The sequence below is a fragment of the Microtus oregoni genome, unplaced genomic scaffold (assembly GCF_018167655.1).
Source record: "Microtus oregoni isolate MIOR12 unplaced genomic scaffold, Mior012 000023F_ref0000262, whole genome shotgun sequence".
NCBI classification, from domain to species: domain Eukaryota; kingdom Metazoa; phylum Chordata; class Mammalia; order Rodentia; family Cricetidae; genus Microtus; species Microtus oregoni.
Genome location: NW_024543082.1, coordinates 8,414,335 through 8,558,513, shown reverse-complemented (window position 1 = coordinate 8,558,513; position 144,179 = coordinate 8,414,335). Strand labels below are relative to the sequence as shown.

The 144,179-nt window shown below is 42.8% G+C and overlaps 3 protein-coding genes across 10 annotated transcripts; all 3 read right to left on the bottom strand.

Moving 5' to 3' along the window:
• Nucleotides 1–23,486: 23,486 nt before the first annotated feature.
• On the bottom strand, nt 23,487–50,289 carry Nfkbiz (NFKB inhibitor zeta). 3 transcript variants are annotated; one of them, XM_041672850.1, is made up of 13 exons: nt 49,971–50,289; nt 48,111–48,185; nt 31,348–31,481; nt 30,800–30,830; nt 30,568–30,677; nt 29,606–30,399; nt 28,915–29,020; nt 28,399–28,545; nt 28,150–28,213; nt 27,707–27,876; nt 26,558–26,668; nt 26,268–26,435; nt 23,487–24,838 (listed from the first exon to the last, which is right to left on the bottom strand). In XM_041672850.1, the coding sequence occupies exons 3-13, from the start codon at nt 31,468–31,470 to the stop codon at nt 24,785–24,787; spliced, it is 1,878 nt and encodes a 625-aa protein (XP_041528784.1). In that variant the 5' UTR covers nt 31,471–31,481; nt 48,111–48,185; nt 49,971–50,289; the 3' UTR covers nt 23,487–24,784. The 3 variants fall into 3 exon arrangements, with proteins under 3 accessions (XP_041528784.1, XP_041528783.1, XP_041528782.1); XM_041672849.1 differs by lacking the exons at nt 48,111–48,185; nt 49,971–50,289 and adding exons at nt 33,584–33,903; nt 34,177–34,448; XM_041672848.1 differs by lacking the exons at nt 48,111–48,185; nt 49,971–50,289 and adding an exon at nt 33,584–33,993.
• A 4,199-nt stretch (nt 50,290–54,488) lies between these two features.
• On the bottom strand, nt 54,489–108,940 carry Nxpe3 (neurexophilin and PC-esterase domain family member 3). 6 transcript variants are annotated; one of them, XM_041672851.1, is made up of 7 exons: nt 108,813–108,940; nt 107,331–107,383; nt 102,380–102,621; nt 78,746–79,500; nt 70,590–70,663; nt 63,667–63,873; nt 54,489–59,437 (listed from the first exon to the last, which is right to left on the bottom strand). In XM_041672851.1, exons 3-7 carry the CDS (start codon nt 102,470–102,472, stop codon nt 58,887–58,889), a joined length of 1,680 nt encoding a protein of 559 aa, XP_041528785.1. In that variant the 5' UTR covers nt 102,473–102,621; nt 107,331–107,383; nt 108,813–108,940; the 3' UTR covers nt 54,489–58,886. The 6 variants fall into 6 exon arrangements, with proteins under 6 accessions (XP_041528785.1, XP_041528787.1, XP_041528788.1 ...); XM_041672853.1 differs by having other exon boundaries at nt 102,380–102,607; XM_041672854.1 differs by lacking the exon at nt 107,331–107,383 and having other exon boundaries at nt 102,380–102,607; nt 108,813–108,925.
• Nucleotides 108,941–119,639: 10,699 nt separating this feature from the next.
• Cep97 (centrosomal protein 97) lies at nt 119,640–143,356 on the bottom strand. The gene is made up of 11 exons (XM_041673186.1): nt 143,273–143,356; nt 139,702–139,844; nt 138,008–138,166; nt 136,618–136,719; nt 135,251–135,364; nt 133,898–134,064; nt 129,303–129,467; nt 128,458–128,582; nt 125,718–126,495; nt 123,267–123,342; nt 119,640–120,751 (listed from the first exon to the last, which is right to left on the bottom strand). The coding sequence occupies exons 1-11, from the start codon at nt 143,313–143,315 to the stop codon at nt 120,059–120,061; spliced, it is 2,565 nt and encodes an 854-aa protein (XP_041529120.1). The 5' UTR covers nt 143,316–143,356; the 3' UTR covers nt 119,640–120,058.
• Nucleotides 143,357–144,179: the final 823 nt, after the last annotated feature.

Here is a 144,179-nt window from a genome sequence, read left to right as displayed (position 1 = left end):
CCGTTCTTGCATCCCCCTCCTGCCCTCCCTAGTCTCTGTTGCTCCTGTGCTTTCTAAATTTCAACTCAAGCCTGTTCCTGGTATGATCCAATTACATGGGTGGTTCCCTTTACCAGTACACACAAGGTCCAAACTCCTCTACAGAATGCCCAGCACTCTCCAAAAGCTGCCCTTTGGCTGCCTTTAATCTTGTTCGTCACTCTCCAGATTTCAAGTTTGTATGGTTAGCTACATAATACATGCTTTCTTATGTGTGTATTTCTCTGTGTAGCTCCCCGGTTCCGAAACGCCTTGCTCATCGTTATCCCCTTGCTGGTGTCTACTCGCCTTTAGAGACACGGATCTGCTGTCTCCCATTCTGCGAACTCTTCCCCACTACCCGCAGGCAGATCTGCCTGCTCTCTGCCTCTCTCACAGCCCTGCACTTACTCATAAGGTAGTTATTGAACTGTTTTGCAATCCTAGTAAACCATGAAGACTCCGTGAAGAGAACTAATAGCGCATCTTTTACCTTCTAACTGCTTACACAGTTTGATACAGCTACTCTATAAATCATTGTTAAATAAGTGACAAACAAGCGAATGGGGAGAAAAGAAGGGCTAACATAGGGTTATTAATTCTAGTCAGACTTAAAGGGGAAATGAGCCAGATTCAGGGGAGCTAAGCCTTTGGCTCAGATTTACCTAGTACTAAGTTGCAGGAACAGACCTCAAACCAACGTATTCTCATGTTAGACCCAGAGGTCTCTTCCAGCTATCTTCTCCCAGCTGACTGCGCACAGTAACGTACACCTGAGATCAGCCTGAACTCTATAGTCTCATCTCTGAAGCAAAGATGATACCATGATAAGCACGATCTATAAATTGAAACTTTATGATCTGTCATTTATGTGCAAGACGGACTGCTTATTTATGACCATATTGCCCAAAATGAGCATCATAAGGGAAACATGATGTAATGGGCTCAAATGTGTGTAGTGTGAGCCTGTTTGGTAGAAACAGCCACCTCTGCTTCACGGTACATCAAGGCAACACGTCAGAAGATCTGCTTTCACGATGGCACATTCAGGGTTATAAAGGTCAACTGGGAATTTAGCCAGGACTGTGGATTAAGTGCCTTGACTGCTCTTCATGTGTTTCCTTCCAGAGTCAGCTGAGCTTCTGAACAGAAGCAGTAAATGTTCCCAGGCGTCTCAAGAAAACTGGGAAGGATCATCACACAGCGTCACTCCTCCATCCTGATTCCAAAGGAGGAGATAGAGATCCAACCTCCTGATAGATGGATTTCCAAAGATGTTGTGAGAAGGGCTAATGAACAAGCAATATGCCACTAGATGGTGTCTAAAAGTATGACACATTTTTAAATTTTATTTATTTTTATATGTATGGGTGTTTTGCCTACATGTATGTCTGTGTACCATGTATGTGTCTGGTGCCTGCAAATGCCAGAAGAGAATGTTCAAAGCCCTAAGACTAGAGTTATGTAAATTTGTAAAGCACCATGTTCTGGGAGTGGAACACAAGTACTCCAGAAGAACAGTCAGAGCTCTTAACCACTGAGCTAATTCTCCAGGACCCCTAAATTTCGTTAAAGAAAAAATGAATATATAATGCATATACCCAGTGAATACTCTCTTTGAAATATCTTGACAGCTTTTTCTGTATATGAAAATTATCTTTGTAAGTTCCTTTGAAATCATCTTCTTTGTCAACAAAACAATATTGAATATCATGTACAAGTCACTAACAGATGCTAGTTCTAGGAAATCAAACTCACTTAAACCAAAAACTTAGAATCCAGTGTCAATATAATAAACCAGATGGAATCACAGAATGCTATAGAGCTTAATAGCAATTCATTCACAATCAGGAAGATATGGAAGCTCTCATTGTGTGAATGCTTAAAGACTAGCAGGTATTCATCAGGAATGAATAAAACTCTTCTAGAACAAAAGAGGAATAATAAATACAAATCACTGAGAATATGGCAAACCTGTACCATAAATAATGGTACATAGTTGGTAGATATCGACAGTGAAGTTGTTTGGGACAGGTAACCAAAGATAATGACAGTGTCGCAGAGTCTGTGATGTGAGGTTGAGTTTTGCAGTGGCAGCAGTAGAATCAGAAAGTGTCTCAGACCCAGTTTTATAATGTCCACTCTGAAAGCTCCTTAAAAAAGAGATGAGAGCTACAAGAGCAGCATCTCCTGTCAGTATTGTGCATGCTTCGCCACAATTTGAGTTACTCAATGAATCGTCAGCTCATTGGCATTAGATGGTGTTCAGTCCAAAAGTCAAGTCCACTCAAAGAAACAAAAAAAAAAAATGTTCCCCAAAACTTAAATCCCAAAAGCTCCCAAATCAGAGTCTAGAAATACGGCATTTTGCAGGGCACAGGCTGTATTTGAAGATATGAAAGTTCAGATGTGTTTGTCAAAAGGAAAATCACATTACTGAAGGTTGACAGCAGGGGGTTTAAAATGCACGTGAAAGTATGTGAAAAGGCATACATGTCTAACACAGATAAAACATGGAATGCATTGAGTGCTAAGGATTTCATAGCCATCCGTTGGCTACTGTAGCTTCTCATATTTCAGATAAGAGTATATGCCACTCAAGGTTCCGAGCGGTGGGATTAGGACAACAATTCAGCCACAAAATCTCAACCTACAACCTTCCTGCCTGCAAGATGTGCTGGGGCAATAGAGGCACAGAATATGGTGAGTGGCCAACCAATGATTAGTCTAATTTGAGGTCCACATCATGAAGGGAGCCCATGTCGGACATTGCCTGAAGGACCAGGAACCAGAGCCTGGAAAAAAAAAAAAAGAAAAGGAAAGGAAAGGAAAGGAAAGGAAAGGAAAGGAAAGAAAGCTTTAAAAGAGGAATGTCTGCCATTAAGTCACCAACCAATACAAAGGCAAACTAGTCCTGAAGCACTTTTAGAGTTTGCCTTTTTCCCTCCCTACTACTTCAGATCAATTCAATTAATATAAAACATTAATTTTCTGGGATAGACAGCTCAGCGGCTCAGAATGTATACTGTCCAGTACCCAGGTTAAGCAGCTCAAAACATCTATAATTCTAACTCTGGGGGATCCAATGCCCTCTTCTGGCCACCGTGGGTCCCTGTACCCATGTGCACATACCTATACACAGACACACACAGACATGCATACATACATATAAATAAAAATAAAATGAAGTGGTTCTATTTTATCTATTTTTTTATTCTTTCGTACAATACATCCCAACCACAGCCTCCCCTCCCTCCCTGTCTCCTAATCCCCCCACCCTCCCTTCTTCTCCAGATCCACCATTCCTCCATTTCCCTTCTGAAAAGAGCAGGCCTCCCAATGATAGCAACCGAACTTGGCATAACAAGATGAATAAGACTAGGCATAGGTTTAAATTGTAAAAACCGCTGTGAAAGAGATGCAATTTTATAGAGTACAATTAAGATTATATATTTTTAGAGTACAATTAAGATTATAATACCTAGCCGGGCGGTGGTGGCGCACACCTTTAATCCCAGCACTCGGGAGGCAGAGGCAGGCGGATCTCTGTGAGTTTGAGACCAGCCTGGTCTACAAGAGCTAGTTCCAGGACAGGCTCCAAAACCACAGAAAAACCCTGTCTCGAAAAACCAAAAAAAAAAAAAAAAAAGATTATAATACCTTATTTATATCTTGGCTTCGATGACATGGAGAAAAACATTTACCAACTTCAAGGGGACATTGTAAAATTTAAGTAAACTCGAAGCTAAAGCTACAGCCCCATAGATGTGTCCTAAGGGCTCGTGTTCTCCCTTTAGAATTATGTCAGCTCTATAAAACTGCCCCCCTCGCACTTTAAATAGCACTTTCTTGCGTAAAATTCATCTCACAACCACAACAGGGAACTGGCAGAAGAGTCTGGGTTTTTTCCAGCCATTTTTATCCCTCTGGTTGCTGAGTAAGGTTCTAAAATAGCCTTCAGGAAATCTCTCAGTAGAAGAAGGCAAACACATGTAGGCTATAGCCTCACAGTTATTCAAATTTTGTTTTATGTTAATCACTCAAGTGTTCTCTCTTTTCATGTAAACCACGGGTTTCCTGATTCTTTTTATTATTATTATTTCAGGAATTGTCTTATCCTTGGTGTACTAGAGGATCGAATACACTCCAAAAGTTCATATCCTTTTTTATGTTTAACTTTTACTGATTCTTTGTGGATTTCACGTCATGTATTCCCATCCCACTCACCTCTCCATCCCTTGCAACTCCTCCCAAAAAACAAAACCAAATTTTAAAAATAAATAAACAAAAATAAAAAAAAAACAAGAAAGGAAGGAAGGAAGAAAGGGAGGGAGGGAGGACGGAAAGAAGGAGAATCTTGTGGGAGCTGTTGTGTGGCCCATTGAGTCACACAGTCCATTCATCCTTACTTGCCTCGAGTCATTGGTCTGGCTCAGGCCTCTGATTTCTGCTACACCACACCAGGGTTAATGGGCTCTCACTGGGGCTCCTCTGGGATATCCTGCTGCTATCCTGTGTCATAGAGATACTACTGTTTTGTACCTGGAGGTTCTTCACATGTTCCAACAGTTCATAGATGAGGTGGATGTTGGGATGAGCCAACTCAAAGCCCTGGTTCTGGGCCTGGGGGCAACGGAGTTGATGAGCTTGCCAGCTTTCCCTCATCATCATTACCCGGGCCAGCTATCCAGCACTGCCTTGGCTACCTTACCCAATGCAGCCTACAGCAAAGGGGCGGGGCCGGTTGTCCTGTTCTCAAGTCTTCAGATCCGGCTCACCCACACTCTCACAGCCAGGGTCAGTGCTGCTGTTTTGCCCAGGCGACAAGCAGAGCGCTCTTCAGATTGGGAAGTGAAGTCAGCTCTCCTGCTATCATTCCCTCAGAGCTGGCTCACCTGCATGCCTGACAAGTTCAGTGCTAGCGTGCACCCCAGGCAGGGTGCAGGGTCCACTCTCCTGTGTGCTGCTGCTGCTGCTGCAGGGTGGTGCTAGTTCTCTAACTCTTGAGACGCCAGGGCCAACTCTCTCACCTGCTGTAGGTCCTAATGGCTGGGGAGCGGGTTGGGGTGGGGAGAGCACAGCATCTTTTCCCTCACCCATACCTCCACAGGGCAGATGAAGATGGCAGGGTCAGCTCTGTTGCTCTCATACCCTCAGAGTCGGCTCACCTGCATCCCTGACCACATGGTCAGCTCTAGGGTTCTGCCTAGGTGAGGTGCACATCTGTGGTGAGGGGTGGGGGCATCTTTCATGCGTGGGAGAGGAGAGACACAAGCGATCTCCTCAGAGGGGCAGGGGCAGTTTTCTCAAGGCCAGTGAGGGCAGGGTTGGCTCAGAGCAGTGTGATTCCAATGACCCCCTGCACTAACACAGGCCACAGACATCATCACAGACCCAGCTGCAGCAGGTCCATGAACCCAGACGTGGCCCTTAGCAGCAACTTGAGCCCAGGCATCACCAAGGCCCCCGTGGCATCGCAGGCCACCCAGATCAGTATGGTCTAGCAGCAGCTTAGCTCTTGGGCATCAACATTGTCTCAGGGAACTGACCAAATCCGGAATATCTGCAGAGCCCTTGGCAGTAACAAGAGCCATGGAAATCACCCAAGACCCTGGTAGCTGCAGGGCCACAATCCCAGACATGGTCCGAAGCAGCAGCCTGGGCCCAGATGCCTTCATGGCACCAGCCACCCAGATCTTGCCCTTTTTTTTATTGTCAGCAGTTTAGCTACCATGACAACTTCCCTTTGACCCACCTAACATAGAAGTCCATAAATACAGGAATCTCCATAAAGTACACCCTAATAGACCATGCCAAGATTTACAGTGTTTTTGAATTAGGAATAGAGAAAGTACTAGCCATCACCGAATTCTTCTCACCAAAGGAGACAGTGTTGTGAAACAGATGAAGCATATGATTAATTAAATATAAGATGAGCTGTGCCATGATCTGGTATTATTTGCTGTGACACTTCTTTAAACAACGATTTCTCCACTCTTCAAAGTGAGATCAACTACGTCACAAGGCTGTTAGAAAGGAGGGAATTCTCCAAACTCAAAGTACAAAAGGGCTTTCCCAATGCTACTCTTTATATCACGGTGGCAAGTTGCCAACTTTGGATAGCTTACCCAAGAAAATGAGCAAAGGATGGGAGCCTAAAAGTGTGGGGAGTGGGGGAAGTCAGGGAAACAAGTAGTGAAAAAATGGGGGCAAGGGGAGCAGTCAAGGAAGGATAAAACCTGGGCTGGGCAAAGTGACAGAGGAGGCAATAAGACAGACCAACGCAAAATTGTGACGAAATGGAAGAAGTAAAATGTACTCATTAAAAATTTGTTTGCAAAAAACACAACCATCTTCAGTAGCACAGTTCAAAGGACTTTCCTTTTGAGACTGTTTGCCATAGGTGCAAAAGTTGTTGGAGCCTAGTCTTCTTAGGGCAACATCGAAGAAGATCTGTGTGCTTGTGTGCACTGTTGCCAGAGTGCAAACAGGATACACAGGCTGCTTATGTGAAAGAAAATCACCTCAGATTGTTGTCCTTCCCCAAGCCCCCCCTCCCCGTGTGTGTGCGTGTGTGTGCGCGCGCGCGTGTGTGTGTGTGTGTGTGTGTGTGTGTGTGTGTATACTTTCCTTCTTTAGGTCTCGTCTTGACGATCCCACTTTAGAAAAATGTAGTCATCAAGGAGAATAATTTTAAATTATCATAAAATGTTATTTGATCCAAGAAAGGGTGTATAATTTATGTGTCCATTTTATACCAAGCATTTTACAACACTTAAATTATTGTTCAGTCTATGTAAGTTATAGGGGGTAATATCATACAGATGGAAACACAGGGGCTTGACAGGTGGAATCCATGACAAAAGTCATACAAACATGCAAAGCTCACTCTGACTTTCTGGCCAAAGAAATTTGACAGCAAGAGAAATTGCATCAGGACTTTATGTTCCACCCAAATGATCCTTGTCCAAAAGTTTGAATTAAACTTTCTGGGTTCGGGAACAGCAGGTGCTGGAGCACTCCACCCCAGAGTGGCACAGGCAGCTCATTGGTCCTTGCCAACCCCTGTGAACGTCAATGACATCAAGGAAAAACAGTCTTGGCTAATATTGTTTTGTCATTAGGAAGCCAGACAACTGCCTGACTTATAGGGATAAAAGTAGTTTCAGGGAGTTGGCCCCAATGTGTCTAAGGTCCCTTCCCTCCTCTATTCCATATTCAGATTGCGAGCACCACTGTCTAGTTTTCTAACTCAGAAGGTTTGTCTAATTATCATAAAGGTGTTGGTCAGCCTTCCCTTGCTGTGACAAAGCAGTTGAGAAGATTAAACCGAAAGGAGATAGACACATCCGGGCTCACACTTGAGACCAAGTTCATTTGGTGTGTTTGACACTGGGTTCTTGGCAAGAGGGTCTTCTGTTTTGTTTTGATTTCATTGGTTAAATAAAGACACTGCCTTGGCTTTTTGATAGGGCAGAAAATTAGGTAGGCGGTGTAGACAGAACAGGATGCTGAGCAGAAGGCAGTGTGGCAGACGCCATGGCTCTCCTCTCCGAGACAGACACTGGTTAGACTCATCCCAGTAAGCCACAGTCAAGTGGCGATACAGATTATTAGAAATGGGTTGAATCAATATGTAAGAGCTAGCCAATAAAAGAATAGAACTAATGGGCCAGACAGTGTTTAAATGAATACAGTTTCTGTGTTGTTATTTCCGGGGCTAAGCTAGCCGTGAGGGAGTGGGGTGGGATGAAAGCAGGCCTGCTCACCTCATCACTACAATGAACATCAAAGCCAGAAGTTGCAGTAAAGCAAAGTTGCTCAACTCAATGATCAGAAGATGGGGTGGGAATAGACTAGGAAAGAAAGACCTCTTCATACACTCCTCAAGGACACATCACAGAAACCCACCTCCTCCAACTAGGTGCTACCTCCCAAAACTGTGGTTCTCAGCCTTCCTGTTGCTGCCAGGTTCTCATGCTATGGTGAGCAGAACCATAAAATAATTTTCACTGCTACTTCATAACTGTCATTTTGCTACTATTGTGAATTATAACATAAATATCTGATGTGCAGGATATCTGATATGTGATCCCTGTGAAACTGCTGTCCTAAAGGTTGAAGCACCTCCCCTAAAAGTCCACAATTCATTGACCAAGCCTTTTTCCAACACTTAAGCCTTCAGGAGACATTTAAGATCCAGATTCCAACAGTAAGAACGTACAACTTCCAATTCCCTCAGGCCTAGAACTATACTGTATAGACAGAAAATTGCTTGTTACAGTAGCTTTTCTTCAAGAAGACACCAAAAGAAAGAAAGGAAGATGCCTCTCCTTGGGTACACACAGCGTTTATATCACTGAGACATGTGGAAGTGTTGCTGGAGTCTGCTGTGATGTTTTGATGTGCCCTCTCACCTCAAATTCAAGATCAAAGCAACATTTGAGAAATGGTTGAGTTAAGGCTCTCTCTGAAAACATCTTGTGTCTCAGGAATTTACACAACTTGGAGTTCTATGAAACTCATGTAGAATTCCCTGCTGTCCCTCCACTAATCACCTCTAATCCCAGGGTCTAATAGCAGAAAAAAAGGCCACCAGTGAGATCAAGCCTATATTCTGGAAACCTGTACCAAACCTGGAGACCTGAGCCAGCTTTTTGAGTCACAACTGAAAGCAGGTTAAGAGCTAGTGCATCTCTTGCATCCTGCAGCAGCTGTGTGTTCTGCAACCTTCCTCCCCGTTCCTACTCTCCCTACCAGGTCAACTATTCCCAAATTCCAAGTTGACACTGTCCTCCTAACATCTATATGGCAGGAAGGTCTAGGAATGCAAATTCAGCTGATTCTGCAATGCTGTCAAAGAGAAACATCAGGAGTGAACTGGAAAAATCGACATTTAAGTGTACCACTGACCAATACTACAGCTCTTCACTTTCAGCTAGGTGTGGTGATCCGTGTCTGTCATCCCTCAGCTCCAGAAGTAGAAGTCAGAAGATGGCAAGTTCTAAGCTGGGCTATGTTTATAAAGTCAAAAAAAAAAACTCTTCACTTTGAATTTCTAGGTGTTTTCCACAAAAATCATTTTAAATTCCAGATACTGGAGGGAGATGGAGTTTGAAGAAGAAAGTCCCAGTTGTGTTTGGTTTGTTTTTGATTTGGTTTATTTGTTATAATGAAATGACATTACCTATGACACTGTGAATAAATTCAATGCTTTTGCTTTCATTAAAAAATAAAAGACTAAATCTTCACTTCCACAACAAATACATTAGTATGTTCAACCCAAACACCTCAGCACCAGGACCCCATGAGAGTCTCAGTGCGAATTCATAAAGTAAGCAGATCTCTGAGCACCACACTGAGATAAAAGCATGACCAGTTGTGTGAGTTAAGTTCGTTCAGGCCCAAGCACAAGTGGTAGTAGGTCTTACTCTGAGCTCCAGCTTAGAGGAAGTTCAAAGCCAGTTAGACACCAGCAGGAAATTCATGTTCACTTTCGACATCTCCTGCTTTTCCCTTTTTTATTTCCATGGTTGCAAACTGAGTTTCTATACGCAAGCAAACAGCTCTGGGTAATCCTGGTTGAAATAATGGCAAATGGCAAAGCCGCACATAGATGCATGCTGCCTGACAGAAGTCTAAAGAAAATGTCAAAGCAGGATGATCAGTGGCTGGAAAAACAGCTCAGTCCACTAACTTGGTATGCAAGCATGAGGATCTGAGTTCAAGCCTCCTGAACCCACATAAAAAGCCAGGAGTAGTGGACAAGTGTTTCTCGTCTTTGCTGGGGAAATGGAAGCATGAAGGTCACTGGAGCTTTGCTGGTCAATTCATGTAGCCAAATCAGCAAGATTCAGGATCAATGAGAGACCCTGTCTCAAAAACATTAATGGAGAGTGACTGAGGAAGACACCTGATGCCAAATTCTGGCCTCCACATATGTGAATTCACATCTGCATAGGCACACACACGCACATGCACACACAGACATATGCAGAAAGAAAATAGTTAGTATCTAAATAGGAATCTAATATATCAATAACTAGATATATTTTAAGCACACTATAAAATGTATTAAAGCACTCAATGAGCGGTACAGTAAAAACTTTATTCATTGGTACATTCATCAAATGTTTCCTGAGCACACAGCATGGCTGCCTAAACAAGACCTGAACAATTCTAATGCTAGTTGGACATCCCAACATAGATGGGAAAAACCCCACAGACTCCACCCCTAGATGAAGAACTACAAGAAATTAACAACTGCTGAGGAGGGAGAATTAATCTTCCCCAGCGATGAACCCCTGGATTGATTACCCAACACCAAATGGTCAGCTCTATGCATGCAGGCAGCATTGAATAGATTTGGCAGGTTGTATGTATGTGACTCTTCATTTACGTTTATACGTATATATAGCGACAATGGCTAAAGAATAGGAGATCGTGAGTTTTGGAAGGAGCTAGGAAATGGCAGACATACAAGGGAAAGGAGGGGGATGGAATGAGGAAATTATATATTAATCAGTTATAAGAATGGTTGTTGGGCACCTATACACGCGAGTGCTGTTCAAGACACTGGCATTCAAAGAAACAAGAGACAGACTTAGCTCAGAGAGAATTTCTACTGGGTGAAAGATAAGCATGTGAGCATAAGACGCTGTTAGACAGGTTTTATGACAGGTAGATAGAGATTTAACTGTGGGGACAAAAGGGAAAACAGTCATGTGCTGTTTAGAAAGCAAGCAAGAGGTAACATGAGTGTTGTCTTTAATAATAGATGCTCACTGGCAGATAAGTGAAGAAAAGCCTTCAGGACAGCTGAACAAACACAGAACACCTTTGGAAATGCCAACTAGTTTTGGAACACTAGAACATCATACAGTGTAGTAAACAGACTCTGTAAAGATGACTCAGAAGTGAACAAGGGTCTCGTGAAGAAGTATGAATGTTGTACTGGCACCATGACTCAGTAGTGTGCCCATGAGAGGGGCTTTGGAGGTCTTAAAGTCTTAGACGTTTCTCTAGAGGTGGAATGAGAGACTGCACAGGATGAAAATATCAGAAATGTGGACCCAATATGGAGGCCATTACAATGACATACACAAGACCCTGATGCTTGAGTTCAGGCAAAGAAAAGCAAAGAGGGCCATTCCGTTTAGAGCTCATAGAAGAGTAGAATAATATGCTGCTAACAAAACCCAGCCGATCTCACACTCCTTTTCTTCTTCTTCTTCTTCTTCTTCTTCTTCTTCTTCTTCTTCTTCTTCTTCTTCTTTTTCTTCTTCTTCTTCTTCTTTTTCTTCTTTTCCTTCTTCTGCTTAGTGGTCAAGTTATTGACTCAAATTGTTTCATGTGAGGCATAAATTGGTAATTAATTAATTGCTTTAAAGTTATAAATCATTTAACTATGGGAGTGTCACTGACCACTAAGACAGCTACAGTACAGAGAAACCAAAATGGAAAATGAGAAAAGATCTCAGGCTAATGTAAAGTGAACAGTTCTCAGTGGTTGCTATTGAGTAAAGGCTGGGTGTGTAGAGTTTAACCACAAACAGTTAACAAGAGGGAATTTTTGGTGGGAAGATTAAAACCTATTCTGTGTCGTGATTGTGGTAGTGGCTACATCGTTGAATAAATTTTACTATATGATTTTTAATAGGAGAAAAAGGAAACCATCAGTGATGCACTAAGTTTACAGAGGCTGGGAAGTGAGAACCCATTCACACTTGAGTATCTATCTGTCTATCCATTTAGCAAATACTTACTAAGTACACCATCCCAAAAACTGTACCTGCCTGCTGGGTCCAATAGAGCTTATGATCTACATAAACAGTCATCTAGTAGGTAAATATTTATATTAATTAGATTATAAGTATGATTAAAACTGAAGAGCAGCCTATTGAGAAAGTATGCAACAAGTTCCCCTGAAGCAGGTATTGAAGCAAAACTCTTGATGTATCTGTTAAATCCACTGAAGGTTAACTGACTATGACTAAAATAAAATAACATTTGAAAATACCCTGAGGTAGGAACTCCCTCATGCCCACAGACTCTCACATACCCACAGGCCCTCAAGGATCTACCAACCATCTGCACATTTCCACGTGTATTTTTTTTAAAAAAAAAACCTCTTAATCCTACATAACACTTTTAGAATGGACTCTGGCAAAGGCCTTCCACAGACTTCCTTATCTCCCCCCCCACCAGATGTGCCACCATAAGAAAATTATCCCATCTACTTGCACTTCAATTTCATAGGTAAATAGATTAATAACTACTAACAATTGTTTAGGTATTGACTAGTAGTTAATTAGTAATTAACTGGTAACAAACTAGATAATAGTATGAAGAATATATTACTACAGTTTAACACAACTAAAATTTAAAGACAGCACCTAAAACATTCAGTATTCTAACACAGCAAGTTATTCTTATGACTGCTATAATAGATCCTTTCTTTTAGCTTCTTAGAGAAGCCGGCTACACAGTTTAAAGTCTATTTTTAATGGCAACAAGGCTTGAACAGAGTTTTCATGAAAGAAGGCAGGTGAGAGGGTGAGAGAGATGGTTTATTTGGTAGATGCTTGCCTAGCATACATAAAGCCTTGGCTTCAAGCCCCATCACCACACAAACTAGGCATGGCCTATAATCCCAGTACTCAAGACATGAGGAATGATTAGAGGTTCAAGGTCATCCTTGGCTACATAATAAGCTTGAAGCCAGCCTGAGGCACATGAGACCCTGTCTTTTTTTAAGATATATTATTGATCAATAAACACAAATGATAATCAACTACCTTAGCCATTTGGGAGGAATAAAACAATACAGTGATACTGCAAATCCCATTAGATGGGCTAAGACTGAAAAGACTGGCAATGCTAACCTTTCAGGAGGATGAAGTAAGTCAGATGTTACTAGGAAAAGACAAGTGGTAAAGGGGGTTCATAAAACAGCTCAGCAGTTTCTGAAAGATTAAACATCCACAGATATAAACTCTACACCTGGGTAGTAGCAAAATGAAATGAAAACATGCACCCACACAAAGGCTGTCTGTAGTAGCAACTTTATTCATCAAAGCTAAAACTGAGAGGAAAAGAAACCCAAATGGCCACCAATAGATGACTAACAGAAAGATATTCATACACTAGTAAACAATAAAAATATACTACCAATAACTGTATCAATGCCAATGACTTTCCAGAATACCAAAGTGAGCGAGAGATGCTGAACAGAAAGGGTATATAAGCTGTGTGATGCCATTTCCATGAAGGACTAGGAGAGGCAAGGCCAACTTGTAGTGACAGATTAATAATCACCTTGAACAGTGTGTGGAGGGGCTGACTACAAAGAGGGGTGTGAGGTGACTTTCTGGGGAGATGGAAATGTTTCTATCTTGACTTGAGAAGTGATTATATGGGTCTACACATTACTCAGCTGTACACTTAAGATGCATCCATTCAAAACCCCACAAAGATGATTTTGCTTAATTTAAGGCTACTTTATGATAAAACATATATACACAAATATATATGCAAAACAACATATACACATATTCATTTCTGAATAATAATTGTAGATAACAAGGTCATAAATTTGAGAGCAGGGATATGGAAGGAGGTGGAGGATAGATCAAAGCATGAAATGATGTAACTATATCACTTATGTGCTTATTATGTATTGCATCATTAAGTATTTATTTTTTATTTTATTACTTTTTTAAAAATACCAATCCAAATTCCCACTCCCTCCCCTCCTCCCAGTCCCGTCCCATTCCCTGCACACACACCCTCCCACCTTACCCCCTCCAATCCTAAGAGAGGGCAATGCACCCCGCCCAGTGGAAAGTCCAAGGCCCTCCCTACTATATCTAGGTTGGGCAAGGTTTACATCCAAAGAGAATAAGATCCCAAGAAGCCAGTACATGCAGTAGAGATAAATCCCAGTGCCACTGTCAGTGGCCCCTCAGTCTGCCCCAACTGTCAACCACACATTCAGAGGGACTAGTTTGTTCCCATGCTTGTTCACTTCCAGTCCAGTTGAAATTGGTGAGCTACCATTAGCTCAGGCACACTGTCTCAGTGGATGAACCCCTCATGGTCTTGACTTCCTTGCTCATACTCTTACTCCTTCCACTCTTCAACTGGATCTTGGGAGCTCAGTCCAGTGCTCCAATGTGGGTCTCTGCCTCGGTTTCCATCTGTTGTTGGAGGAATGTTCTATGGTGATATTTAAGATAATCATCAGTCTGACTACAGGGCAAAGCCAGTTCAGACACCCTTTCCTCTATTGCTTAGGGTCTTAGCTGTGGTCATCTCGACATTTTTCAAGAACCAGGTTTCTTGCTAACCCCATAATGGCTCCCTCAATCAGGGTATCTCTTTCCTTGCTCTCATATCTGTCCTTCCTCCACATCTCGACTATCCCATTCCCTCAAGTTCTCCTCAACCTTCCCCTTCTCACCTTCCTTCTACCCCCTGCCCTCATGCTCCCAAATTTTGTCTGATTACCTTGTCTGTTTCCAATTTCCAGGTGGGTCTATACATGTTTTTCTTTGGGTTCACCTTATTACTTAGCTTCTCTAGGATCATGAACTATAGGCTCAATGTAGTTTGTTCATGGTTAGTATCCACTTATGAGTGAGTGCATACCATATTCATTTTGGGGAGGTCTGGGTTAACTCACTCAGGATAGTGTTTTCTAATTCTATTCATTTGCATGCAAAATTCAAGATGTCATTGCTTTTACAGCTGCGTAGTACTCTAATGTGTAGATGACCCACACTTTCTTTATCCATTCTTCAGTTGAGGAACACCTAGGTTGTTTCCAGATTCTGGCTATTACAAACATTGCTGCTATGAACATAGTTGAACAAATGCTTTTGTAGTACGATTGAGCATCTTTTAGGTATATTCCTAAGAGTGGTATTGCTGGATCCTGAGGAAGGCTGATTCCCAGTTTTATGAGAAACCACCACACTGATTTCCAAAATGGTTTCACGAATTTGCATTTCCACCAACAATGGATGAGTGTTCCCCTTACTCCACATCCTCTCCAGCATAAGCTATCATTAGTGTTTTTGATCTTAGCCATTCTGACAGCTATAAGATGGTATCTCAGAGTTGTTTTGATTTGCATTTCTCTGATAGCTTAGGAAGTTGAACTTGTCCTTAAGTATCTTTTGGGCATTTGAAATTCTTCTGTTTAGTTCAGTACCCCATTTTTTAATTGGGTTATTTAAAATTTTAATGTCTAATTTTTTGAGTTCTTGAGTTCTTTATATATTTTGGAGGTCAGTCCTTTGTTTGATGTGGGGTTGCAAAAGGTAGAGAGAGAACATCAAAAGCAACAAAATCAGAAATGAAAAGGGGGACATAACAGCGAACACTGAGGAAATTCAAAGAATCATTAGGTCTTACTACAAAAACCTGTACTCCACAAAATTAGAAAACATAAAAAGAAATGGACAATTTTTTAGATAGATATCATATACCAAAATTAAATTAAGACCAGGTGAACAATCTAAATAGACCTATAAGCTGCAAGGAGATAGAAGCTATCATCAAAAACCTCCCAAACAAGAAAATCCCAGGGCTGGATGGTTTTAGTACAGAATTCTACCAAAACTTTCAAGAAGAGCTAATACCTATACTCCTCAAAGTGTTCCACATTATAGAAACAGAAGGGTCATTGCCTCTTTACGAGACCACAGTTATCCTGATACCAAAACTGCACAAAGACTCAACCAAGAAAGAGAATTACAAGCCAATCTCATTCATGAACACGGATGCAAAAATTCTCATAAAATACGGGCAAACCAAATCCAAGAACACATCAAAAAAAAAAAATCATCCATCATGATCAAGTAGGTTTCATTCCAGAGATGCAGGGCTGTTCCAACATATGAAAATCTATCAATGTAATATATCATATAAATAAACTGAAAGAAAACACCATATGGTCACTTCATTAGATGCTGAAAAAGCATTTGACAAAATCATTTATATATGAAATTACAACCCAAATTTTTTTTAATTTTTTTTATTGAGAAAAGGGGGGAAAAAGTATCCGCCTCCTCCCAACCTCCCATTTCCCTCCCCCTCCCCCCAAACTCCTCTCCCCCTCCCTCTCCAGTCCAAAGAGCAGTCAGGGTTCCCTGCCTGTGAAAAGTCCTAGGTCCGCCCGGCTCTGTCCATGTCTAGGAAGGTGAACATCCAAACTGGCTAGGCTCCCACAAAGCCAGAACATGAAGTAGGATCAAAACCCGGTGCCATTGTCCTTGGCTTCTCATCAGTCCTCATTGTTCGCCATGTTCAGAGAGTCCGGTTTTATCCCATGCTTTTTCAGTCATAGTCCAGCTGGCCTTGGTGAGCTCCCAATAAGATCAGCCCCACTGTCTCAGTGGGTGGGTGCACCCCTCGTGGTCCTGACTTCCTTGCTCATCTTTTCCCTCCTTCCGCTCCTCATTGGGACCTTGGGAGCTCAGTCCAGTGCTCCAGTGTGGGTCTCTGTCTCTATCTCCATCCATCACCAGATGAAGGTTCTATGGTGATATGCAAGATATTCATCAGTATTGCTATAGGATAGGGTCTTTTCAGGTTCCCTATCCTCAGCTGCCCAAGGGACTATCTGGGGACATCACCCTGGGCTCCTGGGAGCCACTCTACGGTCAAGTCTCTTGCCAACCCTAAGGTGGATCCCTTAACTAAGAATTGTGTTTCCGTGCTCCCCTGTCCAACCTTCCTTTATCCCAATCCTCCTGTTTCCCCAAGTTCCCCCCTCCTTCCCTTCTCACTTTTCTCTCCCCATCTCCCCTTACCCTCATCCCACACCACCCCCAAGATCCCCCAAAATTTTTAAATTCAAAAAAGTTCATTTTTTAAGGATAGTACTCTCTTTAAATTGGGAAGTATTGTCTTCATCATTCAGAAAAAAAAATTTAAGAAATAAATTCTTTATGAATTACACCCAGGCAACCCTTGTAAATGTCTAGCCATTTGCATTATATATTCATAGCTGGAAAAGAGATGCCCACAGTTCCTGACTTAGGCTGCAGAAGGGCTAGAACCACAGTTCTCCCCTTACTGAGAACTCTAAGTCACTGTCTTTTGTTTGTTTGCTTGGTTGGTTGGATTTTGGGGTTTTTGGTTTTTCAAGGCAAGGTTTCTCTGTAAAAATCCCACACCAGTCACTTAATGAAAAAGGATATATCAACTGGAGTTTGAGCCAGGTAGAGTCAGTACCAACTGCCTAACTTTCACATTCAAACATTTGAAATTGCCACTGAGCACCCAATGTACTGCTATCTTTACAAAGTCAAGTCATCCTAGCAGAAAACTGGTGCTTAATTTATGATCATATTACTTCACCCATGGACAACTTTAGCTGCTCTGATCCAACATGAAAAATACCAGGTTTATTCATAAGTAACTAATAATAGTCAGATAAATTTATTTTTTTGTAGTGTTAAAAAGTAAATCTCTTTGAATCATTATAATCATTTACCTGGGAATACACACACACCCACACACACACACAAGATATGTTTTGAGAGCAATCTGCACCTAGAAATGCATCACTCATTGCAGACAGAGACTGCTTGTTTGTTTCCCGGCCACCCAGACCCACCTTAATATAATATAAAACATATTACAGGTACACCACAAATCCTACTGGTCAGACAGTTATAGAAAGATCAAAATGAACTATAAATGATTTGTCAAACAGAAAGGAATGGAAAATACCCCGAGAAATAGATTGCATAATGCTTCATTAACCTTGAATTTTTTAATGGTAATGAGAAAGAAACTACAGCAGCAGAAAGACATTGGATAATAGAAAAAAAATTAAATCAGTTGGTATATTTTACGGATTCTTTGACCTCATAATGGAAACCAGAAGATGTGCTATGTTGGGGAAAGGGTTTCTCTCTTGTTTCCACAGGAGAAGAAAAGCTATGAATACCATCAAAATCAAAATTAATAAAGATTCAGTTTGAAAAGGAGAAACCTCTTGAGAAAGAGAAATGACAGCTCATCCACACAGGTGATCATCATACAAATGGTAAGGAAACCTCATTAGGTTTGGGGCAGGATTCTATTCTTGTCTTTGTAGGAAATTACTCATCTTCAAAAAGTCAAGAGAACATCTAGATGCCTAAAGAAGAAAAAATAACTATCCAGAAAGGATCACCAAGCAAAGAGAAATCTGATTTATGAGGACAGGTCATCTACAGGGTAAAATTTAATTACCTGACTACATGTGTATATATCAGTATAATAATAGTCGTGAACTCACTTAAAAATCAAAGCTGACTTTGTAGTTGGACAATGACTATCCTCTAAATCCATGCATGTTGTTAAAAGAAAAATTCAGAGATTCTGTCGTATGTCAGAAACCATCTGGTATGGGACAGAAAGAAGAAAAAATTTTACTTCTCTCCATACCTATTTTTGTCTCTATCATACCTTTCATTGAGTATATATCTATATGAATAATTTTTAAGTTTTCCAGAATGAACAATGAATTTTCCTGCAGTAATCTTTGAAGTTTCCAGGAAAAAGATGGGGCCCCACAACAACGACTCTACCTGGTTGATATGATGTCATGATGTTGATAGCGCTACTTTAAGATCGGTTTGGGGTACCAGCTGCTCAAGATAGTTTCAACTTGATTAGCTGAAATGGTGCACCTTCTTGCAACATTCTGGCTAGAACTTCAAGTAAAAATTTAAAAAAAAAAAACCCATCGACTACTCAGAGACTATTTACAATAATACCAGACAGTAATCTTGAAACTTAACCATCATTTTGGTTTTACAGGATCCATAAAAAGAACACCGCCCCCATGACAGCTGAAAGTAATTGTAGAAGATATTCCCTCTCCCAACAAAATTTGTCCTCAGAGTTAGGGACATCATAGGGCTTGATTATAACTGGTATAGGGTTGGGGGTTGGGGTGGAAATTATGTAGGCTCAGGGATCTTTGGGGGGAAAATGAAAATTGGGTGGGATAATAGGTAGATTAGTGTGAGCTTATTCACACTAATAATAATAGTGAGTCATAGAGTGAATAGTTGTGAGCTATTATTTATAGACAATTTACATTGGTATAGATTCTTGTATATTGATACAAATTCAAATTTTGTTATATTGAATATGCTTTTATTTCTGTTTACAATATGTGTACACCCATTCAATGTTATTTTGTCATATTGTATACGTAATGCTTGACATTTTGTATATTGATACAATTTTAGGATATTTTTATCATGTTGTGTTGTCGGAAGCTGATTGTTTGTTCCCAGCTGCTCAGCCCTGAAATAACCACACAGAAACTGTATTAATTACAACACTGCTTGGCCTATTAGCTTGTGCATATTTCTAGCTCACTCTTATCTCTTAAATTAACCCATTTCTATTATTTTATATTTTACCACGAGGTTTGTGGCCTACGAGCAAGGTTTCATCTGGCAGCTTATGTCTTTCTCCTCTCGCAGCTTCATGGTATCTCCCTGACTCCATCTTTCTTCTCCCAGTATTCATCTTAGCTTTCCCCACCTAGCTCTCTTCTGCTCTGCTATAGGCTCAAAGCAGTTTCTTTATTCATTAACCAAAAAAAGAATCACATATACAGAAGGACTTCCCACACCAATATTGTGCTATACATTTCTACCTCTGATCAAGATACTTATACATTGTTTACATTTTGAGATCATTGCCCTCATTTGCTGCAGTCATTTAAAGATTGTTTAATATTCTAATATAAAGTCCTAGTCTTTAAGTTATACAGGTATTAAATATTATAGGTCAATAGTCATCTATGTTTGTCAGACTTATAGTTAGACTAATCAGGTTCTTTAGATACATAAAGATTGTATTCTGCATAGATAGGTAATCTTCAACCACTTCAAAGAACTGTAGAATATGGCATTTAAATAACTTAGGGTTTTGTTGACATAAGACATGATTGTTCCTGGTAGCAATGATCTATTCCTGAGAGAGAGCACCGAAGACACTCCACTTGAAGCTTGTTTTCTTCTTGGCAAAACTGGCCTTTGGGCAAAGAACTGCCCATGCCTCAACCACTGACAAAATGCATAGTGTCTGGACAGAACAAGTAGGATACAAGAAAAAAGACTGTCAAACCTTGCCAAGACAGGGTAAGATGGTTTTGAAAACTTTCCTGCCTCTGAAATGGACTGTCAGTTACTCTAGGCCTTAGCCAAAGTTGGTTGCCCCAACATTGCAAGAGACTTTGGATGATTGCCCAGGTAGCCAGTTATCTCTGCATTTATTGCATTTTGGAAGTTGCTTGATGGCACTTCCTATCTATTTCAATATTATCTCCCTTCTCAGGTCTTCAATAGGGTTGAAGACTAGATAGTCATAGTTACTTTCCTCTCGTGACTTAGTCAAGCCATTTCTAATACGACTTAGACTTCTTAGAATAGAATAATTATTAAAACATTTAGAATATGTTTCTTGCTTAATATTGTTTAAGCTGGTTGTAATTCTAATGTTATACTTGATATCTGTTCTTATTGTATATAGTTTTGTATTGGGTTTGGAACTCTCTTATTTAGATCAAAGGGGGAGGTGCTAGGGAAACTCCTTCAGCCAATGGCCTTTGAGATGCTGGACCAGGTTGGTGTGATCTTGGTTACCAAAAAGTATGCACACTTGCTCTCTCTTGGCTGCTGGATTCGGTTCCTGTTCCCTGCTCATGCAGAAGACTGTGATCTGTGAGTCCGCCCCCTAAATAAAGAGACCTTTATTATACTCAGTTCTGAGCTAGTGTGGGACTACTCTATTCGCGTTCACCTACAACCCAGGCAATGCTACAGACTCAGCAGTGTAATGTGAGCTCTAAGATGGACCATGAAAGTGGATTTGTGCATAGTGGATAAGGAGAAGCAGTTACAGATTAAAACATGAGCTCCATCTCAAAAATAAAATACACTTTGAATACAATGTGGCAGGGGGAAATGCACTGGAAAACCACAGGTTCAATTAAAAACCAATTGCTGAACATCTACTGTGTGGCTGATACTATGCAAGGCACAGGGCCTCTAGTGATAAGACAGACACTCCTTTCCTTCTCGATGTCTAAGCCAGGGCTCTACCATGAAAACCTAGACCCCAGCAGTACAATTCTAATGAAGCTCAAACCTTGTTCAGTGACTCAGAGCTTTGCCAGGGTCTGAAGTTGATGTCTCTCTGAGGATACTTTCAATCTAAAATAACTTATAATAATACTCTACTCAATAATAGAGTAATTGATGCTATTGGAAAAGGGAAACCATTGGTGTTATATTTAAGAAGCTGATATCTTCTAAAACTAAAGAATTTGAGAAAGTTCTCCACTTGCCATGCTAAATGCTACTGATCTATCTAACAACGAAGTTGTAAAAGTTGGTGTCTGACATGTGGGGATTCTATAGCCTAGCCAAACTAATGTTGTTTACAAAGAGGGTCATACTGATGCACACAATAATTTTTAAGAGTCCAACTAGGCCTCATCCTTAACCTATGATTGACACAAAATTACATAGCTAAAGACACTAAACATCGACTCATTAATGGTGAACCTTTGTTCACAGTACTACCCACTCTCCATAACCAGTGGTTCTAACCACCGCTGGCATGTACCAAACTACTCTGAAATCACCTCCTCTTCCCACAAAATACTGTGCCTGAGTTTTTGCAGTTTTCTATTTCTTCACTTTCCTCTTCCCTTTCTGCGCGACAGGATCAACTCTTTCATATCTAGCCCAAATATCCTACCTTGAATCCTCCAAAATGTAAAGTTCTCTTTGGAATCTCCCACAGTCATCCCTTTTCGTTTTGTTTTTAAGGGTGTTTCAACTAGTCTACCCTCAAACAAGTGCTCGCCATGCCTCCGTTTGTTTGTTTGTTTGTTTGTGTATTTGTTTGTTTGTTTCAAGACAGGCTTTCACTATATAGCCCTGGCTGTCCTGGAACTCATTCTATAGACCAGGCTGGCCTCAAACTACAGAGATCCAACTGCCTCTGCTTCCTGAGTGCTGGGTTTAAAGGCATGTACAACTATGGCCAGTTTCATATCACACCTCTTACATCCTTGCTTCACAGTATCCCCCAACATGTGCATATACATACATGTGTACAACACACACACACACACACACACACACACATATGCCCTTGCTAAACACTAAGTTGATTGTTGAAAGAATTGGAAGCTGAGAACACTTAGGCTCACTTAGAAACACTCACTGTGTAGGTATGTTCAGTAGGCTGTATTGTTTCTACTGCTCCGGTTATCTGTCCAGGTGCATTTGAAATCTATGCTAATGAATTTATCTAAAAGAAAACTGCAAAGGGAGAAAGACTTGGCCTGTGAAGAAAATTCTTCTGGGGCTCTGAAGCACCTAATACTGTATACATCCTGTCTTGAGAATTGCACTCTGGGAAGGGTCTAAGCAATGCCCATCTAAGCTTTCCCTGGGGAATCCAACAAGTTCATTGGAAATAACTTACAGAGTAAGGGGTTACTAACAAGAGCATTGGTGAACCCAAATTAGTCACACACACACACACACACACACACACACACACACACACACACAATAAATAAATAAATAAATAAAATATACCCCCAGAATGAACTGCCAATGATGCTGCACAGATGGGACCCCTTCTCCTAGTCTTCCCCAACCTAATACACTAGCCCCTTCCAAAGACCCCAGGCCACATACAATGGGGGCAGAAATACAACTGATTGGGAGAAATGATTGAATAGTCGTGTGAAGTCTCATTGACACTCCTACTACCCACTTCTGTGAGGGGAGGTCAAGTCAATAAGCTCAGCTGTGACCATCTTTTATGACAAACAGGCATAGCTGAATTCATGAAGATGGTCACAGTTGATCAGAGGGCAGTCCTGTGCAATACATGCTTCCATACATTTCCCAGGAAGAAAACTCATGACTTCCATCAGTACTGTCCTGAGACTGGCGTCCCTAGGATACACGTGCAGCAGCTGAAATGTTGGGGAGGGGAAGAACTCCCACCTGGTACTGTCCTAAGACTGACGTACTCTCAAGATGACCCTGGCAATGCCCACACTGTATCCTATGCTCACTCCTCTCTCAGCCTTTTTACTATATAAGCTCCTGAGTCGCCAACATCTATCATTAAATTTTGTATTTTCAGAACTTAAACTTTTACTCATGAACACAGCAAGCCATTTTGCTATGAAAAGGCATATAACTTCAGGAAGCATGCTCTCAAAATAAAGTAATTCAAAGATATGAAAGACAGGTAATGTGTGCCATTAATAGTACTTTTTCTAGGCTGGGAATATAGCTCAGTAGTTAAAGAGTTTGCCTAGCATGCACAAGGCCCTAGAGTCAATCTTTAACAGTGGAAAAAAATAGTAGTTTTCAACCAACACACACAAATAAGGCACCAAGAAAAGGAAATGCATATTATAAGACAACATGAGTTTATTAATGTTCATTTAAACCTATGCATGAGTTCTATCAGTGAGAGGCCTGAGTCATTCCACCTTACAGATGCCAAGTGACTGAATCAAACTTCTGTCCACAAGATATGCTGAATCAAACAATATGAACAATCCAATTCAAAAAATCTCTTTTTACAAAAAAGAACATGAATATTTAGCTACAAAGATAAGTTAGTCAATTAAAAGACATCATTTTAGTGGGTCATATTTATCACAAAGAATCAGTGTACAATCAAAGCTAAATTCTTTTAGGTATGTCAAACATAAGCAAAATAATGTTAAAAGAATTGACATTCCTAAAAGGTAAAACATTTTTATGAAGAGTATAATATACACCACAGCACATTTTTACTATTTGACAACAAAAAAAAACAAGAAGCTTTGCTTCGATGTTTAATTTCTATAATTTCTATTAAGGACAAACAAAAACTTCAACAACTTGTACAAATCACAAATTCTAAGAGGTGAATTATAAAAAGGGTCTCTCTAAGAACATGAGATGACATACAAACATGTCTCTTTCCAATGCACACCACAGCAACTTTGGGACCCACTCCCCAAGTGCTTTATCTGTGAAAACAACAGTTGGGTGATCACACAATAAAAATTGCTCTGAGTGTACAAAATTTTAAAGATGGTAACGATTCACTAGCTCTTATTTATTTTGACTTACACACTCAAATGTCCATGCTACCAATCAAATATGTACAGCATATTAAAGGTGAACATAACGATTATATACAGCTGCAAAGAGAACATCCCAACCACATAGGCCTCTCTCATCTAGTGCAAGGGTGAGCATATTAACCACCAGACCCCGCATCAGACCAAAGAAGCATCAATAGTACATCCAAATTTCTTGTCCCCTTTCAAACGCTTTCATTTTTCTTTTCACGTTTCCAGTCCACGAAATTGGCAATAGCCAGGCAGGCAATGCTTTATGCCACAAATCAAGTCTTTTCCCATGAGTCTTTTCCTACCCCAAATCTACTGTTTATTGAATGCAATTTTACCATTCAGATCAAATTCAGATGTATAGATCCCAGATACCTGGGTATGAAATATGCAAATCTGCCAAGAAAATTAAATATTTGTCTTCTTTTCTTTTAATGTAATCCACTATATAATAGTGAACTAAATGTGCTTGTTTCATAGAAACAACTTACATTTGCCAGTACAGGGCAAATGGTCTATGTACAGATACATCAGGACTGCCTAACTGACAGTGAGTGTTGCTGGCCAGGCTCCACGCCAAGGGAGCTAGTACGGTGGTGCTCGCTGCTGAATGGACTTCCCCTTCAGGATACGTCTGATCTGGAAGAGAGACGGAAGGTGGAGTTTATTTCTCACAATCAAAGTGTTACACTACTTCCTCCAGAGTTTCCACCCGCTACAGCGTCCCTAACTTGTAAGCATAGCTGAGTCAGCTCACCAGCCCCAAGGGTTTTAAAATGACAACTTCCACAACTTATTTCGAGTTTCTTGTAATGACTGTTGAGCGCAAGACAGTAGAGCATTTCCATTACAATTGAAAGTCAGCAACTGTATTCCTCTGCTAATCTCTGCCACTGGTGCCTGTGAGAAGATCTATCCACTACGTGGCAGGAACAGTGGCGAATTAGATAACCTCACTTATCATGAAGCCACCTCGCAGTAACAAGAACAGCAAAGTCCCCATTGCACACTCAAGGACACCTCAATGACTTCGGAGGTCAAGACAGTGGCCAGGATACCCAAGTGTTAAAGCAACTGTGTGTAACTCTATGGGTCTGAGGAAGATGCCAATACTCATCTAGAGGGGCTGACTTTGTATTTCAGCTGGGCAAACTGTGGTATCCACCTGTCAGCCCACAACAGATTAGAAGCAGTGACTTAGAAGAAAAGCTTGTGGTGGCTGCTTATAGGTGCTACAAAGAAGCCTGCCCAGTGACCACAGGCTAACGATGAAGGAGAGAAGCCCTCTCCATGACAGCACACACAATACTGAAGAAACAATGACGGCACTCCAAGAACAGTAAGTCAAGAGCCTCCAGCAATGACCCGGAATGTTGCTGTGTGAGAGTATGTCACAATAAGCAGCAAATACGGGGCTTGGGAGCTGCCATTAACCAACTAATCATGTCCTTTCCAAGCACTGATTTCTTTTTTCTGTTACGCCTTATCGAAAAGTTTTTGTATTTTTAAATGACATAATATACATGAGGACGTCTACAAACTACCAAGTGTCTATGCTCCAAAGAGCTCCACAGACAAGAGTTACTACAACATTTTGGTTCTGATGACAGCTAGGAATCAAAGAAAAGGCTAACCTGCATAAATTAATTTATAATTTATAATCTGCGCAATCACCTATCCACAGCTACCAATCGCCCTGATTCCCTCTGGGTGAAGAGATGATCATAAGAAATAATTTCTTAAATGATTAAGTTCTTATCAGAGGAAAGTTTACTCATGGGAAACTATTCAACCCTTAAGGATAAAATAAAGCCATGCTTAATAAGCACAGCATAATTTTAACACGTTCTAGGTTCAATTTCCTATGGAGGACCAGTTAATAGGCAGAATTATAAAAACTGATACACGCTAAGTATTTATTACATGAGCCTGAACTTCAAACACTCCATTTCAGAACAGCCTACTTGCAGGGCATCGGCTAGCTGGCCTTTGCCCTGCACAACCCCCTCCTCTTTATATTTCAGACCAAAGGGCCTAAAGGCATTTCCACGCCTACTATGGCCCTCACCTGTTCTCCCACAGGGCCATCAGGAACCAAATGCACAGGCTGCTCGTTCTCCAAGTTCCGAGTACTCGGGTCTGCTCCCTTCCGCATCAGCAGGCGGACCGCATCCAACTGTGTCACCCGATACTGCAGGCTGGCAGCCACATGGAGGGCGGTGTTTCCATTGTAAGCCTGAAAACAAAGAAGCAAAATGACACTCATCAGGAAGGGGAAACTCCGCAAAAGGAGCTGAGAACTTGAAGGTGGGAAGGTCATTCCAACGCCCGCCCAGAACTGAGGCTTTCTAAAATTACCTTCGCATTCACAAAAGACAGGCAACTGGGCAGCTCCAAAAAGAGGCGAATGAGCTCCAGATTTGCTTCTTCGGCTGCCAAATGCAGGGCTGTGCGGCCACTTTTACGATCCTTGTGAAGGCAAGAAAGGGAGAGTAAGAATCCAGACAGTCTCTGCTCTGTGTCCTCTCAAATGTCCGAAGAGGCTTTAAAGACTGCTTCAGATGCGTCCTTCTCCAGCCTCCCTGAAGCCCAAGTTTAATGGAATCGCCTATTCCTCTTGTATTCCCAATTAATTTATCTATCTGATGGTTATCACATTCTACTCACACACAGAGCAGTCATTAAAATGTAGAACTATAAAAGACTACTTTTTTATGTGCTATATCAAAGTCCACGTACTACATATTCCTGTGCTTCCACACTTGGGGGCCACCATGTAGAGCTATGGGAGGAATAGCAAGCTCCACAGGGACCCACGTGGGCATCTGTATCCCCGACATACTTAACACAGTGTTTTATGACACCGAAGATAATCAGGAAATAATCCCCAGACTTAAAAAGAATGTTTTCCAGTTTAACATGGGCCAGGGAAATGGGTCAGGGTGTATGGTGCCTGATGCCAATCCTAAGAGCTGAGCTGAGTCCCAGGGCTCACAGTGGAAGGAGAGAACAACTCCTGTGGACTGTCCTCTGACCTCCACGTGGACCCATGCACATGCGTCCACAAAAGAAAAATCTAAGAAAACTATTTTTTAAAAAAAAAAAAAAATCAAACTTTAAAAAGGCAAATTCCCCATTCCCCAAAGCACCATCTTTACGGTCAGCACATGAAAACAGAAGCCAAAGTAACATCAATCTCCAACTTCATTGAATTTTTAAACAAAGACTAATTCATTTCACAGCCCTAAATGACTTGTTTGTTTGTTTGTTTGTTTGGGTAACCCGCAGATTAAAAAGAAATAGAGAAAGAGGAATAAGGCATCTTTTCAAGGCTAAACTTCTTTATTCCATCAAGTTAAAAATGAGAGGGGGGTGAGGAAGTAGTTTCAAACTGCTTCCTTGCGCTTGTAAGCCAGGCCTGGGCCAGCCACACACAAACACACACACACACACACACACACACACACACACACGCCTCCCCCACCCTGCCCTCTACTGTGACGTTACCTTCGCCTCCACTGAAGCTCCCATCTGAATCAGACACTTAATGGTGTCAACCAGACTCTTATTCTTTAGTAAAAGATCCTGCACTTCTGGTGAATGAGGCTGTTGGTTCCTCTGTAGCTCATGCACCACAGCATTGTGAGCGACCACGGCACAATGGAGGGGAGTCAGGCCTGGGAGAAGGGCACACGAGAAGTCAAGCCCTCCATCTAGTTTCTTAGTCACTACAGTTACTCTAAAGATGGTGTTTCACTTCAAATGGTCTCTCTCCATCAAACCTAGTGAGGTAATCTGTACGTAAGCTAGGCAGTTTAAATGCCAATTTCGCCTATAAAGCATTTAGTTTTATTTACCTCCTCCTTTCTTAGTGTGATACTGAATATTCTCAGTACCCTGCACCCCAATTTCCATGTGGTCCTTTATCTGAAAAAGCATCTGGTGCTTACCATCATAGTTAGTTGCCTCAAGATCCACAAACTGATTGCTCCTCATTGCTCCCTTCTGGATTGCCTGCAAATTTGTAAGACACACGCCTGTTATCCAAGGGCAAGGCACGCAAATAGTCACCTACTAGCGTGCTAAGAGATAAATAAATTGACTCCAAACAGATTATTTTAACAAGCAGCCTACACGCAACTTCTTACAGCCAAGCCTTTGGTGATGCAAAGATGGAAGCCGGCTTTCTGGCCTCTTACCTGGAGCACCTGGGAGTGGCCCTTCTCTGCGCAGACGTGCAGAGGCGTTCTTCCCCAGCAGTCTGTGGTGTTCACCTGGGCACCAAGGTTCACCAGATCCTGCACAATGAGGTGCTGGTTGGCAGCTACGGCCACCTGAAAGGCACTCTGTGGACGTTTAAAGAAAGATGTTTTTGAAACCTATTAACACTATCATAACAAGGACTAGGAAACTGAACGATGGCTGAGGGGAATGTCCACACCAAGAAAACAAATCCTATTAATAAACAACCAAATGCAGCAAGATAAGGAAACTAAAATAAGCTTAGGGCGTGGCTTAATTACACGCAATCTTTGGCCAAACAACTACAAAGAGAACATTAATAACTTGTAGGCTGACGGTGGCAAGAGTCAATACCTCAAAGTTAATATTAACCGAAGTCTCTTGATTTGGGGCTCTTAAACAGTCTGCACCTGAGACTGCCTTTCCCCCACTTGGGCACAAGCACATCTTTGCCATGGCAACGCCCTCCTCACCTGCCCATTGTGCTCTTTCACGTCCAGCATGTGAAGCGCGTTCATCTTCCTTGCGAGAACATAGGAGAGCGCTCGCCTCCCTTGGGCAACAGCGATGTGGAGAAACCTGGAGCAGGGGCGAGGAAAAGAGAGGAATCGCTTGTGACTTCACTAAGTTGAGCTAAGAAGACAAAACCTTCCTTCACCCTATTTCTGATGTGTTGATACACTCAAATGAAATGTTACAGAGAAGAATCTGGCTTTTCTGACATGTCGGAAGTCCATCTGAACTGCAACACAGAGAAGATAAGAGGAGGCAAAGCTGAATGCCATGCTGAACATTTAAAATCTATTATTTTCTTAATACTCATGAGTACAAATACTCATATATAATTCTATGACAGTAACATTAGTATTTTATGTGTAAAGAAAATACAGGCATGGAGATTTTAAGTTACTTGACCAGAGTCATAAAGACATCAGAACAGAGTGGGATCCATCTACAGATGAACTTTTAATTGATGCCCAGTCATCATCTAACTGTTTCTGCTCTAAAGACAGAATCTACATTAGTCTTCAGAACAGGTTTTTAATAAAAAGAAAAAAGAAGAAAAGAAAGGTAAAAGGAACATCCTTTGTATGAATATGGACTATCATTGTGCCAACCATTAAGGTTCAACCGTGAAAAGACGTGAGATGAAAGGATACTCACGTGTCACCATCTGCATCCTTATAGAGAAACTGGTCTTGGGAAATATTTGCCAATTTGCTTTCTTCCTGCTCTACCTGCCACTGAAAAAATGACTTCCCTAGCTGTGTGGTGCTCATTGGGCTTCCCATGATGTTCTGGAGCGACAGGGAAGAGCCTAAGGAGGGCGAGCCAGCATCAGGCACCGCGACTGCCTCGCAGGCACTGTTTGGCATCAGGCTGAAGTTCTGCAGCGGAGTCTCGCTTTGTTGTGGGATGCTGGGGGGAGGCTGAATGGGAGCAGCGATAGTCTCAGATTCCCCGTGGCCACTCAGAAGAGAAACAAAACTCTGGCTCGTGCAGAACTGTGGCTCCTGATGATCAAAGAGGTTCGATTCATACTTGGGAGACTGGGATGTTCTGGAATAAGAACTGAACTGCAGAGCTGGGTTGTGTGGATAGTTCTGGTGCTGCTGTTGCTGTGGCGGCGGCTGCTGCATGTTCTGGGTTTGGGGCGAATACTGGTACATAGAAGCCTGGTCCATCATTTGTGGAGAACCACCAACTCGGAATGGTTGGTACTTCTGAGATGCAGAAAAGACGGACCCTCCATGGAAATCCTGGCACTGGTCTCTTGGAGAGTTCTGGGGCAGCACGGGGCTCATCCAGCTAACCTGGACAGTGTTTAGGGAAACTGGGCTGCACTCATTCTTGATGTTTATAATATTCTGAAGCAGGTCAGTGCTGCTTTCCAGCTTTGATTCACCTCGACGGACATCTTCCATGCTCTCTCCCGGTGCAGGCGTTTGAGGTGGTGTCTGGAAAGAACGAAAAGAGAACAAGTTTCACAACCGCTAGACGTAGACTCAGAGGTAGGGTACATGACTAGCTTCAATCACGAGCGCCGAAAATAGCTTTCTTAAACAGCAGCACCATCCCAGGAATGGTTCCACAGAGCGTTCGGAGGAAAACAGCGAGACACTTACCACAAACTGAGTGGCCAGCAGCGCCGGCCGCTTGCAAGCCGGTCCATCAGACAGGGTATCAGTCCCCTTCCTTTTCCCTGCAGCGGACACTGCGCTCTTCAGTTCTGTTCCTAGAGAGAAAGAGTATGCAGTCTGTCATCATTCTACTCTACAAATTCCACCTATATCCACACTGAGTCATTTTACTGTAAAAAACACCAATAAAATTAGGAAGAACCAGAGTAGCTCTTACCTGTGAGTTGCTCAATGTTCAAACTCCGTGTCTATAAGGGAAAAGATTCCAATTTAGTCCGTATAAAATGGTTTCTCACTTAGTAAAAGATTTCTCTCTACTACCCTCTACAACACACCATAATCTCTGAAAAAATAAATACTGACAGAACAGCTATCTCCAGGTTTGTCCCCCCCCCCCCCCCTCTTTCTCTCTCTCTCTCTCCTTCTCCATTTTCACTTCTAGCCTAGTCAATCCTGGCCAAGATGAAATTAATAAGACCATCTGATTCTTTCCTCTCTAATCAAAATGTTCTATTTTTACTGACGCCTATGAACTTCTTTGTCCCTAAACTGCTTTCACTTTGTCCGCTCATTAAATTTCTCTTACACCCTTTGCACTGAGCCAAGTGCAAGGACTACAGCAAATAATTAAACAGCTACATCCTGTCCTATGAACTCAGGTCATTTATGAAAAACTGCAAGTGACTCATGGGACCTAGGTTAGCAAACACCAGTAACCCTGGCAGACTAATCTCCCACTCGCTCAAAACCAAGAGCAGACGGCACCTTCAGCTCATCCGCAGACAGGCTGGAAGACTTCTGGCTTCGGATATGCAGCAGGAGCTCCTTCACCGAGTTCTTCACACGAACGCCTTGGAAAGGTCCTTTCTGCTGCCTGCCAACCCCCATATGGGGCTCGACTGTTCAAAAGAAAGGGGAACGTCTCAATTCCATCTCTTCAGTCAAGAATCACGACAGCACCCCCTCTCCCCCCCCCCAAAGACTGCTGGCTGACGGAGAAAGTCCTCCAACAGCAAACTCAAAGCCTTTCCAACATCTCAGTCAATGGATTCTCGGCAGCAGTATCCAGTACTGCTCAAGGAGTCGGTGTCATCTGGCAGATTTTTCCACCAGGCACCCTAAGGAAATTAAAGGACTATCAAATGTGGTCCAGGATTCTTGGAGCCAAAAGATAGATATACCCAAGAAAAGCCTCTCTGTCCCTGTGAGCTATTTACTCGTGAAATAGGATCAGAGGTTTTGCCAAGATTGTAGGCTTTTAATTATTCCTGACTTTGAGAAATCCTTGGAGGAGTAGGGTATAAATGAGGTATTTGTAGTTTCTAAAACAAAGTCTTTTATGTTTCTAAAGAAAGTATAAAGTACCTTCACTTCATTCACCTAAGAAGGAACAAAACTTCCTCTAAAGAGCTCAAGGTACCAAAGACTTCTTAGTATTTTCTTTAAGAAAGCTGCTTAAGTTCGCGGAGCCCATTTCCACATACACACACAGGATTTCCCCCTCACTTACTGCTCCTAGAATTACGTACATGGGCATTCTCAGTAAAAAGGAAACAGGCAATTCACTTTAAAACTTCAGAAGGCAGTTTAAAATTCACTGTGAGTATAGTATTCGCCTCCTGGCCGCAACTATGTAACAAGCTCTTGAATAGGAATTGAACACAATATTCCGAAACTCAGGAAAAGAATAGCTGGTCCATTACTCAGAACAGGAAAAATAAAATGGAGAACAACGCATAATTTGACCCTCTATATCACAAGAATATGAGACAAACATCTCAGTGATGGGCCAAATGAAATGATCGGATGGATGGTCTTTCTTTTTAAATTCAACAAACGTCCGAATAGTCAAAATCTAACAGCATTCCTCTGGAGTGACAGAGTTAAAAATTCCATGCCCACGTCACAGGGAGAAAAAAATGCAGTTTCAGGAATCCCCCGTGGCTTGTGTGGTACACCAAGAACTCGCAAAAAAACGGATCAGCCAATGTCACAAAGGGCCCAAGGAACCCAAAAAGGGCTGGAAATGCATGTGCACCAAACTTTTTATATACAGTATACGCGACACTGTGGCTTAAGGCATGCCATTCTAAATTAAAAGTAGTTTTTTAAAAAATAGAAGACAACCAAAGTTTGAGAGGACAGCAATAAGGAACAGCAAGGAGGCAGTCTTTAAAGTATTTTCGATTAGAGCCACAGATGAGAAAATCTAGGCGGTCTTTAAATCTACCCACAGCGGCATCCTGTTTTCCCCCAAATTATGCAACTCGGTTTATGAAGAAAGGAAACCATGCAACTCGCCGCCGCGAAAGAAAGGGCTTCAGTAGCTGTAACTTTTCCATTCTAAGGCACACGGAAAAACAAGACTGCAGAATTCTGAGCAGGCCTCTCAAATTCCAATTTCCTAAAGTAAGCGCACAACCTGAATCACTTTTGCGACCCCAGCGTTTCCCTTACATCTCGATAAGTGGTTTTTCTTTTATTTATTCCTATAAATATACTAGGAATAAGTCGTGGCTTTAAACCCAGTTCCCAAAGTTTTACCCTCCACCACTGCTTCTCGCTAACAGAGCTCCAGAGGAAAAACTATGTCTCCATCGGACCCAAATCTCAGTGTAACTCTTTCTCAATGGTTGTCGAGCTCGGGGGGGGGGGGGGGGGTGAGAAAAGTGAAACAATAATGGGTTATGATATGAGCGAAAAGGAGAATCCGAGACTCTCAAGTTATTTCCCCCAGATTCCAGGGCTCCAACCAGCGGGGTGGTCGGAGCTCGAGCCCCCCAAGTCGCCTGACTCCACAGACAGTCAAGGACATCGTGCCCGAATAATCAAGACAAGACATTTTAGCAGTCACTCAGGACTACTACTCCGTGTCTGTTCCGCTGCTAAGGCAGTCGCCGGAGCCGCTTGTCTAGGCGCCCCCTAGTCTGGAGAGCCATGCCCCGTTCTCCCAGGCGTGTGAGCCCCGAATAGAGGGGCACGGGGTTCCGCGGGTGAGTACCTTGTGGGCGCTCGGCGCGGGCGCCTCCTCTCGGACGGGACTCCACGGCCCCGCAGGAGGACACGGAGGAAGGGGAGGAGAAGTCGGAGGAGTCGGAGCCGGGCGAGCCGGGCGCCGAGGGCACGGTGGACAGGTAGCCCGCGTCGCCGGCACCGGGGGCGGAGGGCGGCGAGTTGCCGTAGAAGTAGGCCAGGTTGAGCGGGCTGGTCATGAGGCCGCAGTCGCCGGCCGCGTCCAGCAGCCCCTCTCCGCCGCGGCTGTCGTCCAGCAGCTTGTCCACGATCATGCTCCCAGGCTAGGCGCTCGGGGTCCCCAGACACCTGCGCCACCAACGGGCTGAGCGGCTGGCTGCTGCAGGGCGGCTCGTACGTGCGCGGCCCGAGACTGCCGGGCTATTTAACGAGCCGCGATCGCCGACACCCCCCACCCCTTTCCCCCCACCCTCCGTACCCCGCCCGGCCATTGGCGGCTCCTGGTCCGCCTCCCGCCCCGCCTCCGGATGCGTCTAGTTTCCAGTAAAATGCCCGGGATGAGGCAATGCGCCCTCCGCCCTCGCCCCGCCCTGCCCAACCGGTTGTTTTCCGGCGGCTCACCTGGAAACCCCGGGGAGCACTCGCACCCCGGACCCTTGCCCGTGCCAGCTCCAAGTCTCCCCGGCCGGCTAGCCGCACCCCCACAGACCGGAGCCCCTCAACAGTCCGCGTGTGCAAGGGCTGCGAACCCCGGATGCCTGCGGGGAGCCCCGGGCCGCTGCGGGAACGGGTCCGCCCGGTTCCGGGAGTAGGAAGACCGAGCCGTGCGTGCACGCAGCCCTCCGCCCTCGGAGTTCGGTCTCCTCCCGTGCCTCCTAGCACTTTACCCGCCTCCAAACCTGGAAGCTTTTGCCCGCGTTCTTTCGGGCCAGGTCTCCATTTCAGAGTGCTTGAAGTTTTTCCAACTTCATATGTGGGCCATAACTAATCATTATTTTTAGGTGCAGTATTGGAATAAAAAGCAATGTCCACCCTTTCGTCTCCCTCAATCCTATAATAAAGTCTTCCTTGTCAGGAATATGAATGATGAATACACATACACGCTTATATTTTTTATATTTGTGTGTGTGTGTGTGTGTGTGTAATGTTTTATTCTGCACAACTTTACCTTGTGTCTGATAAACACAAGAATTGATGTTTCTGTCTGGAATACCTTTTTCAATGTTTATATCACTATTGCTGCGAATCCAACTGGGAAAACAAGGGAAGTTTCGGAGGTGGGGAAGCGGGATGAATGATTAAGTCTATCCTTTAAAGTACATTCTTAACCCGGAGAATTAGGTAAGCAAACATGTTTAAAAAAAAAAACTGGCTGTGATAAGCATTATGAGCGATAACAAAGTTCAGTGCACAGTCTAAAGAGAGGATTTTCCCGTGGAGACGGGAGGTCAAGGGGAAAGTCTTCGCAAAGAATGAGGCTTTGAGATGGGCCCTGAAGGATGGGCCCTCAGGGGTTTGCAGGAAATTCATCAGCCAAGAATTGCGGCCAGGAGTCGGAAAAGAATTTACCTGCCTCTTAGGACTGCCAAGGGGAAGACAGCATTAAATGTAAAAGGTAACTTTAAGAGGAGCACCTTCAGGGGCTGGTGAAGGTGCTGGAACTTTAATGCTCACTGAAAAAACGCGGCGGGATCTTTAGGCAGGCGAAATGAATCTAGAAACGGTTTTAGAGGCTACTGAGGAAGTCCGTGGCCATTAAGAATTAATTGACGGGCTCCAAGAAGGATGACCCAAGCTAGAGGAAGAAACAGTGGCCAGAGGGAAGGTGAAAATAAACAGAGAAGCAAACAAACTACGAAGGCCGAATCCACACCCCTGGCACAGCCTAAATGCTGAGACCAGCCGGGGTCTATAAGGCAGAAGACCAGCCACAGCTCTATAAGGATTAAGTGGGGGGTGAGCATTGCTTAAGTTACTATCACTGAGTTCTGAGAGCTGACACTCCTGCTTGTTTTCTGGAAATAAAGATGGGGAAATGAGGGGATGTGATTCTCAGCTGTTAGGCCCCTGCTCTGTGCCCAGGCCGGAGAAAAGAACTGTCAAACCGCTCTAAACACGGCCCAGAGCTACGTGCCAGCTGGAGTCACCGGCTGCGAAAACACAGCTCTGGCTTGTAAAGGTGCAGGTCAGGTCCGTCTCAAACAGCTCGAAGCAGACTTTTCCTGGAACCACTTCCGCACGGGCTAGATTGAGGGCATGTCCCCTGGTGGTAGCCGACAAGAGGGACTGCTGTGACCGGTGCAGAAGGGACAACTCTGCGATTGGTGAAATTTCGCAGGAAGGCCGTAGGTGACCAGTACAAACACCCCTTTTCTAGCTTATAATATAAACAGACTGCCCAGCTCAATTTGAGGGGCCGCCAGCAGACACCCTTTGGTTCTTCCCATTGTTGTTACAACAGGCCCAACTAAAGGCTCTTAAATGGTGTTGCCTTTTTATGATGAATTCCTGAGTTAGCATACAAAAGCAATGGGTTTCATTGCTGCCATTTGATACATATCTGTTATGGTATTCTGTTCTAATCCCCCCACACTCACACTCAATCACTATGTTGCCACTGGCTAGACACCTTCCTCTAGGATGTACTCCCTTCTGAATCCATCACCCTCTCTACCTTTAAATCTCATGACCCCTTTTTCTAGCTCCACTATACACACACACACACACACACACACACACACACGTGCACACGCACGCGCGCACACACACACACACACACACACACACACAGTTATCGCAGTGATTAAAATCCCCACTTGTCTAACATGGCTCTGATGCTGTGTTATAAAGGGGAGATTAGAAGACCTGTCTCCTCAAGGCTTGGATGCCCTCTCTGCATCTTAAGGACGCTGGGAAAGGCAAAAATAACGTATCAGAGAGCTGTGTGACTTGTGGAAAGGAGAACTCCACTCCAAAGTGACCTGAGGAAATCCTTTCGCTTGACTTTATAGATGTTAATAATTTACTTTATGGTGCTTTATACAAGAGAACAGTTTGAACAGTTTTATGGTGCCAGTTATGTTGTAATACCATCATCAGACCAATAACTCAAGAGTTCTAAAAATGGAAACAGAATTTTAAAATGTAATGAATTTTCCTAATACCATAAATAATTCAGAACAGCATTTAATATCTGACACGGAAACGCCAGTGACCAAGAGGGTGGGAGATTGCACTATGCTGACTGAAGAAGTCACTAACGTCTGCTCCCTGATTTTGCTGAGTGCCATTCCTTCTCATCAAACACTGGTGAGCTGACCCATTGTTTGTCACAAAATACCAACTTCAAGTAAGTGACAAACTGGATATTCAGACTTTTAATTACCAAAGAAATCTGCTATATCAAAAGGAATAACTATCAGTATTTGTTGGCAATGAGAGAATTCAAGTTTTTTAAATTATTTATTTATTTATTATGTATACAATATTCTGTCTGTATGCCTGAAGGCCAGAAGAGGGCGCCAGACCTCTTTACAGACGGTTGTGAGCCACCATGTGGTTGCTGGGAATTGAACTCAGGACCTTTGGAAGAGCAGGCAATGCTCTTAACCACTGAGCCATCTCTCCAGCCCCGAGAATTCAAGTTTTTAATGAAGACTCAGAATTTGAGGCACCCTCTGTCAGACCTCTTGAGTTGGACAGCCTCCCAATAGTTAAAGACTTGTGATCAGGACAGTAGTGATGTTATCAATAGATTTTTAATAATGAAACACACACACACACACACACACACACACATATATATATATATATATATCATTATAAAAATGATAAAGCATTAGAAAATCTGCCTCACTCAACAAACTGATGAACAATGCAAGATATTACAAAAATCACCTATAGGTAAAAGAGCCGTTGGAGTGCAAGACAGACAGTGGATTTAACGGAGCAGACATAAAAGTTAGCTGGGGTCTAGTACAACTCAGCGGTAAAGCACTTGCCTAGCATGAGAAAGGCCTTGGGTTCAGTCCCCAGAAACACACACACACATGAATTTCTGAGAACATGGTGCTGCATATCTGCAGTTCCAGTGCCGAGAAGGCAAAGGCAGGAAGATGTGGAATTCAAGATCAGCCTGACTACATGGTGAGATCTTAGCTAGCCTCAGCTGCGTAATAATATCTCAGAAACAAAAATGTTGCTTTATCAATTGGTATTTTTCAAAACTTTCCCATTTGAGGACTGAAAATAAGACGCATGGATTAAAAATACCTGCTGCTCTTGCAGAGAACCCAGATTCAGTTCCCAGAACCCACATGCCAGCTTACGACCACCTGGAACGCCAATTCCAAGGGATCTGACACACTCTTCTGGGCTCCAAGGGCACCAGGCACACATGTGGTGCACATACATACATAAATACATACAAGCAAAATACTCATACACATAAAATAAAAAAAATAAGTCTCACAAAACAATTTCACACTCGCTGTCTCCTTTTGTGGAGTGGAGGTGGTGCACATGTCTCGCCCTGTAGCCGAGGCTGCCCTCGAACTCACCATGTAGACGGAGATAAATTCAAACTTGCACCGTCCTAGTGTCCCTGCCTCTCTAGTGCTGGGTTTAGAGGCATGCACCATCTTTTTTTAAAAAAAAAAAATATTTTATATGTTTGTGGAGTAGCATGCTCCTTCCACATCAAAGGTGTGTAGAACGGAGAGCACCTTAAAGTGATAAGGCCTCTCTTTTCATTATAGGGGACTGGGGGATAGAACCCAAGTCACCAGGCTTGGCAACAAGCACCTTTTCCAGCTCAGGCACTTTGCCTGCCCTGGCATGTGCCACCTTTAACCCCACTTCCTTTTAGATACAGATAAAGCACAGCTGTCACTCACTGAGTATACAAAGACATGAATGCCTTATACGACAGAATTTTAATCCACAATGTTTTCTAAGGATACTCTTCATTGTACAGCCCCTAATTCAGAATCTAAAACTTGACGTTTTTGGTTAGGGAGAGGGATTTGTTGTAGTCGTTGGTTTTTATAGAGACTTCCTCTGAATTTCTACAAGTAAGGTAGTAAGTAGTGTACGCTAGATAAAAACACCAATTCTAGAACTGGTTTAGAGCTGAAGAAGAAACCAGCCTAGGTCATGTACAAAACAGACATCATCAATGAAATAACTAAAATCATTAAAAATGAGAGCCACGGGATACAATCTATACTTTGGCACCCTGATAATGTCAATGCTAGCAGCTACCGAAAGTCCACCGTACACTAATTGCTGTGTTGGGTTATTGACATTATCTCTAGTGTAAGTGCTGACCGAGGAATGGTCAAAGACTGGAGCGGAATCAATAGAGTCAATGGTCAGAAACTGAGGCAGCAGTTCATGCGATCTGGCCAAGCTCAGCGCATGTGAGCAGATAAAAATACAAGCATGCGTAGCTACGGCTGGGAAGACTGCAACCCTGATATCGACCATAAAGTCTGAACTTTCTGTTACCAAGAGATAGGTGGATTTAATAGTTAATCACAATCACCTGAACAACCCCCTCCCCTCCCCTACAAACTGCTTACACTTTCAGTGTATTTTAAGTTAGAAACTGGGGACCACAGGCTCTAAGTTAGACAACCCTTTGTGTAAATTGCTACCTAAGAATGGCTTTTACACTTTTTAATCATTCATTTTAAGTGCCTATTTAAGTACCTACGTAATATCCATCTTCCCTTGTGGCCCTCAAAACCTCAAATATTTCTACTTAGTTCACAAAGGTAAAAAAAAAAATTCTACTCTCTGGTTCAAGCAAAGGTATTTAGATGACCGTAAAGCCTGCAAACCCAGTTTTAGCAATTTCCAGCTGTGTGACCTTGGGCGACTTCCTTAATCTCTGAGTATCAGTTTATGCCCCTAAAAATTGAGAAAAACTATTTAAATCAGACTGCCGTGTCACATGAGATAATGTGGAATGCATTCAATGTACTGAACACAGCCTAGACACTGAGCGAATATTGGTTCCCTCTCCACCCCTCTACATTATCATGAGCTGTGAGTAAACTCTCTACTTCTGTATCTCAAGCTGCAGCGGGCGAAACAGATGACAGGCAGGACACAAAGGACCTGTTGTTAGTCATACCTGTGTCTGCGCCTGCAGAGCACACACACCAACACCCCCGCCCCCAAGCCCTTTCATGTTTGTGCCACTAAACTGGTCAGGAAGAAGCTGGATGTCATTTAACATACTGTGCCTGATGATGGACAAATCCAGGGGTGTCAGCAAATCGGCTCTCCTCTCCGCATCCTTCCACCTTTCCTGTTTCTGGCCGTCATGTCAAATTCCCGCTCCTAAATCTCATTCTAAATTTTACAGGCTTGCCCTGTTACCTACAAGATAAAATCTTCGTCAGCCTGCATCATCCTTTACAGTGTGGCGTTCCAGAAAAGCCCAAAGGGGTCGGGGCAGGGTGGACAAAAAAGGCTCTGTAAAGGAGCAAAGGACACAAACGAGGTGTTTTGGGAGTTTTTGTTTTGGTTTGGTTTTATATGTCCAAAGTTTCAGAATCCTTGATCGTGACTCTTGGTCATTTTTCTCCAGGTTCCCGGATGGGTGTGACTTAATCAAATGGAGCCCTGTGCCTAGTATGATCTTCACAGTGGTCTGTGGTTCCTGAAACATTTCCCTGGGGATCGTAATGGTTCCTAAAACCAGAAGTTCCCCATCTGTTGGAGCACCCTCATTTAAATTCCTTTATCCGGTAAGTTTAGCCCCACTATACCACTCAGTGTGCTGATATGTATGTTATGAGAAGAGAACTGAAAGCAAGCTTAAACGTACCTTGGATGCTTCCTTGACAGAGCTGATGCAAAGGCCGAGCCAGCCTAAGGCTGTATCACGGCAACCCTATGGCACCATTGCACAGCAGCAGCATTACAGAAGAAACATGTGGACAAGGGTGGCAGACATACTTGTTATATGTGAATGGGGTGTTGGCAACCACACAGCTACAACAAGCTAGGAGTCTAAGTACAAATATAGCAAGTAAAGGGGAAAGAGATCCAGCAGCAACAACAACAAAAAAAAATCCTCAACAAATAACAACAAAACGTAGACGAAAACAGATAATCTCAGAGTAACCAGATTGCAGAAATAGCTGAATTTCTTAGCCAGAATCACACCTAGTTTCCTACAAGGAAATGCAGTAGCAGCGGGGGATCCAAGGTGATCTTTGCCAGGGGAAGGCACAAGCAAAAACAAAACTAACTTCTCAGGTTGCGTCTTTTGGGTTGTCCTGTTGTTCACTTATCAAATAGCATTTGTTAAAGAAAAAGACTTCAACAGAAAATAAAAGGCAATATCTGGAATATAGCCAACTTAAACCAATCTGAAGTCTATGAGTCACAAATCTCACCAGTCATAGGTTCGCTCAGTAAATACTTGAGGAGCAGCCACAGTGCTCTCAACACTCTCCCGGATGGTCTACTGGACAGCACTGAGCAGAAGAGCCGTCTGTGCCCTCGTGGAGCTCACATTCACAGCAGAGACGGACAGCAACTGAACTGCTGTGTAACGGGGGGCAAGCGGTGTGATGTGCCAGGAATCGAGGTGAAGGAAGCAAGAAACGCATTCCAGACAGACTGGAAAGCCTTCCTACTGCCCTTCCACTCCTGAATGACCACAGGCCCTTTAACACTTAAGATTTTTATTTTGTTTAGTTTAGTTTTTTGTTGTTGTTGTTTGTTTTATCTGAAGTAGAGTCTCACTGTGTAGCCTTGGCTGTCCTGGAACTCACTGTGTAGACTAGGCTGGACTCTGACCCACAGAGAGTCGCCTGCTTCTGCCTTCAGAGTGCTGTGATTAAAGGTGTGGGTCAGACCTGAGACTTTTTATCTCATTCTTTCTGAACTTAATAAAGAACATCGCCCAGTCCCACAAGCTCAGCTCTGACCTGAGTAAGGTCTCCAGGTTGCGGTGTCGGCCTCACCTCTAAATTCTACTCCCTGTTGCCACAAGCATGACTGGTAGTTCAAAAACAAAACCTATGGGAGACAACTCAGCCAGTAAAGACATGAAGACCTGAATTCAGTTCTTAGAACATGTGTAATGAAACGCTAAGTGCAGTAGCACACACATGTGAACACACATGCATGCATGTGCACACCACACACACACACACACACACACACACACACACACAAAGGTGAATAGCACCTGAGACAGGCTACCCAAGGCTATCCTCAAGTTTCCACATGCACACACACGCACACCTCACACATATATGCATGCAGGAAGGAAGGAAGGAAGAAAATCAAACTTATTTTCCCTCTTTGCACCAATATACACATCAAACGACTCTCTTTGCGACCTTCAGAGATTGCCTGGTTTGCTGAGAACACTTGTGCAGTACAAAGACCTGGGTCCAAATCCACAGTGCTCATATAAAAAGTCAGGTCCAGCTGCATGTACCTGCAGCCCTGGCATTAGGAGGTAAAGGGAGGGACATCCTGAGAGCATGCTGGCTAGCCAGCCTAGCAGAAATGACCAGTTCTGATTCACTGAGAAACCCTGACAGAAGGCATTTTGGCCGACATCGAAAGGAAGACACCTAAAGTCATACTCTGGCCTCTGGGTGTGCACATCCAAATGCATTCATCACATGCACACACCAGGTTTCCAGAAATTTCTAAACAACTTAATTCTTTGGTGCTTCTGCTCCTTCACTTCAGCATAGTAAAGCTCTAATAGTTCTTTTCTCCGAAGTGGTCCCTACCCACGCCCTGTGCGCTCATTCTCCCTATCATCTTATTTAAAAAGGGCTCCAGGACTCAGGGAATGACTCGGAGTGAAAAGGCACCTGCTGTCCTCGAGGACATGATTCGATCCCAGGACCCACATGTTCCGGGGAAGAACAGACTCTCAAAAGTTGTCTCCTGACCTTTATGCGCACACCATGACACACACATGTTCACACTCTCACACACACATGCACACACAATAAAAAATGTAATTTTAAATACTAATAACAGCAACTAGAGAGGGTTCCATCAGTGGGTAGAGTACTTCCTATTAAAGCATAAGGTGCTGAGTTCAGATCCCCAGCAGTCATGTAAAAGATAGGTACACAGCATACATGTATATGCATATTATATGTATGTATGTATATTATACCCCCAGCAAAGGAGGCAAAGACAGGCCAATCCTGGACCTCTCGGCTAGCCAGTCTAGTAGAAATGGTGTATTCCGGGTCAAGTGAGTGACCCCCTACTGAGCCCTCAACACAGAGACATGACTGAGGAAGCACCCCTACACACAAATAAATGATTCAACAAACAAAAATAGCAGGAAGATTTGGAAGACATTTCTCCTGTTCAGTTGCTGAACCCAATGACAGAGTCGAGGTCAAACCAATTACCTGAGCCTGTAACCCTATCAAACCTACCAGTCCAGCCGTTCATATGCCCCCACCGCCAGAGAATGCGGATGCCCTAAACACTGGGACTTCAAAACAAGACTACATTTGGAGGTAGGCCTTGCAAGAGAGGAGCTAAAGCGAGGTCAGAAGGAGCCCTGCTGCAGTTCATTGAACTGGTTTCCTAACTGGTACACGCGATATGCAAGGAGCAATGGCCCTGTGTGTACACATCCAGAAGGGTCCATGTACAAGTTCAGGAAAGAAGCCACGGGAGAAGTCAAACTGGTTGGGCCTGTATATGTGTGTGTGTGTGTACATATGTATGAATGCACCTATGAATACAGATATGAGTAGAGGCCAGAGGCTATGTGTGTGTGTGTGTGTGTGTACATATGTATGAATGCACCTATGAATACAGATATGAGTAGAGGCCAGAGGCTGTGTGTGTGTGTGTGTGTGTGTGTGTACACATATATGAATTCACCTATGAATATACAGATATACAGAATACAGAGGCCAGAGGTTGTGTGTGTGTGTGTGTGTGTTTGTGTGTATGTGTGTGTGTGTGTGTGTGTACACATATATGAATGCACCTATGAATATACAGATATACAGAGATATACAGAGGCCAGAAGCTCAGTCTTGGTATCATTCCTCGGGCACCGTACACCTTGAGTTTTTTGTTTGTTTTGTTTTGTATTTTGAGATTGGAGCTCTCTTTGGCCTAGAGTTCACAGAATGGGCTAGGCCAGCTGACCAGTAAGTCTCAGGGATCGACCTACCTCTACCTCTTCATGATAGGATTACAGTCATGACCGCCATGTGGAAGATTCCTTTACACTGTATGAATATATGTTGCTGTGATTGGTTTAATAAAGAAGCTGGCTGGCCAACAGGATAAGGTTAGGCAGAAGAACCAGACAGAGGATGCTGGGAGGAAGAAGGGTGGAGTCTGAGGAGTTGAGAGCTGCCGCAGAAATAAGATGAACGTGCCATGTTGAAAGAAGGTACCGCCATGTGGCAGAGGGTGGACAAAGAAAAAATACAGGTTAATTTAAAATGCAAGAGTTAGCTAGTAACAAGCCTGAGCTATCTGCCAAGCATTTATAATTAATATTAAGTCTCTGTGCATTTATTTTGGAGTCAGCGGTCTCGACAAAAACTCCGCCTACACTATCATGCCCGGTTTTTTTTTTTTCTTTTTCTTTTCTTTTTTTAAGCATGGGTTCTGGGAATCAAACACAGGTCCACATGCTTATGCAGCAAGTGTTTTACCAACTGAGCTATCTCTGGAACCCTAAATTTCTATTTTTTTATGCAGCTAAGTTGGGGAATACATCACTGTAACAGCTCTAGCAAACTAATACTTGATTGCAGTATATTTATATCCTCATGGTCCGCGTTGGGAAAGGCACATTAGTTCTTGCTGCAAGCTTTTATCCATGCTAACGTTCTTGCCTGTGATACTTCTCATCCTGTGAAATCACGGGGTGTTCAGGTAAAGCAAACTTTGTTTCAAATCCCATCCAGTCACTTAGTAGCCATCTACCATTGACTGTCTCCTCTCGGACTCTTTTCCTCACCTCAAAATGGGTACTTAACTATTTTTGATCAATGTGTTGATATACATGATATGCTTAGCACACCAATGATGGTAATTTTATTATTGTTATTATTATTCAAATCTGATTTAATACTTGATAGTTAAATATTCTGACATCTTTGGCTCACCAACCTACCTTGAAGAAAGCATAAGGAAAGAGGATAATCTTGAAGGCAGGTTTGGAGCCCCCTTCCCACAGGGCTTCAGCTGCCTGAGAAGAATGAAGAGTTGGTGTGATAAGCCACAAGGAGTTTCTAAGCAAAGTGAAATATCAGAGGTGCCAGCCGTGTGCATGTGGGTAAGTGGGACACTGCAACAGTCAAGGTCATGAACAGCTGGCCTGTAGTGGTACCCACAGAATGAAAAGGGGGTGCTATTCAGGGAAATGATTCAGAAGTATAACCCATAGGGCTAGAAATGAGCCAAAAACCAGAGAATGCACAGAGACAGAGCACTGCAGGGCTGACAACGTAGGGGACGTCATGAACAGAATTAAGGAAGCCAGTGGGAGAGCAGGAGGAGTCTGGGTTTCCTGTTCTGCTGCTGGCCTGTGTCTCACCTCTTCTCTGCAACTGATGAGAGCAGTCACTCACCATCGCACAATCCGCTCGCCAGGCATAAACAGGAACCTTTACAAAAGGTTACTTACAGTCTAAAAAGGGGCTGCCCCAAAGTGAAATACCAAAACCTTTGGAACCTAGACAAAGGAAGTATAGAATGTGGCCCCTGAATATTGCTGCCACATTGTGCCTCCTGAGTGACAAGCCAGCTGTTATCTGTCACCATGCCCTAGATATTTAATTAGTGTTGCGTGTAAGGATCCCTCTTATCTTAATGCTGGATGCTGTTCAACACCACAAGTAAACAAACAAAACTGTTTTCCTTGGTTGTTCAAGAGATAAGAGAACTCTGGCCCAGGACAAGCTTAGTGGGCTTTGCTCCTCCCACCTCCGCCATCTTGGATCAAGCTCCTCTGATGCCACACTAGTTATTTCAAGGGTAAATTCAGTAGCCTAGCCCAGAAAACTGCAATTTTAGTTTCCTCTAACCCTTGCTTCCATCTCAGATTGGATTCACCTTCTGGCCCTTAGCAGTGGTAAGAAACTGAAGGTCTTTACAGCTTTCCTGATGGCTTCCCAGACAGTGAGTTGTTTCCACTGCCTTTTACATTATGGAGTATTTATTAAACAAAAGCTCCTGGAGCAACTGTGTGTTATGATGTGGAGATGAGGGGTTGGAGGCAAAGAATGAAGGAAGGTGAAGTCAGGGCCACCCAATTTCCATCCTCTAGGATGGGACTTCTTCGTTCATCTTCAGTCACAGGCCAAGTCACTACCATCTGTGAGTTGCCTTGTAGCTCTGGCCCTTTTAAATCTTAGGGAAACCTCCCAAGGGTTCCTAGGAATTTGAAATTTTATGACCAGTAATTCAAATGTTTTAAAGGATCCATATATGAAATCCAGCACATTGCCTCAGTGGTTGTCATAGAAAACCTTGTCTTGAAAAACTAAACATGCACACAGGCAGACAATAATAATTCAAGTTCAGATTTAAAAGTCGAAGACAAAATTACCATACGATCTGGTAATTTGACTTCTGGGTAGCCAACCAAAACAGTGCTTAAAGCAAAGACTTAAACACATATTTGTCTACACAGGCTCATAGCATAAAGCTCATAACTTTGATGTCATATATAATTTTATCATAGTTCTAAAATATTTTTGAAATATTTAAAGACAGAAGAAAAATTTTCCTATGGGAAAAAAAAGAAGACAAATAGAAAGAGTTCCTTCTTTGGCAGCCAGTAGTTTTAAAATTCTTGGCCATGACAGAAACAGAAAAGAAGACGCAAGGAGACAAGCAACCCGAGAAGAGCTGTGAACGTCACTTGAATGAGGACATGGAGAGCATTTACAGCAGGGCATTGCGATGGTTTTTGTACCTCTGCATGGCCTGTAGAAAGTTTCTGCCACATTTCTTTTCTAAACATCCTCTCAGGAGCATTTAGTACTGCAGACATTCTCTGCATTGATCTGCATGCCATGGCCCCTTGCAAGGCAGCCAGATCAGTGTGCATTGTAATAGCTTAAGGTTTTTACCGCCAAGAACCAATACTTGCCCTCTTGGGGTGATGCTACCCACTCTGAGAATGCACAACTTATAGCATGAACCCCTTCCCATTGGGTGCTGCTACTCAAGACGCAAAGCTTAATCAAAATAAGCAGAGGGTCTCAGAGTGGACTTGAATTTCACCATGCATTTTTATTCTTAGCTATCCAAGTAGATTCATTTTAACTCCTCCACTCTAGGGATACCACAGGGCCTGTAGGAAATGCAGGCTGGAAAGGGATTGTGAGACATTCTACAAAATAATCAGGAAGAGCAAGCATGCAAATGTTTTTATATAGCTTTCTGGAAGCTCCCTATGAAAGCAGATACTTCGGCTAGCTTATTAGCTCACTCTGAAATATCGGGGATGGTCAGTGGGCTTCCACAAGGCTCTCTTCTTCAGAGGCAGCAGCAGCAGCAGCGGACCTTTGGAGGGGGCGGGGTGGAAATGTTCTCCCAAAGTTTATCTTTCCAACATGGAGACAAAGGTCCTGAGTAGGCAAAAGGAAATGGGTAACAGGATACCCATCCCTGCGTCTGCTATTGTTTCTGAAAAGGACATAGAAAGTAAACGGCCAGCTCTTCCCAAAACCTTAGACCAGCCACTCCTGTGACTCCAGTCTTTGAAATTCAAAGCACTTTGCTGTGGTCTTTTTCAAATCTGCATTATCGTGGTGGATATCAAGCAAAGCTATCAGTTAACTACGAACAGGGAGTAAGTTGTAGCCCATACTCAGCCCAAGATGTAGAAGGGTCCTTGGGAGGAAACTGGCCTCTCTTGCTGGCACATTTGTATAACTAGTCTGGTGGCAAATCTAGATTCTACCACTTAAAACTATCTCAGGGACTCTGAGCCAACTGCTCAGTTCTCTCAAGTCTATGAAATATGGCTAAGAACAAGGCACCTCAAGTGCAAATATGAAGAAAATCTGAGCTCTTGCAGGTTCACCTCCTCAAACAAGTGTTTATAAATGTTAATTTCAAGTTACGTATTTTTTCAGTCAAATACTTGAGGCCTCAACAGAAGGGACAGGAAGTGTTTTTCTTTAATCAGAAGCCACAGATGAGCTCAAATGAGCCTCTTCACCCACCCAGGGCAGACATGATGCTGTCTGAGCCCAGGAAAGATTTCATAATCCTGAAGCTGTCCATCAGAAGAGGGCTGTATTCCCTCATAGATGAGCCCATAGCCTCCTTCCATGAAAAGCAACGGAAATTCAATATGTTGTTTCAAAGCAATGCCAAACCACCAAAACTTTTGATTCATAAATCACAATGACCTACATGTATGTAAACTTCAAACACTGGTTAAATTGAGAGCTGTACAAACCTCAGCTCCGAATAAAACTCCCCATTTCCCCTTCTGAAAACACCATCCAAAGGCACAAGTAAGGTATAGATCCCACTTAGAAAAACGGTCACCCTCTCACCCTCAGGAGTTCAGCATCAGGCCAAGGAGATCGAAAGATGAAGTTCAACATGGATCTCTGAATCTTCTTAGTAAGCTGAGGGGACAGTTCAAGAAACCACCAGGTGAGTGTCAATCATTAACCAAGAGGGACTAGTCTTTAGGTGTGATTGCTCTCTGAACAACCAGAAAGCCTTCCTGGAGACCATGCTCCCGGGAGCCTACAGCTTTTGGGAAGACTGGTTTCTGTGTTCTATGAACAGGATCTCTTTTGGGGACAAAGTAAAGAACAGGTTTCCCTCTTTCCCTTTATAAACCATCTTACTCATTGTTATGCTGACCCTGGCCCTACATGTACGCAAGGCAGAATGCCACCCAGTGCACAACCACTCTGTGCTGTGCACTGACCTCCTACACTGACTCATCCTGGAATGACTTCTGGCCCTTCAGAGCTTGTCACCTGTCCCCTGCCCAGCTGTGTCCCTCACCCACACAATGTTAGAGAGATGGTGGAGGGAGTAGAAGGCACACGGTATTCTCAAGCCAAATAAAACATGCTTGCATGGCACGTGATTTAAGCTTTTCTGTATCAGGATAACTAAGGGCAGTGACTGGGATTAGAAATGCTTCTATTGTGTTATCCAAACAATGTTTCCCAACCTTCCCAATGCTGTGGCCCTTTAATACAGTTCTCATGTTGTGATGACCCCCAACCATGAAATTATTTTCTTTGCTACTTCATAACTGTAGTTTTACTACTGTTATGAATCATAGTGTAAACATCTCATATGTGAGTATCTAATATGCGGCCCCCGTGAAAGGGCCATTCGACTCCCGCAAAGGGGTTTCAACCCACATTTGAGAACCCTTGGACTAAGAGAAGCAGAAACCATTCCACCCACCCAGGCACTGTATTTCTTTAGATACTAGATCCAGTTGAATGTATATATTGCCAAGTGCGGAAGATTTACATAATGAAGGTCACATCCTCTTTGAGCCAACCCCTTTGTCTGTTATAGCCAGTTCACTAAGGCCCGTGTAAGAATCTCTAATCCATTCCATCTAGAAACCTGCCATCACTTGGACAAAACCTTTTAAACACTTCAGATAGATTATTATGAACCTGGAGGTTCCACCACACCATCAAATCAATGGTTTCTCTCATTCATAAAATTTAGATATATAGAAGTCATGTAAGAATTACCTAGGGTATGCTATAAAAATATTTCAATCTACTCAGATAAATTGTTTTTATAAAGATGCAGTTTCATGTTTTCCCTTGGTGAGAAAATATACCTTTAAACCCACCCATCAAACTTCCTGGGAAATTTCCACCTTAGGGTACCAACATTCTCCATCACTGGCTAAAGATAAATTCATACATTAGAGTTCCAAGGTCTTCATCACCCATCATATGCTCCCTCCCCCAGCATCTTAGTTCTTTGTGCGCCTTTAAGGCAAACAGACATAATTTACGCTATTACCAAAATATTAAAACACCCTGGAGCCCACCCTCCAAAAACAAACAAAAAAAAAAGTCCTAAAATATTTTGCCACAAAGCAAATATTATTATTTAAACAACAGACAGCTCCCAAAGAAAGAATATGGAAAAGGAACTGGTTGAGGGCAGTTTATCACTGAAGAAACCTTTTCATGGGCTGGAGAGATGGTTCAGCTGTTAGAACACTGCCTGCTCTTCCAGAGGTCCTGAGTGCAAGTCCTAGTAACTATATGGTGGCTCACAACCATCCATAGTAGTATCTGATGCCCTCTTCTGGCTTATAAAAGCGTACGGTTTAGATGTAGCACTCATAAACATTGAACAAATAAATCCTAAAACAAATACCCTTTCATATTAAATGTCAAATAATGAAAGTATACCTTTGTGTTTGAAGATTCAAGTCACACAAATACGTAAAAGCAAATCAACCGTTTCCAACTGTAAGCAGCGATAATGCCCCGATATGTGAGAGCATCAGAAGGTTGATCGGCTTCCTTTTGAGGTTACATGATAAGGAGCAGTTGAGCAGCCCCTTTCTCTAGAGCTCGCCGTCTGACCTCGTGGCAGGAGGAGCCAGCTCTAGACCTCGGCCTCCTTTATAGCGCTGGCTTTCTTCTTGCCAGCTAAGCGAGCAGAGGGGGCGGGGAAGCCCAAGCTCGCCTAAAATACACCCTATGCTCATCCTCGGGTTCGATCGGGGGTGCGTGGGCACCAAGAAGAGCCAAAGGAGGCGAAGGGGACAGCGAGGACTAAGTTTGTGGACTTTTTTCCGCAAGCTGGAAATTCCCAGGCCAGAAAGGTACCGACCCGAGTCCGGGACATTCCCCCGCGAGGGCCAGCTCCAAGACCTGGACTGGAGCCTCGCTGAGGAACGAGTGGCCTCGCTAGCGGTTTTCCCGGTGCCTGTCCCAGTGTCCGGGGAATCTAGGGGATTTAAGCCTCCTCTTTAGAGTCCTCTCTCCGAACGTCACTTTTTCTTTTTATATATCTTTTATTGATTTTTATTGAGCTCTACTTTTTCTCTGCTCCCCTCCCTGCCTCTCCCCTCCCCTTCAACCCTCTCCCATGGTCCCAATGCTCCCAATTTACTCAGGAGATCTTGTCTTTTTCTACTTTCTACTTCCCATGTAGATTAGATCTATGTATGTCTCTCTTAGTGTCCTCATTGTTGTCTAGGTTCTCTGGGATTGTGATTTGTAGGCTGGTTTTCTTTGCTTTATGTTTAAAAACTACTTATGAATGAGTACATATGATAATTGTCTTTCTGGGTCTGGGTTACCTCACTCAAAATGATGTTTTCTAGTTCCATCCATTTTCCTGCAAAATTCAAGGTGTCGTTATTTTTTTTCTGTGTGTAGTACTCTATTGTGTAAATGTACTACATTTTCCTTATCCATTCTTCAGCCCAGGGGCTTTTAGGTTGTTTCCAGGTTCTGACTATGACAAACAATGCTGCTATGAACATAGTTGAGCACATGTCTTTGTGGCACGGTTGAGCATCCTTTGGATATATACCCAAAGTGGTATTGCTGGGTCTTGAGGAAGGTTGTTTCCTAATTTTCTGAGAAATCACCACACTGATATCCAAAGGGGCTGTTCCAGCTTGCATTCCCACCAGCAATGCAGAAGTGTTCCCTGTACCCCACAACCTCTCCAGGATAAGTTGTCATCAGTGTTTTTGATCTTGGCCATTCTTACGGGTATAAGATGAAATTTCAGCCATCTATCCAGGACCCATTCTGTAGGCTGTTGTTTTGTCTTGATAACTGTGTCCTTTGCTTTACAGAAGCTTTCAATTTCAGGAGGTCCCATTTATTAATTGTTTCTCTCAGTGTCTGTGCTGCTAGATATAGATATATATATACATATATACATATATATGTATATATGTATATATGTATATATATATGCCAATGCGTTCAAGTGTACTTCCCACTTTTTCTTCTATGAGGTTCAGTGTGGCTGGCTTTATGTTGAGGTTTTTGATCCATTTGGACTTGAGTTTTGTGCATGGTGATAGATAAGGATCTATTTTCATTCTTCTACATGTTGATATCCAGTTATACCAGCACGATTTGTTAAATATGCTTTCTTTTTTCCATTTGATATTTTTTGCCTCTTTGTCAAAAATCAGGTATTTGAAAGTGTGTGGATTAACATCCGGGTCTTTGATTCAGTTCCATTGGTCCTCCTGTCTGTTATTTTTATGCCAATACCAGGCTGTTTTCAGTACTGTAACTGTGTAGTAGAGTTTGGAGTCAGGAATTGTGGTGCCTTCAGAAGTTCTTTTATTGTACAGGATTGTTTTGGCTATCCTGGGTTTTTGCTTTTCCATATGAAGTTGAGTACCCGAACGTCATTTCATCACTGTGGCTTCTTAGGCGTGGAAATGGAATTGTCTGGAGGATTAGTTTCCCCAGTTCAGCTTTGTGAGCATGGCACTCAGAAAGGGGCATCTCTTCTGTGTGTTCATAATCTGCAACACAAATGAAACAGGGCTCACTAGCTGGGTGAAAATGCTGGTACAGGTGATGGGGGAAGTGGGCTTAACTGCGGGCCAGTCATTGCACAACACCCAAGGGGTTTCTGCCGACATCCAGTTTCACTGCTTAGTTTTGGGACACTCACTGCGGTGGTTTCGGTTCTGTTCTTCTCTTTCATCATCTCCAGGCATCCTTGTTACAGTTTAGTTTTGTGATTACAGTGGAAATACCCAGGGTCCTATAGGGGCAGTAAGAATGCTCATCCACATCATGACTTCAGCTCCTTAGAGTTCAGGAGGCCTGACCAGCTCTCGTTTGTTTAAAAATAATAATAATTAAAAAGGAAATTCTGTGTGTATGTGATGCATTTCAGTTAGCATTTTTAAAACGTATTTGTTTCTATGTGCATTGGCTTTTTGCCTGTGTGTATGCTTGTATAAGGGTGTCGGTTCTTCTGAAATTGTAGTCACAGACAGTTGTGAGCCGTGTGGGTTCACCCAGGTCCTCAGTGCTCCTAATGGCTGAGCCATCTCTTTAGCCCCCTTAGCATTATTATTTTTAAGATTTATTCATTTTATGTATATGGGTACTCTAGTGCATGTACACCTTTATGCCAGAAGAAGACATAGAAGATTGTAGATGGTTTTGAACCACCATGTGGGTGCTGGGAATTGAACTCAGGACTACTGAAAGAGCAGCCAGTGCTCTTAACCACTGAGCCATCTCTCCAGTCCCGGTTACCCAGTTAGCATTCTTCTTCTTTTTTTAATTTTTTGGTTTTTTGAGACAAGGTTTCTCTGTAGGTTTGGAGCCTGTCCTGGAATTAGCTCTTGTAGACCAGACTGGCCTTGCTTCTGCTTCTGGGATTAAAGGCATGCGCCACCACCACCTGGCCTGGTTAGCATTCTTTTTTTTTTTTAAACTTTTTTTTTCCAAATATTTTATTATTTATTATGTATACAATATTCTCTTTGTGTGTATGCCTGCAAGCCAGAAGACTCCATTACAGATGGTTGTGAGCCACCATGTGGTTGCCGGGAATTGAACTCAGGACCTTTGGAAGAGCAGGCAACGCTCTTAACCTCTGAGCCATCTCTCCAGCCCCAGGTTAGCATTCTTTAAAGAGATAAATATCCTAAAATGAGTTTCTGGAAGTTCTGTCTCAGAGATGCCCACACCAATCGCTCTCTCTCTCTCTCTCTCTCTCTCTCTCTCTCTCTCTTTCTGAGTGATTCTTTTTCTTTTAGTCTTCGTGCTTAAACTCTATATTTAAAATGCCATTTCGCATTTTGAAAGGACGGGTTAAGCAGAACTGATGAAGCACATTTTTGCTACCCTGGTTTCTGTACCTTAAACTTCTGCCTCAACAGCTTTCTGGTCCTTCGCTGCCTCTCAGCTGCCCCAGGATTCCCAAAGTGCACCAGGCACTGCAGACTCACTTTGAAAAAGGAAACAGCAATTCCAGAATCATATTTATTGCCCACCCGTGTAGCAGCTATTCTGAGTACACTGACCCTGCATTGTAAAATAATCCTAACTGCATTGTGTAGGAGAATTAAGACGTCTTGTTACCTCCCTCCAGAGTGTATTTCCCTGCCCCCACTCAGTGGCTGTCATTTTTTTCATCTGGGTCCAGAAACAGGAGACTCACTTTTATGTGTATCACAGGAATATGAAAAGGCTTACTGTATTTGTTCTTGCCAAGGACTCTGATTTATCCATCTGAAACTTACCTAGACAAGAAAGTTTGTCAGGTGGTATTAATATACTGGATGGTAAAATGCTTGACATACATTGGAATACCTAGGATCGGTTCTGTATGCGCTGAATTATTTTAATTGCATGTATACATGCGGAGGGGTATGTGCAAGTGAGTGCTAGTGCCTACAGATAGAAGTGGAGGGGCCAGATCTCCTGAAGCTGGAGCTGCAGGCAGCTAAGAGCCTCCTGATGGAGTGCTGGGAACCAAGCCAGTCCCGCTTCAAGACCGCCAAACTCTTAGAAAAGTGCTGAGCCATTGCTCCAGCTCAAGAAAACTTATTCTTAATAGGATACCTTCTAGAAGTATAATTCTCATAGAATGTTCTTATTATGGGCTTTTCCTTTCACAATACCAGCAAAATAATCATTTCAGTTCAGGAGTATGGGTCGCTCAGTAATATGAATACTGTCACTTCAAATATAAATGTTATTTGCATGTGTGTGAGTGTTTTCCTTGTGTGTAAGTATGTACTCCGCATGCATTCAGTGCCCACAGAGGCCAGAAAGGGTCAGAAACCCCTCTCCCCCAGAACTGGAATTACAGATGGTTGTGAGCCACCATGTGGATGCTGGGAATCAAACCCACAAACCTCTGTGAGAGCAGCAAGTGCTCTTAACTGCTGTCCCATCTTTCCAGTCCCACAAATTCATATTTTATTTCAACAAAACTGTATATAAACAAGTTTCAGTATTTTATTACAAGCCCAAACATCCGACCATAATGACCAACTGACATAATAAAACTGTTACTGGATAGCACAATTTTAGGCAGACTTTTGTAATTATTAAGGCTATTCAACATATAAAAATATTTATACTATAGGTTAATTTTGTAAAGGCCCAAATGACATGTACTCTGTGATTCCAACTCCAGCGATCACTCAGGATTTGGGCGCTAGGATCAATTATATTATAGTCTGAGGATACTCAACTCAGGCTCACTTATACTAAAATCTGTGGGTGCTCAGCTCCTTTATAGAAAATGGCATAGAATCCGTGTCTAACAAACATCCTCCATCATACTTTAAATCATCTCTAATTTACTTATAACACATAATAGAATGTAAATGTTATATAAATTGATGCTACACTTTATTGGTTATATATAATAATGACAGGAAAAGTGTATACATTTAGTATAGATGCAATATTTTCCCAGATATTTTTATGTGAAGTTGGCTTAAGCCAGTGATATGGAACCTAGAAATAAAGATGATCAATTGTATATGGTTTAAAAAAAGAAAGAAAGAAAGCATGTCTAGCCGCGCGATGGTGGCGCACGCCTTAAATCCCAGCACTTGGGAGGCAGAGGCAGGCGGATCTCTGTGAGTTCGAGACCAGCCTGGTCTACAGAGCTAGTTCCAGGACAGGCTCCAAAGCCACAGAGAAACCCTGTCTCGAAAAACCAAAAAAAAAAAAAAATGTCTAGTGTTCATTTGAATTCAACTGAATTAGCTAATGTTGAACTGATTTATGGATTGGGTCTTTAATTAAAATTTTGTAGTTCTTTAAAACTATGATCATCTTTGTATTTATCAAGAGAAATGTGTATTTAAACATTGTCATCTGGCATGCTGAAATTCACAACTATGTGGAACTAACTGACTTATAAAATGTTTATAAGGTTAAGAAGCCCTTATCTAAAGTCCTTGAGACCATAACTGTTAGATTTTAAATTATTTTAGATTTGGGAATATAAATGTGTGTATATGATATATAGTCACACACATATGTGTATATAACTCATTAATGTATCACGAGCCTAAATAGGAAATGTAGGTCTCACACATACTTTACATATATATCTTTAAGGAAATTTTATGTAACATTTAGCATGTCTGCTTTCTAAATATTATTTTTAAGACTTTTTATATTCTTATTGTATGTGCGCATTTGGTTTAGTTGGTTTGTTTGTTTTGCGTTTGTTTTGAGACAATGTTTCATCAAGTTACTCTGGTTAAAGTGTGGAACTCACTAGTAAACCGGGCTGACCTTGAATCCACAGGCATCTGCCTGCTTCTGCCTTCCAAGAACTGGGATTAAAAGCATATGCTACGCCTGGTTTTTAGTATTTTATCTGTGTATGTGTGTGTTCCTGTGGGAGGAGGGGAGGTCATCCGTCCATCTGTCTGTCTATTAGTCTATGCCTGTGTGTGGGTCTGTCTGTTTCTGTGTGTGTCAGTGTGAGTGAATGCCACACAAATGCAGGTAGACAAAAACTAGGCACCTGATCCACCTCAGTTACTGGTGGTTTGTATTCACTTGGCATGGGTGCTGGGATTCAGGCTCAGTCCTCTGGAAGAGCAGCAAATACTCCAAAATCTGAGCCATGTCTCCAGCCCCACATCTGTCTGACTCATTGTGTGACTCATTAATTCAGAAAGCTTTAGATTTTGGAGAGTTCTGGATTTTCAGGTTAGAAATGTTCAGCCTGTATCTAACTGTGCTGGGAAATATCTAAGCGACATTCTAATTTGGATAAACATTCCCACACCAGAGTGGATGAAGATAAACAGGGGACTGAAGCGCTAAAGGGGCTTCAAGAAAGTGTGCCTTCAAACCAGCTACGGCCTTGTGCAGCAAACTGAAAAGCAGAAACTGAACAAGGTCACAACAAACCAGCCATAGAAATCACTCTAAACCACTGGTAGGTGGTCTTTGAAGCTTCACTGGGAAAGGGATTCTTTGGCTTCCTCCCAAAATCCCCCCTAAGGAAATGTTCAAAAGTTCTCTAACATAAAATCTTTTCACAGAAGTCAAACAAGTTGTAGCTAAGCAGGGCCATGGACTCCACATACCTTAGTCCAATTCAAATTTGAGTTCTTCCTATAAAAAAAATGAGCTAATATCACCTATATTTCTGTTTTGCTTGGTTTGGTTTGGTCTGTTTTTTTTTTTTGTTGTTTTTTTTTTTTTAGACAGGGTTTCTCTGTAGCTATGGAGCCTGTCCTGGAACTAGCTCTTGTAGATCAGTCTGGCCTCGAACTCACAGAGATCTGCCTGCCTCTACCTCCCGAGTGCTGGGATTAAAAGTGTGTATCACCACCGCCACCTAGTTTATCACCTATATTTCTGAATCATGACCAGAATTAAGAAGTTGATAAAGCCTTTAAATAATAGATAAGCAATGTTACTTCTCTAGATCAATCTTTTCTTTGTCACTGTTTCTCAAAATATGGAACCCTACAACTGCATCAGAATCTCTGGGCATTTATCACAAACATTAATTCCATAATTCCTGGAGGTAGAGCCTCTCATTCATTTTTATCAAACACTGTAAGCTTAAGGACCATTTAAAGAAAGCAGGCTGGTGGCAAAGCCTATATAGGTCCAGTTACTGGAGAGGCTAAGGCAGGAAGGTAGCAGATTCAAAGCCTATCTATCTATGAAAGCAACAAACCAAATTCAAGACCGACCTGTGAACTTACTGAGATGTTCTGTAATTATAAAATATAACAGAACTGGGTGTTTAGTGCAGGGTCAGAAAGCTTGCCTAGCATGCACAAGGCCCCAGTGGTTTCATGCTCAGTCCCGCAAAAACTAAGCTGTCATAAATGTTTAGCTTCACTGGCCTGCTCAGACTCCAAAAACAATTATAAAACTTTCCCCCACAAAATATTTTATAAATTTACTGCTCTCCTCGAGAGTAGAAAAGGAAGAACTTGAATCCTCTACATGACAAGCCCAAATTTTTTATTCTTTGGAGGGTGCATTCTTTTTCTTGCTTTAAGCATTTTTCTTTATCTCCTAAGACACCCCAATGTTTATACATGTTTAGGGAAAACAAAAGTAAATTATAACCTCTCGTAATGCGAAAACTACTTATTAAATATCCTAATTTTAATTTCAAACCATTTAATTAAGACAAAGTCCAATAAAAATGGCCAATCCTTTTATTTTTGGATGTTCAGAAATGGGTTAGGAATGTAACTCCATAGAGTGCCTGCCTAGTATGGTCAAGGTCTTGGGTTTGAGTCACAGTCCAAAAAGATGAAAAGCTAGCAGGAATAACAGATAGCTAAATAGTAGCTTTTTACTTCCACGCATGAGATAATGTGTATGTATAATTTATGCCCAAATCAAAAACTACCTACCATGGATTTTAATATCTAATTTTATTAGTTTCTGATCTGGTTTAATGTCTAATTCAGCATATGCTTCATGACAGCTAAAAGAAAAGAGAAACAGTAGGAACTTCTGATTGGAGAAAGTCTACAATGTTATGACATTCAGCAGCATTCTTTACATAAGAATCAGTTCTCAAAAAGCACACGCTCCAGAACATGAAAATAAACTTGTTTCCATATTTGTTTCCAAAAGCAGTCATTCTAGAATAACTATTCATCACCTAAAACGTAGCTGAATCAAGTAAGAAATAATTATCAAACGCGAATACCAATCCAAAGCACAGATTTCTGCTCTTCTGTTTAGCTTCTTCTCTAGACAAAAGCAGGAAATTGTTAATATCCTTATTATAAAATTCTGACCACACACATTGGCCTTTCCAAGTGATTCAGGGGGGAAAAAAGTCAACAGAAACTCCTGAGATACAGCAGTCTTCAGCATGGCCATGAGAACCTCTGACAATAAGTGCTCTGTTCCTGAGGAGGGATCCTTGTGCTGTTCGTGAAGACATGTTCCATTTCCTTTACCAGGCAAATGGAAGACATAGCACTGCCAACCAAATCTTTCCATTCTGTTTACTCAAAACACTTCAGGTCGGCATTAGCACAGAAATCTCCACCCCGGGAGAAGCTAGCTCAAATACACTCGTTAGCATCTTTGGTTACAGGGCAATACAGTGTGTAGACGCTGTTAATAAGAGCTCTACAATGGCTATGTCAAGACAGAAAAATCCTACAGGTAGACACAAGTGCAGTCTACACTGCCTAAGTTCTTTGCAAGTCACTATGCAAAGTACAGCTCTTTTTTTTTTTTTTTTGAAATGTCAAACGTACTGATCGCATCCATCTCACGATGGAGCCAATCACAAACTTTCTATCCTACAAGTCAACTGGAAAGGTCCCTGAATGGGAGTCCTTTAGTAGATAGTCAGTTCTCCAAGGGGCAAACATAAGATAAGAACATGTCCAGTTGGTTCTTCACAATCACTTCATCTGGATGCAGCTTGTGGGGTAGATGATGAGCCAAGGTCATCTCCCAGGCATCAACAAGATAGACTCCAACCCCTGAGAACATCCTCCGAAGGATAGTGTCCAACTGAAAGTTGTACCAGTCACTGTTGAAAAGGCTGACCTCAGGCCCCAGCTCTTGGGCATTGCCTGTCCGGATGACAACTACAGTCTTAGGGCTTCGATCCAGGAGTTGGACCACAGCTCGTCGGATGTTCCTGAGTCTCCGGATATATACTTCCAAGGGGAATGTGCTAAAGTGAGACCACACAGCTATGGCCACCACTGTGTTCTTCCCTCCCACAATCCCATTCAGCTCATTGGCCACATAGTGAAGCTCACTACTGAAGACACTCGTGAAGCGGATGGGTGGACCATGGCAGCGATATTTGAGCAAGATGTTGTGTTTCTGGTCCACTGCAAGGAAGGGACCAACGTTCTTGGGACTACCCAAATTAAACTCCACTAAATCTGAAACAAGGAAAACACCAAATTAATGAAAAAATTTCAATCTAAACACATACAATCTGAATAGTTAAGTGGTTTTGCCAATTTTTTTTTTTTTTTTTTTTTTTTTTGGTTTTTCAAGACAGGGTTTCTCTGTGGCTTTGGAGCCTGTCCTAGAACTAGCAATTGTAGACCTGGCTGGTCTTGAACTCACAGAGATCCGCCTGCCTCTGCCTCCCAAGTGCTGGGATTAAAGGTGTGCGCCACCATATTTTTTAGAGGCTCAATGTAAGTATAAAAGGAATACCCATTCTCCGTGTCCCATTTTGAATCAGTGGACTTTTGTCTTTAGTCTAGTGCCCTAATTATTCAAATCACTCCAAAACATCACATAAGAAGCAATATTATCAGTGGGAGAGTCTGATATGTCTAAGATGATTACCTCCATTAAGCCAAGAAATCTTGTTATTGTCACAGCTCACAGAATATTTAAGAATGAAGTTGACATTCATATGTTATCCTTATAATAAATGAGTAATCTATCTTCTAGGATGGGGCTGTAGCTTCTATTTTATGAGCATATTTCAGTAACCACACACATCTTTTGGAAAATTCTGCCATTTGCAAAAACATGTATAAGCCTGGAAGGATGTCACACTAAGTAAAATAAACAAGACACAGAAAGATAAATATTCCATAACCTTCCTTATATGCAGTAATTTTAAGAGTTTAACTCTCTGAGGGCTAGAGAGATGGTTCAGTGGTTAAGAGCACAGATTGTAGGGCTGGAGAGATGGTTCAGAGGTTAAGAGCACTGGCTGTTCTTCTAGAAGTTCTGAGTTCAATTCCCAGAAACCACATGGTGGCTCTGATCTATACTGGGATCTGATGCCCTTTTCTGGCATAAAGGTGTACATATAGATAGAGCACTCATATACATAAATAAATCTTTTAAGAGAGAGAGAGAGAGAGAGAGAGAGAGAGAGAGAGAGCCCTGACTGCTCTTCCAGAGGACCGGAGTTCAATTCCCAGCATCCACATGGCAGCTAACAACTGTCTATAACTCCAAGATGTGACACCCTTACACAGATATACATGCAGGCAAAACATCAATACACATAAAAATAAGTTAAAAAAAATCCAACTCTCAGAGAGTAGAAACTCACTGAAAGTCAGGGAGCTTGGGAGGCAAAGGAGAAGTCAATCAAGGGTAGCTATTCTAATGAGGAAGAGTCAATTTAGGAGACCTGCCGTGCAGTTGACAATAACATACTTCAGAAACACCCGGAGAGATTTTAAAGGTTCCCACTGCAAATAAATAAGCATATGAAGTGACAGGTATGTCAGTTAGCTTGATAAGATCATTCTGTCAATATATCCTATTGTACCCTAGAAATACATGCAATTATTTGTCAAATTAAAAATAAACTTTTAAGCCAAGAATGGTAGCATATGGTTATAATACCAGCACCTGGGAGGCTAAGACGGGGGATTGCTGAGTTCAAAGCTATCCAGAGCTACAGAGAGAGATCTTGCCTCAACAAAGGGAAACAAATAAATAAATCTAAATTATACTTCTGAATAAAAAAAAAACAAATTTCTTGTTTTTCTAATAAACAAAAGAAAAAAAGCGGTTCTGTTTCTTTTGACTTTTATTTTTACCCTATAGTTGGAAAACCATACTAATGTCCTACAAGAAAACTTGTCTAACATAAGAAATATCTAGGTTAAGTGGTGGCCTCATGCCCTTAATCCTAGCACTGGGAGGCAGAAGCAGGTGGATCTCTATGAGTTTGAAGCCATCCCAGTCTATATAGTGAGTTCCAGACTAGCCAGATAGTGATATCCTTCTCAAGAAAAAAAAAAAAAGGAATGGAAAGGAAAGCGAGAGAGAGGGAGGAAGTGAGTCAGCAGCATGACATGGAAATCCTTCCTCCCCCACACCTCTAAGTCATGTTTCAAGGCCCAGTTCCTACATAACCTAAGTACATGGGAAGCAGAGGCAGGAGGATCCCCACAAAGTGGAGGCCAGGTAGATATATAAAGCAAGCTGCAGGCTAGTGCTGTAGGAATTCCTATGACCAGTAGCCTTTAAGTTACCCGCCCACTTGGGTGTGGCCTCTTATACTGGATATGCCAAAGAAAAGTGCGCATCTGGCCTCTTTCCCGGTTGCTGTCCCCCATTGGAGCAGAGGATTGTGATCTGTGAGTCTACCCCTAAATAAATAACCCTCTATTATACTCAATTCTGAGCTACTGTGGGATTTCTTTTAAGCGTCCTTCTTTAGGCTAGCAAGAGTACACAGCAAAACCTGTCTTACATTAAATACATGCATACATACATACTAGTAAATGTTGTTAATGCAATTCCAGTCACATTTCCTTAGCAGCTGCCCAGTGCCCACTACCACAGGTGCCATGAATCAACTAAGACAGACATCAGTGTCTTGCCTCACAGTTTACAGTCAATTCTGAAAAGGACACATTCGACTATATTCCCCTTAAGGGTTAAAGGCAGATTCCATTGTATGCTCTATGCGGTCCTGAGTTTCTTCTTTAGACTCTCCGCCTTCGTTCATTACTATGTAGCGTCCGGAGTTAAAGCGAATAAAAGTTCACGCTATCATCGTTTGATAAAGATCAGGCACCCACACAAGGCTGTATTATATCAGATGAAAACCTGTCTGTAAAGGTTCTGGTGGAAAATCATCAAAACAGCCTGTGTGATCATTGCTATTAAAGGAAATATCAAGCTACGTCATCAGAAATTATGAAGAAGCAACTACAGACGCCTTGCAGGCCTGCCCGGTCAGCACCAAGGCTTACCCAGCACCGTGCTACACATGACTTCCTCCTCCGAATATTTAATCTCTGCTTCAATAACCAGAACTGGACCAGGTCTGTTTCACCAAAAAACTGAAATTGACTTTCTACTCTTTGGAGTAAAATCTACTCCCTTTTCTTTTAAAAAGTAAATTAGAGATGATTTTTTTAAAAAGTCATAAGCAACTCATACACAAAACAATAAGAATTTATTTTATTTTTTTAAAAAAAGACTCCATTTACAGGGTAGGAGAGATGGTTCAGTGGTTAAGAGCACTCACTGCTCTTCCAGAGGTCCTGAGTTCAATTCCTAGCACCCCTATGGCAGCTCACAACTGTCTGATGTCCTCTTCCAGTGTGTAGATTTACGTGCAGACAAAGTACCCATATACATAAATACATATATAAAGAAATCTTAAAGAGAAAATATAAAAAGCCACTTAGAACCATTTAAAAAAATAGTCCCCACATAGACTGAGGAAATGGCTCAGCTGGTGCTTTCTGTAAAAATATGAATGAGGACCTGAGTTTGATCCTCAGAACTCAAGCAAAGTGGAGAGATGGCACAAACGCTTGTAATCATGATGCTGGAGAGGCAGGGACAGCCAGGTCTCTCAGGATCACTGGCCAGCGAGACTGCCTTACAAAGCAAGCTGGACAGAGCCTAAGAACAAACACCCCGGGTTGACCTGGGCCTCCTGCACAATATCTTCACACACACCCATTTGCGCCCATACATGCACATACACAGAAACACAGACAGCTCCCACAACATCACCTGTTCCTTAATAGGTGAGCACATGACCCTAGAGAAGAAGAGAATGCCTCCTATGGATAAGTGGTAGGTCTCCAACCAGCCCAGTCTTATGGATCTGAGCTGGGCAGACACTAAGAATGCTGGGACATACCCAAAATCTCTCAACGGAAACCATCTCTATCTCAGAATCCCGTTGAGGAGAGGCCTAAGGGATGCCTTTGCTACAAGGACCCACTTGGCTAATTCCTTCCAGTAAAATCCTTTATAGACCTAGAGTTGAGCCAAACAGAACCAGAAAAGAAATAGCTGGTAGTGGCCAACTGTTTTATAATCCAGATTAGTAGAAGTGAGGGACACCTGTGCGGGGACATAGTTCAGCTCTCTAATCTGATACAGAGAATGAAGCCCTGCAGAGCAGGTGGCTCTTCCCAGGCCAGAGAGAGGCAGCGGGATAAGCCTCTGTGAGAGACCTAATTTCTGCCACATCCAAGACTCCACAGCCGACAAGATGCTGGCACACATCTTCCAGGGTTAAGATACATCCTTAGTCCCATAGAGAAACTGCCTCCTCACCTGATGCCTCTCTTCAGGCACCAAAGGGAACCTGTTCCTTTCAAATCTGACTTCACGTACACAGGGAAACAGTTATGAAACCAAAAGCAAAAGCACCAACCTGGGACAAACATAGTGAGGTATTCAAACCACTGCCTGATGGTGGAATCACCAAATAAATACACCATTTTTCTTTGCAAGCATTCTGTGATGTTATCAGGGTCATTAAAACGACGCATCTTAAACCTCCTGGGCCTCCACTGGTCTTTGTAGAAATATCCAGAAGGAAAAGTTCCTGAACCTTGAGATACTTCTAGGTCATCAGTTTCTGCAAAGAAAAGGGGGGAATTTATTATAAGATTCTGAATTTCATCTTCAAAAACAGATACAAAAAAAGTTTTCAGAAGAAGGAAAAAAACCTAGACCCGCACATTTGCTGTCCTACAAGCTTACAAGCAGTACTTCCTGCTGTCTTAGCTTGAAGAAATCCCAGGCTTTCCCCATATTCTAAAATGGGAAGATGAGAAGTGGTTATGGGGTACTGGAGGACACCGGGGGGAAAAGGCACATTAGGCATTCCCTCTGTGTGTGTGTGTGTGTGTGTGTGTGTGTGTGTGTGTGTGTTCATCAACATGCAAAATAAAGGAAAACGAAACCCAGGGGAAAGTATCTGCCCAGCATTATTTCAGAATGAGAGGATCAGTTTTTAATCCCAATGCCTGAAAGAAAATGATGTCTTAATTTCACATTAAGTTTTATATATATATGAGATTATGTAATATGTGTATATTAATATAGCAATATTAATACAATGTTTCTCAGTCCATTAAAGGTTTAATCCATGTGTCCCCAATTCAGGTTTTAATTCCAGAAAACCACCGTTGTCGACTACACACAAGAAAGCAATGCTATGTGGTGGATTGTAGGACTCATAAGCAGCACTGAAAAGCATCAGCTGTGTGTGCTCAACCTCCGTAGCCTACACATGGTAACGCCAGCACTAGGACACCTTTTAGGGGGATTCAACATCTCTCTGCCCGAGCACCTCCTTGGGAGGTGCCACTCTGGAGGTGACACACAGCAAGGCGGTAAGGCTTCGAAACACAAAGTACTAGCTGGCACCCCTTTATTTGACTCCTTAACACTGTCCATATACTCAATTCAAATTATTTTGTATGTCCAATTCTTCCTTTTAAAATGTCTATTTTCTAGCTTGCTAGTTTATGTTTCATAAAAACAGGAGAATATTTACCTCCAAAAATAGGCGAAAACTGTTCCCATAGATACACCTATGCTCACATGATTGCTGGTCTGCTAGCTTGATGATGGCATGTCCTGTTGTCATATAACAAACTGTAGGGTTCCCCTGATCAGTAATATTCTCTTTTACCTTAGGCATCTGCTAATTCTTTGTTGGCTCAGAGACTAAGTGAAAAAGGAACTGGTATTTGGCAAAAGTTTTAGTTTGGCAAGTATGAATACCAAAGCAGAGCAAGGCAAAGAACCAACATTTATTTGACTTATTCAAGAGCAATTTCCGTAGGAAAATATAGCAGAGTACACTTGGAGTTACAGCTACACTACTCAGGAGGCTTGAGTAGTGATCCCTTGAGCTCAGGAGTTCAAGACCAACTGAGGAACAGAGTAAAACACCATCACAAAATGAGACCAAAAATCACAGCCAGCAAACAAAACCTCAGCAAATGATCAAGTATTGCTTCACCTTTGCCTGCCTAAAAACTCCCTTGTTGTTTTATTATTACGCCGTGTGTGTGTGTGTTCACCACAATGTATATATGGAAGTCAGAAGACAACTTGTAGGAGTTGGTTCTCTCCTGCTATGTGGGGGCCAGGGAATCAAACCCAGGTTATCAGGCATGGCAGTCAGGGCTCCACCAGCTGAGCTGTCTCGCCTGTCCTCCGTGATTTAATGTGTCAATGCTGCAAAGCCAGAGAGCTACAGAGAACACACCTGGGGCGCAAAGAAAACCCTAGAATGAGAATTAAAAGTGATTTTGAAGTTACAGTTTTACTCCTGGTAATTTGGCAGATTCGGTTATTTTGCGTCAAATACGCGTTAAAAAGAAAAGTATATATCACAGAGGAAGCAATTACCATCTCCATGAGAATGTTAATTATATTGACTACCAGAGTTTAGTCAAGCAGAGCAAATCAATTACTGAACCTGACAGTCATCCTTTAAATGCAGGGTGCTGTTTAAGAGTGGAATGTGTGTGCCTATACCGCCCCCTAACGGTCAATTTGTACAACAGCGTTTCCTGACTGGTTTCAAATCATTTGAAGTTGCTTAGAAAGTGTTTCTCGGAACTTCAACTTGGGCCTTCAAATCACTAAGATATGAAATTCTCTTAAATTGATAAAATAACCCCTAATCTACTATTTCTTTGGAATAAAAATTAAGACAGAAAATAAAAATTCGGTATTACTAAATTGTTATTCTGAATATTAGTAAAGGGGGAATTTTACCAAAACAGATCTTTATGCAAAATATAAATATGTCTTTGGCTTACTTCAAAAATAAACTTTTTGAGACTCCTTATGTAAAACCAGAAGGCACATTTTTGATTACTTGCAAGTACTGCCCCGCCTTCTCTAAATATCTTGGCTTCTCTTCAAGGGCCAGATCTGATGTTTTTCTCCGACGGTTAGTGCTATCTCATGTGTTGCAAGAATTTTCTCCATGGGGGAGACTAATCAGTATATGCCCCAGCCACAACAGTCCCCCAAAGAAACCAAGGTTCAGTTCTACTGAAGTTCACCCTGGGGGAACCAATGCATTTACTAGGCTTTCTCACAGAGCATGGATGGGGGGCTGCTGCCAGGGGTGCTGTGGTCCTAAAGCAGCCACACTGGAATATCTTCACTCAACTGGAGGCGACTCCCCAGTAGCCACAGATGGCGTCCCCCTTCTCATAGTCTCCCCAGCCTACCTCCTCTACCCCCACCCAAGACCCCAAAGGCCCCAAAGGGCTGAGAGAGCAGCTGGATACTCAGGTGAGAGACCAATGGCTCCCAGAGCCCCGCTTCTCTGAGGGAGTGCCAACAGTCAACAGGCCCGGCTGTGGGGAGCACACACTGCTAGTCTTCTGATGGTGACATTACTCTGCTGGAGGCTGGGGAGGATAGCACCATCCAGTTCCACATTGTCCGTTAGCCTAATGAGGGCTAGCTGGACTGAAAACAGAACACAAGGAGAGAAAAAAGGCTGAGAAATTTTCCTCAGCCAACTACAAAGAGCAGGATGAAAAGAATTCCACGAGAACTAAGGGCATAAGTTTGGGGACCATCTCAGCAAGACAGGTGAGGTCCCCAATAGCGTATGGGTTCAATTCCCAACAAGGGTAGGGTCCATCAAGGTCCCTGAGTGAGTTAGCTGGGAACGCGTAGGGACCATAGCAGAGATAGGAAAGGAAAGTCACCAGTAATTCTGACACTGGGGAAGTCTGTCTGCCACCAGACACTTGCCCTTTCTGATAAGCAGGTCTACTCCACCTAAAAACTGTTTTTTGCTTTTAACTGGAATTATAGCTTCATGTGATGGTAATATGGTGGTCTTAAGAAATACTCTGCACTCTAAATATCTTGGGAAAATGAATTAGCTTAAATGTAAATAGTAAAACTTGTAGGGAAAAAAGCTTCAAAATATACAACCATAGAAAAATAAGGGGAAAGATTATGAATTCATTCAAATTGATCTAAAAACCTTCCTTGACAATGTTATTCAGAGCCCGGTAAAAAGTGCTTATGTGTTGCCATTTTCCTGCTTAAATTATTATGTGTGTGTTTAAGAAAAGATTCGGAACTTTTTTTTTTTTTTGCTTGTTTGTTTTTGGAAACAGGGTTTCTCGGTGTAACCCTGGTTGTCCTGGAACTCACTCTGTAGACCAGGCTGGCCTCGAAATCACAGAGATCCACCTGCCTCTGCCTCCTGAGTGCTGGGATTAAAGGTGTGCACCACCACCATCCAGCTAAGATTCTGAACTCTTAAGGTTGGGGTGGGGAGGATACAAAATGAGCCCAAAACATCTTATGGTGTTAGAAAGTAAGGTAGCGCTCGATGAAGAGATGTACATACATCATGGGGTGAAGAAAAGTGGTTCATACTCATAATCCCGCACCGGGGAGGCCAAGGCAGGCAGACTTCATATTTGAGGCCAGCATGGGTTTACAGAATCCAAACTCAACTGTCAAATTTGGAACAAGTCTGGCACGCACACACATAAATAGTGATTGGTTTAAGCTGAATTTTATCTCAAAAATAAAATATCTGGGCATAGTGGTGCACACCTTTGGTCTCAGCACTCTCTGGGAGTTCGAGGCCAGCCTGTTCTACATAGTAAGTTTTCAGATAGCCAGGTTACATAATGAAACCCTATCTCAAAAATAAAGTTAGTCAAATTAAAAGAAACCAAATAATGGCAAGTCTACAGCGATGTAGACATGAAAATAGACAGCCCTTCTTCATGCTAGCATTCCAATTAATAAACCTGAAAAGGAGGGGCAGGAGAGATGGGTCAAAGGTTAAGAGCATTGACTGCTCTTCCAGAGGTCCTGAGTTCAAATTCTAGAAGCCATATGGTGGCTCAGAACCGTCTGTAATGAGATCTGATGCCTTCTTCTGGTATGCAGGCAAACATGCAAACAGAACACTGAATACATAATAAATACATAGACAGAAAAATCTTTTTAAAAAATAACTCTTAAAAGGAATGTCACAGAAACCATTGCTACATTTGAATCCAACAGAAGTTGAAGTTAGTGGGTGAAAGTTTAAGTAGAAACATAATGTTTACGTGGAAGAAAAGACAGAGCCTGCTTAGGGTCTTTATAAAGTACCACCTCTGTCAATGCGGCCTTCTGGGAAGCTCCCTCTATCTGGGCTCCTTGGATACTCAAAGTCAATTTTTCCCTAATTATGTACCTGCTACAATCTGAGTTCCTCACTCAAAGCCACAGTGTTCAGTGCCTAATAACACTGAGTTACTTTCTTCCATTAAAAAAAAAAAAATCCAAGTGAGTTGAACCTATCTTCTCTCTACATAAAATAGTACATCACCACAAGCCCGTACCAATTCCCGGCCAATTTGGGCACTGTCGGCAGGGGTAACCTGTATAAGCTCTGCTTCAGAATAATATAATGGAGCATGCAGGTGGATATAAAGCAATGTGACCGCGCATCCCTCAGTACTAAAGCTGAGCTACCTCTTACTGGCTCCTGGAGTCTTCCTGTGTGTTCTGTCCACCTTCAATATGGAATTTTCCACTATTTAAAAAAAACTGAAAAACGAAAAACCCCTCCTATTAATCTAGGACTCTACAGGACAGCTGGGAACATCACAAACCTGGCAAGCATGTCAGAGTGGAAGGGAAGAATCATCAGTGGGGTAAGGAGTTTGCAGCGCAGTATTATTGAGGAACAAACATCACACCTACTAACACCCTGGCCACGGGTTGGAAGGAATTCTGATCGTTGAAGGTAAGTGTTTTCACTAATGATGCTCCACACACACATCCCCTACTAGGAGCAAGCCATCTGGTTCAAGTGTAAATCAAATACAGATCTTCACCAGAAGGCTGAGAGCTCCACCTAACTGCGGAAGCCAGAGACTACTATCTCTATCTGTCTACAAACCTTTTTTAGATCACATGATTTTTCATGAATTCTGAACCAGATACCAGCGTTTTAAAATATGTGACTAGCACAGTTTAAAACTCAGATTAATTGAGAAAAACAAAACAAACAAACAAGCAAAACCTGAAGACTTCTGGTTTGATGCAGTGAAGAAAATCTGATCTCTGGGTGCAGGGGGTTTGGTTTTGCAGGAAACAAAGGAGCACACTGCCCCCTTGAGGTGGTCCTGGCTCCTTGATTCGTTCTGCATAGCTTACACCAGGCATATATAATACCCATCCTTCTGGGTGCACGTGTATTGTATATCTAGTACTTGTGGCAAAGGGGATGGCAAAACATGTCATTAGGGGATAAATGTTCTCAATAACTACAAAGTTCTCCTACCTATGAAGCCTCCTGCTCTCTAAATTTACTACAGCAAAGACAGCACGTTTACTCCTCGGAATTTCATTCTTTTATGGTTTTGGTGCTGTGAGACAGAATCTCACTATGTAGTTCAAGTTAGCCTGGAATCAAAGCAGTCCCCCTGCCTCAGCCTCCCAACGATGACAGATGTAAGCTGCTGTTCCCAGCTTACTCTTTTTTATTAATACTTACACCTGTAGATCAGAATTATGTCAACTCAGCGGTTTGTAGGTGCTGCTGTGAGTCAACCACAGACTGAGCCCAGGCCTTGGAAATGCTAAAAAATGGACACTTTTCGACCGAATCCTAAATTCCGCCTCTACGCAAGTGTTTCAACACCTCACGTAACTATTTACATACCTGTCCTGATTATCTATAGTACAACATTATCCAACAGCACTTGACATACCGCCAAACATAATGAAGTTACCGACTGGGCTTTTAGGTTTTTAATTTTATTTTATTTTGAGCTATTTCTGTCTTAGGAGCCACAAAAGGTTAGAAGCTTCCCTATTAGAAAACATAGCTCTAGAGGCTCTAGATAAATATAGAGTATACCGTGGAAGAAAAAGAAGACAACTTTTACATTAGCACACCTAGAACAGCCCAGAATTAAATACACAAGATCTAGCAGAGTTTTAAACATAAGCCCTCACTATTCTCAGTTCGCGCTCAAAAGAAGCCATGACCTAAGAACGGGTGAAACCCCTTAACATCAAAACAACACATCGGGGCTGCAGAGATGACCCAGCAGTCAAGAGCACAGCTGCTCCCGCAGAGGACCCCGCCTGGGTTCCCAGCTCCTCCACGGCCCCTCACAGTGTTCTGACACTCCAGCCCCAGGAGCTCCAGCTCCCTGACCTGGCTCCTGCGTACTGCAGGCCTGCAGTGTGCATACACACACACACAGGGGGAACACTCAGAAAATAACAAATGAACACTCTTGAAGGGAAAGAGAACCACCATCAAAGCTCATCTCATTTTACCTTTCGTTCTCCTGGAAATCACAGTCACCCAGTCAGGTCCGCTGGAGTTGATCGGCATTTTGATATTGACACCACTTTGGAAGAAAATGAAAAAAAGAAAAAAGAAATCACGAGTTTAGATTGAGATTCAGGGACATTTGTTTGCAGTTGTGTTTCTTTACCAGTAAGTGAAAAAAAAAATACATATGCTTTCACGGCGCCTTATAGTGAAGCAGAAAAATTAACCAATATGACTAATAGTTAATAAGCTAGGGCTCTTGAGAGAAGGTACTACACACTGAAGAGAAATTACTAAATCCTCAATATGTCTTCACTGTTGTTCACACACACACATACACACAAACTATACATACTACTTTGCCAGTCTTAGGAATGCAACTCCACAGTATCTAACTCCAGGTTGAATGTTCCTTTTGAAAACAGAATTCTACTTTGTTACTACGCGATTTTGGGGTCACAAGTCTCTACTGAACTAAGTATGCTAGGTTCCTAGGGCAAGCCCAGGTCTGGGAGGAGTCCCCGAGGAGATGCCCTGCCTCCAAATAGTACTCAAACAGTCTTTGTTCACCAGTGAGGACTCTGCAGGTGTCTGCGCCCCTTATACACACCCCTCAAGGATATGGGCGGGGCTTCACTCACTTCGACTCTTTAGCTCTTAGCTCAGGCTGCAGACTAGCGCTATGCTCAGTATATTCTCTTGAAAACCTGAAGGAGAGCGAAAGCCAGCAGCAAGGGCTGGGGATCCAGAAGAGTCACTGCCGGGACTCTGGTACTCCTATCAAAAACGAGCTTTAAAAATGCAGACTGAGAATGGCTAAAATAAAAAACACCAATGATAGCCTTTGTTGGAGAGGTTGTGGAGAAAGGGGTACACTCATTCATTGCTGGTGGGAATGCAAACTTGTGCAACCACTCAGGAAAGCAGTATGGCAGTTTCTCAGGAAATTCGGGATCAACCTACCCCTGGATCCAGCAATACCACTCTTGGGAATATACCCAAGAGAGGCCCTATCATACAACAAAAGTATATGCTCAACGATGTTCATAGCAGCATTGTTTGTGATAGCCAGAACCTGGAAACAACCTAGATGCCCTTCAATGGAAGAATGGATGAAGAAAGTATGGAATATATACATATTAGAGTACTACTCAGCAATAAAAAACAAGGACTTCTTGAATTTTGCATGCAAATGGATGGAAATAGAAAACACTATCCTGAGTGAGGTAAGCCAGACCCAAAAAGAGGAACATGGGATGTACTCACTCATATTTGGTTTCTAGCCATAAAAAAAAGGACATTGAGCCTATAATTAGTGATCCTAGCGAAGCTAAATAAGGAGAATCCAAAGAAAAACATATAGGCACCCTCCTGAATATTAACCTTCAGCAAGCGATGAAAGGAGACAGAGACAGAGACCCACATTGGAGCACAGGACTGAAATCTCAAGGTCCAAATCAGGAGCAGAAGGAGAGAGAGCACAAGCAAGGAACTCAGGACCGCGAAGGGTGCACCCACACACTTAGACAATGGGGATGTTCTACTGGGAACTCACCAAGACCAGCTGGCCTGGGTCTGGAAAAGCCTGGGATAAAACCGGACTCTCTGAACATAGCGGACAATGAGGACTGCTGAGAACTCAAGAACAATGGCAATGGGTATCTGATCCTACTGCACGCACTGGCTTTGTGGGAGCCTAGGCAGTTTGGATGCTCAACTTACTAGACCTGGAGGGAGGTGGGGGTTCCTTGGACTTCCCACAGGACAGGGAACCCTGATTGCTTTTCGGGCTGGGGGGGACTTAATTAGGGGAGGGGGAGGGTAATGGGAGGTGGTGGCGGGGAAGAGTCAGAAATCTTTAATAAATAAATAAATTTAAAAAAAATGCAGACTGCTTTAGGTTGGGAAAGTTTTCTTCTATACACTCACTCATAATTGGTTTCTAGCCATAAATAAGGGTCACGGAGTCTACAATTGGTGAACCTAAAGAAGCTAAATAAGAAGGTGAACCCAAGGAAAAACATATAGTTATCCTCTTGCCTATGGGAAGTAGACAAAATTGTCGGGGAGAAAAGTGGGATCTTGGGGGTGGGGTGGGTTGGGGGTAAGGGGAGATGGGGAGAGAAAAGTGAGAAGGGGAGGATGGGGGAAACTTGGGGAAACAATATGATTGGGATAAAGGAAGGCTGGATAGGGGAGCACGGAAGCACAATTCTTAGTTAAGGGAGCCACCTTAGGGCTGGCAAGAGACTTGAACCTAGAGTAGTTCCCAGGAGCCCAAGGCGATGTCCCCAGGTAGTTCCTTGGGCAGATGAGGATAGGGAACCTGAAAAGACCCTATCCTATAGCAATACTGACGAATATCTTGCATATCATCATAGAACCTTCATCTGGTGATGGATGGAGATAGAGACAGAGACCCACACTGGAGCACTGGACTGAGCTCCCAAGGTCCCAATGAGGAGCGGAAGGTGGGAGAAGATGAGCAAGGAAGTCAGGACCACGAGGGGTGCACCCACCCACTGGGACAGTGGAGCTGATCTATTGGGAGCTCACCAAGGCCAGCTGGACTGTGACTGAAAAAGCATGGGATAAAACTGGACTCTCTGAGCATGGCGAACAATGAGGGCTGATGAGAACCCAAGGACAATGGCACGGGGTTTTGAACCTACGTAATGTGCTGGCTTTGTGGGAGCCTAGCCAGTTTGGATGTTCACCTTCCTAGACATGGACGGAGGGGGGAGGACCTTGGATTTTCCACAGGGCAGGGAACCCTGACTGCTCTTTGGACTGGAGAGGGAGAGGGGGAGGAGTGGGGAGAGGGGAAAAGGGTGGGAGGAGGGGGAGGGAAATGGGAGGCTGGGAGGAGGGGGAAACTTTTTTTTCCTTTTCTCAATAAAAAAAATAAAAAATAAAAAAAATATTTCTTAATAAAAATCATCATAAATCAAAAAAAATGCAGACTGCTTGGCCTCTTGTGGAATATTTCCAGCGCTCCCTGTTCAAGAACAATGTGTTCATCCTAGGGATGAAGAGTAAGCTCCACTCACATCCGGGGCACATATCTAGCTCTGGCTTATGTGGTAAGACTGCCAGACCCTAATGGAAATTGATATTCTACAGAACACAGACAAAAAACAAGTAATGAAGGATCTATACAGGGCTGGCTACGCTGGAGTACAACAGAATTCCTTATTTTACACAAAGACATTTGGTGACTTTCAAGAGCGCCCATGTAAACCACTCTCACAAACTTAGAGTTGCTTTTATCCAAAAATACATAATAACTTTCACATAAAGCTTGAAGGACAGTTTCCCCATAATTTTCCTGCAAAAATATTTAACCTCAATTTAGCTGTATGAAAACAACAAAGCAAATCTAAAGTAAGAAAACATTTTATAAAAGTATCAGTATTGGGCCGGGCAGTGGTGGCGCACGCCTTTATTCCCAGCACGCGGGAGTCAGAGGCAGGCGGATCTCTGTGAGTATGAGGACAGCCTGGTCTACAAGAGGTAGTTCCAGAACAGCTAGGACTGTTACACAGGGAAACCCTGTCTCAAACAACAACAACAACAACAACAAAAATCAATACTGAAATTGTCCATCCCATAAAAAGCACAAGAGATGAAAGAATTTTCCTCGATTTAAAAAGATAACAAAGTATAGAGTGTGATCGCAGATCGCATAATTAACAAAGGACAGTACTGGGGACACCCAGACATGAACTAGACTCGCATAATTAACAAAGGACAGTACTGGGGACACCCAGACATGAACTAGACGTACGCACTGGTTACCAGTGCTGTATCAGTGACAAATGTCCCAACTGTGATAACTGTTATGATGACACGCCAGACACCCTGCTCTCGGAGATGTTTGCTGCTGGGGTCGGTGCTCTGATGTCTGCAGCAGGAAAACAGACACAAGCGTACGCATAAAGCCCGCGTTGAGGATAAGAAAACCAAATATGGATGACACTAACAACCGGGAATCTAAAAGACAGGCAGGTGGTGATAACATCAAAGTTTCCCAAAAACCTAGCGCAGCTGCAGGGTTACTGCTTGCTTACTTTTGTTGGACTGGTTTGGTTGGTTGGGTTTATGTGTGAGCACAGGTATGCATGCAAACATTAACTTGTTCATGTGTGTGCATGTATGGTAGGAAGGCCAGAGAACACCCTTAGACGGGGATTTTCATTGTGTTCTGAGGCTCACCGAGTAGGCTAGGCTGGCTGGCTTATAAGACCCAGGAGACTGCTTGTCTTTGCCACTCTCTGCTGGGATCACATATGCCCATCACCACACCTAGACCCTCAGTGTGTTCTAGAGACCTAACCCGGCTCCCCATGTCTGTACAGCAAAATCGCTTTACAGAGTGGGCTACTGATCCTTTCCCCTCTGTTAGGTTTTATTCCGTTTGAGCTCAGGTTACCCTTGAACTCCCAATCCTCTTGCCCTGGCCTCCTAAGTTTGGGCTACAGGTATGAACCACCATGACCAGAAAGAAAGTATAAATCATGTTAAAAATAAAAAAACTCCTTCATGATATTGTCATTTTGAAATGCCTGCTCTAATAATAGAATCTTTGAGGGAGAGTCCTTCCTAAGACCAACATTTTCTCTCTCCTAAGGATAAAGGACAAAGATCGTTAATCATCTACCTAGGATTTGAAGAACCAAACCTCAAAGCTAGCCAGGTGCAGTCACTCTGTCCATAATTCCAACACTTGGAAAAATGAGGATCAACTACAAATTTGAAGCCAGTCTGGGCTACACAGTGAATTCCAGGCCAGCCTGGGCTACCATGAGCTCCTATCTCAAACAAACAAAATAACAGCAAAGCTTCTTAATTTTTTTCTAGCCTAAGCAAGGTAGACAACCTTAGACAGAGGTCAAAATAAGGACAAACTCAACAAACTCGAGGGAGCTCAAAGCACTTTGTCCAAAGGTCATTAAGACCAGTTTCCTTTTTCTTTAGAGATAACCTGCTGCTAGGTAGAATGTAAGCAATGTGAAGGGTAAGGAATTTAAAATATTAATAGGTTTCTATCAAATGTAAGCGACCTCGAACACCTACCCTAGCAATCATCCCAGTTGTAGAGAGCTTTAGGAGGATGACGTTCTACAACCTACACCATGTCATTAGCCAGCCAATCCCAGTCCAGGCAGCTGCATGGCATCCTTTTCTCTTTCTCTAGTAACAGGGTCTTCATGTGCTTTTGTCTCTACTGCTGGGATGTGGTGTTAGGAACGTCTTTAAACGTTTTGCTGTTCAACTCTCTATCCCGGAAACTTGGTGAAATTACAACCATGCTTCTTCCTCACTGGGAGCCACTGGACAGACTGATGACCCAATCCAACTGGATAATCTTCACATAGAGGCAAAAAAAAAATGCATAGAAATAAAATAACATGCTCATACTCATTGAAAACTAGTAAATCTTGGGTCTGAGCTGAAACTTAAAATATGTAAATACAGTACACATACATAAAACTTTAAAAATAAATTTAATTTTAAAATTAAAAGAAATGAAATTCTTGAAACTTGGCATGGTAGCACCCGCCTGTAATTTTCATCATTTACGAGGCTGCATCAGGAAGGTGGGTTTTCTCGCCAGTTATATAGTAAGTCTTGGTCTTAAAAATGTATAAGTATCCAGGCAGTGGTGGCGCACACCTGTAATCCCAGCACTTGGGAGACAGGCAGGTACGTCTCTGTGATTTCAATGCTGTCCTGGTCTACAGAGAAAGTTTGAGGACAACCAGGGCTACATGGAGAAAGCCTGCCTTGAAAAACCAAATAAATAAACTTTTAGATTTATGTGTAGGATATTTTCCGTCTTTGTTTTGTTTATTCAGCCACACAAAACACTGGTCCTCTAGAGCACTGTCCAGTAACTATGTGGAATCAGGCTCCCTCTACTGGCCCTGAAAATAAACGCATGACAGGACCACAGGCTGACTTGTAGAAAGTGGAAAATCGAGCCGGGCGGTGGTGGCGCACGCCTTTAATCCCAGCACTTGGGAGGCAGAGGCAGGCGGATCTCTGTGAGTTCGAGACCAGCCTGGTCTACAGAGCTAGTTCCAGGACAGGCTCCAAAACCACAGAGAAACCCTGTCTCGAAAAACCAAAAAAAAAAAAAAAAAAGTGGAAAATCGGTTTTATTTAAGAAGCTCCTACAACTACACGCTTCACCAAACATTTCTCCTGCCAATATGAGAAGCCATAAAATATTAAATATTCAAACTTCAGGATGTCTAACTTTACTCAATGAAAACAGTTCTCTACCAGAGCCCTGCATGCAGGCATTTCATATGGGAGTGAAAATATTCATGGGGAGAAGCCAGAAGGGTTAGGGATGGAGGAAAAGTACCACCAAAGTATGCTGTATGAAAAAAAAATTTCAATTCAGAAAAGAAACTATTTAGAAGGACTGAGGAGATGGCTTCACGGTTAAGAGCACTCGCTGCTCTTAGAGAGGACCTGGGTTTGACTCCTAACACCCACATCGTGGTTCCCAACCATCTGTGACCCTGGTTCCTTCTTCTGACCTCCATAGACACCAAGCATGCACATGGTATACACACATACATCACACATGCATGCAAGCAAAATACCCATCCACGAAAAATAAATCTTTTAAATTATTTAAAACATACATTTATAAGTTCTTCCAAATGATTGTGCTTTTGACCAGGTAGTTTTATAACTTCATTTTTTATGGCTTTTTATAGTTTTATAGCTTTTTGTCACTTAGCAATCATAGGCACAAAGCACAACATACCTATAATGCATGCTTACATATAACGCTTAGAAAAGGGAAAATGGCATATCGTCGCAAATATTTACCACTTGTTTATGCTGGAAACGTTCAAACTCCATTCTGCTTATTTTTTTAAATATTCAGTTAGCTATTGTCAGCCATAGTTACCCTGCTACAATAGAAGAGTAGAAGTAACTTCTCCTATCCAACATAACTTTTCCCCAGGACTCTTATTTCAGTTCAGAATTCCATGCAATGTTGAAGAAAACACAAATTTCAATTCAGACTGATCCTATAATTTTTTTCATTCTGCCCATTACCGTATACTGGCTGTGCTGAAAAACATTCTGTTTTATGCTGAAAATAAGTATTTTAGCACAATACCATAAATAATACTTTCAACAGCTGTTAAAATACAGGGTTTACTGTGGAACACCTTGATCCTATGCTTACTAAGTTAGCTCAGTAATACTGCCATATCCATTTAATATAGATAAGCATTTAAAATATTTAAAAGCTGATCTGTTTCTTCAACATTTTAGCATCACTCACGACCCTCAAGTACCAGTGACTAGCCCTCAATACCTCTATCCCGGGGTAGGGGGCAGGGAGCACAATACACAGCATGGGGGGTGGGTCAGAGAACTACTTTTTGAGCCTCCCACTTTGATAAGGTAGGGTCTCTCTTGTTTCTGCCATACTACATACTCCAGGCCAGCTGGCTTGCAAGCTTCTGGACAATTCTCCTGTTTCTGCCTCCCATCCATCTTGCCAGAGGAGTGCTGGGATTACAGACGTGTGCCACAGCAGGCTTTTTATGTGGGCTTAGAGGACAGAACTCAGGTGTCAGATCTGCATAGCAAGCATGTACTAAGCCATCTCCTGATAATCTTGGGGTTTTTTTGTCCAAAAAAAAACCTGTTCTGTGCATAAGTAGTATTGCCTATGTAGCAATAAACTTGGTGCGCACCTCTAACATAAAACAAAGCAGAGAGCAGTGGTAGCACACACCTTTAATCCCAGCACTTGAAGGCAGAGGCAGGCGGATCTCTGTGAGTTTGAGACCAGCCTGGTCTATAAAAGCTGGTTCCAGGACAGGCTCCAAAGCTACAGAGATACCCTGTCTCAAAAAACCAAAAAAAAAAAAAAAAAAAAAAACAGAATAAGAACAAAGACTGAAGGGTAAAAGGTCTTTAACTTAAAGTTAAACAAGCACTAAACTTCCCTTTTAAAACACTGAACAAAAAAAGTGCAAATGCCAGTTTTCTTATGCAATGCCACACCTCTTCTGACAGGGCCAGGTTCAGACAGACACAAAATGCATACCTACAAGGGTCCCCTAAATGTGCAAAGACAATGGGGCAGACCTCTTTACCCCCAGCACCCCGACGGTACCTCTGAAAGAAAGCACTGTCCGCAGCAGTGAGAAGGCCCTTCATGTATCCGCCCTTGAAGTGGTTGATTCTGCTGCTGCAGGGGAGCTTCTTTGGTTTGAAGCAGAACCAGGGCTCCCCGGTGTAGAGGTCTGTAAAGTTGCACAGGGGAAGACTTCCCGGGAGGCACACATTGCACTTCATCGTTTCCGAAATCCTTCCTGAACGGAAAAGACTCTTGAAATAGACCCTGTCTGGTTTCGCTTCCTGCAGGTACTGAAGAACTCTGATCCCTTCACTTGGGTGAACCAGAGATATGGACACTCTAACTCTGCCAGGCCAGAGCAGGGTAAAAAACACTTTGTAGAATCCATTCTGGTAGTCTACCACTCTGCCCATGGCCCCCGCCTGCAGCTTGGGCGAGTGAATTCTGGCCTGCAGGTAGTCTCCGCCATACTTCTTGGGCTTCCCTTCAAAATCGTGCACGTGAACTAGCACCTCCAGCTGGCTCCCCACCTTGAAGACAGCTGCAGAATTCAAGATGACAAAATAGCTGGAGGAAGGGTCGGTGCTCTTCACGAAAGGGACCAAGTCCACATCAGGCACCTGCCACTGTGAGGCAGCAAGCAATGCATCCTCTTCTACCCGTTCCTGACTGGACAGGGTCTGGTGCTCATAACCACAGTATGGATTCCGGCTAATTCCCGTAGCCTGCGGGGAAACAAACTGTCCACTGCTGTCGATGAATGTCCCTGAGAGTGTCTCATGGTCCAAGTACTAAGGAGAAAGACAGCAGAAACCACACTTCTCTGAATATCAGCCAAAAAATCTCTATATCGGTTTAAATTTGTATAACGTCAACTGAGATTAAACTGTTTCAAAACAGCCTGCAAGTTTCACAGTTATTGTAGCAGAATAAGATTCATGGAAAATTCGTAGAGAGGTCTCTGCAGCTACACAAATCTTACCTCTGGGAGTTGTATGTGGATTCTTACAGTGAATTATCAGAGAAAAGTTTCCCTGGGCTTCTAGCCATGGAATGGAGAAAGAAACCATTTTTGAAAAAGGAATATTGATGAGCAGTAACCAAGTGTGGTGCCCCGAAGGAAAATGGTCACCACAGGCTCAGGGAGTGGCTATTAGGAGGCATGGCCTTGTTGGAGAAAGTGTGTCACTAGAGTGAGCCAGGCCCAGTGTCACGCTCTTCCTGCGGCCCGCTGATCTGAATGGAGAACTCTCAGCTCCTTCTCCAGCGCCATGTCTGCCTGCATGCCACCATGCTTTCTGCCAGGATGAGACCTCTGAACCTATAAGCTTATAAAAGCTGCGGTGGTCATGGTGTCTCTTCACAGCAAAAGAAACCCTAACTAAGACACCAGGTGAGAAGCTACTTTTCCATACCCGAAACCCCAACTGAGAAAAGAGAAACCTCCAACTCCAGCCTGCACCAAGGGTAAGGACCAGCACACATGAAGGAGGTCCACTCGCGGGGGCACGTGCTCACCAAAGGATTCCAGCGAAACAGACCACCAGAATGCTCCTCATCCCCCCGTACAAGCTACCATTTTACAACAAGCCCGCAGAGCAGCTTCTTTCACCAAGTGCATCGTGTCTAGAATTCAACAACAAACTGCAAGGCAAATTCAATTGTTAAAAATTAAAAAAAAAAAAAAACAGAATTTGAAGACAGCAAGCAGGAGCAGCCATGTCAGGTACAGGAGGAGCGCTGGACTTATCAGACAGGGAATTTAAGTCAACAGTGAGCAGGAGGGAGCAGCCACGTCAGGTGCAGAAGGAGTGCTGGACTTATCAGACAGGGAATTTAAGTCAACAGTGAGCAGGAGGGAGCAGCCACGACAGGTGCAGAAGGAGTTCTGGACTTTTCAGACAGGGAATTTAAGTCAACAGTGAGCAGGAGGGAGCAGCCACGTCAGGTGCAGAAGGAGTTCTGGACTTTTCAGACAGGGAATTTAAGTCAACAGTGAGCGTACGCAGCTCAGTGGCTCTGTACTTGCTGCACACAGACAAGGCCCTCAGCTCAATGCTCAGCGCCACAAAAGCCTTAAAAAATAATACAAAACAAATTTTACAATTAAGCAACTAAGACTCAGGCTGCTGCCTCTGACGGCCACTTGGGGACCCATAGACACACATGTGGTGGCCCCTCATGCTGCAGGCGGCTCCAGGGACTCGCAGACACACATGTGGTGGTTCCTTAGGCTGCGGGCGGCTCCAGGGACCCACAGACACAAATGTGGTGGTTCCTTAGGCTGCGGGCGGCTCCAGGGACCCGCAAACACACATGTGGTGGCCCCTCAGGCTGCGGGCAGCTCTGAGGACCCGCAGCAATGGGTAAAGTGTGGCAGCACCTCGGGCTCTGGCCACTACTGTCTGCAGCTGCTGTAACTTCAGATTACAAAAATGATTTGTGGGTCTGCGAGGTCCCTGGCCAGCAGATCCTGTACCAGAAGAGCCTCCTGGAGAGGTAAGTGTGTACCTGACCGGCTGGCTGGACACCCCAGAAAGGAAGTACAGACATGCTCCAATCCCCTAAACTTTCTGGCCATTCAGTGGGGGCTTCTATCTCCAGCTAATGCCTTTCTCTTCTTATCCCATCCCAGCTTGCCCCCAGGCACCCCTTCCTATCTGTGGGGTCATAGGATCCCGCATCTCAGCCTGCTGCAGGGCTGAGGGTCTGGGGTCAAAGTGGTGAGTGCAACAGTTGCAGGAGTTTCTTTGTGCCACTGAGCCTGCACTCAGCAAGCCCGCCCTTTTGTCTGCTAGGTCCCTGGCCAGCAAGTGGCCCTGATCCTGTACCAGAAGATCTGTCCAGAGGACCTACTTCTGGGTGGAGAGGATCTAAGAGACAACTCCAGTGCTGAGGGGACCTAAGAAAGGGCAGACCAAGAAAAACTCCCAAGTACACAGGTAGCCACAGCAAAGATCGGACCAAGCCACCAAGACCCTCCTAACAGCATTTGAAGGAAGAGATGGGCAGACACCAATGCAAGAATTCCTCCAACAATCTGAAAAACAACATGATAATGCCAGAATCCAGCGAACATACAACAGGAAGACATGAACACCCTAATCCAGAAGACGTAGAAGAAATAGACTTTAGACGTAACATTATGAAAGTGTTAGAGACCATTAAACAGGATGTGAAAAACTCCTTTAAAGAAATGAATGAAAAGACTAACAAAAAGTTAGAAGAAATGAATAAATCCCTCAAAGATACCCAAGAAAACCTAGAAAAAGCAATCAAATGGGTAATGGAAACGGTTCAAGACCTGAAAACTGAAATGGAGGCAATGAAGAAAACACAAACGAAGACATGGCAGGATATGGAAAATCTGGGTAAATGAACAGAAACTACAGAGACAAGCATAACCAACAGAATACAAGAGATAGAAGAAAGAATTTCAGATGCTGAAGATACTACAGAGGAAATAAACGCAGATCCAACAAATTCTCATCACAAAACATCCAGGAAATCTGGGACACCAAGGAAAGACCAAACCTAAGAATAAAAGGGGTAGAAGGAGAAGAATTACAGCTCAAAGGCCCAGAAAATATATTGAACAAAATTATATAAGAAAACTTTCCCAACCTAAAGAAGGATATTCCTATGAAGATACAAGAAGCATATAGAACACCAAATAGACTGGATCAAAAAAAAAAAAAAACTTCCCCTTGCCACATAATAATCAAAACACAAAACATACAGAATAAAGAAAGAATATTAAGAGCACCAAATGAAAAAGGTCAAGAAACATATAAAGGTAAACCTATCAGAATTACACCTGACTTCTCTATGGAAACCATGAAAGCCAGAAGGTCTTGGATAGATGTGCTGCAGAAACTAAGACACCATGGATGCAAACCCAAACTACTATACCCTGCCAAGCTTTCTTTCACCATAAATGGAGCAAACAAGATATTCCAGGATAAAAGCAAATTTAAACAATATGTAGCCATGAATCCAGCCTTACAGAAAGTAATAGAAGGAAAATCACAACCCAGGGAACCCAATAACACCCACAATACCTCAGATATCTAGCAACCATCCAAAAGCACAACTCAAAGAAGCGAAACACAAACTCTACCACCAAAAAAAAAAAAATAACCAGAGTTAACAACCACTGGACATTAATATCACTTAATATCAATGGACTCAATTCACCTATAAAAAGGCACGGGTTAAGAGAATGGATGCGAAAACAGGATCCAACATTCTACTGTTTACAAGAAACACACCTCAACCACAAAGACAGGCACCTACTCAGAGTAAAGGGTTGGGAAAAGGCTTATCAAGCAAATGGACCTAAGAAACAAGTAGGTGTGGCCATACTAATCTCTAACAAAGTTGACTTCAAACTTAAATCAATCAGAAGAGATGGAGAGGGGCATTTTATACTCATAACAGGAACAGTTCATCAGGATGAAGTCTCAATCCTGAAGATCTATGCCCCTAATATAAAAACACCCACTTATGTAAAAGAAACATTACTAGAACTCAAAGCACACATCAAACCCCACACACTAATAGTAGGAGACTTCAACACTCCTCTCTCACCAATGGACAGGTCAACCAGACAGAAACCTGACAGAGAAATAAGAGAACTAATGGAGGTAATGAATCAAATGGACTTAACAGACATCTATAGAACATTCCACCCAAATAGGAAAGAATATACCTTCTTCTCAGCATCTCATGGAACATTCTTGAAAATTGATCACATACAAAATTGGTAACAAAGCAAACATCCACAGATACAAAAAAATTTAGTAACCACCTGTGTCTTATCAAATCACCATGGAATAAAGTTAGAATTTTACAACAATTCTACCCCAAGAAAGCCTACAAACTCATGGAAACTGAACAGTCAACTACTGAACCACCCCTGGGTCAGGGAAGAAATAAAGAAATTAAAATCTTCCTTGAATTCAATGAAAAAAAAAAGACACAACATACCCAAACCTATGGGACACTATGAAAGCAGTGCTAAGAGGAAAGTTCATAGCTCTAAGTGCCCACATTAAAGAAAACGGAGAAAGCACATATTGGGGACTTAACAGCACACCTGAAAGCTCTAGAAAAATAAAGAAGCAGACTCACCCAGGAGGACTAGAAAACTGGAAATAATCAAACCGAGGGCTGAAATCAACAAAATAGAAACACAGAAAACAATCCAAAGAATCAATGAAACAAAGAGCTGGTTCTTTGAGAAAGTCAACAAGATTGACAAACCCCTATCCAAACTAACAAAAGGCAGAGAGAGAACAAGCAAATTAACAAGATCAGAAATGAAAAGGGGGGCATAACAGACACTGAGGAAATTCAGAGAATCATTAGGTCTTACTACAAAAGCCTATATGCCACAAAGTTGGAAAATGTAAAAGGAATGGACTTGTTTTTAGATAAATACCATATACCAAAATTAAATCAAGACCAGGTGAAAAATTTAAATAGACCTATAAGTTGTGAGGAAATAGAAGCTGTGATAAAAAAAAATCCCAACCAATAAAAGCCCAGGACCAGATGAGTTTAATGCAGAATTTTACCAGAACTTCCAAGAAGAGCTGATATCTATACTCCTTAATGTGTTTCACACAATAGAAACAGAAGAATCATTGCCAAACTCTTTTTATGAAGCTACAGTTCCACACAAAGATTCAACCAAGAAAGAGAATTACAGACCAATCTCGTTCATGAACATCGATGCAAAAATTCTCAATAAAACACTGGCAAAATGAATCTAAGAACACATCAAAAAATTATCCATTATGATCAAGTAGGCTTCATCCCAGAGATGCAGGGCTGGTTCAACATATGAAAATCTATCAATGTAATCCATCATATAAATAAACTGAAAGAAAAAAAACATATGATCATTTCATTAGATGCTGAAAAAGCATTTGACAAAATTCAACACCCCTTTATGATAAAGGTCTTGGAGAGGTTAGGGATACAAGAATCATATCTAAATATAATAAAAGCAATATACAGCAAGACAACAGCTAATATCAAGTTAAATGGAGAGAAACTCAAAGCCATTCCACTAAAATCAGGAACACGACAAGGCTGTCCACTCTCACCATATCTCTTCAACATAGTGCTTGAAGTTCTAGCAATAGCAATAAAACAACATAAGGAGATCAAGGGGATTCGCATTAGAAAGGAAGAAGTGAAACTTTTGTTATTTGTAGATGATATGATAATGTACATCAGTGATTCCAAAAACTCTACCAAAGAACTCCTGCAGTTGATAAATAACTTCAGTGATGTGGCAGGATACAAGATCAACTCAAAAAACTCAGTAGCCCTCCTATACACAAAGGTTAGAGAAACAGAGAGGGAAATCAGAGAAACTTCACCTTTCACGATAGCCACAAATAGCATAAAGTATCTTGGGGTAACACTAACCAAGGAGGTGAAAGATCTATTTGACAAGAACTTTAAGGCTTTGAAGAAGGAAATTAAAGAGGATCTCCCATGCTCTTGGGTGGGTAGGATCAACATAGTAAAAATGGCAAGTCTACCAAAGGCAATCTATAAATTCAACGTAATCCCCATCAAAATCCCAACAAAATTCTTCACAGACCTTGAGAGAACAATAATCAACTTTATATGGAAAAACAAAAACCCCAGGATAGCCAAAACAATCCAATATAATAAAGGAACTTCCGGAGGCATTACTATCTCTGACTTCAAACTCTATTACAGAGCTACAGTACTGAAAACAGCTTGGTACAGGCATAAAAACAGAGAGGTCAACAAATGGAATCGAATCGAAGACCTGGATATTAACCCACAAACCTATGAACACCTGATTTTCGACAAAGGAGCTAAAATTATACAATGGAAAAAAGAAAGCATCTTCAACAAGTGGTGCTGGAATAACTGGATGTCAACCTGTAGAAGAATGAAAATAGATCCATATCTATCACCATGCACAAAACTCAAGTCCAAATGGATTAAAGACCTCAATTTAAATCCAACCACACTGAACCTTATAGAAGAGAAAGTGGGAAGCAGACTGCAACACATAGGCACAGGAGACCACTTCCTACATATAACCCCAGTAGCACAGACAATAAGAGCAACATTAAATAAATGGGAACTCCTAAAACTGAGAAGCTTCTGTAAAGCAAAGGACACTGTCACTAAGACAAAAAGGCATCCTACTGAATGGGAAAAGATCTTCACCAACCCCGCATCAGACAAAGGTCTGATCTCCAAAATATATAAAGAACTCAAGAAAGTAGACATTAAAATTCTAAATAACCCAATTAAAAAACGGGAACCCTGACTGCTCTTTGGACTGGAGAGGGAGGGGGAGAGGAGTGGGAGGAGGGGGAGAAGGGTGGGAGGAGGGGGAGGGAAATGGGAGGCTGGGAGGAGGCGGAAACTTTTTTTTTCCTTTTCTCAATAAAAAAAAACAATGGGGTACTGATCTGAACAGAGAATTCTCAACAGAAGAAGTTCAAATGGCCAAAAGACATTTAAGGTCATGTTCAACCTCCTTAGCAATCAGGGAAATGCAAATCAAAACAACTTTGAGATACCATCTTACACCTGTCAGAATGGCTAAAATAAAAAACACCAATGATAACCTATGTTGGAGAGGTTGTGGAGTAAGGGGTACACTCATCCATTGCTGGTTGGAAAGCAAATTTGTGCAACCACTTTGGAAATCAGTGTGGCGGTTTCTCAGGGAATTGGGAATCAGCCTACCTCAGGTTCCAGCAATACCACTCTTGGGAATATACTCAAGAGATGTCCTATCATACTACAAAAAGCATTTGTTCAACTATGTTCATAGCAGCATTATTTGTAAGAGCCAGAACCTGGAAACACCTAGGTACTCCTCAACGGAAGAATGGATAAAGAAAGTGTGGAATATATACACATTAGAGTACTACTCAGCGGTTAAAAACAATGACATCTTGAATTTTGCATGCAAATGGATGGAAATAGAAAACACTATCCTGAGGTGAGGTAACCCAGACCCAAAAAGATGAATATGGTATGTACTCACTCATTATTGGACTTTAGCCATAAACAAAGGACATTAAGCCTATAGTTTGCAAGCCTTGAAAAGCCAAATAACAAGGTGAACCCAAAGAAAAACATATAGATCCTCCTTGAAATTGGAAGCAAACAAGATTGCCAGGCAAAAGTTGGGAGTATGGGGGTAGGGGTAGGGATGGGAATGGGGTTGGGGGAAGGGAAGAGGGGGAGAGGGAAGGGAGAAGGGAAAGACTAGGGAGAGCTTGGGGGAATGGGAGGATGGAGATGGAGGAAGGGCGGATATAGGAGCAGGGAAGAAGATATCTACATTAAGGGAGCCATTTTAGGGTTGGCAAGAGATTTGGCTCTAGAGGGGATCCCAGGTGTCCACAGGGATGTCCCATGCTAGGTCCTTGGCCAGCAGAGGAGAGGGTGCCTGAACTGTCCTTGCCCCACTATCACACTGATGATTACCTCGAATATCACCATAGAATCTTTGTTCGGCAATGGATGGAGATAGAAACAGGGACCCTCATCAGAGCAACGGACTGAACTCCCAAGGTCCAGTTGAAGGGCAGAAGGAGAGAGAAGCAAGGAAGTCAGGACCACAAGGGGTTGGTCCACCCACTAAGACAGTGTACCTGTTCTAATGGGAGCTCACCAAATCCAGCTGTACCAGGACTGAACAAACCAGACTCTCTGATTGTGGCTGACAATGGGGGCTGACTGAGAAGCCATTGACGAAGGCACTGGGACTTGTTTTTACTGCATGTATTGGCTTTTTGGGACCCTAGCCTATTTGGATGCACAGCCTCCTAGGCCTGGCTGTAGAGGGGAGGGCCTTGGACTTCTCACAGGGCAGGGTTCTTCCCTGCCCTCTCTCAAGCAGGGAGAGGGAGGGAGGAGGGGGAGTTGGGGAGCAGGAGGAGAATGGGAGGAGGGGAGGAAGTATAAATTTATGAATGAAAAAACAAACAAACAAAAGAATAAAGTTAGGAAAAATAAAAAAAAATGATTTGTGCTCCCTGCTGCTCCCTCCAGAAGCCCAGGCTCTGCTTTTGCAGCCAGACAAGGCTAAGGTTAAGGATGGGAACTCCTAGGAAACAGACTGGTGTGAATGTAGGAAAAGGCTGTGAGAACAACACATTGGGAAAGCCCACCAAGGTAGCCTGGGAACACCAGACTATCAAAGATATCATCCGGGCCACTGAGACGGCTAGGTGAGCAAAAGTGCTTGCCACCAAGCCTGATGAACCGAGTTCAATCCTCAGAACCCACGTGGTGGAAGAAGAGACCAGTTTCGGTAAGATGTAGACAGTAGCCAAAGCACTCACTCATACACACAAAGTAAAGAAACACACTTTAAAAAAAAAATGTTAAAAGAGGACAACCTGACTAAAAGATCGTTTATGAAAGCACTGATGAAAAAGACATGGATGGTAAGCATATCATAATGCCCAGAAAGCTGAAGATTGTCCCGAGAGTACAAAGAGTTCTTCGTCCCCTAACACTGGCAATGCCAGGTTCAGAGGTTGATCGTGCAGATGGCACTGCGGGTCACACTAGGAAAGGAGAAGATACTATCACTGGCTTGAGAACAAAACCCCAAGCCCTGTCCGGGTACCAGAAGAACAGTGTCCCTTCCCAAGCCTATTTGCATGCTGCATGGCATTTCACAAGATGGCTTCCTGTGCTGAAAACATGAGATGTGGCATCCAGGGGCACCCACACCTGAAATGTGTCCCTATGTGAGCATTTCCTGCTTTCCTTAGACATCCGTGAAATTATTTAAAGAAAATTCAGTGAGTTGATTTTCATGGGCATTTACACAACGGAGTATTACTAAGACATTTTTTTTAAAAAAATGACATCATAAAATTTCCAGGCAAACTGATGAAGCTAGGAAAAAAAATCATCCTGAGTGAGGTATCCCAAATGCCAAGCAATGGATATGATATGTATTTGCTTGTATTTGGATATTAGCCGTGAAGTGACGATAACCACGTTACAATCCATTGACTCACAGAGTGTAGGCATAGAGTAAGAGGCAGCAGGAAACAGACAGATCTTGTTAGGAAAGGGAAATAGGACAGTTAGTTATGGGTGGGTGGGGAGGATTGTAGTGAGAGGAGTAAGTGGAGGGGGTTGGGCTGGTGGGAGGGCATAAAGAGAGAGCTAAAATTAAGGGGCATTTTAGGGGTAGTACAGAAACCTAATATAGTAGAAATTTTCTAAAACATGTACATGAATGAAAGTGAACTAAATGATGACAGACTCCCAACTGGTCATCTCTTATCATCAAAGCTCCCAGTACTGGGACTGGGTTACATCTAATTGAGTTGTAGGTCAAGGGGTCCCATGGAAATCCCCAAACAACCCAGGCCATTACCAAAACAGTAGGTTCCTCTCCACAAAACAACAGCAAGGCCCTGCTGCTGACAATAACACCTATACACCTCACTGAAGGTGGAGAAGTTGAGCTAATGCCTACACAGAGCCTTCACCACTACGTCCAGCATCTTTGATACAGGAGCATAGTCTCCACATAAACACTGTGCCTGCCACAAACCCTTTATCTACAATGCTGTCCTACCTGCAAGATACGCTAGGACAACGGTAGCACAAAGCCTGTGGGAGTAACCAACCAATGTCTGATTTGACTTAAGGCCCATTCCACAAGATGGAACCCATACCCATCACTGCTTTGGGACTAAGAACCAGAAACTAGATAGCCCAGGGACTAGGAAAAAAAAAATCAAATAATACTAGTCTAAGAGAGAAAAAAGTGCAGTGGTCAAATGACTGCTCATGTATTTTACTAAATTCATCTAGATCAGGGTCTTCTTCAGCTATCCTCAGAGAGGCTTCCTCCTGCAGTAAATGGGAACCAAAGCCATTTTGTGGAGAGAAAGAGTCCTTGGAGCTGGGTCCTCTAGTTGGGATGTCTCCATCTACTCCCTCCCCTCGCAGCCAGGGAAGCCCATGGAGGAAGAAGCAGAAAGTATAAGAGCCAAAGCAGATGGAGGACACCAAGAGAACACAGTCTCCTAAACCAACATGAGCAAAGCTCACATGGACTCACAGAGGCTGAAGTTGCATGCGCAGGTCTGCCCCTAAAGTCCTCTATGTATACCAGGACTTCCAAATTGAGCTTTTATGGGATTCCTGAGAGTTTGAACTAGTGGGTCTTTGAATCTTGTTTCTTATCTTGGGATCTTTTCCTTCTGATGTGATGGTTTTTGTTTTATCTTGTTATACTTTATCTTCATATGTATATATATTTTTAATACTGAATGAAATGAAATGAACTAATGAATGGAAACCTAGCCACTAGGGTAAAGGTTAACAGCTGAACTGTCACTTGAACCTGCTGGGAGAGGGAAAATCAGTTTTCTCCAGGAGTGACACTGGGTATGCCATATCAACCACTCCAGGACAGGCCTCATGTTCAAGAAGAGGTGAACAACATACAATGGACTCCACAGTCTTTTTGTGTGCTTTTATTTGGCTACAGTTTTATGGAGTTTCAGGTTTTTGTTGTTTTGGGTTTGTTTCCTTTTTGGCCGTAGTTTTCTTTTCTTGGTTTTGAAAGTTTTGTTGTTGTATTGGGTCTTTGCTTGTTTTAAGTTGAGAAAGAATTCAAAAGTTGTGTGGGTGAGAGGGGAAGAGGATCTGGAAGGACTTGGTAGAGGGGAAGAATACGTTCAAAAGATATTTACATTTTTAAATAATAAAAAAAATAATTAAAAAAAGTGTCTTGGGGAAAACCAAAAGTGACACTGAAAACTCCCCCTCGCTATAGGATACCTTTCAGGAAAGCTTTCTGCCCCGCTTTTCCTTCCTAGTTGCTGAGACACTACAAGGGGCCAAATCACGCATTTCTTGCTCACAGTGTACACCTATTCTTCCTATCCCTTTACTTGCTTCCTGTCTTGGTGTGCCTCTCATTCCACATGTAGCCAGAACAACTACCCGGGATCTGCTGGCAGGCCGATGCGACCAAGCGGAGGAGTTACCAGTCACTTAGTGCTAAGCCACCCGGCTTTCTTCCATATGTAAGGGAAGGAAAGGTTGATCTATAGCCCAGCCGTACAGTTTTGCATGCCTATAATCCCAGGCCTTGGATGGCTAACATAGGAGCATGGCAAGTTAGAGGGCACCATGAGCCACACAGAGAGACCCTGTTGCAAAATTAAAATTAAAAGAACAAATAAAATGAAGAGTGGATCCAGACTCCGAAACCACACAGAAGACCGCAAGAGAACACGAGGTGCTGGGGATGGAAGCCTAGTGTGGAGTGAGGGACCAAGGGACAGGGCGGGGATGGAGAAGAAAGGAGGGAAGGGAATAAGCTAATCATATATCGTTTCAAAACTACCATAATAAAAACTAATTCTTTGGAAGCTAATAAAAAAATTTAAAAATTAGCCAGGCCTGGTGGTGCATGCCTTTAATCCTAGCACTTGGGAGGCAGAGACAGGTAGATCTCAGTGAGTTCGAGGCCAGCCTGGTCTACAGAGCGGATTCCAGAAGAGCCAGGACTGTTACAGAGAAAAACCCTGACTCAAAAAAAGAAAAGAAAAGAGAGGGAAGGAGAGAGGGAGGCAGGGAAGGAGGCAGGGAGGGAGGCAAGGAGAAAGGGAATGGATTGAGGATGGGAGGCTGCCAAGTTTCAGAGCCTTTGACCCCCCCATCACTGCACACTCACCACAATACACAGAAGCATTTGAAATTCACAGCAGTTCTCTCATGTGGGACACAGTGACCTCTTCTTCCAATAAGGCTCCCTTACTGTTTCCAAGATGGGAACTGTCTTTCACCACTGGTTACTGCCACCCCCTTCCTCATTATCACTGGGGCTATTCATGGGGATAATTAGAGCTGCTAACTGGCATTCAGTCCAGAAGTTTCCAAGAATGCATCAGGACTAAAAGGGACTTTTCCTAACACTTTTTAACAGTCCGCTTGCCTGTCTCTCTCTCTTGATCTCTCCCTCCCTCCCCCCTCTTCCTCGCCTATCCGAGAGCTATAGATTGCCTTTTTTCCTCTACTATTAGACTCATGCTCTTTGACGTAGTTAAAAACTAACACGGATATAAGCACAGCCACATTACGGAGCTAAACTCTGCTCCTTTCCATGGTCCTGCTTGCTGGGCTCCATCCTGCATCCTCTCTTCAGTCTCCTTAGTGCAGGAGCAGGAAACTGTTCCTGAGCCAAGGACCTTGCAGACAATAGCGAGGTCTATTTTCAAACAGCAAAAAGGAAAGAAAAAGATCTCATGTCTGATCCCATTGGTCTCATTAACATGGAGATAAAATGTGTCAACTTAAAAATAACAAAAAAAGTAGTAATAATCCCAGAAGCAAACGCGCATCAAAAAGAAAGACCATCTGCTTCCACTAATCAACTCTGGAAAGCCAGTTGTACAATAACTGGGAAATGGTAGCTATAAACTATTTGCTGATGCCAACCCTCGGGTACACGAATCTCAGCATTGCTAGCTTGACCAACCGTGCCGTCCTGTGCAGCGCACGGCATCTGTTGGGGTGTTTCCAGTGTGCTAGGCAGATCCACTGAGGACACTTTATCATTCATACCTGTAAATCAGGAAACTGACGCAGGGCAGTTAAGTGCCTTCCAATGGTCACACAACCTTACAGTGCAGGGCATGGTGTGGAAAGAGAAACGACAGAACTACCCCACCACACCTGCCGCCCACTCTAACCGCTAGAGCCAGAGACTCCCTTCTTACATCCATTTCATTACTAGAGAAACATGAATCAACGTATTTAAGAGAAACCTACATTTCTCAGGGGTTACGGCAACTCTTGGTAGTAATACACCTTAGATCTCAGTTGTACATTGTATTTTGAATGACTTCTTCTAGGCCAATGGTAATTTCCCTGGTCTGTCACTGAATTTTGGAAATTCAGAAATCCTGCTTGTTACTAAAGCCTAATAAACTGTAATGTACAGCTTCGCTCACAATAAAAGCCATTCTGGATAAAAGGCTAAATAACAAGAATGAAGGGGTAGGGTGATTCAGGGACAAGAAGGCCCGAAGCCATCCAAATTTGTTCCCACAGGGTCAGGTATGGTCCTCAACTTACACACTGATGCCCACATCTCAAAGCAATGGTTCACAGATGAGTCTTTTGAAAGGAAGCTGGGGTCAAATGAGGTGATCGGAACAGATTCTCACAGTGACATCAGTGGCTTTGCAAAAACAGAGAAAAAGCTGGGCATGGTGGCCCATGCTTTGTATATCATAACCCTGGGAGAAGGATCGATGCAACTTCCAAGCTCTTTTGGGCTACAGTTTGAATCTTGTCTCAAAAAAGAAAAGGAGAAGGAGGAGGAGAAGCTCTCTACCCCGTGTGGACAGTGACAAGGGCCCACTGCAAGGTAGAAGAGGGCTCTCATCTGGCCCTGAATTGGCGTGGGACCTTGAGCTTGGACTCATTACCCCTACAACCATGAGAAACAAAAACTGGGGGCAGGTGAGAATGGGAACAGGAGGGATTTGGCAGGGGGTGGGGTGGAGGGAGAGAGTACTAGGAGAGAAGACTGGAATTGAGGGGTTCTAGGGATGGGGGATGGAAACCTAATGCAGTAGAAACTCCCTGGAATCTACGGGAGTTACCCTGGCGAAGACTCCTAGTAATGGGGGATACACAGCCTGCATACACCTTCTTCTATAACCAGGCAAGGCTTCCAGTAATGAAACTGGGACTTCAACCCATCCACAAAACCTTCAACCTACAGTCTGTCCTGCCGGCAAGATGTGCTGGGGTGAAGTTGGCACAGAACGTGTGGGAGTGGCCAACCAATAACTGGTCCAACTTGAGATTCACACAAGAGGGAGCCAATGCCTAACATGGCCTGGATGGCCAGACACCAGAGTCTGGACAGCCCAGAGACCCAGGATAGAATCAAACATAACTGGGAAAAAAATCAATGAGATGATTCCTAATGACATTCTGCTATACTCGGTGCCTAACCCAATTGTCATCAGAGAGGCATCATCCAGCAACTGATGAGAGCAGATGCAGAGACCCATAACCAAACATTAGGGAGAGCCAGGGGAATCCCACAAAAGATAGGGAGAAAGAATTGTATTAGCCAAAGAGAACAAGGATACCACAATAACAAAGCCCACAAAATCAACTAAGCAGGGCATACGGGGGCCCACAGACTGAAGTAACAATCACAGACCTGATAAGGCTCTGCAAATAAGTTATGGTTATGTAGCTGGGTGTTCTTTCAGGACTCCTAAGAGTGGGAAGTGAGGGTGTCTCTGACTCTTTTGCCTGCTCTTGGGACCTTTTTCCTTTTACTGAGTTATCTTGTCTACCCGTGATGAGGGTTTGTTCCAAGTCTAAATGTAACTTGTTATGCCATGTTCGGTGATATCTCTGGGAGGCCTACTCCTTTTTTTGAAGGGAAACATAGGAGGAATGAAACTGGGGAGGGGCTGGAGAGATGGTTCAGCGGTCAAGATCACTGGCTGCTCTCCCAGAGGACCTGGGTTCAATCCCCAGCACCCACATGGCAGCTCACAACTGTCTATAACTCCAGTTTCAGGGTATCTGGCACCTTCATACCAAATACACATAAAATAAAGTTAAATATATATATTAAAAAAAAAGAAACTGGGGGAGAGGGCAGGAAGGGAACTGGGAGAAGGAACTGAAAGGAGTGGAGGGAGGGGAAACTTCAGTTGAGATATAATGTGTAAGAGAAGAATTTTTTAAAAAAATAAAACCACAAAAAAAAAAAAAGACTAGCACAGTAACAGTGACATTTTCCTCTGAGCAGCAAGCTTTTGGCTGGGAATGGAGCAAGTCGTTGAGTCTTAAGATGTTATCAGCTGCCGAGACAGTTATTCAGTTCTTAGTTATTTAGTTTGGCTCCTCGTACACTCGAATGCCACCTGGCATGAGGTGACCTGGTGGGAAGCACAGCTAATTCCTGTCCTCCAGTACTTCCCAGTCACGTGGGCAAGCCCCGGGTTTACTGCAAAGTACAGGAAGAAGGCTGTAGCAACATAAAGCCAATGTCAAGGCCATGATCGAGCAATTCACTGCTGGCAGAGTCTCTTCCTGATATACACAAAATTGATTTTAGTGCAGAGTCTATACCCCAGCGGCTGCGGATGTTAAGTGGGAAACCACGCAGGAGTGAAACAGGCTGTTGGTAAAACCCACAGAAGTGGCTGAGGTTCCAGGAACCTGGAGTATGCCTGGTCCTGGGTTTACAAATTAGGAGTGATGTCCTATGTTCCTTGGAGATGACTGGGGCAGAGAGATGAAGAGAGAGACACATCTGGCAACACAGTTTGTAAGTCCTGTGTGGTGACGTGGAAGCACACAGAGGTGTGTTTGTCAGCTTTCTGTCACTGTGAGAAAACACCTGAGAAAAATCAGCTCCCACTTGCAGAGGTTTCAGTGCACACTTGTGGGAAAGCAGAGGAGCATGGTGGTAGGCACACCACGGGGAGAGCGAGGCTATTTCACATCTACGACACGTCTCACTGGCTTCACCCTGTGACCCAATATCTCCAACTAGGCCCACTACCTCCCCATTGCAAATTATGATATAAGTCTATTACCTGGTCACTCTGTAGATAAGTTCAGAATCCCCTAGGTATAATCATGCAGGAAGTACCAGTACATTTGGATGAAGACTTGAACAAAAAAAAAAAAAAATGAGTTTTTAGAAACCATTTGAGATCCAAACTAAAACAGAGGCAAAGGAACCACATAAAATCAAACTTGAGTCACAAGACAGGGATGTTTAAGTTCAGGCTGAAGGAAGAGCATAAGTTACCAGACAAAAGTGGCAGGGAAAAGGAATAGACAGTCCAAAGACCCTGGGGCCACAGAGAGCATTAAGAATTTGTGAGGAGAGGAACTATAAGATCCAGATAAGGAAAGATGAAGATATAAGCAGAGACCAGATTAACAAGAACTTTCCAAGCCACTGAGTTTCAGCTTTAACATCTGAGCAATGAGGTTGCCGACCTCTCATGATGGTTACATGCCCTAGTTCTGATAAAGGAAGTGGCATCAACAATAAAGAGCACGGGATTCCCAGTCAGAAAAGAACATGCACTTTGCTTCTTCTCCGCCACCTTGGGAACCTAGGTGAGCTTTATTTCCCATAGAAACAGGAACAAAATACACTAATGGGGACTATATATCATATACATCATATGTATATCTAATATAACATACATATGATGTATAATGTGTATCCACTCTGTCTATCACCTCTGTTCTTCTAGAGAACCCTGACTACTACACTGTCCTTAGAGACAAAATTCATCAGTTGGATGCTACATACACTATGGCAGGGCTATGCAATAGGGTCAAACAGAGCCACGAAGCTGATGTTGTAGAGCAGATGTGGTTGAGAGACTGTTCGGGGAAGACAGAAATACAAAATTAAAAAAAATCCACTTATGCCATATTTTAGTAATAGGAAACTGGAATGAGGAAGGGCAATCTGAGAACTCTACTTTCAGTATAATTTTTCTATAGTCCTAAAACTATGCTAAAGCCAAAGCTGTAGTAAATATTTTTAAGGGCTATATAGGATATATTTTGCAAATCTACCAAACGTGAACACATTTATCACCAACAAACCTGTATCACAAGAAATGTCAAAGATGGTTCAAAAGAAAGAAACTGAGACTGAAATACAGATCCGCAAACAAGACCCAATGCTACTAAAATGCAAACTCACGTGCTACATACATGTGCTGCATACATGATACCAGATTTTTATTATTTTTAATGATGTGAAAACCATGTTTTAAACAAAGGGGGTGTATGTGATATGCAGAGGTAAAGTATATGTTAACAGCACAAAAATCACAGGAGAAATGAATATCCATTGTGGCAAGGTGCATGAGGTAGAATACCATTTGACCACAGAGTGTGATATTAAATATATATACTGTGAGCCCTAAAAGAGTTACTAAAAATAACAGACTTATTACTAACAAGCCTCCCAAAAATATAAAACAGATTAAAATAATTTCTCAATGTGAAACAAAGAAGAAAAGGGGAAGGGAATAAGATGAATATAAATGACAAAATGGTGTAACCGTGATCCTCTCAACAAAAACATTAAATATAAGGAGTCTAAACATTTCAACTAAGAAGCAAAGGTTAATGGAGCATGGTGCTTCACAGGCGTAATCCCAGCATTCGGGAGCCTGAGGCATAAGGATTGCCAAGAGATTGAAGCCACATTGGGCATATAGTGAGTGTCATGATAGGTTGAACTGTAGAATGAGATCCAATCCAGAAATGAACAAAGTGATTCATGCTACAACATAGACGAATCTTGACAACCTTACACTAATAGAAATAAGTCAGTCACAAAATAGTATATAATCCTATCGTGTGCAGCATCTAGACTCATGAAATTCATAGAGACAGGAAACTGTTAATTCGAAGACAGAAGCTGTGGGAGAGGAGGATAATATTTTAACAGATCCAGCATTTCCAGAGACAGTGGAGTAGTTGCACAAGTGACTGTGCTTAGTCCCACTGACATGTACACTTCCATCCCCTGGGTCTGGGGAGATGGCTCTTGCCACACAAGGTTGAGAACCTAAACTGGAATCCCCAGAACACATGCAAAGTCAGATGCAAGCACCCGACATCCCAGCACTCCTACGGTGAGGTGGGAGGTGGAAGACCACAGGCCAGCAAGCCTGGTGTACCTAGTGAAGAACAACAAAGAGACCCTGCTTCAAACAAAGTAGAGGGTGAGGACCAAAATCCTATGTTGTCTTCTGATATCAATATGCAATCTGTGGCAAGCAGCATTCACACTACACACACACACTGAGAGAGAGAGATTTAAAATAATCAAGATGTATTACAAGTTCTGTGTTATGTTATCACAATACCTATGTGGATATTTATATCTGAAAGCTCTCAGGTACAAGGAATTGTCAATATAGTGCCGATACTGCCTTGCCTACAGCAAAACATGAGAACAGTGTAAGCAAATAAAAGAGATCAATTACTAGATGTTATGCTTAATCTTCAAGGTGTTAACCTTGAACAGAATCACTTTGTATTCTTCAAAGTACTCAACGGACTCTGTCCATTTTATAATGAGAGTTGGTGTTCTGCTACACAACAGCTGAAGAAATGAAAAGGCCTATGGCTTAGCCTCTAGAAATACTTGTGCTGGGCTGGAGAGATGGCTTAGCAGTTAAGAGCACTGGCTATTCTTCCAGAGGTCCTGAGTTCAATTCCCAGGAACCACATGTTGGTTCACAACCATCTGAAATCAAATCTGGTGCCCTCTTCTGGCCTACAAGCATAGATGCAGGCCGAACACTATACATAACAAATAAATAAACCTTAAAGAAAGGGAGGGAGGGAGGAGGGAGGGAGGGAGAGAGGGAGGGAGGTAAAGAAGAAGAAAGGGAACGGAAGGGAAGGGAAGGGAACGGAAGGGAAGGGATTCTTGTGCTAACCGAATAAGCAAAGAAATGCCTTGCTCAGCTAAGACGTGCATCCTAAAAATCACTACAAAATAAAATGGTTACCATCTTGTCTGTAGAAACTACTCCATAAATTTGGTCATATATGTGTTCAGCAGAGGGAAGCGGGAAGAGGGCTAGAGTCTCTCAAGCACTTGTGAGGGGCTCAGGGAGCCATGTTCCCTGCCCTTCAGTCACACAGAAGTACCCAAGACAGACTCATCAGCAGGTACGAGGGAGCTACTGCGAAGGGAACAGGCCAGAGACCTCTCTGGGAACAGGACCAAGCCAGGGACATCTGTGGGAACAGGACCAAGCCAGTGACCTCCACCAGAGCAGGCCCAAGGCAACAACCTTCACAGGAGCAGGTACAAAAGAGAGACTGCATTAGGGACTGACTTGGGCCCAAGTCAGAGACCTCTGTGGGACCAGCTGAGCCAGCAACCTCCATAAAAATAGGCCCACGCCAGCAACCTCCAAGGGAACAGAGCCCAATGACCTCCGAGATTGCAGAGAGACCCCCGGAACACCTAGTGACCTCCGAGGGGACTGGATCCGTGGCCCTGACTGCACCACAGCAAGCAGCCATCTGAGCCTTGGCTCCACTGGCACCTGGAAAATTGATCACCAGAGACACAGCCCCAATAGGAGGAAAAGATGGGTAGACAAGGTAAGAAAGAACACACTCAACACCACAAAGAGCAACAGGACACCAACAAAAACTAGTGGCTCTACAACAGCAAGACCTGAACACCCCAATATAATAGAGATGAAGCAGAAGAAATAACCTAAAAAATAACTTTAGCACCCTTCACAATAGCCACAAATAACATAAAATATCTCAGAGTAACTCTAACCAAACAAATGGAAGACCTGTATGACAAGAACTTTAAATCTTGGAAGAAAGAAATTGAAGAAGACACCAGAAAATGGAAAAATCTCCCATGCTCTTTGGTAGGGAGAACTAACATAGTAAAAATAGCAATTTTTACCTAAAGCAATCTACAGATTCAATGCAATGCTCATCAAAATCCCAGCAAAATTCTTCAAAGACCTCGAAAGAACAGTACTCAACTTCATTTGGAAATGCAAAAAACCCAGGATAGCCAAAACAATCCTGTACAATAAAGGAACTTCTGGAGGCATCACAATCCCTGACTTCAAACTCTACTACAGAGCTACAGTACTGAAAACAGCCTGGTATTGGCATAAAAACAGACATAGATGGAGCTAAAAATCATTATTCTGAGTAAGGTAGCCCAGACACAGAAAGACAATTATCACATGTACTCATTCTTGGGGGTTTTTAAACATAAAGCAAAGAAAATCAGCCTACAAACCACAATCCCAGAGAAACAAAGAGAGAGAGAGAGAGAGAGAGAGAAACAGACAGACAGGAGAACCAATGGAATCAAATCAAAGACACAGTTATCAATCCATACACCTTAGAATACCTGATTTTTGACAAAGAAGCAAAAGATGTAACATGGGGAAAAAAAAGCAAATGGTGCTGGCATAAGTGGATATCAACATGTAGAAGAATGAAAATAGATCCATATGTATTGTCATGCGCAAAACTCAAGTCCAAATGGATCAAAGACCTCAACATAAAACCAACCACACTGAACCTCATAGAAGAGAAAGTGGAAAGTACATTTGTACACATTGGCACAGGAGACCACTTTCTAAACATAACCCCAGTAGCACAGACACAAGTTGTTTTGGCCAATGGCTTATCAGAGCAAAGCCAGGCGGGAAATCCGAACAGAAATATATAGAAAGAGTAGGTAGAGTCTAGAAGAGACTATGTAGTTGCCAAAAGAGAAAGACATCAGATGCCAGTCAGTACCTCACCAGTAGGACACAGACTTGTGGTGATTCACAGATTAGTAGAAATGGGTTAACTTAAGATGTACAAGTTACTGCCGGGTGGTGGTGGTGCATGCCTTTAATCCCAGCACTCGGGAGGCAGAGGCAGGTGGATCTCTGTGAGTTCGAGGCCAGCCTGGTCTACAAGAGCTAGTTCCAGGACAGGAACCAAAAAAGCTACAGAGAAACCCTGTCTCGAAAATTTAAAAAAAAAAAAAAAGTACAAGTTAGCTAGAAATATGCATAAGCTATTGGTCAAACAGTGTTGCAATTTTTTTTTAAAAAAAAAAAAAAAGGCAGATTCATCAATTCCTCCCCTGCAACTGCCCTTCAGCCTGTAGCCAGGCTGTGTGATCCCCTCCTGCAGGAAGCTCCACCTTCCTTACTCTAAAGTAGCCATGAAGTAGCCACTCTCCTTGGTCCCCACGGAAAGAGAAGAGCTGCTGATGGTTTGGCTTTTGCTCTGATGCCCCCACCAACACCACCCCAGTGTCAGCTGCAATGTTGGTTATAGCAGTTTCTGTAGTCTAGATGTTAGAAGCTATGGTTTTACCGTATGGGATGCAAAAACCGGAGTTAATGGGGTCAAGCTGACCAGATGGGTACTGCCTACAGCTAGTAGAGCAGCCTTTAGCTGTGGCTGAGAGGGGCAGGGGAGATCTCCAGCTTCCTTCCTTTTCTTTTCAGCACTTTCACAAGCACTGCCAGCCATCATTACTACATTCCTCAATTATGATTTTTAAAAGATTTATTTATTATTAGGTATACAGTGTTCTGCCTGCATGTCTGCCTGCAGGCCAGGAAAGGGTACCAGGTCTCATTATAGATGGCTGTAAGCCACCAAGTGGCTGCTGAGAATTGTACTCAAGACCTTTGGAAGAGCAGCCAATGCTCTTAACCTCTGAGCCACTTCTCCAACCTCCAACTATGATGAATACTTATGATTGTCCATAACATTCTTTTTTTTCTTTAACTGAAAACAGATTTTAAAATCTGTTTAAAATTTTGTATGCAATATATTCTGAGACAGTTTCCCCTCCACCCTGCTCCTCCCAGTTTATGCACCTCCCCTCTCACTCAGAACCACAGCATTTCTGTCTCTCCTTAGGAAACAAACAGCCATCTAAGGAATAATAAAAACATAAAATAAACAATGGAAACCTAATACGGTAGTAATCCAGACACCAGAATCTGAAATACTCCAAAGTCCAAACTTTTTTTTTTTTTTTTTTTTTTTTTGGTTTTTCAAGACAGGGTTACTCTGTGGTTTTGGAGCCTGTCCTGGAACTAGCTCTTGTAGACCAGGTTGGTCTCGAACTCACAGAGATCCGCCTGCCTCTGCTTCCCAAGTGCTGGGATTAAAGGCGTGCACAACCACCGCCTGGCCAAAGTCCAAACTTTAATTCTGGTGTGTTCATTCAGGTTTAGGCAAACATCTGACTTCAAGATTTTTGAATTACAAATATTTCAGTCAGTGAATTCTAAGTAACTCCCAAATCCAAGCTCAGTGTGCTGGTACATGCTTTAATTCCAGCACTCAAGAGAGGAGGCAGGGCAGTGGTGGGGTACACCTTTAGTCCCAGCACTCGATAGGCAGGGGCAGGAGAATTTCTGTGAGTTCAAGGCCAGCCTGGTGTCACGAAACAAATTTCAGGGCAGCCTGAGCTACAACACAGAGAAACCCTGCCTTGAAAAACCAAAAAGAGGGGGCTGGAGAGATGGCTCAGAGGTTAAGAGCATTGCCTGCTCTTCCAAAGGTCCTGAGTTCAATTCCCAGCAACCACATGGTAGCTCACAACCATCTGTAATGAGGTCTGGTGCCCTCTTCTGGCCAGCAGGCATACACACAGACAGAATATTATATACATAATAAATAAATATTTAAAAAAAGAAAAAGAAAAACCAAAGAGACAGAGAAAGACAGATCTCTGAGCTTGAGGTCAGCCAGGGCTACATAGTGAGACTCTGTCTAAAATAAATAAATCTCCCAACCCCAAAATTTTTAATATTCATGCGTTAAATGAACCTCCTTTCTTTGTAAATAAAACAAAAAGCTTCAGAATATGACACACTCTATCTAGTCTAAGCATCGCAAATAAATATTCTCTGTATCTTCTCCCACACACTCAGACCCGAGCCCGCAGGCGAGGCATCCTATCTTCACGCCTGTGTCCTCAGTGACCGTCACAGCAGAGGGATGCTAGAGATGATCAAATACCACAGCAATGGAAAACTGCAAATGGCCTCTGATCTGAGCACTCACCTCCACCTGAGTGACATTGAAGACCAACGCCACCACCATTAGCACTGCAAACAGACAGCAGAAGACTCGTAGTTTGAAGAAAGTGGTCCACATTGTCCGGCTGTGTCCTGATGACCCATGGCCGACACCGTGCTACTTCCACCTTCAAAGCTCCATGTCGTCGTCGTTTGAGCTGTGGATGCCTGCTCGGTTTAATTTGCTTCTAGTCTGCCAGCGAGCGTAAGAGTTCTGCAGAGGAGAGACTGCAATGGTTCAACAAACAAGAGAAATGAAAGTCTAACCAACTATAACAGAAAGAAAAGTCCATTCTCTCCCCTGGGCCTTGTCCAAGCTCCAGTCACAGAGACAGTAATACCTTATCTCCAGATAACTGCTTCAGTTTCTTCTTCCAACCCCAAGCTTCGATTCAGAGATGCTAATAATTACCTTATTAACTATTTACCTGATAAGATTAATAGGAAAAAAAGTCTTCAAACTCAGAAATTATGAAATAAAAGTAAACGTTAAATTTCTAGAGTTCTAAGTAAAACCACCCCACTTCCCTTATAGCTTAAGTTATATAGCATCACCGTGTTCGTTAGCTGTAAAGACTGTTAGGAGGCCGTCTCGCGTTTTTATACAGAGTCCCAGAACCCTGTGAGAACCATCTCAACCCTCTGGAAAGCCAGAACACCACAACCTCCCCAACCAAACATCAAACAACCTTTGGGTTTACAGCTCCCGACAGGTGATCCTTTCGTCCTTCAGCAAAGAGATAAGGTATAAGAAGAAAGACACCTGTTCTGAAGACACTTAGCTTGTAGAATTTATAAGAGGTTCTGGTTTTTTTATCACAGATGTTTATGGGCAAAGGACTAGAGTCTCCTAACAATTTCAAAATGTTCTTTCCAGTTGCTGCTTTTATGTTGTTGCTACAGTTGCTGGGTTTGGGAGGGGGTGCTGCAAATCAGTAATGATTTTAATTAGTTTTTCACTCCGACAAACATAATTTTATAAGACTTATAAACATGCCGTAACTTTTCGTTTTATAGCAGGAAACGGATATCTGCACACCTTATGTGTTTGCAGAAAAAAGTAGGCAGAAAGAATAATACAAGCTGGGCGTTGGTGGCGCACGCCTTTAAACCCAGCACTCGGGAGGCAAAGACAGGCAGATCTCTATGAGTTCAGGCCAGCCTGATCTACAGAGAGAGTTCCAGAACACCTGGGGCAGTTACACGGATAAATGCTGTCTCAAAACACAAGAACAAAAAAAAAAGAGTACACAACATTTTCCAAGAGGAAAAACCCAAGAAACATTTGCTCTGATCTCTTTCCTTCTAATAGAACAACAATTCAGTAGAAAATGGAGGAGTTTCTGTAGAGATTTTGATTTTCTTCTAGTGTGCCATGGGAATTCTTGTTTCAAGAATGGCTTAATTTCTGTATTAGTGTAAGGCCATTCTGTTACTTTCTGTAAAGCGAAAACTGAAGCACACACTGAAGAGGTACTGTAGCAACTTACTTAATTCTTAAAGTTCTCTAGCAAAAGTCTTGAAGGAAAGCTAGACTTCTCTCTCATCTGCGATCATTTTCTTTCTCCTCCCCCCCTCCCTCGCCCCGTCTCTCTCTCTCTCTCTCTCTCTCTCTCTCTCTCTCTCTCTCTCTCTCTGCTGCTGCTGCTGTACACTTCCACCAAAAGGGCATGTAAGGAAGTAACTGTTTCTAAAACAGAAAAAGTGCTCTTTGAAGTGACATTTTCTGTGGAGGGACACTTTGAATCTCATCCCAGTTCCGTTCAGCCTTTACTTTTGCACTCTGCAAGTAAATTTTATTTATACCTTCACAAGTCAACCCCTTAGCTGCTGCTGCCTTTACGTATCTTGTGGCTTGGGCACTTTGGCATTGCCTGTTTTGAAACCCTTATTAATGTTTACTTATATTTCATTTTTATCTTCTTTTTTATTGTATTGCCTTGAAATTCAGACTTGAGTTGACGTCATCTTCAGAATTTAGAAGGGGCAGAGGCAGTCCTGACTAATCTACGTTATCATCTATTACTTAAAACTTTTATACTTTTTAAAAAAATTTTTAATTAACATTTGTGTGCGTTTGTGCCCCAGTGCACATGAGGAGGCCAGAGGACAACTTACAAGAGTTGGTTCTTTCCTTCTACCACGTGCGTTCTGAGAACTGAACTCAGGTCACTGATTCTGAAGGCAAGAACCACGGGGTCAGCCCTCACCTGGGACTTCACCGGACATATTCGGCCCAGCTACCGCGACCGATATTTTCTCTCCTCGGTCATTTGGATGTTGTCCTGGAAAGCGTGGCTAGAATCACTCTCCTTACTGTTTAGGGGTGGGACAGAAATAATTGCCTTTTCCCAACTCCCGTTTCTGCCTCCTCTGAACAGGTCCCTGGCACTCTCAAGCTGCAGGCTTCGGCTCTGCACCAGCACTGGCAGTGTTTCCACTCTCTGGGCCAGAGCTGCTAACGGCTGTTTCCAGCACCCACAGCTCCAGTAGCCTGTGGCTGGAAACCAAATACACAGGACTACAGACCTTGTGAGAGAAAGTGTATACACTTAAAAACAGGTAAGAGATGGTGTTTGGTGTAAGCCAGAGGGTGTGGCTACCTAACAATCATTCATTAGAAATGATTATTCCTTAAAAGGGGGCCAGTGAGATGACTCAGCGGGTCAAGGTGCTGGCTGGAAAGCCCAACAGCTTGTGTTTGATCCCCAGGACCCACAAGGAAGAAGGAGAGAACTGACTCCTAGAAGTTGTCCTTGGACCTCGGCATGTCACACACACACATGAACACACACATGCACACACACGCACACACACACAGAGGAGAAAGGAGAGAATTGTAAAAATGAGAACATTAAGTGCTATACAGTCCATATGAATTGGGAACTATAAAGTCAATGCCATAGAGCAAAAGTAACACACATATTGAATGAAAATCCCCAAAACAGAGAGTATATAACTGCTGTCTGATACCGGTAAACAGAGAGGCACGGGTATTCTGCTCTCATGGAGGGATTCTTGGAGGGTAGGCACAGACCAAAGATGGAAAGAGTGCATGATGAGAATTTGAAGTAGCTCACAATAGCTCGATTGCATCATCCTTCCCCTCGGCTTTCTGTTGGACCTAGAAGCCCTTATTCCCACTCCTCCACTCCACCTGTCCAGGCCATTATCACCCCACAAGAACCGTGTTGGCTCTTCCCCAGCCCAGCTGCAGAGTGGGGACAAGGCTAAGCAGAACCCCACTTATCTTCACTTCTTAGCAGCTCACTCTTTGTATGTGTTTCTAATCGCTCCAGCCACATCTACCAGTCAGGACCATACTTTAAGAAAGTAAAGAAGCTGGGCGGTGGTGGCACACACCTTTAATCCCAGCACTCGGGAGGCAGAGCCAGGCAGATCCCTGTGAGTTCGAGACCAGCCTGGTCTACAAGAGCTAGTTCCAGAACATGCTCCAAAGCTACAGAAAAACCCTGTCTCGAAAAAACAAAAAAACAAAAAACAAAAAAAGAAAGTAAAGAAGCTGGGGCTGGAGAGATCTCAGTGATTAAGAGCACTGACTGCTCTTCCAGAGGACCCAAGTTCAATTCCCAGCACTCACATGGCCAGTAACTACTGTCTGTAATTCTTAAGATCTGACACCCTCACACAGACATGCAAGCAGGTAAAACACCAATGCACATAAAATAAAAATAAATAAATTTTAAAAATTAATAAATAAAGAAGCTATATATCAGAATAAAAGCAACTTAACGATAATCTTTCTTTTTTCTCCCCCTTTTAGAGATGTGTTTTTGTTGGTGTTATTTGAAACTCACTATGTAGACCAGGTTTGCCTAGAACTCATAGATATCCCCCTGCCTCTATTTCCCAGGTGCTGGGATTAAAGGCACAGAGCACAGTGCCTGGTCTACTGTATTAAGTTTCCAATTCTCCCACAGTATTAGCTTTTTACACGAGTCAACCCATGAAACAAACATTGCAGAGGCGCATTCTGTAACAAGCCATGCTGAGGGCCAGAAAAGTTGCCATTCATATTAGAGTGAGTTAGTGCCTTTGTTGAAGAGGAATGTGAGCTGGGGATATAAGTAATAGAGTGCTTGCCTCGAATGCATGATCCTGGGTTCTGGAGGGAGGAAGGGGAGAGAAGACAGGAGATGGAAAAGGCAATAAATCCACCCTCCTAAACAGCGCCACACAAAACCCAAACCAGACAGCTGCTGAATGCCAGCCAAAGGCACAGCTAGTTAAAAAATAGAAAAACTGTTTGCTGCTAGAAGGATTCACGGAATACATAGCGAAACTACTTGCTTCTTTCTCTCAGGTTACAGTGCAGGGGGTGGTTGACTGATTATGCTGGTCTTTGATCTGCTCTGGCCTGTAATTAGTATATAAGCTGGCTGAGAAATAAACTCAGAGCTTGGTGATATTGACCTTCAGACCTCTTGGATCTATCCTTTGTTTCCTGTCTCAATTTCTTTCAATCTGCCATTTCCTCGATTCCCACGGCCCTTTCCTGCTACCATGGCTGGCTGACTTTGTTGGAGCTTGCTCTGACACAAAACAAAACAAAAAACTGAAGTTTTGAAATATTGAGAAACAGCCAGGCATGGTGACACACCACTTTAGTCCCAGCGCCCAGGAGGCAGAAGCAAGTAGATCTCTGTAAGTACAAGGCCAGCCTGGTCTACAATGTGAATTCCAGGATAGCCTGGGTTATGAAGAGAAACCCTGCCTCAAAAAAAAAAAAAAAAAAAAAAAAAAAAACAAGCAAATAAAAAAGAACTTGAGAGTTAACAGAGGAAGTTGGACAGAAAGAAACGGAGATCCATTCAAGCCCAAGACCAAATGTGAGCACATGAAGCAGGACTCCTTTCTGTAGCTCCCATGTCTCCATCATATACATCCACATCAAATGGCCCAAAGTGCTGACTCACCTAGACCTCCTCAACCCCAGTGCCTCGCATCAGGACCAGCGCATTCCTGGAGGCTGTGTGGCAAGTGGAAAAGCTTAGTAAGTCAAACAGTAAGTGCTACAAGGGCGAAAAATAGGCCATTGCAAATTAACAATCATTGTGGAAACTTTTAAATGCGAGGTGCTGGACCCATACAATAAATTAAACCAGAATCTATGGGAATGGGATTGGTACTCCTGTTCATTAATGGTCCCTAGATAGCTGTAGTCCACAGTAAAGTAGAAGAACCATCAACAGAGTGGCCAGGGGGTATTACTGACAACAGTTCTCAAGGGCTGGTGGTACTAAAATGAATTTTGAATTGTGTCTTCTTGCGTTCTCTTGGGACAACGCGATTCTGGGGCCCTTGAGATAACTATTCCCTCTTCGGTACCCTATCCCTTCGTTTCCTTACTCAGTAACAAATCACAGCACTTTATCAACCCAGAGGAGATAAAAGAATAACAGACATGGAAAGAAGATAGCAAACCCAGTCAAAAGGGGGCAAAGCCCAGCACTGCAGAGTTAAAGTATGGTGTGCCATTCCCTTCAGAGGAACTAGACAGCCACAAGGGTCTAGGCATTCTGCCAGCTTCAAACACACCCTGTTCCAAATGACAAATAATGGCAGCGGGAGGAGGGCACGACCACCCGAGCAGTGTGATTCTTTATCTGTTGGAAATATGGCAACATTCTTCCTTCGAAGTAAATGATGAAAAGCAAAGGGAAAGTTACAATTTTATATTCATTATGCAAAATTCTGCCTCGTAATCGCCTTAGCACCACTGCCCTTCTGGATTTGGATCAAGGAGAAAGTCAAAATTTCAACATTACACTGAGTCCCGTGACATACTCGTTTTTCCCGGCATGGTTACCCTGATGTGTTCAAAATTGCATCTCAGTAAGGCCAGACTAGTCCAAAGTATCACAGGAAAACCAGCCAAGAGACAGCTGGCTCCCAGGGCAGCGATGAGACTAGTGATAACGGCTGAGAGCTGTGTCGCCAAGCTCTCTGCACCGAATGTAAGAAAAGAAAGGCGTTACGGGGTGGGGGGGGGGGTACGGGGGCTTGGCTGCGTTCTCTGGTGCGGGCCACCTCATATGCCAGCTACCGGGTGCAGCGGCGCTGGAGCAAGTGGAAAAACTGAGGATGAAGATGCTCAACCTCGCCCCGCCCCATCTCTGCAGCGGCTGGGATCCTCTGGTCCCCGGCTGCCGCAGCCCAGGGCATAAGGATCTGTCTGCGCTTTCCATCGGGGCCTCTGCTCCGGGGCCTTGACACGCAATCCGGACTCCCGGAGTCGCAGCTCCCCACACCGGGTTGGAGTCGCCAGGGACGCGGGGCAGAGGGGTCTCGTGTGGAACACAGGGCTCAGCAGCCGAGGGGCGCACAAGGCTCGCGGCACCGGGCGCTCCCGGGACAAGCTCCGCCCCGCTCCGCGCACAGTCGCAGCTCGCACTCACCGGGTCTCGAGTCTCACTCGCCGCTCGCCTTCTACAGGATGTGGACGCCCCGATCTGTGGCCTCTGCACCAGGCCGATCTTTCCCGGCTTCCTGACCCGGCTACGGCGCCTCACCCCCGACCCCCGGCTACGATTGGTCCGACTACGGGAGGGGCGGGGCAGGGATGTTGACGGACAGCAGCGCAAGCAGGGTGCTGTGCCCGGAGGCGAGGACAAGGAGTTGGCACTGCCTGTGCTACCCGCTGCCACAGGGCTCTTGTGCTCTAGTGACTGTGCACCTCCCGAACTCTGGCCCGAGGGCTGGTCTCCTCTGGAGACTCAAATACTAAGGAACTTGGATATCAGCGTTTCCCTGGAGCTTCCCTCAGCGGGATTTTCTCTGCCTCAGAACTAGCCACAAAGCGGTCCCTGCAGCGGTGGAGTTGCTGGTCCCAGAGAAACACGGTTTGCAGGAGCATGGAGATAGCAGGCCCTTGAAGCTTCTTTCTTTGTAGTTAGTCTCTTGGCAAAAGTGCCAAAATACTCCACCCAACCCCACCCTCAATTCTTGATTATCATAGTTTTGGACATTTACGTGGAGAAATGTCAGAAGCAGCTTGGGGAAACTGGGGAGCTGAGAGGCGTGCCTAGAGAATCGGAGAGCCTATGTGGGACAAAAGGCATCTGGCTCGGCTGTGTTTCTCAAAAGTTCAGTTCATAAAGCATAGTAGGGTTAGTCTTTTAACCCGAGAAGAATGCTGGAGGTGGGAAGACCGGCTGCTAGACTGTGCTCCCAGGCTGAAGAAGAATTAATATGAATTACAACTGGCATTAATTATCTTTATACTTATTGATTACAGTGTTATAAGAGCCTGAGATCAGGAAGGACTCTGAGGCTAGGAACTAAGAGAGTGGTAGAATCTTTCTCTGGTGTGTACAAGGGTCTAGGCTTGATCCCCATTGTCACCATCAGCTGGCTGAACAGGTCTCCATTTTCTCAGGCATGCACTGGGCAGCAGTGAGTGGCAGCAAGTGGCATCCTCTGTTGTTTGTCTCTGGCCATGCCCTGAGCATCAAAACCTTCCTAGTTTTATAGTCCTTGATCAGAACCCCTAACCCTTGACAAGCAGCCTGTATTACAACTCTCAGCCTGGGGTCTGTGACCTTCTGGCCTGGGATTTGCTAGCTCTCTGGTTCTAGAGACCAGGACTAGCATGTTGTCTTTGTTAGTTCCTTAAAGCCTTTTACTAGCTTTCAGTTCTGGTTTTTCTACTTCCACTTCCTATCTTCCTGGAGGTTCTTCAGCTGTTGAAAGCTTCCTTGGTTGTCAGGTAAGCCACTGCCTGGCCCGTTTCCACAACTTGATAACTGTTGCTGGCCTGACACTGGGTACTTGCCTCTGTTGGGACTATGTTCTGGGACCAGGGCACCCACCACAGCTCAAAAGTTTGAAGTCAGTTGGGTATAGTAGCACACGTCTTTAGTCCCAGTACTTGGGAAACAGAGGCAGGTGGATCTCCATCAGTTCAAGGCCAAAATGGTCTACATAGTGAGTTCCAGGACAGCCAGACCTACACAATGAGACACAGTCTCAAGAAAAGGAAAGAAGGAAAGTAGAAAGGAAGGGAGGGAGGGAGGGAGGGAGGGAGGGAGGAAGGGAGGTGTTGCCTTTGGGCAAAGAAATGCCCATACCTCAACGACTGACAAAGATATAGAGCGTGCATCAATGGATAAAACAGGACTGTCATATCCTGCCAAGACAGGGTAAGATAGTTTTGAAAAGTTGCTTGCCTTAGAAAATGGTATGTCAGTTATGTTAGGCCTTAGCCAATGTTGGTCGCTTCAACGCTGCTAACATGACTTTGGGTGATTGCCCAGGTAGCTAGTTGTCTCTGTAATTTGTTGCTTGTTTTGGAAGTTATTTTGCTGAACTTCCTAATTACCCAGGTAACATTATTTCCCTTCTCAGATCTTCGATGGGGTTGAAGACTATATAAATGTAGTTACTTTCTCTCATGACTTGGTCAAGTTATTTATTATACAAGACCAAGCTAGTTAGAATAGGATATTTGTACTTATTGTATATAATTTCATAGTAGGTTTAGAACTCTCTTATTTAAACAAAAGGGGGAGGTGTTGCGGGAGGTCCTCCCACTCCTCCAGCCTATAGCTGCTGAGATACCAGCCCATTGGGGCGTGGTCTCTCTCCCTTTAAAAAAGAGGCCACTTCCCTCTCCTCTCTCTCTTCACTTCCTGCTCCGCTGGCGACTAGACTCTCTTCCTGGTTGCGTAGAGGGCTGTTGCCTGGGACAGTGATCTGTAAGTTTTTTCCCCTTTAAATAAATACCACCCTATTAATCATAATTCCAAATTGGTGTGGCATTGTTTGTGACTTACGCCTTCAGGGACCGAGGGAGGGAGGGAGGGGAAAGGAAAGGAAAGAAGGAGTATGAGGTGCCAGGCAAGGCCTGACATGATCACTTAAGCATAGGCATCATATGTTGTGTGCAGAAATAAGCAAGGATCAGGCCAGGCGGTGGTGGAACACACCTTTGATCCCAGCACTTGGGAGGCAGAGATAGGTGGATCTCTGTGAGTTTGAGGCCAGTCTGGTCTATGAACCAAGTTCCAGGACAGCAAGGATTGTTACAAAAGGAAATGCTGTCTGAAAAAATAAAATAAATCAAAGATCACTAGCCAAAGGGCATCTGTTAGTGACTTGGAAAGGCAGGCACCTCCACGGGCAAAGGCCTGTGTTAATACACCTTCACTGTATCCATTCCTTTATTTTCAGCTAAAACTTTTTGATTCAGGGATGGAGAGATGGCTCAGTGGTTAAGAGCACCCAGGGTGGGTTCCCAGCACCTACGTGGTGTCCCACAACTATTTGTAGCTCCAGTTCCAAAGAATCTAATACCTCCCTCTGGCCTCTATAAACACACACGTGTGGTGACACATCAAACTAAACACCCATACACATAAAATAAAAATAAACCTTTAAAAAAAGAACAGCAAGGGGCTGGAGAGATGGTTCAGCAGTTATAGAGCCTGGCTGCTCTCCCACAGGACCCAGGTTCAATTCCCAGCACCGACATGGCAGCTCACAACTGTCTGTAACCCCAGTTCCAGGGAATCTGACACCCTCATACCAAATGCACATAAAATAAAGTTAAGTAAATATTTTTTTAAAACAGCTAAACTGTCATCCAAAAAAATTGTTTACAAAACTTTATAGAGCAACTGAGCATGCCCAGAGGCATTTCTGCCCATCACTGTAACATGACCTAGAGTTAAGTACACCTAAAATAACGTGTGTCTACCATTTCTTTTAAGCTATGACTTTAACCTGATCATGTTCATGAATGTACTCCTTAATGCACTGACTGTGCTTCCCAGTGGACTCACCCTCCTAGGAATACGCAGAGATGCCTTGAATAAAATCCCCATGCTTCCTTTGTCGAGAAAGAGCGAGGCTGTGGAACCAATGATGCTCATACTCTCTTTGTACATTAACGCTGCGGACTTTCTGAACTAAAACCTGTTCTAACCTCACCGACACATGGGCACAATGAGTCATAACCGTCATAACACTGAAATAACAAGCTGTTGCACCCAAAGGTATAAAATTTTATTTAAGATTAGACAAACTCAAGTTCAAACGGAAAGTACAACATGAAACAGCCTTCATCAAACAGACGCCAGTCACCTTATATATACACTATTCATAGTAACATTTTATAAAAAACTAAAATAGTACAAAGTCAAATAATTTTTAAACTCTTATTGCCAACATCGGTGATATTCTGACACACAGGGCTGCAGTGTAGTTAAGAGGTACGTGCTTGCCCGGAATGCCAACACACAGATTATTACAAAACATTCAAAGAAACTGAATAGCCACATCAATAAAAGAATTCAAACTCAGTGTGATTTCTATTCAGTCACAGATGAGAAGCACCTCATTCTAAAAGGACAGTGATTAATTTCTCTCCAAGGCTATGAGGACGGCCTTGTTTACTTGATTTTTAATTTTAATATGGCACAATTGGCTTGATCATGAAAATTTAGAATTTAATGTTTCTATGCCTGTAGTCCCAACTACTCTGGAGGCTGAATCAGGAGGATTATTTGAGGTCAGGAGCTCAAGACCAGTCTAGGAAACATAGTGAGACCCCCCCACACACAACATCTCAAAAAAAAACTTTTTTAAATGTTCCTTACAAACTACTTCTGCTTCACTTCAAGAATAAGGGTACTATGGCTGGGTATGGTAGCGCATGCCTTTGATCCCAGCACTCAGGAGGCTGCGACAGGCAGATCTTGGTGAGTTCCAGGACAGCGGAGCTTTATAGAGAAATGTTGTCTCAAAAAGACAAGGAAAAAGAAAAAAGAAAAAAAATAAAGAGAAAGAAAGGGAAACATAACTACAATAAACTCCTTTTAACACAGGTGAGGCAAAATAAGAATCGATATTAAACAACCTTGTAACCAAGCCAGTTTTTTTCTTTTCTTTATGAATGAGAAATAATCCAATGACTGTATTCTCCTTCTTACTTCAGAAAAAAATATATTATTGTTATAAATCCCATCTTAATACTTTATATGAAAAAATTACCAGGAGATATAGGATATTTAAATCCTACATACTCCTAAAAGTATTTCTGAAAAGTATTACTAGAGTTGTCTTAAATAGATAGATAACAGGAAAGTACACTATTATGAGGTTATATATTTAAAATAAATAAAGGAAAAACATACACTCAAGAATGGCACCCATATAATTAATAATTAAAATAACCTAAAATAAATAAAGGAAAAACATACACTCAAGAATGGTGCACATGTAGTTAAAGAATGAAGTTATTTACAAATATACAACTATGTGACCAAACATTTTCTAAAACATGCATAGTATGCAAACGACTTGAATGTTATCAGCTGTCATAATTAGACCTTTCTCACACTGAGAGAGTAAAATTCTGATCTGTTGTCCTATAAAAGGCAAGATGAAACATCAAAATCAGTGTTTCTTGAGAAAACTGTATCTACTTTGGCATCCTATAATACTACCTGTCAACAAATGAATGTAGTCCTAGACAGTGGGTCTTTCCTAAAGTTTTAACTTCACTATTGCTGTTTTTTTGAGACAGAATCCCAGGTAGCCCAGGCTGGCATCTGAATCTCACTACTTAGCTAATGGTGGCCTTGAACTCTTGACCCCTCCATCCACAGCCAAGCACTATGATCATACACACGTGCCACCATTTCCTACTGTTATTGTTGCTCCATCAACAATTTAAATGAAATCACATTTTTTTGGAGAACATTTACTCAAAGTTCTGAAAGATTTAGCTGTTTGCTACAACTCTGCCATTGAAGGTATCCCTTAAAAGTGCTGTTTCCTCTTTAAAATGCAGAGACTTTTGTCCTCACTAAATGGAAAGGTTAATAGAGAAGGAACAAGGAAAGTTTGGAATATAGTAACATGTCTCCACAGTTTACTACTAACTGCTACAACTGTAGACAAGTTGGATATTACCCCTGGGCTTCTGTTCCTACTCAAAACAAAGAAGTCAGTCCCTACTGTGGGGCCAGCAGCTCTTTAGAACTGCAGTATAATAACAGTATAATAATAATAATTTCAGTAATTTTAGGACTTCTTCTGATTCTCACATGATATGAGCTTATGTTTCTGCAGTATTCCAATTGATAATCAAATACTCCATAAACAAGAGAACTTCTATGAGTCAAAATAGCACAACTGAACAAAAGCTCTCCTGTTAGAAAAGCCCATGCCCAAAATCCAGCTCCCCAAACATTACCTGATTGATCATCAGCCAATCTAATAAAGAACATAGAGTCACATAATTACTATTTCTTAGTTACATAAATTACTTTTTTACATAAATTACTTTTAAATTATATAAACTAATAAAATATTAAGTCTATGCCATAGTTTTTCTACATTCTGATTTACAGTATTTTCATCTACATTCAAGATACTCGCCGGGCAATGGCGGCGCACGCCTTTAATCCCAGCACTCGGGAGGCAGAGGCAGGTGGATCTCTGTGAGTTCGAGACCAGCCTTGTCTACAGAGCTAGTTCCAGGACAGGCTCCAAAGCCATAGAGAAACCCTGTCTCGAAAAAGCAAAAAAAAAAAAAAAAAAAAAACAAGATACTCTACAACTCAAAGTATGCTACTTAATATTCTCATACTTCCAAAATCTAGTAAAAATAAAAAAGATAAAGCAGAATATTAATAATTATCACATTCTGCCAGGTTTTTCATAAAAAATATGTTGAATGACATTTTTCAGACAGGAAAACAGCAAAAGAAAAATAAATTCTGCTGACAATCCCAATCAGATCAAATGGCTGTATCTGCCATTACTTAGAAAAAGGAGGAAGAAGCCAGGCAGTAGTGGCATGCAGGGACCAGGTGGGACAGAAACCCATGACAACAGAATGGCGTGCCAATGTGGGGCTGACCAAATCTACTTAAAAGCCTGAGAGAGCTTGGGAAGTTATTCTAGACAAAAAAAGAATAGAGTTAAGCATGGCTTATTGATAGCAGCACTTTCTTGGGTTTGCTCTGCTTGCTAGAGGCAAGCACTCTCATTTAAGAGATGCTTCCTGACTCAGCTTTAGCTGCAAAACCTTGCAACGCTTTTAAGAGGTCCTGCCATGAAACACTTAAATGGTGTCAATGAAAAGCTGACCACATGCCTTTTGGTGGTGGCAGGGACCTTGAAATGCCGTAGAGTTGTGGCAATAAATATGTCTCTGGCCAGTACCTCTGCCATGAAGCTGGAATCTCAGAAAGCTAAGAAATGGTCTGGATCCAGCCACCAAAGCCATGGCTTTAATTCTAGCCATATCACTTACCAAATTAAAGGCTCAATGTGATCAGAAAAAGAGAGATATACAGTAAAGAGAGATTCAAAGATGAAGAAAACTTCTAAATGTTTTACACTGTTTTAAAAATATATGCAGGCTGGGGAGAGAAAAGAAAAAGGTTAAAGTCCTTAAAATTAAAAGAGAGAGAGAGAGAGTAGTTAGGCGTAATAGCACACACCTTTAATCCCAAGACTTGGAAAGCAGAGGCAGGCAGACCTCTGTGAGTTCAAGGCCTGGTGGCACACACCTTTAATCCCAGCACTTGGGAGGCAAAGCCAGGCAGATCTTTGTGGGTTCAAGGACAACCTGGTCTATAGAGTGAATTCCAGGACAGCCAAACATACACAAAGAAACCCTGCCTCAAAAAGCCAAAAAACTAAAAATAAAAGAAATAGAGGTTAAAATAAAGCCACGTAAAGATGGAAAACACACAGAGAATCTGGATACTGTATGTTATTATGTTCTCTTTGAATTGTTTGAATGCTGAGGAAAGAGCAACAACTGCTAAAAGATATTTGTTTATAAATGCTGCTGAATTAATCCAAGATAGGTATTTTGAAAATAACTTGACTTCAAAATTGAAGTTAAAAAAATGTTACCTTGGAGAAGAGGTTTTGCTTTTGTTTTCACAGAAAATGAGAGACTATGGATTCATTCTGAGTTAAGAAAAATCAGGTTTGATCAAGGTACACCACCTGAGAAATCTGATAGGAGCAGATGGTCCAGATGTCTGAGTTCTACATCCAGAACAGATTCAAAACTGCTGCCTGAGATGATCAAGCCTCACAGGATACTCCAGTCATGACTTGATGATAATTATAAATTTTCTTTAGGTCCCCATAAGATTATCAGTGCCCCCACCAGCAGGAAGTAGCCTGGAAATTATGCCCACATTCTCCAAAAAAATGGACTATGGATATTTCCTTTGGTTAGAATGTTGGTTATAAGTTATTATGGCTAATGGTGAGGCCATATTAAAGAAAGAAAGGATATTAGATTCAGAGTTCTTGTTTTTTTTTTTAAAAAAAAAAAGAGGAGGAAGTGCTGTGGGACCATGATCTGTATCCTGTCAATTATATTTTAAATAAATGCTGATTAGCCAGTATCCAGGTAGGAAGTATAAGCAGAACAACCAGGCAGGAAGTAGAGGTGGGGTGACGAGAACAGGAGAATTTTGGGAGGAAGAAAGCTTGATCCACAGTCCTGTCCCGGCCACAGAAGAAGCAAGATGTGACTGCCCCACCAAATAAGGTATTGAGCCTTGTGGCTAACACAGATAAGAATAATGGGCTAATATAAGTTTTAAGAGTTAATAAGAAGCCTGAGATACTGGACCAATCAGTTTAAAACTAATGTAGACTTCTGTGTGATTTCTTTGGGCTTAACAACTGTGGGGACCAGTTTGCCAGAAACCCCAGACAACAGTGGCACACACATTTTAGCATTTTAACCAGCACTTGGGAGGCAGAGACAGGTGGATCCCTGTCAGTTCAAGGCAAGCCTACTCTACAAAGTGAGTTCCAAAATAGCCAGAACTGTTACACAAAGAAACCTTGTCTCGAAAAACCAAAAAGAAAAAAAGGAAGGGAGGGAGGGAGAAAGAAAGAAAGGGAGAGAAAGAGAGAAAGAACAGGATGAAGATGCTAATATAAATGTACTCAGGGAATCTGAAGCGTGGTACTTCGGCCGCTCTTCTGAAAATTAACAAGAAGTGAGACAGGTTTGGTACTAGTACAGTGAGTTTTTCTTTAACTGTGTCCAGCAAATGAGGTGCTTAACTACAAAAATAGAAAAATAAGAATATTTCTTATCTCATATTATAAGGAATGAAAGATAGGACTGAAGAATGGTTCAGTAGTTAAGGTGCTTACTGCTCTATCAGAGAACTGGAGTGTGGATCCCAGTAGCCACATGAATGGCTCACAAACACCTGTAACTCCAGATTCAACTCCCACAGTCTCTCTCTCTTTCACACACACATACACACAAGCGCACACACACATACACAAACACACTCTATCACACACACAAACACATGCAAATTAAATATCTTTAAAAGAAATGTAGAGTTATAAAAGGTAATTATTATTCAGAAAGTTAAATTGTCAGATTTTATCCACCATGCATTCAATGTAACACACACTATATTAGAGAAAATATTTTGAAGACAGGACTGCTATTCTGCTTATAAAACACAGAAAACATGTCCCTTTCAAGGGATTCTGGATTTCTGAGAATGAATGTGAGCCTTCTCCACCCAAGTGCTATGAATTTATAAACTAGTGAAGTATTGTTCACCGTAGTGCAGAAATATTCCTGTCAGCAAAAAATACCATGTGGTCCTCAGCTTTATTTCAGAAGGACCAGAATTTTTATTGTATGTATCTTCAGTTAAGGGGCTCTAATGGCTGTAACAGAATAATTGATGATATTTAGCACCAAAGTTTAGAGAACAGAAGTATTGCCAGAACTGTGAAAGTTGCTTGTATGCAGATAGAAAAATCAGATGTGTGCTGTGCTCTTTAATAAGAACATTTTAAACAACATAATGCCAGAATTCCAATTGTCGCCTTTGATTTCAGATGTACCTTCAACATTCAAACACAGCATTATTATTTCTGAAAGATTTCTTAGTTTTATTTTTCTTTTTTTCTTTTTTTTTTTAATTGTTGCTGTTTTTATTGTTTTGTTGTTGTGTTTCTTTGGTTTGCTTGTTTTGAGACAGGGTCTATAATTTAGCCTTGGCTGACCTGGAACTCACTCTGTAGACCAGAGGTTGTTCTTGAACGCATAGAGATCTGCTTGCCTCTGCTTTCCAAGAGCTGGGATCAAAGGCATTCACCACCAGGCCCAGCCCAGCTTATTTTTTTCTTAACTACAAATAAATTTTCTTTCAAATATGGCTTTTTTCAGAGATTAGATAAAAATCCTTTTTAAAAATCCACTCCCAATCTCTCAGTAGCAGGATTTTAAATGTTCTTCACTGTGAAACAAAGGTCAAGAGTGCAGCTCAGAAGTACAGTATTTACCTAGCACGCACAGGGCCCTAGATTGGGTCCCCAGTCTCTCTCTCTCTCTCTCTCTCTCTCTCTCACATACACACACACACACACACACACTTACACACACACACACATACACACACACAAAATGAAATAAATAGCTTGGATCCTTCTGGTGCAATACATATAGAAATAAAAGAACATAATGATGAATGCATATTGACTTATTACAATATGTTTCTTCCCAAAATATTGGCACATAAATGTAAGTAGGCTAAAAAAGCACATAATGAAATTATAAAACATTAGACCAGCATTATTTCAAGTGAATAGCCTTAGGTGGTCTTTCTCCGTATCAAAGAGAAATATTCTTGCCCAAGTAAGCTTGATTTTAACCTTATATGAAATACTTTACTTCAAAACTGATCCACAAATTAGCTAAAGTTTGTCATGAGGCAGTTTAATCACTCCATTTAAAAACCTTATAATCTAGGATTAAGATGACAGTTGAGTGGCAGAGCAAATACTTAGCATTCTGGGGCTCTGGGTTTAACTGCCAGCACACACACACACACACATACACACACACATACACACACACATACACACACACATACACACACACACATACACACATACACATACACACACATACACACACACATACACACACACATACACACACACATACACACACACATACACACATACACACACACACATACACACACACACACATACACACATACACACACACATATACACACACATACACACACACATACACACACACATACACACACATACACACACACATACACACACACAAATACACACACATACACACACATACACACACACACATACACACACACATACACACACACATACACACACACACACACACACACACACACATACAGACACTCCTATAACTCAAAGGGAGGAAAGACATATTTCTAGTTCAAGGAGACTGTCCAGCAAATTTCAGTTGTTCATAATCCTCATCCTACATATTATATTCCTTACTATGTAATTAAGAAGAACAAAGCTCTCTTGTTTAAATTGCCAAAAATTCTTTAAGAAGCTGTTTTTGAAAGGAAGTATGTAAAAGAAACATTATTGGTATAATTATTAAGAAATAAAGTGCATATGCCTTTTAATATCAATATTTTTAGTACATTAGTACAATCAAAATGAAGACTTAGCTCAAGTTCTCAAATCTGAAAAATACGGAACAAAATACAAGTTTTATAGAAACAATAACAAAATGGGAGAAAGACTGTCCCCCTACAAAAGAAAAGAAGCAACTGGAAACACTGAGAAAATCCAAGTGAATCTCTGTTCCCCAGTTAAATCAGACAGGTTACACAGTGACACCCACGTGCAACACCTGAAACGCGGAGTCACATTCCGGCTGCTGCCCTTGAACGTCCGCATTTAACTTACAATTCTCTGGGGTCTGGCTAATCTCATCCTGTAAAGGGGGAGATACTCCAGGGGCCTCCATCTCAGAGGAGACATCCAACCCTTCGGGGGACCCAGCTACGTGGCATGTACTGTCTCCTGCCACATCGTCAGAATCTGTCCTCTCATCGGCCTCGTCCAGCTGCTGGACTGAAGATAAATACTGTTCGAGCAGGGTGTTGTCCTGCTCGCTGTTGGAGCTTTCCTTGCTACAGTCTGCATGCTCCCCACTCATGGCCTCTAAGTTGGCGTCTCCACCGTATTTCACTGTGTCCGTGGAATTCCCCAACATGGAGCTTTGACTGCTTTCTATGGAGCTCTTTTCAAAATCCAAAGAATCCTTCAAACAGTGAACTTGTTCTGTTAGGGAGGAATGAAAACCAGAGTCTGGGAATTCTGGAACAGATCTCTCTTGAGACGCTTCAGCCTCAGCAAGGAGCCACTCAGGATTCTGATCAGAAGTGAGGGCCTGACGCTGTGGAAATATTGGAGCTTTAGGTGACACTAGAGTACTAGATATAGGAGGAACATCGGTATGCCAGGAAGTTAGACGCTGCTCCACCGTCCGTTGCCAAGCTTGTAGGGATCTCACCTGTAAAACAGAAGGCACAGTTTTATCATAAGATAAAAATCTGGCCTTTTTTAAATGTCCTGAGCTTTTTATTTTTCCAGAAGTCATGCAGTTGCCTTCATTCCTTACTCCCCATCCTCCTCATAGGCCTCCCAGCCTAGCCAGGAATGTACAGTGTTTTGTGTCTTGGTAGCAAAGCGCAGTCACCAGCACAGAGACCAATGCCAACGCAGTTCTCTTGCTCCAGGGGAGAAAAACGGAAAGTACCATAGCATCTTAACTCCCTAACTAAGGGGTCACCAATGTACAAACTATAGTCAATAAGGCTGGTTGGCACCTAAATCAATAAATAAATGGAGCCCCTAAAATCAGTTTATTTTAAATATACATGCAGACACAGGGTTTCTACCTATTTTTAAATGTAGTATTTATAACTTTCTAAAATACCTAAATGTAGTATTTATAACTTTCTAAAATGACTAAAAATATTTCCAAATTCTCGACAATATGACCTTTTATATCTTAAGATGTAAAAATAATTTCGAATTTTTACTATAAAAATTGTGCCTTAGGCTGAGAGATGGTTCAGAGGTTAAGAGCACTGGCTGCTCTTCCGGAGGTCCTGAGTTCAATTCCCAGCAACTACATGGTGGCTCACAACCATCTATAACGAGTTCTGGTGCCCTCTTCTGGCATGTAGGCACACATGCAGGCAGAACACTGCATACATAATAAATAAACAAACAAACAAACAAATAAATAAATAAGCAAACGAAGAATTTTAAATAATACAAGATTTAAAGATAAATAAATAAATAGTTGTGTCTGGTGGTGGTGGCACTTGGGAGAAAGAGGCAGGCACATCTCTGTGAGTCTGAGGCTAGCCTGATCCACAAAACGAGTTCTAGGACAGCCAGAGCTGTTGCATAGAGAAACCTTATCTCAAGAAACAAACAAACAAGCAAGCAAGGTATGGGAGAGATGGCTCAGTGGTTAAGAACATTTGCCACTCTTTCCAAAGACCAGCACCACACAGCGGATCACAGCCATCTGTAACTTCATCTCATAGGGTTCTACTACCCACTTCTGGCCCCAAGGGCATTGCACACACATAGTGCACATGCATACATGCAGGCAAAACACCCATACACATAAATTCTTATTTTAAATTGCAAGCAAGAAAGTGATACAGAGTAGTTCGGTGGGTATAGTGCTTGCCTAGCATGCATGAGGCCCTAGTTTCAAGGCCTAAAAGTACACAAATCTGTTGTGATGCTGCACACCCCGACTTGTGAGGTACAGGCAGGAGGATCAGGAGTTCAAGGCCAATCCTCAGCTCAGTGAGTGTATGGCTAACCTGGACCACATGAAAACTTATCTCAAAAGCAAAATGAAATAGAATTTTTAGTTTCACTGTGACTAATATCCAAGGTAATTTTTTGTCTGCTTTTTGTGACAGGATCTCACTAGGATAGCCCTGTGTCATCAAGTACTTTCTGATAGGAGTTTAAAGTATATCTTTTCAGAATTTTTTCTATATATTCCCATATACTTACAGTTTTAATATATATTTTTTTAATTTTTTAAATTTATAGATGGGGGCACACACATGCTTGTGGAAGTCAGAGAACAACTTGCAGAAGTTGGTTCTTGTCTTTCATCATGTGGTCCCAGGGACCAAATTCAGGCTGTCAATATTAATGACATGCACCTTCACCCCGTGAACTAATCCACTGGTCCTCAGCTTTGCAAACCAAGTGGATGCTAAGCTCCATCTTCTACTTTATTAGTATTACTCTGGAGATCTTTCCAGGTCAGTCCATAGTACTACTTTACTCTTTTTAATCGTCCCATAGCATTATATAGTGCTGTTATTTTTATAGTTTATTTAACCAGTCCCCTACTAATAGTAAATAAAAAACTTAAAAATTGATTAACTTAATATATTGGTTCTATATAATTACAACAACTTATTTGTTAAGATATTTGTAAGAAAAAAGATATTTCTAAGAAATTATTATTAGGAAGTATTTTTGTTGTTTTGGAATTTTTTTTGTTTTGTTTTGTTGTTGCTTTTCGAGACAGGATTTCTCTGTGTAACAGCCCTGGTTGTCCTAGAACTCATTTTATAGACCAGGCTGGCCTCGAATTCACTGAGATCCACCTTCCTCTGCCTCTCAAGTGCTGGGATTAAAGGCATGTGCTGCCACCATCACCCCACGATTCAAAAGTTTTCTATTACAATATTAGTAATACTGTAATATTTTAAAGTTTTACAGTACTAGTGAAACCACAGGCTTAAAATTATTTGGGGCCGGGAAGTGATGGTGCATGCCTTTACTCCCAACACGCGGGAGGCGAGGTAGCAGGTGGATCTCTGTGAGTTTGAGGCCAGCCTGATCTACAGAATGAGTTCCAGGACAGTCAAGGCTACACAAAGAAACTCTGTTTTGAAAAACCAAAAGAAAAAAAAAATGGTCTCACTGGAAATTGTCTGTGTTCACATACACTAGAGAAATCAGCAGTGGGCATTTACCTCGTTCCAAAGGAATCTGACAGCTTCTTCTTGTACAGAAGCTTTCACACGCTCTTCATCTCTTTCTTTTCTTAATCTACAATGATTCAAAAGATCATGTTAGCGTGAGGAAGAAGGCTTTGATGTAAACTTCCTGTTACAACTACTAAGCAAATGCATTACAAAGAGATTAATAACCTAATAGCAACTGCTTCCACTGTTGAATAGCTAAGCTCTAGCCTTATTTAAAATGCTTCAAGCACAACTCAGAATGAACTACGCTTCAAGACAGGAGCCAAATGAGATGTAAGTGAAACTGAAGTTTCCTTATTCATTGTACATAGCATTACCAATGGGGGAATGTGTGTATGAGTGTGAGTGTGTGCACACATACTTATGTATTGAACATCTCTTTATCTGCCCTTCAGGCTCCCAGACAAACACAAGATGACGGGCCTAGAAAAGGCTGGTTATTCAGAGCCTCCGAAAGTTAACAGTCAGACTTAGGCACTCAGGATCACAGACTGACAATTTTCTCCTAAGACGTCAACCGAGCCCATCCCACTTGCCCCATCCCTGCTTCTCCCTGGGGTCACAGACTCTCCCACCTATTACTTGTTCTCATGCCACAATCTTTCCTCTCAATTACAGGAGCTGTCTCGATTAGTAGGCCTGTCCCAAAGCAGAGCCTTCCTTAGTTGTCCACTACCACTCTAGACGTCACCCCCCCTTTGTCCTGAACTTTGTTTTATGTTTGTTTTTAATCTTTGCAGTACTGGATCAAGAATCCAGGTCCTTGTGCCTGCTAGACAAAGAAAGGCTCTACCCCGAGCCATACATACGTCACCCCTTTTCAGAATTTCCAAGACAGTTATCCACTTTCTCTAAACTCTCCAAGACGTTCTTCTGCGCCATCCGGCACTCCTGGATTTTAAGCAGCAAACTCCCGCATAGGCTTCCTTTCTCTGAACATTTTCTTAGCTAAAGCAGACTCGTTTGTGCAAGCACTGCCGCTCTTTCAACTAGCTCTTTTATACAAAGTCATCAAACTGCTTCTCACTGCTATTTTCAAGTGATTCTTTATCTAATCCCTTGTTCTGGTTGAGTTCTTCTGCAACTTGACAGAAACCCAGAAATATCTGGGAAGAGAAATTTCAATTGAAAAATATGTCTCTATAAGACTGGCCTATAGGCAAGTCTATGGGACATTTTCTTGATTAATGATTAATAAAAAAGAGCCCAGCCAACGGGGGTTACACCTACTGGGCAGATGCTCTGAGTTGAATAAGAAAGCGGAATGGAGGGCTGAAGAGATGGCTCAGAGGTTAAGAACACTGGCTGCTCTTCCAGAGGTCCTGAGTTCAATTCCCAGCAACCATATGGTAGGTTACAACCATCTGCAATGAGATCTGGTGCCCTCTTCTGGCATGCAGGCAAACATACAGACAGAACACTGTATACATAATAAATAAATCTTAAATAAATAAATGTCGGGTGGTGGTGGAGCACACCTTTAATCCCAGCACTCGGGAGGCAGAGGCAGAAGCAGGTGAATCTCTGTGAGTTCAAGTCACTCACATGAGAGACTAAATAACTGACCCCAGTAAAAACCATGACCTGAAATGCTTGGGAAAACATCTCAGGTTGGCACAACATTATAGCCCAGCGATGGTAAGCCCTGTACCTCTAAGACTTACCTGGGAGAGAACCTCTAGAAGTCTGCACCAAGTCTGCCCTGTGAGATTTCCCCTATTTCAATCTGTATGTATCTGCTATAGTAAACAGCAACCATGATCAGAATGATTCCTGAGTTCTGTAAGCCCGTTCAGCAAATCATGGAACCCGAGGACAGTCCTGAGGGTCACCAATTACAACCAATAGCTAAATCTAGCATCACTTTCTCTCCCCTTCATGAAGCACCTCTCAGTTCTCCGCGAACATTCTGCCCCACTGGAAATGAATAGAATATCCTCTCTTGGCTGTTCCTTCGCTACTTTCCCCTAAGCCACCTATAATACTGATAAACACCATTAATCCCAATACTAACGAACTCTTAGTTGTCAGAGGTTGGCAGTCAGCTAAACAAGTATGCCCTGGAACTGAGGACTAACTCCTACCTTAGCCCCAGAATTTTAGTCCCTTTGGAATCCCTGAGATCTCTCTCTAGCTCTTATGTCACCTAACTGATTCTATGTGGACTTCTTCCTCCTCATCTTGTTTTTCTACAGATTCTGCCCCCTGTTGAGAATCATAGATGCCTATGTAGTTCACAGCCACTCAACGTCTTTTGTGATACTACATCTATGTGCTAATTGCTATGCTGAGAATGGAGATGCATGTGGCAATTTGTACTCTCAGGAGGCTTCTGCTATATCACTGGAGATGAGGACACTGACAGTGGCCACCTGGTGTCATGATCACAGCAGCAGAGTTCTAAAACACTTCAGAACCCGACACCCCAAGCCAACCTACCTCCTTACTTCATCGGTCAGGCAGACAATGTGCTCCTGCATTCTGCGCAGCCGGATTTCATAACGTACCCTTTTGGCTTGTGGACTGTAGTTCCTGGTATAAAAGCCCCGCCAACAGGCCTGAAGCTTAGTGGCGGCTGCATTCAGTTTCTGAAGGGTGACTTTATCTTGTCCCAAAGCAACAGACCTCTCGGTAAAAATTCTGCAGGGAGATTTCTCTGAAGTGGTGGAAGACATGGTTTCTTCACTGTTTGGCTCTACATGGGACACACTATGTCCAACTGACTCCGGAAAAGATGTAAGACCATGGTTATCTTCCTTCAAGAGAGCATTGATAAGCACTGACTTGGGACAAGGAAACAGCCCCGCTTTCTCCTTTACTTCTTCACTCATCTTACTTTTCAGCACTTGAGCAGAACTCTCATTTGTATCCCACAAAGGTTTTTCCTTGTCCTTGTCCAAGTCCTGGCTTTCTAGCCTTTGCACGGCTTCATCTGTATCGTCATCATCATCTTCTAGGCCCAAGTTGATGCCCTGTAACCTCAGCTCCACAGTGGGAGATACTGGAGACAGTCCTGATGCAACGGGCATAAAAGTGGACTCTGAAGAGAGCAAACTGCAGTTCAGCTTGTCCTCGTCTGTCTGTATGTCTTCCAAGTGCAGGTCATTCCGAGAGTATCTTGTAGTGTGTCCAGAGGCTGGGAAGTTATTCTTAACAGCATAGAACTGATCATCGTTACTGCTTATCCCAACCCAAGAATTGATTTGGAGAACAGGCTCTAGAAGAACCGAGAGAGCATTATTTAAATCATCAAGTATTTGAAGAGCCTTCTTAATTATATACTTAAAACATTTTTTCCAGTTATTTATGTACTCTGTGTGTGTGTAGTGTACACATGCATGCCATAGTTTGCATGCTGAGGTCAAAGACAGCTTGTAGCAGTCAGCTTTCTCCTTCTACCATGTGTGCTTGAGGGATTGAGCTCAGGTTGTCGGGCTGGACATCAAACACGTTTATCCACTGAGCCATCTCCTTAATCCCTTAGTTGTTCACATTTAAGGAAATTTGATCCCTAAAATATAGTAAACACAATAAACTGATTGCCTCTAACATGACTAAAATGTCAAACCAAACATTTTTAAGAAAATGAATTTTGCCAGATATTGATAGCTCATGCCTTTGATCCCAGCACTTGGGTGGCAGAGGCAGGTGGATCTCTGTGGGTTCGGGGACTGCCTGGTCTACAGGGTAAGTTCCAGGACAGGCTTCAAAGCTACAGAGAAACCCTATCTTGAAAAACTGGGGGAAAAAAAAAGAAAAATGAATTTCTTGGTGCTGGTGTAGGAGGTCCTTCTGTATATGTGTTGCTTTTATTGGCTAATGAATAAAGAAACTGCATTGGCCTGTAATAGGGCAGAGTAGAGCTAGGTGGGGAAAACTAGACTGAATGCTGGGAGAAAGAAGGCGGAGTCAGGAGACACCATGTAGCCCCACCAGAGACAAACTTCGGATGGAACTTTATCCAGTAAGCCACAGCCATGTGGCAATACACAGATCAATGGAGATGGGTTAGTTTAGGATATAAGGGCAAGCTAGAAATATGCTTAAGCTATTGCAAATAATATAGCTTCTGTGCAATTATTTCAGGAGTCTGGGCGGCTGGGAAATGAACAAGCGACCTCCTACAACATGGTGCTGGAGAGATGGTTCAGTGGTTAAGAGCACTGGCTGCTCTTACACAGGACCTGAGTTTGATTCCCAGCACCTACATGGAGGCTCACAATGTCTGTAGTTCCAGGAGATCTGACTCCCTTTTCTGGGCTTAAGAGTAGCTGGAGAGATGGGCTCAGTGGTTAAGAGTTTTTGCTGCTCTTGCAGAGAGCCCAGGGTTCAGTTCCCAGCACCCATGATAGTTCACAACTATCTGTGACTACAGTTCCAGGGGATCCGATGCCCTCTTCTGCCTTCCACAGACTCCCATATACATACAATACTCATCCAAACACTCTCATACATGTTGGGAGACTCTGCTTGTCAGAGGTTGTAGTCTACCATAGCCTGACAGCTTTCTCTAAGCTTGGCAACATGGAGGACTCCCTCCCACCAGGGAGACTTCCTGCTCTCTCTTTCTCTGCCCTTATTTGGAGGCTGTTCCTAGGCCTGGATGCTGGATGTATGTCTCCAGCATGACCCTTGACATAGTTCCCTGCAAACGTTCTTCCCCTGTGGACCACGCGGCAATTAAGTGACATGCTCTAGCTATTTTCATAGGGACGTGCTGCCACTAACCCAGCCTCGTGATAGGAGCAGGCGGCTTAGGGCACGCTGGTCCCCAGGCTTCCCAATCCTATATATTTCCTATTGTCTGGAATAAAGTCAAGATAATTCATTAAAATCATCTCCTGGAAGGCTATCTCCATCATACCTACAGCCATCCAAACCCTGTTCCCCGCTTCTGCCCCCTCCACCCCCATGGACCAATGCAACCAAAGATCCCGAGGAAGTAGTAGAACAACACACACATGCATAAAGTAAATACAAAAAAAGAAGGAAGGAAACCCAGAGGATTTGAAGCAAGTTCAAGATTAGCCTGGGAGCTGCATGGTGAGTTTCAGACCAGTCAGAGCTACATCGAGAGACCCTGTCTGAAACAAACTGTTTCATGACCCAGTAAGTCCAGTAAGCTGAGGAAAAGTAGAGGAGTAAGCTGTTCTTAGGCACTGGGCCACAACTTCCTTACCGCTTTCCTGGAAATCTTCAACAGGGCTTGAGCACTCAGGGGTAAGGGGTGCTCTTGTTTCAACAGGAGCAAGAGAAGGCAACTCTTCATTTTGGCTTTGGTTCATCAGCTGCCTCTGGTGGAACCTAGAAACCAACAACATCTGTCGTCATCTCCGCCAACTAAGAAGGCATGCTCTCCTGCCGCCTCGGTTAACATGCTACAACAGAAACCTAACAAGTCTGCAAGGGCGTCTTTAGATGCTGACAAATTATAGTCTCGTTGAAAGCATTGTGTAAAAAAGTTAAGATTTTTTTTTTTAACTGTTAGATAAAGATGGGGATGTCAGCAGATATTTGTAAAGCCAGCACTGTGGAGCTAGAGGCAACAGAGTCAGAGGTTCAAAGTCACCCAACATAGTGAGCTGAAGGCCAATCTAGTTTACATGAGACCCTGTCTCAATCTATACAATTAACTGTCCACATGGCCTTATACAAACACAATTTCATATGTGAAAAACTGAAAGACAGGATCTCTGATAAGAGAAGGGATTACTAAACACTCCGGCCATATTTGTTAACATGAGCACTCAACATGCTACCTGAGGCACCTACCTATATCAAAGGCCAAATACTTTTCTTGTGGTATTGTAACTCAAACTCAGTGTCTAACACATGCAAAGCAGATCTACCACTGGGTTCTAACTTTGGCATTGACAAACCTCCCATTCTTCCGTTATCATACTGTTTGGGTCTCCCACTCAAGAACTGCTTAGCAAAGCAACTGCCATGGAACCCTCTAACCACAGAAAGTCTGGGATACCTTCACCTCCAAATCCCTCAGCTGCCACAAATGAACGGGCTTACCTCTGCTTACTAAGAATCTTCTCGAGTTTGGCATCCTCTGCAGTCTGAAGGCCCAGTGCAGAAATAAGAGGACAGACTGTAGCCAGGTACTGCACAAGCTGGATGTGCTGGCCAGGCCGATATGCTCGTCCCTTGCCTTGACTATAAAGCCATTCAGCTTTCAAACTGGGAAAAAAGGAAGAGGTGATGGCACAGGAGTGGAAATACATTCTTGAGTAACAGTGAGCTTCCTTTGGAATTTACCTTATAATACCACTACATGATTTCATAAAAAAGAAATTATTCATTTTATTTGCTTATTTTTAGCTAAACTTGATGGGTGGTGGTGGTGGTAGTGGTAGTAGTGGTGTGTGTTCCTGAGTGTGTGCATGTGCATGAAAACTCATGTGCATGTGCAGTAGAGGCCAGAGGTTGAGGCTGAGTATCTTCTCCTGATCTCCACTTTAATTTTGAGACACGGCCACGCGCGGAGCTCACCTTTGGGCTAGGCTGGCTGGCCAGTGAGCTCCAGCGCTCTACGCATCTTTACGTCCCCAGCAGTGGGACCGCAAACATGTGCCCCAATCCCTGCTTTTCTATCTATATTCCTAACTCACATCCCTCGGTCTTAGATTTCAATTGTTTTCATAATTAGAGGCACTGTTCATACTAACAAGACCAAGTATTTTTCAATTATTTTCAAAGAGGCAATGAGCATTCTCTCCATTTACTTTGCCAAACAGAAGCAATCTATAAGCTCTTAATGGCAGTTTTTAAAAATACCTAATTGGTCATATTTTTTAACTGGTATAATGGGGACTAAATATTGTTAATTCTTTATTTCCTATACAAAATTTGTCAATAAATAACTTAGTTCACATAAGTACTGAAAGTAATAAAAATAACAGAATTTCTTGGTTTTGTAACCTTTAATGAATTAATGGTTTCGGGCTACTAATAAAAAAATAGACATCCAGACATTGAATATGACCCAATAGGATCTAGGATAAAGTAGTCCTCCCTTTAAATCCTCAAAACTAGCTGGGCATGGTGGTACACACCTTAGTCCCAGTGCTTGAGAGACAGAGGCAGACAGATCTCTGTGGCCAGGACAACATGGTCTACACAGTGAGTTCCAGGACAGCCTGGGCTATGTAGAAAGATCATACCTCAAAAATAAAGGAAGGAAGGGAGGGAGGGAAGGAGGAAGGGAGGAAGGGAAGGAGGGAAGGAGGGAGGGAGGGAGGGAGTCTCCAAACTGAATCTGATCACATCATCATATCCAACCACCAATGTTTAGGTGACTCAGGAAAGAGGAAGATGCACACAGGAAACTGCCTGAGAACTAACCAGTCAGCATAGCCAACCTATGCAGTGTGCAACTGTAACAAACTGGAGGTTTTATTTTTGTTGTTGCTTTAGGAGACAATGTCTCAATGTCAGCTGGGGCTGACCTTGAACTTGCTAATAGCTGAAGCTGGTAGAGCATTGGCCTAGCATGCATGAATACCCAGATTCAATCCCAGGACCATGTGAAGCCAGCGTGGAAGCAGGCCTAGAATCCAGCTCTGAGGGAGTGAAGGCCAAGAGGTTAGATCATATCTTGGCTACACAGGGAGAGACCTCAATAATAGCCTGGCTGCATAAGACACTATCTCACAAGAGAGAGAGAGAAATTTACAACCATAATATAAGATATGCCTCCTATAAACCATACTTTCTTTTTCTTTTCTTTTTTTGTTTTTGTTTTGTTTTGTTGTTTTGTTTTTGAGTTTTCAAGACTGGGTTTCTCTGTGTAGCTCTGGTGGGCCCAGAACTCACTCCGTATATCAGTTGGCTTCAAACTCAGAAATCTGCCTGCCTCTACCTCCTGAGTATTGGGATTAAAGGCATGAGCCACCACTGCTCAGCTCATATTTTCATTTTTAAAATGCATTTACAGGGCCAGCAAGATGACTGAGCAGATAAAAGCACTTGGTACTCAGACCTAATGACCTAAGTTCAACCCTGAAATCTACATAAAAAGCCAGATTCAGCAGTATGCTGAATCCCAGCATTCTACAGCAAGATGTAGAAATAGAAAGTGCCAGAAGGTAGTGGGACACCACCCCTGAGGTATGAAGCAGGAACAAGAACAGAAAGCAAAGAGTTGGGGGAAAGAGAACCATCTCCCAAAAGGATTTTTGGAAGTGAAGGCTAAACTGTGCTGAGCCCATGCATGCATATTTTCTGAGGGCAGAAAATGAAAGGAGGCATAGTAAAGAGAATAATCCATCGTGCCTTCCAGCTCCACAGCCCAGTTTCCTCAAGGCTCTAAGGACCATGCAACAGTCTCTAGAAGACGCAATCTTGGTGGAACAGGTTCCCAGCTCCAAGATGCAGAGACCATCAGTGATCTAAGGATGGACTCAAAGGCATCAGAAGGTGAGAAACAGTATAGTATGTCTGCTTCAGGTTCCAAATTGAAACACCATGTGCACTTTCCTAGTGCATCATAAAAGGACACTGGGTTCTAACATATTATTAACACCCCCTTTACACATATGATAGATAGCTAACAAGCTTTTGTGGGAGTAAGCCAAGATCTTATATCATATTCATGTGGTTTCTAGGAAAGAATGTTACCATTTCTAAGCAATCAATAAAATGACTTTTAAAACATAGATTGTTATAAGCTTGGCATTTAGAATTACTAGCTCTAATCTCTAGGGCTAATATTCACTTTTTTCATATTTTTATTTTATGTGTATGAATATTTTTGCCTGCATGTATAACTATATACCAAATGCATTTGGAGGACATAAGAGCATCCCCAAGAACTAGAATTACAGCTAGTTGTGAGCACCATGTAAATGTAGGGAACAGAACCCAGGAAGAGCAGTCAGTGTTTCTATCTGCTGAGCCATCTCTCCCCCCCACTCCACCCTTTTTTTCATATATAGTTGCTCTGTGGTTAAATATGATTTGAATTTCTGATCCCCCTACTTTCATCTCTTCAGTGCTGGAATAACAGGCATGCACCACCATGGCCAGTTTTATCAGAAAACCAGGGCTTTGAAATAGTCTCACGATGAAATAGAAGCTTGCTCTTTACTGGCTAGCCAACAATCTACCACCCATTTCTGCCATCTGCTTCCCCATCCTGGGGCTACAAGTAAAAGAAGCTCTACTTGGCTTTTTATATGGGTTCTCAGGCTTGCAGAGCAAGGGCTTCAAACATGGTAGGCAAGCACTCTACCAACTGAGCTGTATTCCTTACCCGAGGCTAGGTCTCATGTAGTCCAGGCTGTTGTAGAACCAACAGTGTATCCTGGATGACAAGGAACACCTGATTCTTCTATCCCTGCTTCTCAAGGGCTGGGACTACTTAAATGTGCCACAACACCTGCTCCCAGCCCTGATGTTTACCTTCTGCCTTTTCTAAGAAAGGAAAGATAATCCTGAATCGTCAGCACAATCCGCGCTATGATTACACCAGCATTTTTAATTAAAAATAAAAACAACTATCTTTTCTCATTTTACATTCCGATCCCAGTTCCCACTTCCTCCCCTTCTCCCGCTCCCTCCACCTTTTCTCCCACACCACCCCCCATCTACTCCTCAGAGATGGTAAGGCTTCCCATGGGAAGTCAACAAAGTCTAGCATATTGCTTTGAGGCAGGCCCAAAGCCCTCCCCACTATATCTAGGCTAAGCAAGGTATCCCTCCAAAGAGCATGGGTTCCAAAAAGCCAGCACTGGTCTCACTGCCAGTGGCCTCACAGTCCGCCCCAGTCATACAAGTGTCACCCACATTCAGAGGCCTATGCTGGTTCCCGCACCGGCAGTGAGCTCCCATTAGCTCAGGAAAGCTGTATAGATAAGATCTCCCGAGAAAATTGGGAGTGTGGGGGTCGGAGGAGAAGAGAGGGTAGAAGGGGAGGGGAGTAAGGTGAGCGGGGATGAGAACTGAACAGAATGGATGTTCAAGATGGTGGAAGGACAGAGAGGGAGAGCAAGGAAAGAGATGTCTTGATTGAGAAAGCCATCATGAGGCTAGCAAGAAATCTGGCACTAGAAAAATTCCCAAGAATCCACAAAGATAAGCCCAGCTAAGACCCTAAGCAATTGTGGAGAGAGTGACAGAACTGGCCTTGTCCTGTAGTAAGATTGATGACTATTTTTTTTTTCTTTTTGGTTTTTCCAAGACGGGGTTTCTCTGTGTAACAGCTCTGACTGTCCTGGAAGTAGCTTTGTAGAGCAGGCTAGCCTCAGACTCACTGAGATACCTGTCTCTGCCTCCCAAGTGCTGGGATTAAAGGCATACGCCACCACCAACCAGCTTGATGACTATCTTAAATGTCATCATAGAACCTTCATCCAGCACCTGATGGAAGCAGATACAGAGATCCACAGCAGAACAATGATTGGGCTAAGCTCCCAAAGTCCGGTCAACGGGAGGCAGGAGCAATATGAGCAAAGGGGTCAAGACCATGATGGAGGTACCCACGGAAACAGCTTATCTGAGCATTTTTAATTTGTAAATATACACTTTTTAGAAAAATTCAGCAATTAATCCATAGCAAACTAGAAATGATCTTTCCTTGATTGAGACCATGTTAAGCAGATCATGTTCACCTTTCCTTCTGAGAAATCACGTATCCATCCAGTACTCTGAGGTTTAAGCACCAGTTGACAATGTACGGCCGATAGTCAAATCCTGGAATGGACGGTGTTGCCATCACACAAGGATTGTTCATGATTGACAACTGCTCCAACTCACTGAGAGAGGCCAAGAACGAGATCTAAAACAAAAGACATCCTTGTTGAACAAAATGAATGTTCAGTGTCAAGCACAGGGCTTCCGCTGATTACATAATTTTGGCAGCATATGAGAATGTCACAATTTCCCTCTTGTTCTAAAAAGCATTAAGCAATTCTCTACTGTTAGCCACTGACTTCCAAAATTCTAAAACCTGGTCATTTGTCCTTGCTGCACAAGGAAAAACATCAGCATTATTTCCTAATTAAGAAAACCGTATTTGCTTTCTTTGAGGCAGGGTCTCATTTAACCCAAACTGATCTTCAGCTTTAACCCTCCTCCTTCTATTTACTAAGTGCTGAGATTACAGACATAAAGGACTTTGCCTGACTTGAGAAAACCCTATTGGGAAACATAATAGAAGCCATGGAAAGTGGATGTCTCTCTCCTACCAATCACCAGTGATGATAATGGCAGCATTACAACTGAAATTCAGCCTGCTGACCTCCAATGTTAAGAAAAAGGAGAAAGGAAGATGCTGATGCTCTAGGGCCAGATATTTCACCAGGGCAGTAATTCTCCCAAGGTGATCTAAAATGAGCTTGAGAACCTCTCCTATCTCTCCTGGACTTGTCCTTCCTGGACCCCACAGAGTCCAGGACTTCCCCTTCCTGGATCCTACAAAGTCCAGGACTTCCCCTTCCTGGATCCCATAGAATCCTGGACTTGTCCTTCCTGGATCCCACAGAGTCCAGGACTTCCCCTTCCTGGATCCCATAGAATCCTGGACTTTTCCTTCCTGGATCCCACAGAGTCCAGGACTTCCCCTTCCTGGATCCCACAGAGTCCAGGACTTCCCCTTCCTGGATCCCACAGAGTCCAGGACTTCCCCTTCCTGGATCCCACAGAGTCCTAGACTTTTTCCTTCCTGAACCCCACAGAGTCCTAGACTTTTTCCTTCCTGGATCCCACAGAGACCAGGACTTACCCTTCCTGGATCCCACAGAATCCTAGACTTTTTCCTTCCTGGACCCCACAGAGTCCTAGACTTTTTCCTTCCTGGATCCCACAGAGTCCAGGACTTACCCTTCCTGGATCCCACAGAATCCTAGACTTTTTCCTTCCTAGATCCCATAGAGTCCTGGACTTTTTCCTTCCTGGATCCCACAAAGTCCTGGACGTTTTCCTTCTTGGATCCCAGAAGGAAAGATCCCAGAGTCAAATTTTACCTCATTTAAGTCTCGGATTTCATTTTCTGCCAAAGACAATATAGAAAGGCTTCTGGGTAGATAAGCAGGTGCCATTCTAAGAGAAGTGATGATGTTTCCATGTAAGAGCAAGGTCTTGAAAGAAAAAAAAATACAAATCAACAAATTATAAATAAATTGACTTGCCAATGCCAAAACGGTGCATGCAAGAATAAAAAGACCTATTTTGTTATACTTCTTATCACACATAATTCAAAGATTAATACTTAGAAAGCTCCTAAGTGGTCTTTAGCCCAACAAGGGTTTAAGACTTATCCAAGAACACATAATTGATGTATTATCTGGCTTTGCTATGAGATACTAGCATGATATACAATTTAAGTTAATACACAAAGCAATTTCCAACATAGTTATTTATTTCCTTTTAAAATATCAAAATAAATATAGATGTGGTAGCACACGCCTTTAATCCCAGCACTGAGGAGGCAGAGGCAGGCTGATCTCTGAATTTGACACACCAAACAGACAGCTGGATGAAGACTTAGGCAAATGGACCACTTGCATTCAAGACCAACCTAGACAAGATAGTGATACCTCATATATATATATATATATATATATATATATTATATAAAGCTGGGCATGGTGGCACATGCCTTTAATCCCAGCAATCTGGAGGCAGGGGCAGTTGGATCTCTGTGAGTTTGAGATCAGTCTGGTCTACATAGCCAGGACAGACAGACAGACAGAGCTATATAATAGAGAGATCTTATATCAAAAAAAAAAAAAAACACTTGACTTTAGGACGGATTACTTTAAACTTTATCAGAATACTGTGAATGTGTGTGTGTGTGTGTGTGTGTGTGTATGAGATATATATATTAAAGTCCCTAGCATTAGCTAAATTCATCACATTCAGAGGATGGGAAATAAGAAATAACTAACTACAATTACTACTTTCATATAAAATAAATAAATCACTTATAGGAACTAACAATCAATTTGGGATGACTTAAGTGCTCTTGCGCCTCAAGAGTACATACTCTTGCGCTCAGGAGTTCCAGAAATAACCAGGGCAATACAGTTAGACTTTGTTTCCAAAAAGAGAAAGGGAAAAAAAGTTCCTAAGTTTTTACAACAAAAACAACCAGGCAAGCATATTGGCAAACACCTGTAATTCCAGCACTCTGGAAAAATTAAGAAAGCGCTTGGTGGCCCTGAGAGGTGAGCCTAGGCTTTACTGGGAGACTCCTTCAAAAGGGGAAGTGGGGGGGGGGGGGACATTCTTAATACACAATATATGGCAGGCTGAGTTTATGCCAATGAGACCACATCTTTAGTAACTTTTTATTTGTGATCATTTTAAGAGGTGACAGAAGACCCCTTACCTTCAAAGACACCAGTTTTGACAGGTCACCTATCTGGGGTATGCTATTGTCCGACAAGTCCAGGTGCTGTAGCGCTGTGCAGCTACTGATTTGCTCCATGGTCTATTACAAGAAAAGCATCACATCAGTCCGTGCACGTAAAATCGAAATTGGTCCCTAATTCTTTGCAGCTGAGCCCCCGCCTCCTCTTGTCACTAGATGCACAGCAGCAGAGCTGAGCAAGACAAAGGGGGAAAGGGAGAGCAAAATTCAGAAAGAAGCAAGCTTTCAAGGACACCAAGCCGTTCATACCATCTCAGGTATTTATAGCCCAAAGAAATTTCAATGGCATCGAGCTGCGAGCAGAGAAAAGAATTCACAAATTTAGAAAGAAGCTACAAGTCTATTAAATCCTGGCTCCACGGTCAGGGAGGACCAGAGTCAAGGCAGTGTCTTCTAGGCATTCTGGGACCACGGCACTCCTGAGCTCACAGCAGCTGAGGTCATGACCTGCACAAGAGCAAGCCAGTTAGCAGTTTAGCACAGAGGGAGAAGGCTTCCTAGCCCCACCCCCGAGGACCTACAGACAGTTAATAGCTTCTGAGAAAGGGACACTCAGCTGTCCTTAAGAGTATGACTCCTTGTAAGTCAACCACATCCAGTGGACAGCACTACACCCAGAAGACAAAGACTGCATAAATTTGATTCAGTGGGTTATTTTTTAGAAAAATACATACAAAGAGAGGAAATCAAGTTGGGTAAGGAGGTGGAGATGGATCTAGAAAGTTAGGGAAGGCGTGGTAGATGAATATAATCAAAATATGCTGCCTGTTGTGTGAAATTCTTCAAGAATGAAGTAAAAATATATACATATATTTTTAATTTTGGGCTCTGCAATTTCTTGGATGTATGAATTGGAACAAGCATTAGCTTCTCTGTACTTCAGTTTCCCTATCTACATAAGCCTGACAACTTGCAGGCTGACATGCGCTCACTAGAGACCTTTAGGAAAGTACCGAGCAGCAGGTAGCTGCTCAGTAAAGGCAACGGTTTTTGTCATTTACTCTAGTCCCCTTACCTGGCACATCAGAAAACAGATACAGAAATGTTTGCTAATTTGTCCAAAATTATATATCCCTGTGTACATAGTAGGAAAGATAGAATACAGATCTATTGACTTAAAAAAAAAATTCCATGTACCATTAAAATTTTACTTAAAAGTTTAACTCAGTGGGAAAAAAATCTCTTTCCTCATGACTCTAGTATTTGATTTACTTTTTTCAAGTATAATATAGATTCTCTGTTCACATTTGAAAGAATGCTATAGTATGGTATATGTTCATAATGGAACAGATTTGCTATGAAAAAAAAATCAAAAGTTAATTACCAAAAAAAAAAAAAAGCCATTCACCTTCAGATTATTTCCTGCTAAATTCAGCCATTCCAAGTGGATTAGGTCCTTCAGTCCTTCCACGCAGCCAATACTATTATGAGGTAAATTTAACACCCGGAGTTGAGTAAGTTTGGCCACGCCCATCATCCGAACCAGCCGATTATTAGCCACTGACAACTATGGAAAGGGAACATTATTATTCCTAGAAACAAATATATATGTCCACACATATTACTTTTACACTATGGTAGATGGCCAGACATTACCCAGATAGACACACACACACCTATTTTTTACACATATTATATACATCTATTACCTACAATATAACTACTGGAGTTTGTTCTTCTAATCAACAAAAAGTATAGGTTCACGTGTGTTACTGTAAACCCAGCCAAAAAACTGTGGCTGGAGATGACATAGCCTAGCGAAGAAGAGACTGATGACTTTTGCTAAGAGGACATAATATTCGCATCAAATTGCCTTCTAAATAGCTGCATCCACAGCACAGAACAGGGTCAGCTATTTAGTGCTGTCAGCTCTATTCAGAGATTAGTGGCAACTGCAGAGACTCATAGCTGATCAAACTGCAGGAAACAAATAAATAGCTGCTACGTGCCCAGCCGGAAGTAAGACATTTATAACATCCCTTCCAGGGCTCCAGGAGTGTGGTAGGAGAAGGGGTAGAAAGAACATAAGAACAGGGAAAAGGGGAAAACCATGGAATATTGACTTCTAGGTATGACATGGCTGTTGTGGTTTTTGTTTCGTTTTGTTTTTCTTTTGTTTTTTCAAGACAGGGCTTCTCTGTGCAGCCCTGGGTGCCCAGGAACTCACTGTTTCATATATATATATAAGCTCCACAAAAATTGTCTTCATAACATTAGGTATACTAAATAAACACTTCTTGTTTATTTCCTAGCTTTGGTAGAGTACTGACGACCAAGCTTAGGGCTCTGAGTATGCTAAGCGTGTACTCTTAGCACTCAACACATCCAGCCCCAACATTCTTGGATGAATAAACTCTTTACCCCCAATATGAAGTAGAAATTATGTTAACACAGTATTTTGTCAACATATAATGTTCTCTTTAAATATACATATACTTATTTATGGGACTAGAAAGATGGCACTTGCTATCCTTCCAGAGGATCAGAGTTCAGTTCCTAGACCCAAGTCAGGTGGCTCACAACCACGTGTATAGCCACCCTCCAGCTCCAGGGGATCTGACCCCTCTCCCGGCTTCCACATGTACTCATGTCATACACACATGGCAAACATTCATACAGATATGCACAAATAAACATAAATAAAGCAAATAAACAAGATATTAAAAAACTTTAGAGAGAGAGAGAGTGTGTGTGTGTGTCCGTGTGTCCAAGTAGCGCACTTGCAGCCACTCTGGAGCAGGCACACAATCAAATGTCACCAGCATACTCTCAGAAGTCAGCTCTCTCCTGCCTTGGGGCACACACAGATCAAACTTTAGGCCTCTGCACAACCCCTCCTACCTACTGAGCCATCTTCCTGGCCCTATTTCCACTTTTTAACACTGTTTTTCTAGACCACTATAAATGCAATATATATATATATATTCATCTTCAGAAGCTAGCATATAAAATTTTAAGGCAACATTTACCGCTTTCAACACATGTAGAATAACTTTTTGGTTTTGTTTAGTAATAAATTAGTCTTATGTAACTCATACCCACCTGTATTAACTGTTTGCATTTCTCTAGATTTTCCAGTTTAATAATCTGATTTTTATCCAGAATCAATGTGTGAACATCAGCTTCACAGGGCAAGTTGGGACCTAATTTCTGTAGTCCCTGCCCTGACCAGTTCACCACTGATACTTAAAAAGAGAAGACAACTTGTTAGAAAGCAAATATGACAGCTGAGCTTAGCATTTTACACTGAAAAAAAAAATGTGCATACATTTTGTTTTTTTTTTTTTGCTTTTTCGAGACAGGGTTTCTCTGTGGTTTTGGAGCCTGTTTTGGAACTAGCTCTTGTAGACCAGGCTGGTCTCGAACTCACAGAGATCCGCCTGCCTCTGCCTCCCGAGTGCTGGGATTAAAGGCGTGCGCCACCACCGCCCGGCAATGTTTTAAGCCAACTCACAAAGATCTGCCTGTCTCTGCCTCCCGAGTGCTGGGATTAAAGGCGTGCGCCACCACCGCCCCGCTGTGCATACATATTTTAAAATACATCAATGCACAATAAATATAAGAATTTAAAATGATAGCAATCTAGAGCTGTAACGATACACGTTTCCTCAGAATTTACAAGTTACAGGCTGGGGTATAGCGCAGAAGCAAAGCCTTTGCCTAGCATGCAAGGCCCTGAGGTTCCCCTATTTTATACCCAACAACAGTATTTTAAAATTAGGGCTTAAGTTTCTTTTTTGAGTTTTTCAGTTTTATTATCTGGGTTTTAATTCTTTATATATTTTATTTTCCCCTTTCTTATCCTTCAAACTTTTTCTTTGTTTTGGGTTGCTTTTCTTTTGCTGTTGTTTTATTTTGTTTGATTCGAGACAGGGTCTGAAGCTGACCAGGCTAGCATAAACTCTATGTGTCTAAGGCTGGACTTGAACTCTTGATGGGTCCTCCACTTCCCAAGTGCTGGGATTATAGCTATCACCACATCAGACCCTAGAACTAAAATTTTTTATAGAGATCCAACTCTTTATAACTACAAGTATATCTTCAAGTGCCCAAAGTAGTGTGTGACAGGAGAGGAGTTGGGGGGGCACATCATGCATGCCCAAGAAGGCCTGAAGAAAATGCTGGGTGTCCTGCTCTGTCACTCTTTCATTCTCTTGATGAACACTCTCTCACTGAACCTGGAAGTCAGCAAGACTCCATAGCATTGCAGGCATCACTAGGGCTACAGGCATTGGGGGGGGGCTTTTCACAGGAATTTCAACTCCAGCCCTCATGCTTTCAAGGCAAGTGCTCATACCCACTGAGCCAGCTCTACAGCCCTCACTTTGTTTTTCAAGGCAGGGTTTCTCCCTGGCCTGGAACTCATCAAACAGAGTAGGCTAGTTGGCCAGCGAGCCCCAAGGATCTGCCTGTATCCACCTTCCCAGCACTGAGATTACAAGCTCCAGGCACCAAACTCAACATTTCTCTTGGATTTGGAGGATTGAACTCGGGTCCTCACTCTTGCACAACAAGCACTGTACCAACTAAACTATCTCCCCAGTCGCGTTGAAGTATTTTGAAAATCAAAGTATAGTTAACTAATCGATAGAATAAAATGATTCTCTGATTTCACAAGGTTGGTGTAAAGAAGCCAAATAAGTTGTACTTAGCCTCAGACCTGGCAGACAACACTCAATAAAATATGGTTTCTGACTATAGCTCCCCTGGATATTCATTTTTTCAGTCTGAAACCCCCCACACACACACAAATTAAGGTGTTGTCAGGTTTGATAACTGAGACCTCTCTCCAAGAGGCTGGCTGCCCCCTCACTGTGCCCGCCAGCGTCTTTCCTCTGTATGTGCAAATTGCTGAGTTAACTTTCCTACTCTGTAAGTTGTGAACGATAATCATAGTACTCAGGAGGCAGAGGCAGGTGGATCTCTGTTGAGTTTGAGGCCAGCCTATTTATATAATGAGTTCCAGGACAGGCAGAGAGAAGATACATAGTGAAAACTTTTCTTGAAAAGAAAACAAAACAAAAAAGCCGTGCAGTGGTGGTTCACAGATTTAAGCCCAGCACTTGGGAGACTGTGAGTTCGAAGCCAGCCTAGTCTACAGAGCATGTTCTAGGTCAGGGGCTATACAGAGAAATCATCTCGAAAAATCAAAAAAAAAGGGGGGGGGGGGAGGTAGACTGAGCCACTTCTGGTAGTACACATCTTTAATCTTAGCACTGGAAAGGCAAAGGCAGGAGGATTTCAATGAGGTTTAGGCCAGACACAACTACAAAATGAGACCCTGTCTAAAAAAAAAAGAAAGAAAAAAGCGAGAATTCAATATAAAAAAAGGTCTACATAAAAACGTGAAATAGCCGGGCGGTGGTGGCGCACGCCCTTAATCCCAGCACTCGGGAGGCAGAAGCAGGCGGATCTCTGTGAGTTCGAAGCCAGCCTGGTCTACAAGAGCTAGTTCCAGGACAGGCTCTAAAGCTACAGAGAAACCGTCTCGAAACCGCCCCCCCCCCCCAACAAAAAGTGAAATAATATAAGAAAGTTGCCCAAAATATCATCTGGCTTTTAAAAAGTGGCTCTGTAAATGCCAACTGCTACTCCTATCTGTTGTCTTGGAGTGCTAAAGAGGTTTAGGAAAAGTAGCTATCATAGGCATAGGGGGCGGGGCCAAACTAACTGCCAATTTCAAATTTACCAGCAGACTGGGACTACCCTAGGAAATAATTTCTCGGGACAGCTCTCCTAGACGGTTTCAATGTTTCTCGGTTTTCTTAGCACGAGAGGTGTCGTGAACCCCTTCTTGATGGATGAAAACTAGAAAAGCGCGCCGCGCGTTCGCACACTATTCCGAAGGGTCGACACACCTTTTAGTCGAACTCCTCCCCTCAAGAATCTGATCAGGATCCCCAGGTTATGAGCCCCGACTCTACCCCAGTCTGCCCCAATCCAGCCAGCTGCTACCACGCCTCAGAGTGTAACCAAAACAAAAGCTCAGGTCCGGCGCCCCACGGAGGCATCTCCCAGCTATAGGCGCACTCCTCTCCTGCGCTCGGCCAAACAAAGACCAAACTCGATCCTAGGACCAGGCCTGCAGAATGACGGGGTAGCAACGCGTGTCCCGGTCACCCCCAGATTCTATCACGGGTACTGGCCACTTCCAATGAAGAGTTCAGGCGACTATGATGCAGTATCAGATAAGATGCTTCCTGAACGTTCTCGGAATTGATGAAGAGGGGGGAGCACAAGAAATAAAGAGACTCTGCCAATTTCCCGTGGACACTCGGAACTCAAAGTAAACGTCCCAGAAAGGTCGCCGCAGTCCGAAGCCCACTGCCCAGTCAGACTAAGGAGAGCGCGGGACGGGGGCGCCAGGCACCGCGAAGGCTCCTGGGGGCTGGAGTCCCTCATCCAATCTTCACCGTAATGATGCCGAACTGGACCAGAAAGCGGGACTACAACTCCCAGTAGCTAATGCGCCTCCGCGCTGCCTTCAGCCCCGCATCAAAAGAACTGGTCCAAAACTGCATGTCTAAATCCAGGCTTTCTCTTTACACTAAGCACCTATTTAATATGACTTAGTGAAGTAAACGTTGGAGCTTAGTGGTGGGGATCATCCTACCTTCTCCCGGAGTCACAGCTCCGTCGGCTCGCGCTACCGCCATACTTGCCGCTTGCTAATGGCACCAGGCAACCGTCCTCAGCCGTTCTGTAGATCAGGTAGTCGGCAGTGGGGAACTGCAAACTACAGCTCCCAGAATGCACAGCACCCAACAGGCCCAATTGGCTGCCGGATGGGAATCACAGGCTTGAAAGTTAGTGGTAAAAAAGAGCTTAGGGGACCCTGATAGGTGAGCAAGCTGCAACCTTAGATAAATCATTTCACTCCAGATCCAGGTGTTAGAGAAATTTGACACTTGTACCACCTGGCACATTATAAGGACGTTATTTAAAGTAAACGATTTGAGGGCCCATTGCTAGAAGTCTCTATGACAGCTACCCATTTTGACAATTCTGAATTAAGTTTAAAAGGTTTGAGATTCGCTATAGAAATGACTAAATATTTTAAGACAGTCAAGATGGATACATTGTATTTGAAATTTTAACTAACTAAATGGATTTAAAGCCACAGAAACAGACATTTTTGTTTTAAGGGGTGGTTCTTATACATTTAACAGAGCTTTTGACCAAGGAGTGTATTTGATACATAAGTGCCCAGAACTTTTTCTGGAGTATTCAAAAGAAGTTTAAAATACCTTCCAAAGTCAAGAACACTTACTCTGCATGGTTGGAAGGGACAGACTCATCCCTGTTTGATCTAACTATGAACTCAGAAAGAGTGGAAATTACGATATTTGGGGAAACTTGATAGGGACTTTAAAGGTAGCTCCCACTTTTCTCACCAACTTCTCTACATACTGACCTCTGCCCTTGCTGAAAGAGCGCTCCAAAGTCTGAACTTTCTGTTCAGGAAAATCCAGTAATTAGGCTTCCAGCTCTTTGGGCTCACGATTCAAAAAGCATTTCCT

Bases quoted from the DNA above. Each gene is read 5' to 3' on its own strand.
- Nfkbiz (XM_041672849.1), bottom strand. From the start codon at position 33,869: ATGATCGTGGACAAGCTGCTGGACGACAGCCGCGGCGGAGAGGGGCTG. The intron at 31,482-33,583 runs GTACTCACCCGC...TCTTTTGAACAG, and splicing joins CCGCGCCGAGCGCCCACAAG to TCGAGCCCCATATGGGGGTT. The intron at 26,436-26,557 runs GTAATTTTAGAA...CTTTGTTTTCAG, and splicing joins TGTCTTTTGTGAATGCGAAG to GCTTACAATGGAAACACCGC.
- Nxpe3 (XM_041672851.1), bottom strand. From the start codon at position 102,472: ATGTGGACCACTTTCTTCAAACTACGAGTCTTCTGCTGTCTGTTTGCA. The intron at 79,501-102,379 runs GTGAGTGCTCAG...CTTTCTCCTTAG, and splicing joins TCAATGTCACTCAGGTGGAG to TACTTGGACCATGAGACACT. The intron at 59,438-63,666 runs GTTGGTGCTTTT...TCCTTGTTTCAG, and splicing joins CCTCACTATGTTTGTCCCAG to ATTTAGTGGAGTTTAATTTG.
- Cep97 (XM_041673186.1), bottom strand. From the start codon at position 143,315: ATGGCGGTAGCGCGAGCCGACGGAGCTGTGACTCCGGGAGAAG. The intron at 138,167-139,701 runs GTGGGTATGAGT...CCCTTTCCATAG, and splicing joins AATGCAAACAGTTAATACAG to TTGTCAGTGGCTAATAATCG. The intron at 135,365-136,617 runs GTAAGGGGTCTT...TTTTCTTTCAAG, and splicing joins CAAAACTGGTGTCTTTGAAG to ACCTTGCTCTTACATGGAAA.